Here is a 144,179-nt window from a genome sequence, read left to right as displayed (position 1 = left end):
GGGCATGGCGAGGGGCGAGTCTTCGAGGCACTACGCCTGCTGGGCGATGCGGGCGCCGGGCTCGGTGTGCCTTCGCGGGCGTGGTGGCGGCGGCCATCGCCTGCGTGCCGCCACAGAAGATTGCGCGTCCCCAGGTAGGTTTCACAGGGCGGCGCGGATGTCAGGAGCGCGGCCCCAGTTGTGACGGGCGGTCCGGGGAAAATGAAGCAGGGAGGGCAGACGAGGCGCGCTGCCAGTGGTGCCTCGCCGCCCTTAGGAATGGAGTCTGCGGGGAGGGCTGGGGGCGGGGCGGTAGGAGACCGTGGGCGGGCAGCGATGCGGAGGGGTGTTGCGGCCACCCTGGCACGGCGGGCAAGGTCAGGGAGGCTCTGCCAGTGAGCGGGGCCTCCTGGGCATTTTTTGCAACGGGCGGGAAAGGGGGCGGGAGGAGAGGGGGGGGAGAGCAGGCCTCAGGATCGGGGGCGGGAGAGAGAGCGTGCAGGGAAAGGGGGCAGGTAGGGGGAAAAGGGGCCGGGGATGTCGACAAGGGGAGGCGGCCCGCCACAGAAGGGGAGACAGGAGAGCCCCTCACCTGCCTGGCAGGGGGCCGCGGGCGAAGCAGAGAGGGGCAGGAAGGCTGGCAAGAAGGGTGTAAGGGGGGCGCAAGGTGGGACGGTCCTGGGTGGCCATGGAAGGGGGGGGAGTTGGTCCCAGGTGGTCGGGTGGGGGGGAGGGGAACCGGGGGGCGGTGATGGGGGCATGCGGGAGGGGGGTTCTCCCCAGCATTCATAGACTCAGAGGGCAGTGAAAGGGAGCGGGAGGGGTTAGATGTGTTCGAGTCACGGGGTGCCGGTGGAGGGGTTGGGAGAAGGGGGGGAGCTCGCCGGGGGAGGTGGGTCGGGGGTAGGGGGGTTAATATGGAGAGAGTACGAGGAGGTCGGAGGGGTAGGGGGGGCGGGGTGAGGGGGGCACGCGGTTTCAGGGTCCCAGTACACCAGCGGTACCTTTTTTTTGGCAGGGGGACGGTCGGCGTGGGGCTCCAGACTTGGTATGGCTGGGGGCGGCCCGGCGGCACCAAGGAGAAGGGAGGGCTGTGCTTCTTGCAGCAGGCCCGGAGTACGCGAGGGTTCTCGTCGCGGCTGGCTTACGAAGGCCCCAGGCGGGCTCGCCGGTCCCTCCAGCCACAAGGCCCCCAGCGGCTTGGGGATCGTCAGCGGCCATGGAGCAACGGCACGGAGGAATACTCGACTAGTCTTGGCATCGAAGATAAAATAGTGGTCTGCAAATGCAATCTTTGCACATTTACCAATCAAATCAGCTGGGGACTTGATGAGGGCTTCGCCCTTTTTATAAGACACTTCTGATGACATGGGGGGCTACAATTGTGGAATGCTCGCGTACAAGCTTTCTATGTCCTTGGGGCCAAAGATATTCATTTTGTTGTCATATGCTTTTCCTTCTAAACGGTTAATCACACTTGTACTATCGCTAGCATAGGATTTCGTCAGTACCACATCAGGCTTTCTGGAAAACTCAACGTATTCGGCCAGTAGTGGTAAGATAGATTGGCAACCTGCAACAATCGGTCTACCGGGAGGATTTGGTGGTCCTTATGCACGCGGCAGTGGTAAGCTTAAGTCACTCTTAGATAGAACGAGGTGGTTGTGTTAGCTGAGACAATCTTAAGTCTAGATATGGGAATAATGGAGGAGTCCTATTGTTATGCGAAGATATGGTCGGATGTTGACCTACATTGGACAGGAGTTGTGGCATATTTCTTTTCCCGACACATTAGTTCCAATATATACAAGAATAAGCTATATGCAAGATTTACAGATGGATGACACGTCGTTATTGTTAGTGTTCTTTTCCGACAAGCGGCCTTTAAAGGCCAGAAAAAGGGGTTTTTGGGAATATGAGTACCCCTGAGTGGGTAGCAGTGGGTAGGTTGCTTGTATGCCGAGGTGGCTGCTGGCAAGGTCGGGCAGGAGTTTTTGTGTTAATCGCCTGTGCGAGGTTTGGTCACGTAACCACATAAGAGATCTCTATTTCGGGTGGGAATAGAGACCTTAGATGGGGTAAAAGGCAACAGTGACTCTATGCCTTTAAGGTTGTCCAAAGTTGTCACAGGAAAGTATTGGGGATATTAGGTCTATTAGCCACGTGCACGGTTTGTTAGAGGCAAAGTCAGGCATGAGACTCCATCCCAATATGGCCGACACGTTTCTGTGCAGTTTGGTCACATGATCGCAAGAGCGACCATAGCGTAGCTGCACCACGCCAGCGAAGCACTCGACTGTTGAAGCGAGCGAAGTGAGAGGATGACTGATTTAGGCAACCATTCGTACAGTAAGTTTCTACCGTGGCGGGGGATTGTTAGGTTGTACAACGCTATGCACGGAACTCGGTCCTTACTTTAGTTTGTCACGTTATGTTTCCTTTCGAGGTTACACGGGCAAAGTACAGTGTATGTAAGTACAGTTGGATTAATTCATGGGGTCGTTAAGGTCTCATAACACGATAGAATATCGGTACTGTTGAGTGCATGTGTTCAATTTTAGATTCTGCTAAAAGCAAGGCAGAAGGTAAGATATACGGATTGGTGCATGGTTTTACAGCAGTAGGATCCTACGTATAATTTCAAGTGGTTGCGGTGACTGAGTCTGGTTCCTTTTTAGGGCCAGACGGTTAAGGTCTTAGTTACCGGTCGTGATTGTGAGTAGTGAGGCGCTAACATGGATTTTAGAGGAGTGTGCATTTCACCTAGTAGTATGGTGCGGCACCACTGATTGGACAGCCGTATGAGACCTGGGTTACGTTTGACTCCACCAATCTGTGAAGGTGTATTGATGTTCGTACACGCGGGACACGTTGGGAGTGGAAGGTGTGCATGGACATTATAAATATGCGCTTGGGAGCATTTCGTTTGGTGTGGGCAGACGATACATATACATGTTCTTAAGGGATTGGTCGTAAATATGTTGTTGATTGTACATGTGTGGTTTTCCGATAGAGTCATGGTGCAACACTTGTCCTGACGATGGTCTCGGAGAATAACGGTGTGTGAGACCGAAACGTCGACTCTATGACACTCTTCCATGTACAAGACTACTGATCATGGTATTGGGATTAGGTATATAAGTGAGGAATAATGTATATATGGCAAATGTGCAAATATTGACCATATAGTGTGCGGAAAAGGGTCAAACAACACGCACATGTTAAAACTGGGTAGCTGTGGATATTTGAGTCGCCAGACATGAATGAAATATGGCTTAACATCTATGTGATGTACGTAAGATATGCTTTGAGGTATCTTATGAAGACTGCAACATTTTGATTTTGATAATAATCCCTGGAGCGTTATGGAATGTTGTTCACTATTGTGACACAGATGAAATGTAGAAATAACTTTAAAATAATTCCCTAAGGAACACTTTTTATTTTGGTATTTGACTAGGCCCAGTTCCTGGGGAATATTGGTATGCCATATGTCTGTTCATTAGGTATGTGGACACGGCATTGCCGATGGGCTGCTTGAGGTCCTGCGCGTTTTTGAAGGTTTCGTAGGTTCCAGCAATGGTTTTTTACAGAACGAACGGGTCACTAGGGAGTTCTGCCCTCCCTGGATGACTCTTTTTTTTGGCGGTGCCCCGGACTCCGCGAACTGCCAGGTGGCGCTGGACAGGTTTCAGGAGATCACGGAGGTCCTTGGGGTGCCATTGGCGCCAGACAAGGCAGTGGGGCCACGCACGGCGCTGTCAATTTTGGGATAAGGAGCTGGTCTCGGTGTTGCTGGAAGCACGGTTGCCGGCAAGCGAGCAGCGACGGATGTTGAGGCGGCTCGAGGTGATGGAGCCAAACCACAAAGTGCCAGTGTTGGAAATTCAAAAGACAGTGGGGCCAGGCACGGCGCTGTCAATTTTGGGTATTGAGCTGGGCTCGGTGTTGCTGGAGACACGGTTGCCGGCAGACAAACAGCGGCGGATGTTGAGGCGGCTAGGGGTGATGGAAGCAAGGAACAAAGTGCCAGTGTTGGAACTTCAAATGACAAGTGGGGCCAGGCACGGCGCTGTCAATTTTGGGTATTGAGCTGGTCTCGGTGTTTACTGGAGGTGATGGAGGCAAGGCACAAAGTGCCAGTGTTGGGAAGTCAAAAGACAGTGGGGCCGGCATGGCACTGTCAAATTTGGGTATTGAGCTGGAGACACGGTTGCCGGCAGACAAGCGGCGGCGGATGTTGAGGCGTCTCGAGGTGATGGAGGCAAGGCACGAAGTGCCAGTGTTGGAACTTCAAAAGACAGTGGGGCCAGGCACGGCGCTGTCAATTTTGGGTATTGAGCTGGTATCGGTGTTTACTGGAGGCACGGTTGGCGGCAGACAAGCAGCGGCAGATGTTGAGGCGGCTCGAGGTGATGGAGGCATGGCACAAAGTGCCAGTGTTGGAAATTCAAAAGACAGTGGGGCCGGCATGGCGCTGTCAAATTTGGGTATTGAGCTGGACGCGGTTTTTGCTGGAGGCATGGTTGCCGGCAGACAAGCAGCAGCGGATGTTGGGGCTGCTCGAGGTACTGGTGGCAAAGCACATTGGGGTAGTGTTGGAAATTCAGGTTCTGGGGGGACACCTCGGTTGTGCGGGCAGGGTGGTACGTGTCGGGTGGACGCTTTGTCAGAGGTTAGGCCGGGCCCTGGCGCAGAGAGGCCTCCGGCCACTGCATGCGTTTGTCGGCGGGCGTCTGGGGGACTTGCGGATGTGGCGGTTTTTCTGGACACAACTAAATGGGGTGCCCATGAGAAGAAGGGCAACGGGGTCACAGTGGTTAGCGGGATGGAAGCCTCTGGCAAGGGCGGGGATGGATAGCAGTCGGTAGGGCACGCGCCGGTTTCGGAGTGGGGCGGTGTCGGAAGCGCATTGACGGGGGTGCGGCCGGGGGGACATTACGCGCCGGTGCCGGTGATCCTCAGTGTTATCGACGTTAAGTGCACAGCGAAGGGTGTTTTTGAACGCGCGAGGGGATTTTGGGGGGCATAGTTATTGACATTTGTTGCTCGTTCAGGTCGGGAGTGGTTTCTTAGCCCGGGACGTGTTGATTTGGATTGCGGATCATTCTTTTGTGAAAAGGGCCAAGTGGCAAGCACGGGATAGCTAATTTGGTGGTAAGCTGAGTTTCAATCCTGCGTGGTTTCAGGTTGCTTGGTCAGGGAGGCCCGTTTATTGGGGGTGCGCCGTGAGTAGGGGACGGCGGTTGGCGTTCTCATTTCTGCATCAAAAAAGTGGGGGGTGGGGGGGAGGGCAGGAAAAGGGGGAGGCGGTGTAATCACCTAACCTCCGCCTTTCCCTGGGTGGCGGAGTTGTTTTTGATGTTGGCCAAGTTTGGCTGGGGTTCGGTACTTTCTCGTGAAGTTTGGGGAGTTGGGAAACGGGAGCGGGGAAAGCGTAACCAGTTTGGGAGTTGACATTAGAGGGTAGTTAGTTACAGTTGCAAGAAGGCAAATAGGACTGTAGGTCTTGGTAGGTTTTGGAGTTAGGAGGTAGGGGATAAAATTGGATAGTATTATGATGTAATTGAGTTATATGTTTGTATATTGCAGGGTGGGGGATTTTATCATGTGGGGATCGTAGGGGTGGGGAGGAGCAAAACAAAATGGGTCAGGTAACTCGATGTTTAGAGAGGTTTGAGTTTTGTAAGGCGGTTTGCCAGTTTAATAAATGTGATGTGCACCTGTTTCAATAAAGCGGCCTTTTACACACACAAAATGGTAGTCGGTGTGCTTGCCCCCCTTTTTCCCTCCCAATGGGGTTTTGGGGGGCAGCCGAGCTGCGAGGTCTGCCCCCCGGGCAGTTTTGGGAGGGGGAAGGGGGGAGAACAAGCGAGCGGCCATTTTGCCGCGTTGGGCTGGCTGGGGTTAGCCCAAAAGCAGCCCAAAATGAATTTTTTAGCCCAAAGGATAAATAGCGATCCCGAGTTGTCCCAGCCACCATTTTAGGTACTGAGACCTGGTGGCTGGGAACGTTTCAGTCAGGAGCTTTTTGTCCCCGCCCACCCTCCCTGGGTTTTGGCTTTGGCCTTTGGTTTTGTGGTGGGAAGGTTTTAGGCCAGGAAGGGTTTTTTGTGTCAGGTGGCTGGGTTGGGACAGGTGCACAGGGGGTGGTTATATGTAAGTTGTCGCTTGGAACAGGTGCTGGCGGAGTTGTTTTTGATGTTGGCCAAGTTTGGCTGGAGTTCGGTACTTTCTAGTGAAGTTTGGGGAGTTGGGAAACGGGGGCGGGGAAAGCGTAACCAGTTTGGGAGTTGACATTAGAGGGTAGTTAGTTACAGGTGCAAGAAAGCAAATAGGACTGTAGGTCTTGGGAGGTTTTGGAGTTAGGAGGTAGGGGATAAAATTGGATAGCATTATGATGTAATTGAGTTATATGTTTGTATATTGCAGGGTGGGGGATTTTATCATGTGGGGATCGTAGGGGTGGGGGAAGTAAAACAAAAGGGGTCAGGTAACTCGATGTTTAGAGAGGTTTGAGTTTTGTAAGGCGGTTTGCCAGTTTAATAAATGTGATGTGCACCTGTTTCAATAAAGCGGCCTTTTACACACACAAAATGGTATTCGGTGTGCTTGCCCCCCTTTTTCCCTCCCAAGTTCATATATTATGGAATCTAACAACAGTGTTGCCGGCAATGTTGCCAAACAGTTCCACATCCGTGATGCCCAGGCTGCAGGGATTGCATTTAACAGACAGCACACATGTATTTTAACAATAGCCGCTTTCCCCAAGCCTTATAGTATACTGCATACAGGTGAAGCACTCCACCGGTGCCAGCTCCACATGGACCTGCAATACACTCAAAACAACCCGAAATAGCTGCAGGTGAAACCGGCCGGCGTTCAGCAACCGCCGCGCCCTGTCAGTCTCCGGGACCCGAAATAGCCGCAGGTGAGTTCAGCCGGCGTTCAGCAACCGCCGGACCGGGGCATGCAAGTCTCTTAAAGAATCACACAACTCAAAAGCGACTAGTGCAGCTAAGTACCAAACATAATAGTGTAAGCATACGTGACCAAGGAAGATTCATTTTCATTTGCACACTTGCCCGATTAAATGGTCATACAGCTCTAAAAGTGAAGGGAAATAACAATATAAGACAGATAAAAATAAGACTCAATCCTAAATGGATCACCAACTGATATAGGAATAGGCATGTCATAATTAAAATTAAAAAAACATTTGGTAACCAACTCCACCATAGACAATCCATGGGCAAATACAAGAGGGCTGTCTCTGCCCCAAGTTTACACCGAGCCAGATCTTATAGCCCATGCCAACTTAAGGAATCGCGGTAGTGCAAATACAATTAGTTCAGATGTGTCAGATTTTAAGAAGCACAATGCCACCAAATACCGGCACACACCAAGATTACCACATAGTGGGAGAATCCATCTTGATCTCGGAATTTTATATATATATATATTTAAAAAAATATATATATTTTTATTGCCATTTTTCAAAAAACACAGAGAGGACAAAAAATGTATATTTATATATTTTATATTTGTGGCAAAAAAAAGAAAGTGTGTTTCGGTTGTCAAGATTTTATAGCAAAAGGGGCACTCTCCAAGCACCTCTCCCACTTTTTCCCATCTAGCTGTCAACGCTTTAGAAGTCAATGTCCCTACTCTAAAAGGAATAAACAGAGTCTTTGACTCAGGAGGGGCAATTCCATAAAGTAAAAGTTCAAAGTGCGAGCCACATTTATGACTTGTCAGTCAAGCTATCCGGTCCTGCCTCACACCATACCTTTTGGGTAACACGATCCCAATAAGTTTCCTTGATCCAATTCACTGAATTACCCCCGGGTTTAGTAAAGTCTTCCCACACTCCCTCTATCTTCAATTGGATACACATAGCTTTCACAGTTCTCAGCCAAGGGGTAATACTGAATAATGTGATAAGCTCCTCTAGGCTAGCTTTATACAGGACCAACACAGGTGTTATCCAAATTCTGACCCAGTAGAGAAGAAGTGAGATACTGCATCTCACAAAAATACACAAAGGGCCACATACATGCGTACTGGATTACGGAGGCACACGTTGGCCTCTATTCAGCTCCTGAAAAAGGGGCGGTGGTAGGAAAGCAATTGGAATTGAGCATGCTACAGATAATTGCTACAAGGAAGAGAGATATGGCATAATACATTCTATTCCCTAGGAAACAGAGTGCCTTTGGCTTGTGTGTACAGGTCCAATACCGATTGCCCTGATTTCTTTTTAGAAGTCTGGCAAAAGATCCTTGACCTCAGTTATGTGATAGTTATTTGGGGTGGACTTCATTGTGGTCCTAGAGCAGGAATTTGATGAATCCAACTCCACCCAAAGGCCTCATTTGAATGCTTCCCAACAGCTGCCCATGAACATGACTTGTTAGAGATCTGCTGGGCCAGACATGTGGAAGGGAGCAAGGGCACCTGCTTCACCTCCTCATGGAATATCTGGTCCATAATTAATTACTGTATGTTCACCAAGGATGCTAATGCTTGGACCACGAGAGTTGCGCATCGACAGAGGACACCCTTGACCATGCACTTGTGTGTGCTTGAACTTACCGCTATGGGTGTTTACGATTGTGGATTTAGCATACGGCTTCCACCTAGTGAGCTTTGAGAGCTTGTGTTTACTGGAGAAGCTCAGAAGGAGAAAGTGGATTATTTCTCCCTCAATTCACAATCAGTAGCTTCTGCCTGTACATTTTGAAAGGCATACAAGGTTCTCGTTCAATATACATCCAAGGCTGAGAAGGGTGGAATATAGAGCTCTGTGGGCTTGACAGTGATATACAGATCTTCGAAGTGCAATATTTCATCTTTGGGGAATTATCAATAATGACCCAAATGAAAACCAAGCGTATTGTATATGTTGAAGAAGCTGAAAGTGAGACCCATTATCTTAATCAGAGGCCACAACTAAAAGGTTCGATCCGGGAAAACACAAGCCCCCATTTTAGGGAAGCCCTGGGTGGTTTCCTATGTCACAGACCTGGTAGATGAAGATGGTACCGCATGCTACACAACAGATGATGTTATGCAGGTTGTCTCAAAATGCTATTTCAATCTGTACCACTCAACATCAGATGCTGACCCACCCGGGGGACATCTGAAAATTCCTCGACTCAGTTCAGCTGCTGTGGCTGGATGATGGACGAAGGCAATAGCTGGATGAGCCGTTTACTGTGGAGGATATTGTGCAGATAACCAAAGCATTCCAGGTGAGAAGGCCCCGAGATCGGATGACCTCACTGTCTAGTTCTACAAAGAATATGCCCACACACTTACCCCTTGCTATATATGAGGAGGCTAGGGATACTGGCTGCCTATCACCATCAATTGGGATGATGCTGCTAGTTACCATTTTGAAACCTGATAAACCATCTAACAGCTGCTCTTATCGATCCTTGTCAATGATTAAAATCGACAATAATATACTAGCGAGGCTGACCACTAATAGTATACTTTTTACTACTCCTGAGTATCATCAGACCTAACTAAACAGGATTCATTTTGGGGCAATCCACGGCACGCAATTTGTGCACTGTCTTTGCACTGCTACATTCATTGAATTAGCTGCTGAAGGCCATTGCAGTGTTCCTCAATGCCACTAAGGCATTTGACTCACTGGAATTGACAGGCTCGATCCACTAAGGAAAACTTAGACGTTTGGTCTAAATTTAGACCAAATGTCTACGTTTATGACTTTGGAAATTCACAAAGGGCATTTATGAGTAGTATCTTTATGTCTGCACTCGGGGTGGAAAGAAATACGTTCAGCAGGCAGTCGATCCAGTGGATCAAATTATTATATGTGCAGCCACCTGCGAGGATTCGTATAAACTAAACTACGCTGCCCATATGCATGTACATGGACAACGTTACAATGTTTGTTAGAAACCATGAGATCAATGTTCTCTTATTTTTGAGACAGTTTGATCCAGAGACCTTACAGGGATATCCATTAACTGGTCCAACTCGGTTGTGTTCCTTTCTCTACTGTTATGCTGGAGTTTGAATCTGGATTTCCTCTGAGGTGGGCAACAAATGTAGTGAAATATCTGGGCATCTGGATCAGTAGAGATACAGAAGAAATATGGCTTGAGGCCTAGGGTAAGACAGTCACATGGCTGGAGGAGAGGGTACAGATGTGGTTTGGAATGCCACTATTCATGGCAGGCAGAATCCCCATTCAAAAGATGGTAATATTTCACAAGTTCCTTTACCTGTTTATCAACATCCTAATACGATTAACCAAGCACTTTTTTGATACAATTTCAGCAGCCATGGACCAATGGACTTGGGTGGGAAGACAGCCCCGGCTTGAATAGGAGGTGCTTACCCCACCGTGTGTACAAGGAGGGCCACGTGCTCCTGGCTTGGAGTGGTACTATTAAGGACCCAGGTCCAATTTTCTCATTTGTGGCTCCACTCAACACTGAAATTGTAGGAGATAGAGTCGCCCCATGCTTACTCAATAGTTTGATATGTACTCCCCCGAGTCGTCCAGGTCAAAGATAGGCACAGCTATGGGCCTGGGACTGGCTACGCCAAATAGCAAGACTTAGTGCCTATCTGTCGATGGATTGCTCATTTCACATAACCCCACCCTGCCCCTTACAGCGGACCGAAGGTTGTGTCTTCAGCTGAAGCATAAACAGCAGGAGTGTTGTCAACCCCCTGCTTTAGTAGCTACAGCGGGGTGGGGTTCTTGATGGACCTCTTCTGGCTGCAGCTCGGCAGCTCTTTCTATGTGTAATGCATCACGCACAGAAAGAGGAAGTAACAAGGAAAGAAAAACATATTTCTCCTTGTTACACCATGGTTGGGCTGGTGTACCATTTTATCGCAATTCCAAGTTTACTGATTTTGGGTGAATCTGGGATTGCATCAAATTCCATGGGTGGATGCACAATAAAGTCGGAGCCACTGTGTTGTGTTACATTTCTTTACAAAATCATGGAAGATGGCTCAGATCCCCCTTTACGTGGCTTTTTAGATCTTGCTTAAGCCTTTGCATTGCCTGCCATCACCTTGCACAATAAAAGGTCAATGCAGAGGCTTAGTAAATCTGAGCCTTAATGTTTTGCCTCCTGCCAAGAAGGGCTGATATCAGTTTCAAGAATGGCGGTACTCAGTACCGGATAGCACTATCCAATTTAAAGCCCTAACTCCGAATCCTACCCAGTTTTAGAGCTCCAAGTCATTCTGGCTATGCGAATGTCTGCCCGTTGATGTACTAGCCAAGGACATGTGGCAATGCAATCACATGGAGCAGCGGCTTAGGGTGAAATCCAGCACGGTCTTGCTGAAGGTGCACATGCTTGTTCGGCTACACCTGGATAACCCTCCAAGTTGTTGTACATTCCGCCAATCAGGCAGTGGGGTGGTTGTCCTGCTGCCTTGTCATGGTTGGTGGTGGAATGTCACTGCTTGAGACCATGGTCTCTCAGGTGGTCCATCATTCTGTGGCAGTGGTTGAGTGACTATTGTGGTAGAAGGCTACTGGATTTTGCTTGTCCCGTTATTCGATGATCCTTCTGCTGGTCCTTTCCAGGTCCATGCATGTGTCGCTTATTGTGTCCAGTCTTTTTCTTTGCATTCATGGATTTGATGTCCTTTTTCATCTCATTATTAAATTAGGACTACAGCAGCCAGGATCCATATAGAGAAAAACCTAGACTGCATGAGTTATTCACCCACGGATCTCTGAAACTAGTTCTACATTCAATTTAATTTCTAGTATTTGATTCCGACTACCACTCATTTCTGGCATGTCACAAACCGGTCAACTTGGAACATTTTCAGGCAGTCCTGTTTTCATCTAAAAATACTACGCATGCTGGGACTTGTAGTTTCACTTTTCCCATTGCGAGTCCTGGTTTAGAAAGCCCAGCGTGCTTTGTGCTCCTGGCTACAAACCGAGGGGCCAATTCACAGAACTTATCTGAGACAAAATCCTAAACTTACTACTTTTGGTATTCACAGAAGGTGCTTACGATTTTTGATATTCACAGAATGCACTTATGACTCCTAACTTTACGTCCGCACTCGGGCCGGAATTTCAGCACTGCAGCCAACACTGAGGAGAGCACAAATTGTGCACTGCATGTACCATGATGCATAGGAGAAAACATTTCTGGGTTAGGATGTAGTGTCTGGCCATACCGTTTTCCCTGCCCAAACTGTTTTTCATGACCTCCTCTACCATTTATCACACATTCCTAATGTTCCTTTTTGTAAAAATTGCAATTCGCCCATTTATTACACTTTATACGGTCCGGGTAGGGAAAGTACAGTCCGGGTGCGGAAATTCCGGCCTGAGTGCGGACGTAAAGTTAGGATTTGTCAGTGCATTCTGTGAATACCTAAAATCGTAAGTGCCTTCTGTGAATACCAAAAGTAGTACGTTTAGGATTTTGTCTCAGATTAGTTCTGTGAATCCGCCCCTGAGGATTTGCTGAAAGTAAGCTTCATAGTGTAACAGAATGCCATGATAACTTTCTTGTGAATTTTGTATGTTGTTTTTTTAAGTAGTTCATAAGGAGGAGATTCTGCTTTAGGTTGATTTATAAATGTCTTTATATAATTACTGGCCCTTTGCAAGGTGCTTATGTTGTTAGAGCAGCTAAGACTGATGGCAGGTGACGGGCCACGCTGGAGGCATCTCCAAGATGTCTAGAGAAGGAAGGAAATGAAAAACATCTCCCCAGAGAACAAATGTTTCCATGCCCCTTTAAATCCGTCCAACAGGTATCATCTGCAAGAGATCTGCTGCTTTATTTTCCAGCACGCTGGAAAAATATTGCACGAAATGGGTCTGCCTTATTTCACCTGCCCTGGACATCTGGGTTTAATCTCTGCGGTTTGAGGGCTGTCTTAAGAGAGATACTTTGGGATGTCAGGCTGCATGAAGGTAAGGGCAGCGTCATCATTTAAAGGTCACTCGCACAAGTTCTCATAACGCCAATTAAACTTTTACGTAAGAAAATAAAACGCTTCCTTCCGTGCCCACGTCGGTGCTGACCCGGAGGCCTGGGAGAGTCTGGGAAAGCAGAGGGTTTGTGGAAGAGAAACACAGCTCCCAGCCTCTGAAGCCAGAGGAGAATCTCATCAGTGGGACACAGAACAGCTCCCAGCCTCTGAAGCCAGAGGAGAATCTCATCAGTGAGAGACAGCACAGCTCCCAGCCTCTGAAGCCAGAGGAGAATCTCATCAGTGAGAGACAGCACAGCTCCCAGCCTCTGAAGCCAGAGGAGAATCTCATCAGTGAGAGACAGCACAGCTCCCAGCCTCTGAAGTCAGAGGAGAATCTCATCAGTGAGAGACAGCACAGCTCCCAGCCTCTGAAGTCAGAGGAGCGTCTCTTCAGTGGGACACAGCACAGCTCCCAGCCTCTGAAGTCAGAGGAGAATCTCATCAGTGAGAGACAGCACAGCTCCCAGCCTCTGAAGCCAGAGGAGAATCTCATCAGTGAGAGACAGCACAGCTCCCAGCCTCTGAAGCCAGAGGAGAATCTCATCAGTGAGAGACAGCACAGCTCCCAGCCTCTGAAGTCAGAGGAGAATCTCATCAGTGAGAGACAGCACAGCTCCCAGCCTCTGAAGCCAGAGGAGAATCTCATCAGTGAGAGACAGCACAGCTCCCAGCCTCTGAAGCCAGAGGAGAATCTCATCAGTGAGAGACAGCACAGCTCCCAGCCTCTGAAGTCAGAGGAGAATCTCATCAGTGAGAGACAGCACAGCTCCCAGCCTCTGAAGTCAGAGGAGAATCTCATCAGTGAGAGACAGCGCAGCTCCCAGCCTCTGAAGCCAGAGGAGAATCTCATCAGTGAGAGACAGCACAGCTCCCAGCCTCTGAAGTCAGAGGAGAATCTCATCAGTGAGAGACAGCACAGCTCCCAGCCTCTGAAGTCAGAGGAGAATCTCATCAGTGAGAGACAGCGCAGCTCCCAGCCTCTGAAGTCAGAGGAGAATCTCATCAGTGAGAGACAGCGCAGCTCCCAGCCTCTGAAGTCAGAGGAGAATCTCATCAGTGAGAGACAGCGCAGCTCCCAGCCTCTGAAGCCAGAGGAGAATCTCATCAGTGAGAGACAGCACAGCTCCCAGCCTCTGAAGCCAGAGGAGAATCTCATCAGTGAGAGACAGCACAGCTCCCAGTCTCTGAAGTCAGAGGAGAATCTCATCAGTGAGAGACAGCACAGCTCCCAGTCTCTGAAGTCAGAGGAGAATCTCATCAGTGAGAGACAGCACAGCTCCCAGTCTCTGAAGTCAGAGGAGCGTCTCATCAGTGAGACAGCGCAGCTCTCAGACACTAATGTCAGAGGAGCGTCTCATCAGTGAGAGACAGCGCAGCTCTAAGACACTAATGTCAGAGGAGCGTCTCATCAGTGGGACACAGCGCAGCTCCCAGCCTCTGAAGTCAGAGGAGCGTCTCTTCAGTGGGACACAGCACAGCTCCTAGCCACTAACATCAGAGGAGCGTCTCATCAGTGGGACACAGAACAGTTCCCAGCCTCTGAAGTCAGAGGAGCGTCTCTTCAGTGGGACACAGCACAGCTCCCAGCCTCTGAAGCCAGAGGAGAATCTCATCAGTGAGAGACAGCACAGCTCCCAGTCTCTGAAGTCAGAGGAGCGTCTCTTCAGTGGGACACAGCACAGCTCCCAGCCTCTGAAGTCAGAGGAGCGTCTCTTCAGTGGGACACAGCACAGCTCCTAGCCACTAACATCAGAGGAGCGTCTCATCAGTGGGACACAGAACAGTTCCCAGCCTCTGAAGTCAGAGGAGCGTCTCTTCAGTGGGACACAGCACAGCTCCCAGCCTCTGAAGCCAGAGGAGAATCTCATCAGTGAGAGACAGCACAGCTCCCAGTCTCTGAAGTCAGAGGAGCGTCTCTTCAGTGGGACACAGCACAGCTCCCAGCCTCTGAAGTCAGAGGAGCGTCTCTTCAGTGGGACACAGCACAGCTCTCAGACACTAATGTCAGAGGAGCGTCTCTTCAGTGGGACACAGCACAGCTCCCAGCCTCTGAAGTCAGAGGAGCGTCTCTTCAGTGGGACACAGCACAGCTCTCAGACACTAATGTCAGAGGAGCGTCTCATCAGTGGGACACAGCGCAGCTCCCAGCCTCTGAAGCCAGAGGAGCGTCTCATCAGTGGGACACAGCACAGCTCTCAGACACTAATGTCAGAGGAGCGTCTCATCAGTGGGATACAGCGCAGCTCTCAGACACTAATGTCAGAGGAGCGTCTCATCAGTGGGACACAGCACAGCTCCCAGCAACTGAAATAGGAGGAGCGTCTCTTCAGTGGGACACAGCACAGCTCTCAGACACTAATGTCAGAGGAGCGTCTCTTCAGTGGGACACAGCACAGCTCCCAGCCTCTGAAGTCAGAGGAGCGTCTCTTCAGTGGGACACAGCACAGCTCCCAGCCTCTGAAGTCAGAGGAGCGTCTCTTCAGTGGGACACAGCACAGCTCTCAGACACTAATGTCAGAGGAGCGTCTCATCAGTGGGACACAGCGCAGCTCCCAGCCTCTGAAGCCAGAGGAGCGTCTCATCAGTGGGACACAGCACAGCTCTCAGACACTAATGTCAGAGGAGCGTCTCATCAGTGGGATACAGCGCAGCTCTCAGACACTAATGTCAGAGGAGCGTCTCATCAGTGGGACACAGCACAGCTCCCAGCAACTGAAATAGGAGGAGCGTCTCTTCAGTGGGACACAGCACAGCTCCCAGCCTCTGAAGTCAGAGGAGCGTCTCATCAGTGGAACACAGCACAGCTCCCAGCCTCTGAAGTCAGAGGAGCGTCTCATCAGTGGGATACAGCGCAGCTCTCAGACACTAATGTCAGAGGAGCGTCTCATCAGTGGGATACAGCGCAGCTCCCAGCCTCTGAAGCCAGAGGAGCGTCTCTTCAGTGGGACACAGCACAGCTCCCAGCCTCTGAAGCCAGAGGAGCGTCTCTTCAGTGGGACACAGCACAGCTCCCAGCCTCTGAAGTCAGAGGAGCGTCTCATCAGTGGAACACAGCACAGCTCCCAGCCTCTGAAGCCAGAGGAGCAGCTCATCAGTGGGACACAGCACAGCTCCAAGCCTCTGAAGTCAGAGGAGCGTCTCATCAGTGGGATACAGCGCAGCTCTCAGACACTAATGTCAGAGGAGCGTCTCATCAGTGGGATACAGCGCAGCTCCCAGCCTCTGAAGCCAGAGGAGCGTCTCATCAGTGGGACACAGCGCAGCTCCCAGCCTCTGAAGTCAGAGGAGCGTCTCATCAGTGGGACACAGCACAGCTCCCAGCCTCTGAAGCCAGAGGAGCGTCTCATCAGTGGGACACAGCGCAGCTCCCAGCCTCTGAAGCCAGAGGAGCGTCTCTTCAGTGGGACACAGCACAGCTCCCAGCCTCTGAAGCCAGAGGAGCGTCTCTTCAGTGGGACACAGCACAGCTCCCAGCCTCTGAAGTCAGAGGAGCGTCTCATCAGTGGAACACAGCACAGCTCCCAGCCTCTGAAGTCAGAGGAGTGTCTCATAAATAGGAGACAGCACAGCTCCTAGCAAGTGAAGTCAGAGGAGCGTCTCATCAGTGGGACACAGCGCAGCTCCCAGCCTCTGAAGTCAGAGGAGCGTCTCATCAGTGGGACACAGCGCAGCTCCCAGCCTCTGAAGTCAGAGGAGCGTCTCATCAGTGGGACACAGCGCAGCTCCCAGCCTCTGAAGTCAGAGGAGCGTCTCATCAGTTGGACAAAGCGCAGCTCCCAGCTGCTGATGTCAGAGGAGCGTCTCATCAGTGGAACACAGCACAGCTCCCAGCCTCTGAAGTCAGAGGAGCGTCTCATCAGTAGGACACAGCGCAGCCCCCAGCCGCTGAAGTCAGAGGAGTGTCTCATCAGTTGGACACAGCGCAGCTCCCAGCCTCTGAAGTGAGAGGAGCGTCTCTTCAGTGAGAGACAGCACAGCTCCCAGCCTCTGAAGTCAGAGGAGCAGCTCATCAGTGAGACACAGCACAGCTCCCAGCCGCTGATGTCAGAGGAGCGTCTCATCAGTGGAACACAGCACAACTCCCAGCCTCTGAAGCCAGAGCAGCGGCTCGTGGCTGGGACACAGCGCAGCTCCCAGCCTCTGAAGCCAGAGGAGCGTCTCATCAGTGGGACACAGCACAGCTCCCAGCCGCTGATGTCAGAGGAGCGTCTCATCAGTGGAACACAGCACAGCTCCCAGCCTCTGAAGCCAGAGCAGCGGCTCGTGGCTGGGACACAGCACAGCTCCCAGCCGCTGATGTCAGAGGCGCGTCTCATCAGTGAGACACAGCGCAGCTCCCAGCCGCTGATGTCAGAGGAGCGTCTCATCAGTGAGACACAGCGCAGCTCCCAGCCACTGAATTCAGAGGAGCGTCTCATCAGTGAGACACAGCGCAGCTCCCAGCCACTGAAGTCAGAGGAGTGTCTCATCAGTGAGACACAGCGCAGCTCCCAGCCTCTGAAGTCAGAGGAGCGTCTCATCAGTGAGACACAGCGCAGCTCCCAGCCTCTGAAGTCAGAGGAGCGTCTCATCAGTGAGACACAGCACAGCTCCCAGCCTCTGAAGCTAGAGGAGCGTCTCATCAGTGGGACACAGCACAGCTCCCAGCCTCTGAAGCCAGAGCAGCGGCTCGTGGCTGGGACACAGCACAGCTCCCATCCTCTGAAGTCAGAGGAGCAGCTCATCAGTGGGACACAGCACAGCTCCCAGCCACTGAAGTCAGAGGAGCGTCTCATCAGTGAGACACAGCGCAGCTCCCAGCCTCTGAAGTCAGAGGAGCGTCTCATCAGTGAGACACAGCACAGCTCCCAGCCTCTGAAGCTAGAGGAGCGTCTCATCAGAGGGACACAGCGCAGCTCCCAGCCTCCGAAGCCAGAGGAGCGTCTCATCAGTGGGACACAGCACAGCTCCCAGCCACTGAAGTCAGAGGAGCGTCTCATCAGTGAGACACAGCGCAGCTCCCAGCCTCTGAAGCCAGAGCAGCGGCTCGTGGCTGGGACACAGCACAGCTCCCAGCCGCTGATGTCAGAGGAGCGTCTCATCAGTGAGACACAGCGCAGCTCCCAGCCGCTGATGTCAGAGGAGCGTCTCATCAGTGAGACACAGCGCAGCTCCCAGCCACTGAAGTCAGAGGAGCGTCTCATCAGTGAGACACAGCGCAGCTCCCAGCCTCTGAAGCCAGAGGAGAATCTCATCAGTGAGAGACAGCACAGCTCCCAGCCTCTGAAGCCAGAGGAGAATCTCATCAGTGAGAGACAGCACAGCTCCCAGTCTCTGAAGTCAGAGGAGAATCTCATCAGTGAGAGACAGCACAGCTCCCAGTCTCTGAAGTCAGAGGAGAATCTCATCAGTGAGAGACAGCACAGCTCCCAGTCTCTGAAGTCAGAGGAGCGTCTCATCAGTGAGACAGCGCAGCTCTCAGACACTAATGTCAGAGGAGCGTCTCATCAGTGAGAGACAGCGCAGCTCTAAGACACTAATGTCAGAGGAGCGTCTCATCAGTGGGACACAGCGCAGCTCCCAGCCTCTGAAGTCAGAGGAGCGTCTCTTCAGTGGGACACAGCACAGCTCCTAGCCACTAACATCAGAGGAGCGTCTCATCAGTGGGACACAGAACAGTTCCCAGCCTCTGAAGTCAGAGGAGCGTCTCTTCAGTGGGACACAGCACAGCTCCCAGCCTCTGAAGCCAGAGGAGAATCTCATCAGTGAGAGACAGCACAGCTCCCAGTCTCTGAAGTCAGAGGAGCGTCTCTTCAGTGGGACACAGCACAGCTCCCAGCCTCTGAAGTCAGAGGAGCGTCTCTTCAGTGGGACACAGCACAGCTCCTAGCCACTAACATCAGAGGAGCGTCTCATCAGTGGGACACAGAACAGTTCCCAGCCTCTGAAGTCAGAGGAGCGTCTCTTCAGTGGGACACAGCACAGCTCCCAGCCTCTGAAGCCAGAGGAGAATCTCATCAGTGAGAGACAGCACAGCTCCCAGTCTCTGAAGTCAGAGGAGCGTCTCTTCAGTGGGACACAGCACAGCTCCCAGCCTCTGAAGTCAGAGGAGCGTCTCTTCAGTGGGACACAGCACAGCTCTCAGACACTAATGTCAGAGGAGCGTCTCTTCAGTGGGACACAGCACAGCTCCCAGCCTCTGAAGTCAGAGGAGCGTCTCTTCAGTGGGACACAGCACAGCTCTCAGACACTAATGTCAGAGGAGCGTCTCATCAGTGGGACACAGCGCAGCTCCCAGCCTCTGAAGCCAGAGGAGCGTCTCATCAGTGGGACACAGCACAGCTCTCAGACACTAATGTCAGAGGAGCGTCTCATCAGTGGGATACAGCGCAGCTCTCAGACACTAATGTCAGAGGAGCGTCTCATCAGTGGGACACAGCACAGCTCCCAGCAACTGAAATAGGAGGAGCGTCTCTTCAGTGGGACACAGCACAGCTCTCAGACACTAATGTCAGAGGAGCGTCTCTTCAGTGGGACACAGCGCAGCTCCCAGCCTCTGAAGTCAGAGGAGCGTCTCATCAGTGGGATACAGCGCAGCTCTCAGACACTAATGTCAGAGGAGCGTCTCATCAGTGGGATACAGCGCAGCTCCCAGCCTCTGAAGCCAGAGGAGCGTCTCTTCAGTGGGACACAGCACAGCTCCCAGCCTCTGAAGCCAGAGGAGCGTCTCTTCAGTGGGACACAGCACAGCTCCCAGCCTCTGAAGTCAGAGGAGCGTCTCATCAGTGGAACACAGCACAGCTCCCAGCCTCTGAAGCCAGAGGAGCAGCTCATCAGTGGGACACAGCACAGCTCCAAGCCTCTGAAGTCAGAGGAGCGTCTCATCAGTGGGATACAGCGCAGCTCTCAGACACTAATGTCAGAGGAGCGTCTCATCAGTGGGATACAGCGCAGCTCCCAGCCTCTGAAGCCAGAGGAGCGTCTCATCAGTGGGACACAGCGCAGCTCCCAGCCTCTGAAGTCAGAGGAGCGTCTCATCAGTGGGACACAGCACAGCTCCCAGCCTCTGAAGACAGAGGAGTGTCTCATCAGTAGGACACAGCACAGCTCTCAGACACTAATGTCAGAGGAGCGTCTCATCAGTGGGATACAGCGCAGCTCCCAGCCTCTGAAGCCAGAGGAGCGTCTCTTCAGTGGGATACAGCACAGCTCCCAGCCTCTGAAGCCAGAGGAGCGTCTCTTCAGTGGGACACAGCACAGCTCCCAGCCTCTGAAGTCAGAGGAGCGTCTCATCAGTGGAACACAGCACAGCTCCCAGCCTCTGAAGTCAGAGGAGTGTCTCATAAATAGGAGACAGCACAGCTCCTAGCAAGTGAAGTCAGAGGAGCGTCTCATCAGTGGGACACAGCGCAGCTCCCAGCCTCTGAAGTCAGAGGAGCGTCTCATCAGTGGGACACAGCGCAGCTCCCAGCCTCTGAAGTCAGAGGAGCGTCTCATCAGTGGGACACAGCGCAGCTCCCAGCCTCTGAAGTCAGAGGAGCGTCTCATCAGTTGGACAAAGCGCAGCTCCCAGCTGCTGATGTCAGAGGAGCGTCTCATCAGTGGAACACAGCACAGCTCCCAGCCTCTGAAGTCAGAGGAGCGTCTCATCAGTAGGACACAGCGCAGCCCCCAGCCGCTGAAGTCAGAGGAGTGTCTCATCAGTTGGACACAGCGCAGCTCCCAGCCTCTGAAGTGAGAGGAGCGTCTCTTCAGTGAGAGACAGCACAGCTCCCAGCCTCTGAAGTCAGAGGAGCAGCTCATCAGTGAGACACAGCACAGCTCCCAGCCGCTGATGTCAGAGGAGCGTCTCATCAGTGGAACACAGCACAACTCCCAGCCTCTGAAGCCAGAGCAGCGGCTCGTGGCTGGGACACAGCGCAGCTCCCAGCCTCTGAAGCCAGAGGAGCGTCTCATCAGTGGGACACAGCACAGCTCCCAGCCGCTGATGTCAGAGGAGCGTCTCATCAGTGGAACACAGCACAGCTCCCAGCCTCTGAAGCCAGAGCAGCGGCTCGTGGCTGGGACACAGCACAGCTCCCAGCCGCTGATGTCAGAGGCGCGTCTCATCAGTGAGACACAGCGCAGCTCCCAGCCGCTGATGTCAGAGGAGCGTCTCATCAGTGAGACACAGCGCAGCTCCCAGCCACTGAATTCAGAGGAGCGTCTCATCAGTGAGACACAGCGCAGCTCCCAGCCACTGAAGTCAGAGGAGTGTCTCATCAGTGAGACACAGCGCAGCTCCCAGCCTCTGAAGTCAGAGGAGCGTCTCATCAGTGAGACACAGCGCAGCTCCCAGCCTCTGAAGTCAGAGGAGCGTCTCATCAGTGAGACACAGCACAGCTCCCAGCCTCTGAAGCTAGAGGAGCGTCTCATCAGTGGGACACAGCACAGCTCCCAGCCTCTGAAGCCAGAGCAGCGGCTCGTGGCTGGGACACAGCACAGCTCCCATCCTCTGAAGTCAGAGGAGCAGCTCATCAGTGGGACACAGCACAGCTCCCAGCCACTGAAGTCAGAGGAGCGTCTCATCAGTGAGACACAGCGCAGCTCCCAGCCTCTGAAGTCAGAGGAGCGTCTCATCAGTGAGACACAGCACAGCTCCCAGCCTCTGAAGCTAGAGGAGCGTCTCATCAGTGGGACACAGCGCAGCTCCCAGCCTCCGAAGCCAGAGGAGCGTCTCATCAGTGGGACACAGCACAGCTCCCAGCCACTGAAGTCAGAGGAGCGTCTCATCAGTGAGACACAGCGCAGCTCCCAGCCTCTGAAGCCAGAGCAGCGGCTCGTGGCTGGGACACAGCACAGCTCCCAGCCGCTGATGTCAGAGGAGCGTCTCATCAGTGAGACACAGCGCAGCTCCCAGCCGCTGATGTCAGAGGAGCGTCTCATCAGTGAGACACAGCGCAGCTCCCAGCCACTGAAGTCAGAGGAGCGTCTCATCAGTGAGACACAGCGCAGCTCCCAGCCACTGAAGTCAGAGGAGTGTCTCATCAGTGAGACACAGCGCAGCTCCCAGCCTCTGAAGTCAGAGGAGCGTCTCACCAGTGAGACACAGCGCAGCTCCCAGCCTCTGAAGTCAGAGGAGCGTCTCATCAGTGATACACAGCACAGCTCCCAGCCTCTGAAGCTAGAGGAGCGTTTCATCAATGGGACACAGCACAGCTCCCAGCCTCTGAAGCCAGAGCAGCGGCTCGTGGCTGGGACACAGCACAGCTCCCAGCCTCTGAAGTCAGAGGAGCAGCTCATCAGTGGGACACAGCACAGCTCCCAGCCACTGAAGTCAGAGGAGCGTCTCATCAGTGAGACACAGCGCAGCTCCCAGCCTCTGAAGTCAGAGGAGCGTCTCATCAGTGAGACACAGCACAGCTCCCAGCCTCTGAAGCTAGAGGAGCGTCTCATCAGTGGGACACAGCGCAGCTCCCAGCCTCCGAAGCCAGAGGAGCGTCTCATCAGTGGGACACAGCACAGCTCCCAGCCTCTGGAGCCAGAGGAGCGTCTCATCAGTGGGACACAGCGCAGCTCCCAGCCTCCGAAGTCAGAGGAGCGTCTCATCAGTGGGACACAGCACAGCTCCCAGCCTCTGAAGTCAGAGGAGCGTCTCATCAGTGAGACACAGCACAGCTCCCAGCCTCTGAAGCTAGAGGAGCGTCTCATCAGTGGGACACAGCGCAGCTCCCAGCCTCCGAAGCCAGAGGAGCGTCTCATCAGTGGGACACAGCACAGCTCCCAGCCTCTGAAGCCAAAGGAGCAGCTCATCAGTGGGACACAGCACAGCTCCAAGCCTCTGAAGTCAGAGGAGCAGCTCATCAGTGGGACACAGCACAGCTCCCAGCCGCTGATGTCAGAGGCGCGTCTCATCAGTGAGACACAGCGCAGCTCCCAGCCGCTGATGTCAGAGGAGCGTCTCATCAGTGAGACACAGCGCAGCTCCCAGCCACTGAATTCAGAGGAGCGTCTCATCAGTGAGACACAGCGCAGCTCCCAGCCACTGAAGTCAGAGGAGTGTCTCATCAGTGAGACACAGCGCAGCTCCCAGCCTCTGAAGTCAGAGGAGCGTCTCATCAGTGAGACACAGCGCAGCTCCCAGCCTCTGAAGTCAGAGGAGCGTCTCATCAGTGAGACACAGCACAGCTCCCAGCCTCTGAAGCTAGAGGAGCGTCTCATCAGTGGGACACAGCACAGCTCCCAGCCTCTGAAGCCAGAGCAGCGGCTCGTGGCTGGGACACAGCACAGCTCCCATCCTCTGAAGTCAGAGGAGCAGCTCATCAGTGGGACACAGCACAGCTCCCAGCCACTGAAGTCAGAGGAGCGTCTCATCAGTGAGACACAGCGCAGCTCCCAGCCTCTGAAGTCAGAGGAGCGTCTCATCAGTGAGACACAGCACAGCTCCCAGCCTCTGAAGCTAGAGGAGCGTCTCATCAGTGGGACACAGCGCAGCTCCCAGCCTCCGAAGCCAGAGGAGCGTCTCATCAGTGGGACACAGCACAGCTCCCAGCCACTGAAGTCAGAGGAGCGTCTCATCAGTGAGACACAGCGCAGCTCCCAGCCTCTGAAGCCAGAGCAGCGGCTCGTGGCTGGGACACAGCACAGCTCCCAGCCGCTGATGTCAGAGGAGCGTCTCATCAGTGAGACACAGCGCAGCTCCCAGCCGCTGATGTCAGAGGAGCGTCTCATCAGTGAGACACAGCGCAGCTCCCAGCCACTGAAGTCAGAGGAGCGTCTCATCAGTGAGACACAGCGCAGCTCCCAGCCACTGAAGTCAGAGGAGTGTCTCATCAGTGAGACACAGCGCAGCTCCCAGCCTCTGAAGTCAGAGGAGCGTCTCATCAGTGAGACACAGCGCAGCTCCCAGCCTCTGAAGTCAGAGGAGCTTCTCATCAGTGATACACAGCACAGCTCCCAGCCTCTGAAGCTAGAGGAGCGTTTCATCAATGGGACACAGCACAGCTCCCAGCCTCTGAAGCCAGAGCAGCGGCTCGTGGCTGGGACACAGCACAGCTCCCAGCCTCTGAAGTCAGAGGAGCAGCTCATCAGTGGGACACAGCACAGCTCCCAGCCACTGAAGTCAGAGGAGCGTCTCATCAGTGAGACACAGCGCAGCTCCCAGCCTCTGAAGTCAGAGGAGCGTCTCATCAGTGAGACACAGCACAGCTCCCAGCCTCTGAAGCTAGAGGAGCGTCTCATCAGTGGGACACAGCGCAGCTCCCAGCCTCCGAAGCCAGAGGAGCGTCTCATCAGTGGGACACAGCACAGCTCCCAGCCTCTGGAGCCAGAGGAGCGTCTCATCAGTGGGACACAGCGCAGCTCCCAGCCTCCGAAGTCAGAGGAGCGTCTCATCAGTGGGACACAGCACAGCTCCCAGCCTCTGAAGTCAGAGGAGCGTCTCATCAGTGAGACACAGCACAGCTCCCAGCCTCTGAAGCTAGAGGAGCGTCTCATCAGTGGGACACAGCGCAGCTCCCAGCCTCCGAAGCCAGAGGAGCGTCTCATCAGTGGGACACAGCACAGCTCCCAGCCTCTGAAGCCAGAGGAGCAGCTCATCAGTGGGACACAGCACAGCTCCAAGCCTCTGAAGTCAGAGGAGCAGCTCATCAGTGGGACACAGCACAGCTCCCAGCCTCTGAAGTCAGAGGAGCGTCTCATCAGTGAGACACAGCACAGCTCCCAGCCACTGAAGTCAGAGGAGCATCTCATCAGTGAGACACAGCGCAGCTCCCAGCCTCTGAAGTCAGAGGAGCGTCTCATCAGTGGGACACAGCACAGCTCCCAGCCTCTGAAGCCAGAGGAGCGTCTCATCAGTGGGACACAGCGCAGCTCCCAGCCTCCGAAGCCAGAGGAGCGTCTCATCAGTGGGACACAGCACAGCTCCCAGCCTCTGAAGTCAGAGGAGCGTCTCATCAGTGAGACACAGCACAGCTCCCAGCCTCTGAAGCTAGAGGAGCGTCTCATCAGTGGGACACAGCGCAGCTCCCAGCCTCCGAAGCCAGAGGAGCGTCTCATCAGTGGGACACAGCACAGCTCCCAGCCTCTGAAGCCAGAGGAGCAGCTCATCAGTGGGACACAGCACAGCTCCAAGCCTCTGAAGTCAGAGGAGCAGCTCATCAGTGGGACACAGCACAGCTCCCAGCCTCTGAAGTCAGAGGAGCGTCTCATCAGTGAGACACAGCACAGCTCCCAGCCACTGAAGTCAGAGGAGCATCTCATCAGTGAGACACAGCGCAGCTCCCAGCCTCTGAAGTCAGAGGAGCGTCTCATCAGTGAGACACAGCACAGCTCCCAGCCTCTGAAGCCAGAGGAGCAGCTCATCAGTGGGACACAGCACAGCTCCCAGCCTCTGAAGCAGAGGAGCGTCTCATCAGTGGGATACAGCACAGCTCCCAGCCACTGAAGTCAGAGGAGTGTCTCATCAGAGGGACACAGCACAGCTCCCAGCCACTGAAGTCAGAGGAGTGTCTCATCAGAGGGACACAGCTCAACTACCAGTCACTGAAGTCAGAGGAGTGTCTCAGGAGTGAGACACAGCGCAGCTCCAAGCCTCTGAAGTCAGAGGAGCAGCTCATCAGTGGGACACAGCGCAGCTTCTAGCCTCTAACATCAGAGGAGCGTCTCATGAGTGGGACACAGCGCAGCTCCCAGACACTAATGTCAGAGAAGTGCCTCATCAGTGGGACACAGCTCAACTACCAGCCACTGAAGTGAGAGGAGCATCTCATCAGTGAGACAGCGCAGCTCCCAGACATTAATGTCAGAGGAGTGTCCCATCAGTGAGAGACAGTGCAGCTCCCAGCATCTGAAGCCAGAGGAGCGTCTCATCAGTGGGACACAGCTCAACTACCAGCCACTGAAGTCAGAGGAGTGTCTCATCAGAGGGACACAGCGCAGCCCAAAGCCTCTAAAGTCAGGGAAGTGTCTGTAGGAGAGTAGGGTCTGCTTCCTATGGTCACCCCCACTTTTCGCTGTGATTCTCTGGTTTTTCGACTTTAGTGTGGCTGTGGGCCTTCTAATCTGACCCACAGCCCAGCTGTTCTCTCTCTAAATTGATACCATGTACTTTAGATACATACCTATTTGGGAATTGGGTCACATTTGTGAGCCCCTGTATAGTGTACCCTAGGTACCCAGGGAATAGGTGCATCCAAGGCCTACCAGGGGCTGCAGCATGTATTATGCCACCCCTGGCTGGCCATACAAAATGATACCACAGGCTGATCACTCAGCTTGGGTAAGGTGGTGTAATCACCCCTTACTTAGATATAGAATATCTATATCTACCTTATATATAGACACACATGCACCTATAAGTCACTCCTATGGTAGGCCTCGACAATCCTGGAGGCAGAGTGCTTGGTTTTATGTGAGAGGGTGCTCTATCATGAGCTGACCCATTCTACAGCTTTTGGAACCATCTCCTTATAGCTGTTCTATGATATAGCCATACCATATACTCTTAAGTGCATTATAATCCTCGCGGTTAATGCTAACTTTGGTTAGGCTTTATCGAAACATGTTGTGTAAGGTGTCAAACACTTTGGAATACTACCCCCTCGCCAGTTCTGGCGACTGGGGTAGCATTCCACCCTTCTAGAGGGAGAAGACATGTAGTTACTGCTTTACCCGGTTGAAGTTAAACAGAGCCTCAGCATCACAAAATGGATGCTGCTGCCACAGACACAGGTCTGACCTCCTGCAGCTGGGAGAAACTCCAGCAAGGGAGGCCTGGACAATAGGTTTCCTGTCGAGGGACCAGACAGCCTGTAGTGTATTGGGGCAGGGTGGGTTGAATGGAAAGATGCTTTTCCAGACACTGCCTGGGGCACACAAGGTGCTGCATGCATAGACCGGTTCAAACCAGTTGCTGGGGCACTCCAGCCCCGCTCTGGCACGAAACTGGACAAAGGGAAAGGGGTGTAACCACCCCCTTCTCAGGGTCCACCCATAGGAAGGACCTAGTAGGTAATCCAGCCCCTTAGATTAGTATAAATATACGAGCTGTGTCTAGAGACTTTAGATTATCCTGGACTGAAACTCTGAAATGGAACTCTTGGACCTTCGAAGTTCTATACCGACTAGAAGACTGAAGACATCTCCTTTGTGGTCAAGGAGTGACCACCCTGTGCAAACAGGCACCACCAGTAACTTGACGGTTTGCTTTGTCGATGCTCCTGCCAGAACCCAAAGACTCAGCGACTCAGGAACTAGACTTCCAGACTTCTCCGACTCTGATCCACATTCACAGCAAAGCTGAGATCTGTGGCAGACACGAGAGACGTGGGACCGGACACCCTGGACTACCTGCTTTTTGCTAAACCGTGCAACTTCTGAGGCATCCTCGAAGTTGTGCATTAGGGTTAAAGAAGCCCTAGACCCGAGCGCCATTTGCACCGAAGCTCAGCCCTCCACACTCCACGAGTGCCGCGTGGGGCCGGCTCTTGCATTTCAGCTTGATGCGTATTCCCGGTTGCTAGCCTGTTGGCTAGTTAGCCCTCCGAAGACTTTCTTTTAAAACTACACTGCTTGCCTGGTTGCTCCGGGTTTGCTCCAGTTTCCCTGCAAAGGAGAAGCTCCCCAGACCTTGCTGGTCTGACCTGAAGCCAATCTTCCTTTCCTGCATGGATTGCGTTTGCCAAGGCTTGTTGGGTACAATCCGGATACCGACACCGCAGTCAACTAGATCTTTTGTGGGACAGCTCGAATCCAGCTCCTGGTTGTCGTCGACGCCTCCTGGTCCTCGTGGCTGCAGACACAAGCTTCACCCTTTACCTGATTGCATCCCGACATCGCCTGGTTCCTTCCTGGTTCCTTCCTGGTCACTGTCTAGTGATCCAGACTCTGTCCCCTCTGCTTTCAGGTTCTTCACATCTTCGATCCACCCTTGGATCCACCCGGACACTCTTCTCCTGGTCGCCTGCAGCACTTCTTTGCAGCTCTCCTTAGGAAACAGCGACGAAACCCGACAAGAAAGAAGACCTATGCACCCGGCTTCCCTGGGTGAGGTAACTCGAGTACTCCGGTGCTCCCGTGTGAAGAACCGGGTTTTAGAACCCAGCGGCGCCAGGGGCACGCCCAAAGTCTTCGGGTTCACCTGTCTTAGAATACAGAGACACGGGATACTTCTGAGTGGCGTCAAATATAAAATGTATTGGCTGCAGCCAGTAACAGAAGTCCTAGAAATCATCACGGTATGAGTTCTCAGGAGACTGCTCAATTTTACAAAGCAAGTCATCCCTTTTTATGCCAAAAATCACATTCCAGACAAATACCTAACATTTACAAACTGTCCAATCACATGTATCCACACCGGAGGTATCGCATGACGGTAAAACCCACTTTTAAGTTGCCCAGCCCATGATCAATCATCGGTCAAACCCAACATTCTTCTTTAGACAGGTCGAACGAACCCATAATAAAAAAGGCCACAACCCAATCATAAATCTATACTACTATAATAAAGGAAGAACTTTCAGTCTTTGAGGCGGGTAAACTCGGGAACCACAGCGCCAATCCACACACCCGATACACCGTTGGAATCGTCAGGGTGTGTAGATGGTTGTAGGCTATATAAATGTAAAAAAAAACGTTATTTAAAAAATTTACAGTAAAAAAAAAGTAGTGCCTCCGAAGTAGCGCCGGCCGCGACGTACATGCTCACGTCAGGAGCACGGGGAGGAGCGGCGTCCAGGAGCGCGACGAAGAGCGGCGGACATTGCGCGGGGGAGGAGCGGTGACGTGAGGAGCAGCGGACAGGCCAGCGGCGGTGCAAGCACGGACAGGCTGGAGGAGCGGCGGCTGAGGTAAGGGAGCGGCGGACATGGCGCGGGGGAGGAGCGCTGACGTGAGGAGCAGCGGACTGGCGGCTGAGGTAAGGTGACCCATGTCGGGGCAGGCGGGGTACGGGCCGGGCAGGGGCCGGGCTGCTGGACAATGTCGGGGCGGGCGGGGGTCGGGGAAGCCTGTTGCTCCCGGACAACGTCGGGACAGGCTGCTAGTAGACCATAAAAAAGGAGCAGAAACAGGTGAGAGTAGGATAAGGCATATTTGTGTGCAGTAAAACTTTATGATGTCCTGTGCTCTGATCCTTAATCTTGATCAGCTAAAGGGCAGGAACTGGTTTAACAAGGTCAGCTTCAGGCAACAGGGTCAGTTCACTCAGGTCAAACAGGAGTCAGCACGAACTCCAGCTAAGGTGTACATGTCCTTAAAAGACTAGTTCAGCCACAGTCATCGGCCTATGTGAGGGCAACCACAAAATGGCTGCCATACACAAAATGGAACTCAAGGGTTCAGAACGAAATCCCTAAATACGTAGTGAATCCATCGGTCTAACATGACGAAAACACTCATACTTGCCGCACTAACTAGTTACGGTTCGCTAATATCAAATTCGGAACGAAACCATGACCTTTATGAAATGGGTTCAGAGTGCACGGAACCTCAGACCCTCCTTTTGCCCTTACATAGGCAATAACCTAAACTCACGTGAATCTGAGTCCAGGTCTATATTCATCAGATCATCAAGATGTTGCTAGAGCATAATCCTATTACTTAGTACCTCTCTTGGGACAGGTCTCCTTGCACACGTAGTAGCACAGAGGCCACATATAGCAGGAGCGCACTGAACACAAAGACAGAACAGGAAAAGAATTGCTAAAGCCATCCCGATGATCATCAGAAACTTCCATCCCCAAGTGGATAACAATCCCCAAAACCATCCCTTCAACGACCAATCTCCTTCGTCCATGTGTACAGACTCAGAGATCTTATGTAGCTTGGAAATGGCCTGGTACACTGTAGGAGCATTGTCTGGAATAAAAATGCTGCAGCTCGATTGAATCAATTTACATACCCCTCCTCTGTCTGCAAGTATGACGTCTAACGCAACTCGATTCTGCAACGTCATAAGACGATCCGATTGGAGCTCAGCAGTCAAATTACTAAGGGCACCGGCAGTCTCAACTGTGGCGGACTCAACCACTCTCGTCAATTGTCGTATGTTCCTACTATTAACCATAGGTCCCCAAAACGGCAGGAAACCCTTAAGAAAATCTCCCAATTCTTGTCCTGAAGTATCTTCCTTACTGAAGACACCTCTAACTACTCTAGTTCTGTGGTAATCTGCCGCTGCAGTATACGTAGGGGGCAACAGATACGAAACATAACATGCTCCCAAAAAATCAGGGGGCAACCATGTATATGCTCTATCATAGCACACAAAATACATACCCTTAGCTGTTAAAAACGGTGGGGAAGTCTGGGACGCAAAAACATACGTCTCAGTACAAACACTCTTCCCTAACTGAGCTCTCGGATTCTTGCCATTACCTTGCAGACAAAAATGACCACGATGGGGCACGATCCAAATCGGGGATGATTTTACCCTTCGCTGCTTTTTACTCAGACTAACACCATATCCAGTCACGTTCCAACCAATATAAGCTAGTGTCTCATCTTTAGGGATAGTCTCATAGGAATCGATTCCTCTAATCATATCTACTATTCCTTTCACTAGAGCACTATTACTTGGATTATCTTTCATAGAACGCAGGGGGTAAACTTCATGGGCATAAATAAACATCGTCCTATATGCCCATACAGATCCATTATAGCTAAATGGCAGAACCAGGTAAGGAATACCCTTATCCGTGGTATGAGGCATAAGACCACACACCCAGCAATTAGTGGTGTTCACTACTAACTGATGCTGATGCAGAAGCTGCACAAAGGAATTATTAACAAATTCCAATCTTCTGATAGATTCATGTTCAGGCAAAGGATGAAAAGAATGCGAAGAAGTAGTAGTAGGAAAAGACATAGGTTGTATGGTGGGTGCAAAAGTCACTTGGAAAGAAAAACCAAGATATCCCACTTCGAACATCGTTATGCTAAGTAACATTAAAAGACATGTTATCAAAAAACATTTGCTACTCATTAGTCTACACAGTCTCATCTTAAAGTTCATTTCTACAACAGCTCTCTCGATCTCAAAAAACTCCATCCTCTAACCGTGCTGTTCGCGGCAGGTGGTTCTCTTCGGCTCAGAGGTACGCCTGTAAGTCCAGGGAACGCCCTAGAACAAACCAGAACCGTCGACCTTATGTCTACACGGCTGTATACTCCAAGGCTTCATACCGCGACCCTACAGCTGAACCCGGATGGCGATTCGAAAAAAGAAAAATAGATCAAAACAGCTTTTCGGATGAGAGAGCGTTTTTTTCAAAAGCAAAAAGGAATTAATTGTTTATTAGTCCATCGGCTCTCGGTCGTAGATTATAGCTGCCTTTACCAGGCACTGTCTGATCTTGGAACAATAACTTAGGCTCAGTAGTGTCCAATCGTGCAGGTGGAGACACAGCTTCTTGCAAAATATCGTTATCCTCGCGCTCAGAACTTGTCCCAACCAAACGTGCGTCACTGAATGGAACGTAACGTGGCACTGTATCAGTCTCTGAATCACCAACACCCTCCTGGACCCACTGGTCGTACGGCAGAGGCAATGATATCCTCTTACAATGTACGCCGTGGATCCAGTTCTTCTTGCCCTGAACTCTCACTGCGGTACGTGTCGATAAAAGAACTTGAAATGGTCCAATCCAGCGGGGCTGATTATTCTTTGTCCGCTGAAAGTTGCGCACCAACACCTAGGAACCAGGGTCAATGGCGTGTCCTGAATCTTCAGATGCTTGAGAAAGTGTATCGTAAACCTGTTGGTGTAAGACACGCAATTTAGCCGTCAAATCATACAAGTAGTCAACCAGCACGGGATGTTCAATCTCGCTAAACTTTGTTGGCCTCGGCACTCCCCATACATTTGCCGGGCGGCCAAACACAATCTCATAGGGACTAAGACCAATTCGGGAATGCACTGTAGTCCTTGTTGACAAAAGTGCCAACGGCAAAGCATCGGGCCATTGGAGACCAGAACTCGCCTGAATTTTGGCCAATTTTAGCTTTAAAGTGCCATTGTAACATTCCACTAACCCAGCTGATTGGGGATGATTCGCAGCGTGGAACTTCTGACGGATGCCCAAACCCTCACACACTTTCTTCATGATCTGGCCCACAAACTCACTTCCATTATCACTCCACACCATCCTTGGCAATCCGAATCTGGGGAAAAATTCCTTGAGATGGGCTTTAGCTGTGGACAAGGCAGTATTATCTTTCAGGGGGTATGCCTCTACCCATCTCGAAAAGGCACAAACAACTACAAGGACGTATTTTAGATTATTACACCTTTCCATGTGTATGAAATCTAATTGTAGCACCTCGAACGGATACGTCGGAGGCGCAAAGTGACCAGCTGGAGTTGGAGTTCCCTTGCCAGGATTATACATCAGACAAACCATGCAGTTCTTGACCAGATTCTCCGCACACTTAGGAATTCCAGAATTCTGCCATACTGGAGCCAACAACTTACAAATCCCTTTCGCACTAATGTGAGCCATTCCATGCGCCATCGTAACCACTGCAAGCACATACGCTTCAGGTAACAACCATCGCTGATGTTCTGACAACTCAGTCCAACAACCAGTCGAATCCAATTTTCCCTTACTCTCTCTCCACACTCTCAATTCTTTCTCCGTAGCTTCAGCCTGAATTGACTTCACACTCTCTATCGTATCTTCACACATTCCTCTATCCAGAACCCATCTTGCTGGGCCCGCAACATACATTCGACTCCTACATCTTTCGCCGCTTCTTTCGCAACTTCATCCACAAACGTATTACCACGAGAAACATCATCGGTAACCTTCTTATGTGCACTGCATTTCACGATCGCAACTTGCATCGGCAACGTAAGTGACTCGAGAAGCTTATTCACCAACTGACCATGCTGAAACTTTGTACCATCCGAAGTAAGAAATCCACGTTCTTTCCACAAACGCCCAAAACTATGAGCAACACCAAACGCATACTGGCTATCGGTATACACAGTCACTCTCTTTCCTTTCGACAACACACACGCTCTCGTCAGTGCAATCAACTCTGCTGCTTGGGCTGAATTTTGTGGGATACGTGCAGCTTCAACAATCGTACATAATGTCGTCACAGCATATGCTGCAGTCGTATCACCATTCGGGAGCTTGTAGCATGACCCATCAACCCACAGCGTACCATCAGGATCCGAAAGAGGAGTATCTTTCAAATCGATTCTCCCCTTCATTTCCTCCTCCGTCCTAAGAAAACAATCATGCTGTTCCTGACTATCTGTGTCCACAGAAATCGGCAACAATGTCGCTGGATTTAATACATTACACCGCTTGATGTGTATATGACTAGCAAAAAGCGTCAACTCATAGCCAGACAATCTCGCACTAGTAAGGTGCTAAGTCTTGGTTCTATTTAACAAAGTGTCCACTGCATGTGGAACCATCACAACCAACGTGTTATCCATCACCAATCCAGCAGACTGTCGGATAGAAACAACCGCTGCCGCTGTAGCTCTTAAGCAACATTGGCAATGCTCTAGCTACCAGATCTAAAGTCGACGATAAATACGCACATGGACGTTGCTTATCACCAAATTGTTGAGTCAAAACTGACAATGCACAACCCTCTCTCTCGTGGACATAGAGTGTAAAAGGTTTACTGTAGTCAGGAGTACCCAACACTGGAGCAGAACACAAAGCATCACGCAATTCAGAAAAACCTTTCGGACAATCGTCGGATCAAGGAAGAGGGTTCGGTATATCCTTGCAAGTCAATGCCAATAGAGGTTTTGCCAATAAAGAAAAGTTCGGAATCCACTGTCTACAATACGACGTGATACCCAAGAAAGCACACACTTCTCTCTGTGTACTTGGCACAGTCATTCGAGCAATCGCTTGAATTCGTTCTGGGGTCAACCTTCTTCCCTCCTTCGACAAGAGATGACCTAAGTAGGTCACTTCTTGGCGACAATACTGCAATTTAGAAGGTGACACTTTATGATGCAAGTCCGACAAATGTCACAACAAAGAAATAGTAGCTTCTTTACAAGTTTCCTCATCATCAGCAGCCACTAATAAATCGTCAACATACTGAATAAGAGCAGTACCAGCAGGCAACGCAAGAGTATCAAGCTGAGTCTTCAAAGTCTGGCTATAAATAGAAGGACTTTCTCAATAGCCTTGGGGAGCTCTCTTAAACCGGAAGCTTCGGCCTCCTAAAGAGAAGCCAAAAATATCTCTACTTTCCTCGGCAATTGGAATGCTGAAGAAAGCATTCTTCAGATCTATAACCGAAAACCAGGCAGCTGAAGCAGGAATCAAAGTCAACAAAGCAGTAATATCCGGAACAACTGGAAACTGTGGCACGACAATCTTGTTAACCTCTCTAAGATCGATCACAAACCTATAAACAGGTGGCTGAGTAGAGTCAGTGCGCTTCAGGACAGGCAAAACGGGACTGTTACACACATTACCTCTCGTTTCTTCAATCACATCTTTCTCAATCAAATCATAAATGATCGCTAAAAGCGCTCTTTCACCATCACTAGAAATCCGATATTGGGGAATACGAGGCAGTTTAACATTCGCTTTAAGCGTTACAAGATAAGGTGGAATCTCCAAAAGACCCACATCATTAGGACCAGTAGCCCAAAGAGTATCAGGAGAGAACACAATTCCGGTGGAAGCCGATCTTTAGACAAATACATCGGAGAGATCACTTTCTTACCCAATGTAAGCTGTACTACCGCAGGAGAACAACGTAATGTTGCATGCAACCTTTTCAACAAATCCAAACCCAGCAAATTCTCACCACAACCTGTCGTTAAAATGAGAGGTGCTTCCAACTCACAAGGCCCTATAGAAAGAGACAAGGGACTAGAAACTGGGTTACGAACTGGGGCGCCAGAGAATCCTACTGAAACATTAGTTAAGCCAGACAAAGGTGCGCCAGGGAGTTTAGAGTGCATGATAGAACTCTTCGCTGCACCAGTATCCAAAAGAAAAGGCTCTACCACACCCGATGTGACTACTGCAACATAAGGCCCACTCTGATCTACTGGAACCGACACTACTCCCTCTCTTTGTCCATGGCTGTCCTAGCAATCATTATAATCGGCATTCTCACTCTCAACATAATAGTCATCAGCATAGTACTGAGTCGACTGACCAGATGCAATTTTCTGTTGATCAAAACAATTCATAGAATTCTGTGGGGGAAAGGAACGCTCGTTCTGAGGAAACGCACCACGTCCTCTACCCCTAGACACTTGCTGAAAACCACCACGGCCTCTCGGGGCCGTCATACCACTCGCGCGCTGTGGCAACACAGGGCACTCATTTTTATAATGGCCTTTCTCCCGACAATACGCACACTGATTTAAACCCAAGGGTGGTCTTGGAGGAAAATACCCAGCGTTCTGTGGCGGTTTCTGAAATGGGGGAGGTTGCTGAAACTGTGGCCGTTGCTGTGACCCTTGCTGATTCAAGCGAGGCGGATACGCCTGCTGCAAAAGAACCTTTGTCTTTAAGTCTTTGGTCTTTTTCTCTACTCTTTCTTTCTCGTCCTTGTCCCTATTCTCGTAGTACTGTGCAGTCGCCAATATCTGGGCCGACGAGGAAACAGCCCAAGAACTCTCAGAAACTTTCAACTTATTACACAGTTCAGGAAGTAAGTTGAAGACAAACTTATCTACGAACGATCTTTGTCCACCTTCCGTACTCATATCTTGGCCACTATGATCTATAAATGTCTCTTCAAACCTAGTGAAGAAATAAGATACACTTTCGTCCTTCTTCTGCTTACATGCTGCTAACTTGTCCCAATTTACTCGTAACGCTGGCATCATTGTTTTCATAAGATTTATAATTCTACCTAGCAATTCCGTAACCAAAGGTTCAGGTTTAGCACCTCCCTGTTGTCTACCAACCACAGCAATAATATTCGCCCAAGTATCTCCTAACTCTTGCGCATGATTCTCATGACGAATCTTCGCCCACAAAGGCTGCGGAACTACATTACCCATCAACATATCGATGTCGGCTAAATTCATAATACATGCATCTACTGTCTGGGACAACTCTTTGTAATAACCAGCAGGATTCTTACGAGGAACAGGTAAGGTCTGCTTAAGAGCCAAGACCTCTGCTCTCTTCCAAGGGACATGTAACCATACTCGCTGAAAATGAGCCGGTGCGGCAACAATACCCTGATTTACATTAGCCTGAACAGCTTCCTTCCATACAGGAGGAACTTCTCTCATGGGATACTGTCTCGCTTTTCTTCTAACAGAGGAATCAGGTTCGTACAATGTCTGAGGCGGAAGGCTCGATCTAAAAGCCAGTATCGTCTCTACGGCATCTGTAATATCAGATTCCACTATCATCCCTTTAGCAAAATCCGACTGAACATCAAGTAGTTCCTGCGGGATCAAACCCAAATCATGATCTTCCCATTCCTGACGCAGAAACATACACATCACATTAAAAACATACCTTTGCTTAGGCGGTTCCCACTGAAAGAAAACATCCATAACGTCTGGCAAACTATACCTTAAGGCATTTATAGTCCATTTACGAGCCAACAAATCCAGCACAGCCCGTTCCTCGGAACCAGGAAGCTGACTACGACTCTGCTTACGTTCCGAAAGAGGGGTCATATTCAGTGACCCAAACAATGGAGACAATAAACTAGAAACAGTTTCTGTCATTTGTTTTCGAACAGAAGGAGAAGAAGCAGTCATAAGAACAGGAGAATAAGTGTTTTGAGGCAAAGAAGGTGTAGGAATAAGAACAGTAGGTGTCTCAGATGCATAAGCGGACGGCAAAGGAGTTTGAGGCAAAGCTGGTAGCAAAGCTGGCGGCCCTAGAGCGGGTTGCGCAGGAGGAGGTAAAGCCATCTGTGGAGTACCGGGTGGCTGAGCAACAGCAGGAGGTTGAACAACAAAGGGTGGAACAACCGGGGGTAATAGAGGTGCAGTAGCACCCTGCACATAAGGAGGTGGTAATCTCAGTAAATGAGACATCAAAGGATCTTTTTCAAGATCTTCAGTCGCTTTCGGAGGAGGAAACGGCAAGGCCGGATAACATTTATCTATGGCCATACAACGCTGCCTATCTGAAACTTTACTCACTCGCTCCTCTCCATCATCCCTATACTGCCTAGCAGCTTGTAGTACTGACATATTCTTATCTTTCCTATCTCGGTTAGCTTGTTTAATTTCTCTCTGTTTGGCTTCTTTACGACGAAGGCGAAAGGAGTCAAACATTGCCGGCTGGGCTTTCTTCCTAAACAATTTTGTTTCTAAATTATCTAAAATCTCAGTATCAAAACTACCATATTGGGGCCATCGTAAAACCCCATCCTTCCTAGTATAGCGGACCCATACTTCATTAAACGTAATGGGGCCCACGCCGTATTTAGAATAGAGCTCATAAGTCGGGGTTCCAACAGGAGGTATCGGACATGAATCCTCCAATCTGGAATCCCTGTTACAACCACAACAGAATATCCTCCTAATTTTGCTAAGACTAGGCATCTTCGCTCACTAATCTAGCTTCAAACTTCAAGGGATTATCTACAATGATAGTCTCGCAAATATACAAGTCCCTCGGCTTTGGAAATTGCAATTTTCAAATCAAAACTAAGGAACAAACAAACTAAGAACCAAAGAACCAAAAACTAAGGACTGGGAGCGACCCACTTATACTTAACTGAGGTATCAGTCACGCCACCAGAAGACCCGTCTCTCGTCTCGCCGTACAAAGCATCACAAATGGGTCCAAGACAGGGCGACAGTCAGGGCAGCAGTCCTTCGTAGCCGTCAGGAAAGCGGGAAGCCTCGCAGAAAAGACCTTCAGTCCACGTTCGACATGCCGGGGTCGATGAAGTGGTGGCCGTCCTCCAGAATTTCCTCACGAAGCTCCTCACGATCTTCAGGCTTGGACCGGTGCCGCTGAAGTCGCCCCACGCTGGGTGCCAACTGAAGAACCGGGTTTTAGATCCCACCGGCGCCAGGGGCACGCCCAAAGTCTTCGGGTTCACCTGTCTTAGAATACAGAGACACGGGATACTTCTGAGTGGCGTCAAAGATCAAATTTATTGGCTGCAGCCAGTAACAGAAGTCCTAGAAATCATCACGGTATGAGTTTTCAGGAGACTGCTCAATTTTACAAAGCAAGTCATCCCTTTTTAAGCCAAAAATCACATTCCAGACAAATACCTAACATTTACAAACTGTCTAATCACATGTATCCACACCAGAGGTATCGCATGACGGTAAAACCCACTTTTCAGTTGCCCAGCCCATGATCAATCATCGGTCAAACCCAACATTCTTCTTTAGACAGGTCGAACGAACCCATAATAAAAAAGGCCACAACCCAATCATAAATAGACCATAAAGAAAGGAGCAGAAACAGGTGGGAGTAGGATAAGGCATATTTGTGTGCAGTAAAACTTTTTGATGTCCTGTGCTCTGATCCTTAATCTTGATCAGCTAAAGGGCAGCAACTGGTTTAACAAGGTCAGCTTCAGGCAACAGGGTCAGTTCACTCAGGTCAAACAGGAGTCAGCACGAACTCGAGCTAAGGTGTACATGTCCTTAAAAGACTAGTTCAGCCGCAGTCATCGGCCTATGTGAGGGCAACCACAAAATGGCTGCCATACACAAAATGGAACCCAAGGTTTCAGAACGAAATCCCTAAATACGTAGTGAATCCATCAGTCTAACATGACGAAAACACTCATACTTGCCGCACTAACTAGTTACGGTTCGCTAATATCAAATTTGAAACGAAACCATGACCTTAATGAAACGGGTTCAGAATTCACGGAACCTCACGTGGATGTTGACTCCCAAAGTGTCCTAGTTTAAAAGGGTTTTACCGTAGTCCATCCGGAAGTGTCCTTAATCAACTACTTTGTAACTTTTACGTTCCCCTTATAACTCTATGGTAACTCGCGACTGTGTTTAGACACTGCACGCGTCTCCCGTGGGCCTCCTACTTCCAATCCCTTGGTTGTTCAGTGTAGCCCCAGCGATTCCCTAGGCTTTAGGCCTATTCACCAATCCTGAAGTGGTCCTTATACCACTTACTTAGTATATAGTTCGTGAGGCCCCTAGGGCAGAAGTGTATTTGTGCAACTTAAAGTATGCTTAATGAGTAACTTGTAATGTATCTCGATCTCTGACCTCATAAAGAGTGCAGAGGTGTTGTGTTAGTAATAAATACATATATATTTGACTAGCAGCCCGTCCCGACGTTGTCCGGGTATGAATTGCTGCCGGCCAGTAGTATATTGTTTTGTAGGATTTCATTTTGATAGCATTTCTTATCTGTGACAGGCCTGTGAAACGCTCCGATTCACTGTGCACTGCTGATGCACTTAAGAGTGCGTGTTCAGTAGTGTGTGAACTCGAGTTTTCCTACTTTATTTTTCCTTGCAATATTATATAGCGAAAACTCGACAACATGGCATGAGCACAATTTACATTACAGAAGAAAACATTTATTTGTGGTAGGCACGGGGAGACAAAGCGATTTGCCTGGAATCACAGGATGTTGAGTTTATGCCGAGATTCGAACGTAGCTCCCCAGCTCTAAAGTTCGCAATTCTAGAACTTGTGGCGGGAGGTGTGTCTATGAGTGATGTCGGTGCTGGCCATCAATGAGAGAGACCTGTGCATTTTTCAAATCGGTGGTGAAAAATTATGAGTATGTTGCTGGAGATGTCGGCCGCCGTGCCGCCAATGTACTTACCGGGGGAGGGTGAACACCCATTATTCCGCAACTTTATTTCCGCATACCATCACTCCGCATACTTTCATTATGAAAGTACCATGACTCCGCAATGCCGTTATAACGCATGGCATTACATGTTATATGCTTTTACCATGCATACATTTACAACGAAATTCGTTGTAAATGCATGAATGGTAAAAGCATGTTTTTTTATGTTTGGATAAGGTAAGTATGGGTATAGGGGTATATGATTTGGGGTACTGAGGTATATGTTTGGGGTGTTTGGGTATTTTAAGGGTTCAGATATCGTTTTGGGTTATGGGGTACAGGGGTAGTTTTAGGGTTTAGAGATAGGTATGGGTTTTGGGGTATTTTTAGGGTTCAGGGCTAGGTTTGGGTTTTGGGGTATAGAGGTAGTTTTAGGGTTCAGGGGTAGGTTTGGGTTTTGGGGTACAGGTTTTTTTTTAGGGTTCAGGGCTAGGTTTGGGTTTTGGGGAACAGGGGTATTTTAGGGTTCAGGGGGTCGGTTTGGGTTTTGGGGTACAGGGTTATTTTTATGGTTCAGGGCTAGGTTTGCGTTTTGGGGTACAGGGGTATTTTTAGGGTTCAGGGGTAGGTTTGGGTTTTGGGGTACAGGGGTATTTTAAAGGTTCAGGGCTAAGTTTGGGTTTTGGGGTACAGGGGTATTTTTAGGGTTAAGATGGGTTAGTGTTTAAGGGTGTTGGGGTATTTTAAGGATAAGGGTGGGTTATAATTATTGGGTGCAGGGGTATTTAAAAGGAGCAGGGTGGACACCCGGAGCTGGAATGTACAGAACCTGGGAAGAAAAAACAATGAAATATTGGGCACAAAGCTCGCTTTTTTTTCCGTAATCCCGCGCCCCGCACACGCCCACAGCACACGATATGAGACATGGCATGAAGGACGGAACGTACCACATGCCCCCAGCGTTTGTCAAGCTCCTAGCACACGCCCACAGCACAACGCAGACACGCCCACAAGGGACTACTTTGCTGGCACGGTTCTTTTACCTTTTAAATGTATATGGTGAGCGTCAGCATAGCCTATGTCCTTCTGCTGCAACTGCCCTTTCCAACGCTGTATTGGGTGTTGTGATTGGTGCTGTGGTTCCTGAGATTACCCGCCTCAAAGGTTTGGGCTCTCTCTTTATTATATTAGTATAGATATATACCTTGTGTGGTGTCCTTTCATTTGGTATTCAAGGGATTATAGTTGGTAAAACAGCTTGCTTCACATGCTCTCTGAAGTTTTAGCCTAAGACTGCTGGTCCATGCTACCACTAGGATAGCTGGTCTATAAGGCTGACTTTACTACCACCATCATAAGGGTCGTTTAGACCGGTACAAGGTGCCCACTAGAATAGTGAACATCATATGCCAGGCTAACTTCTCACAGTGTCTCATCAGTGGAACGCAGCACAGCTCCCAGCCACTGATGGCGGAGGAGCGTCTCATCAGTGAGACACAGTGCAGCTGCCAGCCTCTGAAGTGAGAGGACTGTCTCTTCAGTGGGCACCACAGGCCTCAGCCCATCTCTGAGCCTTTGAAGTCAGAGAAGCATCTCATCAGTGGGACACAGCCCAGCTCCCAACTTCTGAAGACAGAGGAGTGTCTCTTCAGTGGAACACCACGGGCCATAGCAAAGTTCCCAGCCTTTGAAGTCAGAGGAGTGTATCATGAGTGGGTCACAGCACAGCTCTCAGACACTGAAGTCAGAGGAGTGTATCATCAGTGGGCCATAGCAAAGTTCCCAGCCTTTGAAGTCAGAGGAGTGTATCATGAGTGGGTCACAGCACAGCTCTCAGACACTGAAGTCAGAGGAGTGTATCATCAGTGGGCCATAGCAAAGTTCCCAGCCTTTGAAGTCAGAGGAGTGTATCATGAGTGGGCCATAGCAAAGTTCCCAGCCTTTGAAGTCAGAGGAGTGTATCATGAGTGGGCCATAGCAAAGTTCCCAGCCTTTGAAGTCAGAGGAGTGTATCATGAGTGGGCCATAGCAAAGTTCCCAGCCTTTGAAGTCAGAGGAGTGTATCATCAGTGGGCCATAGCAAAGTTCCCAGCCTTTGAAGTCAGAGGAGTGTATCATGAGTGGGCCATAGCAAAGTTCCCAGCCTTTGAAGTCAGAGGAGTGTATCATGAGTGAGCCATAGCAAAGTTCCCAGCCTTTGAAGTCAGAGGAGTGTATCATGAGTGGGTCACAGCACAGCTCTCAGACACTGAAGTCAGAGGAGTGTCTCATCAGTGGGACACAGCACATGCCGGGGCTGTATCATGATGGGCTCTTCTGTGTCAGCGCAGATCACGGCGCCTGGTTTGATGTGACTGCAGTGAATAATGTGAATGAGACTGATTCACAAAGGTAAACTTACACCTTGGTGTAAATCTCCAGGTTTTTGCTATTCGGAAACAAAGTTTACGAGCAGTACATGTATGACTCTGCTGATGCACACACACCGCACATAGAAAGATAGGGCAGGCCAATCTCTTTTATGTGCAGAGTTCTCTGCCATGACTGTGGAGTCTCTGCAGTCGTAAACTTACAATTAACTCATAGTTTGAGCATACCCAAAAAAAATTAACTTTCACCAAAATAGAAGGTTATCCTTGTGAATCAGATCCTTCATGTCTAAAGTGTTTTTGCCAGCTCAACCTTTTTTGCAGGGAAAACATGTATCCAGTCAAATTATACATAGGAATAGTGCATATTTTTCACATACTCTTTTTGTGAGTCAATTATCCCAGCAACATTTTCATTTTACAAATCTGACAAAATCTTTCAATATTTTATAGTTGTTTTACCAGAGAGCAGCAGAAAAGTCCCATTGTGGCATTAGGATATGGCTGGAACCTTCTAGAGAACTCTAGAGCTGCCTTCAGGCTGGTATTCCCGGTGGACATCATTTAGGACTAGCCAGGGGTCGCAGCTGCGATCTCTGGATGCTCCTTCCAGCTCTGGCACTGCGTTTGTGACACCTGGTCTCAGAGGTTGTAAAATCAGTGCCTTGAACACAGAGGCGGTCGTCCTTATGGACTTCGGTAAGGTCTCCACCCAGCTTGTTTTCTGTCAATTTGTTATTACACTAATAGTGAATAACATTACTTTATTCACTATTAGTGTAATAAAGCATGGAGTACAATTAGCTGAAATATGACCCTCCCAGGCAGCTGAGGTAAGTAAAAAACGCTGTTAAATGTATGTTGCTTGTGTGCTTGCAGATGAGAGTGTGTTTATGTGAGGGACAGTGTGTTAACCCCGAGAGGGTAACTCCAATCCGCCAATGGAGTTTGTGGATTTTTGCCTACTCTGCGCTCTGTTCCAAACTCAGAGTTTAGGCAATAACTCCCCTCCATGGCGGAGCGGAGTTAGCCAGCCACTCCACCCCCCCAAATTAATAAAAAATACAAAAAGAAGGCACTTACCTGCGTGGCTGCCTCCTCTGTCTGTCCGCTCTCCTTCCTGCTCCTCGCCGTCCTTTTCCTATGACAAAACACTACGTCAGCCGCGGCCGGTAGTGGGAGTACCTGCTGGGCGGTGACGTGGGGAGGGGAAGGGGCATGGTGGGGGGTAGTAATGTATGGATTAGGACCTTAAGAGGTAAGTATACATATAAATGAATAAAACAAATGTCGCTGCGCGCACTGCATCACAATTGATGATGCAGTGCACGCAACGAAATTCGTTTTATTTATGTATATGTTTACTTACCTGTTAAAGTCCGTAATCCATACATTACTACCCCCCACCCTGCCCCTCCCCACGTCACCGCCCGGCAGGTACTCCCACTACCGGCCGCGGCTGTACTTTGTTGTGCATCTTGCGCGACGCACAACATAGTGTTTTTTCATAGGAGAAGGTCGCCCTGGCCGCTCTCCTTCCTGCTCCTCACCGTCCTTCTCCTATGAAAAAACACTATATTGTGCGTCTTGCCCGTGCGCATGCGCAAGACGCACAACAAGGCAGGAGCTCTTTGGGAAGAAGCAGAGGTGGGTGCTGGCTGTTCCATGAGCACATGGCCACCTCTGCAACTTCCTAACATGCTTTGGAACATGTTTGACCATCTCCCACTGCTGCAAAGTCTTCTGGGTGAAGGCGTCTTCTCTTTACCTTCCCCTCCACAGCAGACTGACCATTGTCAGTAACAGATAAGAGCAGCTGTGAAGAGGAAAGGAATGGGCCTACATTTACAATAGGAAATTTGGAAATAAGCTGTACTATGGATATTTGGAAGCTAGCCATGCATTGGACTAGTCATTTGGAGATTCGTAATTCCTTGTTCTGTGTCCTTTTAGAAACTGGAAACACAAACCACTGGACATGAGAGTGGCAATGACTGGTATGGAATCTATTTGGAAACTGGTAGTTCCTTGTACTGGGCATGTGAGACTGGCAGTGTCTGGTGCAAGGCTATTTGATAACTCGCAGCACAAGGCACTGGTCATATGAAAACTTGCAATATGGCACTGAGGCCATTTGGAAACTGCCAATTTTGTGCACTGGGTATATGGGGACTGGCAATTTCCGAACCCGAGGTTACTAAGGGGCATATCATCAAGGGGCCGCGATACAATTATCGCCGCTTTAGCGTCCGTTTTCGGGCAAAAAGCAGCAATAATTGTATTGCACTATTAGCATGTTTTAAAGCCTCTGCGCCCTTTCCCTTAACGCCCAGCTTTGCATCTCTAATGATATGTAAAGTGGGTGTTCCACACCAAAATAACGTGAGAAATGTCGCTAACAGACAATTCTCCTATCAGCAAGCTGCTCGCTAACCTCCGTAGTGAGAAGAAAAGTAGCGCTAACCGCGCTTATCGCTCCTTTCCTTACGCCTGCTTTCTTTTTGACTTCGCCATGTGAGGTGAGGTGGATTGTGCGGACGAATCCATCCTGCCCTATCATCAATGGATCGCCTATCGATGTGCGATTATCACTGGATTTCCAGCGATAATCGCCCTTTTTTCACTATCACTGGATTATATATCGCATTGGAGATAAGTGTTGCTGATAGCACGGTATCTCGGCGATATAATCCAGCGATAGCCGGTGATAATTATCCTAGCGCTAAGTGCGCTTAGCGATCATTATCGTTGGCTGTTGCTGATATACCCTTAGAAATTAGTACTAGAAGGCACTGGACATCTGGATACTGGTAATAACTGGCGCTGAGATCACATGAAAACCGGCCTTTCCTTGCACGAGCCACGACAATACCAGAGTGTGAGCCAATGAGATCTAGTCTAAGTTCAGAAGAAAACACTTTTCGTCCTCATCCGGTGCTTCATGTTTCAAGTCCCTTCTTTTTAAGAGAAGAAATTGTCTCTTACCGTCGTTCTCTGCCATTTCTTGCCTTGTGACATTGCTGGGCATCTGTAAACAGAGGCTAGCAGGACACTCAAATGTAGTGGAAATCAGGGTTAATAACCCACCCTTGGCCCTACCTGGGAGCCCCGGGATAGCTGGTATAAAGTACAACATATAACTTTGTGTGTGACACCGATTAACCAACCATGTCTCTTGCAGCGTAATAATCTTGTGACTACATGTATGAACTAACCATTGGGAATTACACATTTTGGCACCCAAACCAGCCACATTCCATGTTCCTATGTCCCCCCTTGTCTTTGGTACACAATGCATTCAATTACCTGATGTTTTGCAAGACTGGCCAGGGGAACCATAGACACATATATCATTCCACCATCAACATGGCTGCTTAAACCATCACAAGAGACCCAGACATAACAAGGGCAGTACAATGTGTTATTGGTCAGTCCATGAGATCACACTGGGCAAGGGCAGCATATTTGCTATGAAATGAGATATGCTGTGTTAAAGTCGCAGCTCCCCCTGCCCTGGTGCCCGCGGGATCGACTCGCGAGTCATAAGCAGTCCTTGGTCTGTAGGAACAACCCACGGGACCGCTACTATTCTGCTTTGGGTCTCCATATGGTTATAAAGTTTCTAAAAGATTCTTCTCACTATAAACTCAGTCCTAAAATTAACAATGTCAGAATCATCCGATGTGGGGCTATTGCCCAGCAATGCGACTCTTTGCACCATATTGATATCCCGGTGGGGTAGGGTATCACTGTCTTCCAGCCGGTGTTAAACCAATGAGTGACTCTGTTGAGTACTTGGTCATGCCTTTCTGTTTTACCTGGGGCCAGAGGAGGAACACCTTTCAAAATGATAGTGTAGGGTGTAACAGGAAAGTAGAAGGCGCAGAACCAGCGGATACACAGATCTCAAAGAGCGACTCTCAAGTTGTTGAGAAGTGTGGCTCACTGGTTAGAGGAGGCAGACCTGGAAGCAGAGGTCAGTCCGGGACCAGGGTTCAATTCCCGGCTCGGTGGGGTCTTGAGTCCTAAAATGTCCATGGACTCGACAATTCTCGCTCTGGTGCCTACTCAATTCACGGGTTCACACTCTGCGACTCTGGGCAATAGCTTGCTTAATCTCCACAACGGCCCCTCGCGGCGGGATGCCTGGCTTTCACCTTGCGGATACCCTGCCGGGGTTATCTCACAGGGGAATACCAGGACGGGTTCCCTAAGCAAGTGCTTAGAAACCGCTTGGTGATTTGCGCTATATAAATTCCTGTACAAACAATACTGCGTCTTTGTACGGGGACAAGGCTGGACGAAGGTCCCTGCTTGGGAGGCAGAGCCCTGCTCTAGGCATGAATCCTCACAGGGGCAGAATCTTGGTGAAAAAGACAAACATCCCATGTTGAAGTACATACATCTTTTTTAAGCAGGTCACTAATAAGGTGGAGTTTCATCAGTACATTATCTATTGCCCCAAGACAAATTGATACAGTTTCCATAAAGCCAACCAGCCCTTCCTCCAATTTTTCAAGCTCAAAACAAGCAGAATTGGAATCCCTTTGAGACGTGAGTGCTTTCATTAAGTTCTTACTGTTACAGGTGGACTACAACAGGGGTAAACTTGACCCTTTTTTGGCACCTCCATTAGTTGGGACGCCCATACCCTTATTTTATCTTAGCTGGGGGTGAGATGCACAATGCATCGAGATGTTTCTTAGGGCCCTGGATGTCAGACTCTTCAATACTCTCCGACACGTCAGATGCACAAGTATTAGCCCTGCTAATTCTGCTGTCAGATTTGCCAGAATGTGGTTCGGTTAACAACAATGCTAGGGACGGTCTGGGGTCAGAAGTGTCACTGCTGGTAGTGAACCCAAGTTTTTTTTCTGTTATCACTTGCAGCATTTTTTTATCTGCACTGTAACTGCATCCAGTTCATGGTTTTTTTTAAACTAATTTTTATTGAGTTTTTCAATGCTTGTGGCATATACAATACAGAGTGTGGCAAAAGTAGAATAAGTGAAAATAATGACAATGGTGGTCCTGAAACGGATTTATACAACTAACTCACATACGTACTTATACAGTTTGACTTTGAGTAATACAGTGGTCTAGCCAGTTGTAAAACGTGCGGATCACTCATAGAATTAACAGCCAGGTGTTACAAAACTCGTATTTATACAGTTATCTATATAAAACTAACTTACAATGTAATCTTCCCCCCTCCCCCCTATTCTCTGGTGTCTTATTTTGAGCATGAACATTACAGGAGGTTGTATTCTCTCGTGAAAAAACAAAAAGGGAAACCCAATTTGATATACAGAACATTTGTAATTAAAATCTCCTGAATATTAATAGAGCATAAGAGATATGGCATTATATTGGTGCAGCCGGGTTAACCAATAGGGACATGGGAGGAGTGGGCGGTGTAGGTAAGGTCTGGGATGTTGGAGGGGTTAACGGGTCTATGGACAACTGCATCCAGTTCATGTTTGATAGCCCCCATAGCATTAGATAAAAAAACAGCTGTAGGATTAGTAGTAAGTCCTTCCTTATCAACAGGTTGCAGTGCCGTCTATTTCCCCATATTTCCTTTGGTTTTGAAGGATATGAAGAACACAGCTAATTAGGTGGAAAAAGTGGGATCTGGAGCCAAGAGGGATGGCCCAGCCCACTCTCTTCTGGGCTCTGACGGGCACAGACTGGCCCGCTCATGGCCCAGTGTTTGCCCAGACTATACCCAGGCGCGTCCCGCATGCAGGAATCAGCCTTGCACTATAAAGGGTTGTGGGCAAAGTAGTCCTGCCCCAGTCGGCAGAGTCCTGTAGGCTCCCGTGTGCAGGAAACTGCCTCACACTAGAAAGCGCTCTCCCCATGGCCCCTCCTTTCTCCTCTGGCGGGGGCTTGTGGACAACGTAGTCCTGCCTCAGCAGGCAAAGTCATATAGACCAGAAATGTTGCAGTCCACTAAAAATCGGCTTATGACCCACCAGTGGGTTGCAACCCATAGTATGAGGAACGCTGGCCTCAATCACAGCGGGAGCGGCGGACAGACATCAATTAAGTTAAAACAATCTGCATGCTCCACACAAAGAGAAGGAGGTCACACAGGGAGTGCATTATCTCTGCCAGTATTGCGCTGTGAAAAACCTTGGTATGAGCGGGCATTAAAAATGCACACCTCTACAAAACATAACTGGGCATAAGGAAAATAGAAATGGCAGGAATAGTCATTTGTGCCTGCAAAATCTAACTAGGCATTTGGAAACTAGCAATGAATGTGAATCGGAATATGGGAATGGGAATATGGAAACTGGCAATGTATGGGAATGGGTACGTGGAAACTGGCAATGCATGGAAATGGGAATATGGAAACTGGCAATGCATGGAAATGGGAATATGGAAACCGGCAATGTATGGGAATGTGTATGTGGAAACTGGCAATGCATGGAAATGGGAATATGGAAACTGGCAATGCATGGAAATGGGAATATGGAAAATGGCAATGCATGGCAATGGGAACATGGAAACTGGCAATGCATGGCAATGGGAATATGTAAACTGGCAATGCATGGAAATGGGAATATGGAAACTGGCAATGCATGGAAATGGGAATATGGAAACCGGCAATGTATGGGAATGTGTATGTGGAAATTGGCAATGCATGGGAATGGGAATATGGAAACCGGCAATGTATGGGAATGTGTATGTGGAAACTGGCAATGCATGGGAATGGGAATATGGAAACCGGCAATGTATGGGAATGTGTATGTGGAAACTGGCAATGCATGGAAATGGGAATATGGAAACCGGCAATGTATGGGAATGTGTATGTGGAAACTGGCAATGCATGGAAATGGGAATATGGAAACTGGCAATGCATGTAAATGGGAATATGGAAAATGGCAATGCATGGCAATGGGAACATGGAAACTGGCAATGCATGGCAATGGGAATATGTAAACTGGCAATGTATGGGAATGGGAACATGGAAACTGGCAGTGCATGGGAATGGGAACATGGAAACTGGCAATGCATGGCAATGGGAACATGGAAACTGGCAATGTATGGGAATGGGAACATGGAAACTGACAATGCATGGAAATGGGAACATGGAAACTGGCAATGCATGGGGATTGGAATATGGAAACTGGCAATGTATCAATCAATCAATCAGGGGTTAGTAAAGCGCGCTACTCACCCGTGAGGGTCTCAAGGCGCTGGGGAAGGGAAAGAGGGAGGGGGCTGCTCCGGTCAGTCGAAAAGCCAGGTCTTAAGTGCCCGTTTGAAGGTTTGCAGGGTTGGAGAGCTTCTTATGTCCAATGGAAGAGAGTTCCAAGCTGTGACTGCGGTGTAAGAGAAAGTTCTCCCTCCAGCTCTGCTCTGGCGAACGCGGGGGACCTCTGCCAATGCGAGGTCGGCTGAGCAGAGTTTCTTTTTGGGAGCGTGGAAACTCATTCGGTTGCTGAGGTATTTGGGTCCGATGTTGTTGAGGGATTTGAAGGCGTGCATGCATAGTTTGTAGGTAACTCTCTTCTCCACGGGAAGCCAGTGGAGTTCTCGCAGGTGTGGGGTCATGTGCTTGTGGCGCGGTAACCCTAGTATGAGCCTGGCGGCCACGTTTTGGATAGTTTGGAGTTTGCGTAGTAGGGCTTTGTTGATTCCGGCGTAGAGTGAGTTGCCGTATTCGTGACGGCTGGTGATGAGCGCGTGTGTGACGGTCTTTCTGCAGTCCGGGGGATCCACTTGAAAGTTGTGCGTAGGATCCGGAGGCTGTTGAAACAGGTGGAGGAGTTGGCGTTGGTTTGACGGTTCATGGAGAGGGAGGAGTCGAGGATTATGCCGAGGTTGCGAGCATGATCCGTTGGGGGTGGGGGGTGGGTCCAAGGGCGGGAGGCTACCAGGTGTCGTTCCAAGCGGATGGGCGGGGCCCGAAGATGAGCACCTCTGTCTTATCGGAGTTGAGTTTGAGGCAGCTGTCTTTCATCCATTTGGCCACGTTTGTCATTCCTTCCTGGAAGCTGAGTCTGGTGTCTTCGGGGTTGCTGGTGAGGGAGTAAATGAGCTGGGTGTCGTCCGCGTAGGACACGATGCTGCAGTCCAAATGAAAACTGGCAATATATGGGATTGGGACCATGGAAACTGCAGTGTATGGGAATGGGAACAGGAACATGGAAAATTGGCTATGTATGGGAAAAGAATAGGCAAACTGCCAATGTATTGGAATGGTAATATGGAAACTGGAAATGTATGGGAATCGAATTTGCAAACTGGCAATGTATGGGAATGGTAATATGAAAACTGGAAATGTATGAGAATCGAATATGCAAACTGGCAATGTATGGGAATGGGAATATGGAAACTGGAAATGTATGGGAATGGGAATATGGTAAGTGGCAATGTATGGGAATAGGAATATGGAAACTGGGAATGTATGGGAATCAAATATGCAAACTGGCAATGTATGTGAATAGGAACATGGAAATTGGCAATGTATGGGAATGTGAATATGGAAAATAGGGGGCTAGAAAAGGAAGTTAGGATGAGTGAGTAGAATTCCAGGAGGTGTGACGCCTATGCCGTATTTCATAAACAGCGCACTTTCCCAGTTTGCGCCACAGTGCACCTTTAAAGCAGTGCGCCCTGCTTAAATAGGGAAAGTGCATCATATGACAGTGAATGCCCTGCACCCAGGACAGTCATAAACTCGTGCTAACTTGGGGGCAGCGCATTCAAGTGAAATACAGAGCTGCTGTTTCAAAGCTGATTCATGTTCCAGAGTGCAGGCGGCAACCCGTCTGCATTTTAAAGAGGGGGAGCAATCCCCTTGCAGGAGGGAACAGTGAGTGACTGCACCCGCCTGCAAGGGGAGGTCCGGGGTCCATGGCATCCCCTTCCTCCCCTCCAGAGGGCCGTCTTTAGGCAGTGCACTGAAAATACACTGCCTTTTTGTGGCGCACTTCCAGTGCACCTCCTAAAGATGTCTGCCTGGGCGCCCGTGTCCATAATACAAAGCAGAGGCAAAGTGATTCCATCATTTGCATGTGACCACACCCTCATGCAAATGAGGGAACTTCCTCTAATGATAGCGCTGGAACTAACTACAATTGCACCAGCACTATCTGTATCACAGAGGGGGCTGCACAAGCGTCTGGTGTCCCTTCTCTCATACCAAAGTGCAGTAGTGGTGCACAAAGCGGGCGCCCATGCCTGTTGTGCCCCCTGGTGCTAAACGGGTTCCTCAGCCCAGATGCTTCACTGAGAGCAAGAGCTGCAGGGGGGGCCAGGGGTGGCAAGATGTCAGGACCTGAAGGTGAGAATGACACCTTGGAGCTGCTTAGAACCCAGTAAATGTATGGATTGATGGAGGTGAAGGGAGGATTGGAGCCAGCAGCTCCAGGGAAAGCCAGGAACTGCAAGTAGTGGACGCGAGTGGTGGGGGCAAGAGCAGCAAGCAGCAAAGAACTTCAGTGGGGTGGGAGTCAGAAAATACAGGGAGGTGATGAGCTGCAGAGAGTGGAACTGAAGTAACCACAGAGAGGATGGCAGCAAAACCAAGGGCTCGATGTAGGTCACCAAATACCGGTCGGTAACGGCCGATTTCGGCCGTTACTGACCGGTATTTTTTTTTTATTTTTTTTTTAAAACCTTTATTGAGAGACACATATCAGTACAAGCGCGGGCCTACAACCACAGGGGCCGGCCGCTAAATCAGGAGATTAAAAAAGGGAGCAACATCAATGTGTACGGTAGAATGAATACAGGATAGACGCGGAATAAAGTCTTTACATAGTAGGCGCCAGGATCAGAAAGGTTTCATTTTATGATTTATAGAGGAGGCAGCAGCCATATCTACCAGTGTGTCATGCAACATATACAGAAAGAAGGGGGGGGGACGGGAGGGATACAGCCCCCCACGCAATCAAATAACCACAGTAGGGTGTGGCCCAGAGACATCCTATGCCCATCAAAGTTAAAAAATAACGGACAAATCACAGCAAACAAATAAATGGGACACCACATAAACAGCCCTCCCGCCCCGAAAAAGGAGAAAGTGCAGACACGTACGAAACAAAGGAGAAAAGACAAAGGGACATAGCCCACCCCCTAGAAAGAAAGCAAAAAAGGACCATAGAATAAAACAAACTAAAATAACAAACACCCCCCCCACCCTACATCACTGCAATGGCTATGGCCTACCCCACTAAACAGCGTGCCTGTCGCCCAGAGTCACCCGAAATATAGAAGAAAGAGAAAGGGAATAAGAACGAGTAATGAGAAAAGAGAAAGAGAGAAAAGGAGAGGAAAAAGAGGGAAGAGAGAGAAGAAGAGAGAAGAGAGGAGGGGAGCTGGCGATCGAAATACAGAACACCACCCCACCCGCCATAACGGATCACTAATCGAGGTCAAAAAGGATACAGAGAAAAGCCTACACAAAGGATGAAAACAGGAACTGTCCAAACAATGAGGCACGGAGATGCCATTGAACAAACCAAAAGTCCCGCAGGCACCCAGACACGATCACCCCTGTCCACTTCTATGAAGAGCCGAGCTGCCAGACCCCGCCACGGCTAAGAAACAGCATGATACAGTGGGTCCATACCAGTCAGGGAAAGCAAGTGGGATCTTCGCGGAACACCGTCCCGGCGAACAAGAAGCAACCAGGAAAACTCGGCAGCAGTCAGAATGCAAAATTACCCCAAAGATCCACGTGGCCAAGCACAACACCTGGGCTGTCCAGCACGAAGCAAAGAAATCAGGATGTAGGAAACACTGCAGCATCGGCACCGGGTCCACTTGATCCCATAGAATCGAACACCCAGCCGGAGATCCCAGCACAGCAGCTGGAGAAGTCTCAACAACACCGACTCGGGGAGACGACACCGCGTCACAAAATGGCGGAGCAACCATGGCGGCGATCCGCAACTCCAAGTCCCGACATTGCAAGGACAGGTCGATCCGCAGAGCAGCAAGGGCAAACAAGACAGCACTCCGTGTAGGGGCCGCCCGAATCAGACGAGGTCTGGGGAAAGCAAATGCTGCAACGACCCTGTCTCCAGGAGGAAGGCACTCCGAGGGGCCATCCGCCATCTTGAACACATCGCCCGCCACCATTGTCGCATCCGCCTCCAAGTCCGCCAGGAGTGCCGGAGGCCCCAGGACACACCGCCGATCCGCGGCGGATGGCTCTCGGCGGAGAAAGGAGAGTCACCAGAAGAACGGGCGTGCTCCCCACCACACTCGGGGGAGCCCCGCACCGGATCCCAGGCGGGACAATCAACAGGAGTGGGCTTCTCACTCGCGGGGAGCTGGACAGCGCGGCTTCTCTTCTTCGGGCCGGCAGGCAATCAGGCATGCGGGGTGGCCCACCATCAGGGGTGGGTCCGCTCCGGCGCTTCCGGCTCGCGGCTCTCAGGCTCCCACCATCGGGTCTCTCCACCGGTTCCGGACCGCCGGCACTCCGAACACCTCCGGGCAGACACAGCACTCGGGGCCCCGGCGTCAGGGCCGGGAAAGCCGGCAAGGCGACAAGGGCAGAATGCAGAAACCACTGCACGCCAGAGCCCCGGAGAAAGACGGTAAGTGAAGGCTCTTCCTTGGTAACCGAATTCGGAACACCCCGAACAGGATGCAAGACAGGATAGGTGGCGGGGAGGAAAGGATCTCGGAGCGAGGCGGTTATGCGACTGTTCCGATCGCCATCTTGGCTCCTCCCCCCGGTATTTGGTTTTTGAGATGTAGGGGGACCCTATTTTACCGATTATGTAAATTTACCGATTCGGTAAAACTAGACAGGCCCTTAATAATTCGTTATTTACCATGAAATACAATTTCATGGTAAATAACGAATTCCTGTGTACATGCACATCTGTGCATGTACAGCTGTGCCATGTGACACACATACATGCCCTTAGGGCATGTATGTGTGTCACATGGCATGTATGTGTGTCACACAAGCCAGAATCAGGGGTGGAACAGGGTGTCAAAGTGACACCCTGTCCCCCTTGACAATTCGGTAATTTTACCGAATCGGTATTTACCGATTCAGTAATTGACATTGATTCCTATGGGCCTCTAGGCCCTTAGGAATCAATGGCAATTACCGAATCGGTAATTACCGAATCATACCGATTCGGTAAAAATTACCGAATTTTTACCTAAATCTCATTTACCGAATCTAGAATATCGAATCGGTAAATTTCGGTATTCTAGAGTCGGTAAATGAGATTTAGCTACATCTGGCCCCAAGTTAGGACAATAAAGACAGGTTCTATTAGAAGACCAAACAGTGTAGGGAAAGGGGAAATGGTGACCCAGAAGCAAGGGGAGGCCTTAGACCAGAAGCAAGAGTGATTTCATGACCTAAAGAAATCCTTTAGCTATGGCTCTTCAAGAACGCTAATATCGAGCGGGGACACCCACCCAGTAGCAACAGGGATCCCAGTAACTATTGGCCCTAGTATATGTGTGCCCAGTAGCTCCCTTAGGACATGTGCTATATACATAATATGAACAATAAGAGTTCTTTCTATGGATACTGTTCTATTCTTATCATCCTATGTGTAGGTCACACCTTATGCCTGACAAATAATCAGAGGTACACATTATTTGTTTCATATATCTTCATTTTAATGCTAAATCATACAGCGACAATGTGATATTCAATAAAATCATGCATTCGCTGTTAGTTAATGTAGTCCTTCTAATATATTCACGGGCAAACACCCTTACTTTGACGTCCTTATTTGCAACAAGAGGCAAATTTGTATTGTAGAAAATTGTTCCTTTTTTTCTTTGACATATATCAAAGTCTCTTTTATCTACATTATATCATTGTGTATCCCAATATAAAATGTTGAGATGTTTCAGCCACATATTGTTTATGTGGTCTCCTCCGGACAGTGACTTTGGGTCGCTAGCCCTTTGTGTCTTGTCTAGTTAATACAGCTCTTAGTTGCCTGTACTAGGTTAATCTATCAACTATTGCAATCTCTTAACCCCTGTTTACATGTGTTTCTAAACTTTCATCACTTTGTGATTCTCTCTAGCGGTAACCTTATGGGTGCAGTGATTTGTGAAGTTCTTTGTTCAGTGTTGTTGGGTGTCAACCACAGAGATGTAATAATGGAAGGACATAGAGAGATCCCTCACCTGTGGAGTTTCAAGGATGCTAACATCTAACAAGAGCCCTCAGCCTAGGAGCTGCTGAGATTTCAGGACTGTTGGCCCAGTAGCAGCAAAGATACCAGTACCTACTGGTAGCCCTCATCCCACGAGATACAGAGACTTCACATGATGAAGGGAGCACCCACACCTGGGCCTGTAAAGACCTCAGAAGCTAAGGATGCCCCAAAACTAGAGGTGCAGGGACATGAGGGTTAAAGGGAGCTCTCAGCACAGACATCCAGGGATGCCAGGAAGTAAAGCACAGAAGTTGCCAGGAATTAAAGGCAGTCCTCAACCTAGGAGCTGCACAAACAGCCAGAGCTAAAGGCAACCATCTGCCTAGGAGGTGCAGGGAGGCCAAGAGCTAAAGCGAGGCCTCAATCCAGGGGCAGCAGTAGTGCCACTCCCCAGGGAGTGCTGTGAGCTAAAGTGAGCCCTCCGACCAGATTCAGCAGGGAAGCCTTCAGCCCAGCAGCTCATGAATGAATGGGCGATTTAGTTCATGGTGAACAAAATTAGCTTGCTTTTGATTGGATATTTATAAAGTGTGGAATTCATCCACATGTGCATCTTGGTTATAGACTCCACCTGAGAATCTTCTCCACTCTAAACTTAGAGAAGAGTTGTGCCTACTGGGGCAAGCGATTCATGATAGAAATGCTTTGAGGGGTTTTCTGAAGGTGAGGTGATCATGGTTTCACAGGAGTTGTACAGACTACCTTCGAGAAGCCAGAACCTAAAAACCACAGGTCATGCTCATCACGCCCCACGCGCTTGATCTGACAAATATGTAAAAGAAGAGCATATGGACGTTAAGATCTAGAGGTGAGAAACACTCAACATGAAAGTTTTTTTTAATTAAATCTCTTGATCTGGACAGACCACCAATGCAGCATTTTGTGAGTTTGTATTGCAAAGCCAGATTTCCCTAACTGCAAAGCAGTCTGGGCAGAACTTTTCTGACCCCACTATAAGTTAACAAGAATGAAATATGGAAGGCTGATATAAAGAGGATTGCACCAGTTGAGTCGTAAGTGGTCACAAGACGTCACCATTTTAGCATGGTACAATTTAGGGACTAAAGTTAAGATCTTTCCCAGTAACCCCAACAGACAGAAACAAGATGTTGGCCCTGCAGTAACTTGCATCTTGAAAGACAAACTTTCATCCAAAGTTACTCCTAGAGATTTAACTCTGGGAGTAGTCACATGGTGTTTGCCCATGGAGTAGGGCCAGTGTGAATCATTTCTCTGTATTTTGTTTTCAGGATGACATAAAGGCTCTGTTTTATTTCCATTTAGTTAACCACATCGCTGCGGCGGCTATTCCGCCGCAGCGCTAAGGGAGCGGGGGGGTCGCGCGGCGGGCGCATGCTGGTGACGGAACCGCTCCGTCACCAGCCGCGGTTGAGCTGTGCTCATGACGGAGCGGTTCCGTCATGGCCCCGCCCGCTCAATAGAAACGCTCCGTCATCAGCACAGCACCACCGCGGCTGATGACGGAGCGGTTCTGTCATCAGCATGGAACCGGTTAAAAAGAAAATGTGGATCCTTGCATTCTGGAGAGTCAACCAAAAGTTGTTCCAGTTAATCCATCACCATTCTTTAGTTCACTCAGCCACCCCAGTTCAGACATGGCCATATGCAAATCAGTCTGACCCTGTGCCTCATGGGAACAGTCCAGCCCGAACTGCCAAGCCATGTCTTCCCTGGACCGGAAACAAGCATCCTGGGACTGGTTTCAGATTCATAATCCTCATCAGCCAGGCTATCTTGAATCAATCTAACCACAGTACACCTTCATCCCTGCATGGGAGCCTGCAGACAGACAGTAGGGAGGCTGTAGTACTTCAACAGGCTCAGACTGGTCACAGGGTGCAGTGGAGCCTCGGTTGGCCTGGAATAGCCGGCCTCTCTCGGGGGGCCGGTGCGTAGAGCCGCTCGCTTGGGGACCGGAGCGCAGACGGAGGGGGGCCGCCTCCATCGCCCTTAGTGCACCACATGTTCGTGGGGCACCCGGTGCTAAATCATTCGTAGGCGACCTGATTCTGGCAGGGTGCAGGAGTTCAGTCAGCCATAACAAGGATGGTAGCGTCGCGGTTTACGTCAGCTAGTAAATGTAGATGCAGACAAAGGCTAACGTTGAAGGGAAATAGTATATAATTGCATGATGGCCTATATGCCTTGACATACCTACCAAGTACCATGCATCACTGACTGGCATCACACAATTCTATGCTCCTGTCTTCCCCACCGCATTAAACTGCTATATCACGCATAATTAAGGTCCGCTGTTAATTGTGCGACAAGGCGCTATAGCACAGCTCTCGCGGATCAGCGGTACAGCAGTGCAGCACGCTTTAATCATAGTCTGTGCCCCCAGGCAGCTCATGTGTGCGAACCCAGCCCAGGCTCAAGGACGTCACGTTGCTATGGAAAGATATTACTGTTTTATAAATAATGTGTGCTTAACATCATGAACATTTTGTACTAAAATGAAAACACTGCACTTTGCAAAACTGTATTTTCCTGTGCTTGGCTGAATTACACCTAAATCAACCCTGACTCCATCTTGAATCTTAATGCAACCATGATTAGGGGTGAGTGTAACTTGAGTAATTTGCTGTACTGTAGTTATCTAAAATTACAGCAAAATGAAGCTAAATTATGCATAACTACATGAAATGCAAATCACACTAAAAATAAACTACCTGAACATTCCGTTCTGTTCTGATGTTAGCGACAGCTTTTAGGCGATAGCGAGCGGTTTGGGGCCGCTTTGCATGTCAGTGATATTTATCGCTAATGATATGCAAAGTGGGCGTACCCAACCTGTTAGCGAATGAAAGCAGTCGCTAACAACGCTATCGCCTATTAGCAAGGCAGGCGTAGCGATGGAAATATTCCCGCTATCGCCAAAAATTAACGCCTGCTCAGACCAGCTCTTAGCCATGTTATCCAATGGGAGGTGGATAACATGGCTAAGAGCATTTCGTTGCTAATGCGTGAATATCGCTGAATTCTCAGCGATATTCACGCATTTCGCCGCTATCGCTGGATATTTTAGCACAATGGAGAAAAACGTTGCTAATAGCATGTTTTCTCCGCTAACATATCCAGCGATAGGCAGCGATTAAAAAATCGCCGCTAAGCCTATTTAGCGATAAATATCGCTACTTTTTGGTAATATGCCCCCTCGTTTTGATGTGTGTGTTTTAATTTTCTCCTCAGCAAAATGTTCACTTATGAAATGCTCCGTATTGACATGCTGTTCTCGAAAAACTCTGGTGGAAGTTTTCCTTTCTTTGTGAAAATTCTAAGGGGCATATTATCAAGACAGGCGATAAAATTATTGCTGCTTTATCGGCAGAAAACTGCCGCTAAGCCGCTTTAGCGGCAGTTTTCTGCCGATAAAGCAGTGATCATTTTATCGCCTGTCTTGATAATATGCCCCTAAGTTTGTCCTGCCTGTGACACTGTAGGCCTATTCCTTATTAAAGACTGTCATTGTTTTGATTGTAACTAGAATTGTAATATGACATCCAATGACACTAGCTCAAAAGGGGTTATGTTAATATTGATTTAGGGAATGGTGTTGTGATTGTGTTGATGATGCCGCATTATATATTTTTTTCTGCTTTGTCAATCTGTGTAACAGTTTGATCACTCAATGTTAACAATGCAATATTCACTATTTGCTTTAATATAAAAAGGTTCCATTTGGGAGGGGAACCAAGCGTGGTTTGCCCCAACTTTAGACAGCAACGTTACGCTCTAGTATGCTACACCTGTTGAATATTCCTAAATTGAGTAAGTCGCAAACTGATGGCCGGACCTTCTCGCTGCTGACTGCTCAGACTTGGAACAGTCTCCCTCCAGCCATTTGCACAGAAACCAATGTTCTGAATGTTTGCAAGTTGCTAAAAACACATCTACTCCTACTATAAGTAGTGTATCTTTATCAGTTGTAAGTCAATACAACGCGGTGTTTACACCGCACTACCATTAGAACGCTGGTTTTACAACGCAAGTCGTTAGCACGACTTGCGCTGTAGGGTGCTGGACTTAGTAATAGTAAGACTTACTATTCCAACACCAGCCTACGTACAGTAGGGAAGGTATTGGAATAGTAAATCTACTATTCCTTAGCCTAGAGCGCCCTCCAGCGCACGTCGTGGTAACGACTTGCGTTGTAAAACCATTGTTGTAATGGTAGTGCGGTGTAAACACCGCGTCGTAATGGATGTTACCCATCTTTATCGTACCAATGGCAGGACTGTGTCTGTGTCGCTTTAAAAATTTAAAATAATTTTCTCCAAAGTCATCAAGTGGACGAATATCAGACAGCGCGTGTTCAGGAAGAGGTTCTGTGAACATAGAAAGAGGCCAGTGTTTTCTTGCTGGCGGGACAATGGGCAGGCGTAAAGTCCTGGCTACGCTTTGGCCAGCTCAGCGTATCTCCAGTGATCACGCGGCTACCCATTCATCCCATTTAAAAAAGTTTGAGGACTACTTCTTTTTAGATTGCCTTAGAGACCAGTTTGCAAATCCTAAAGTTTTTAATTAGAGGTGCTTTGGGTTGATGATCCGAAAAGAGTTAGGCAGGTCTGTAGGATTTAATGGGCCAAAATTAACTACAGTATGGCCTGATTTGCATCTTGCTTTCTCTTTCCATCACTTGCTAACAGCCTTGTCCTTGCATCTCCTCGCTGCTTTGTGCACAGTACCTCTCTTGCTGGTGCCACATTACTGTACTTGTTTTGGTGGTTTTCAGGAAGCCTACAGTGATGTCATCACTGCAGCCCAGAGAGGATAAAGCCCCTGACAAGCACTCTTGCTGTAAAAGTCCAGTCTCCTGTGCCCAGAAAGCACAAAGACACAGCAACACTGTCCCTCTTTCTCTGCTTAGAACTTAGAATTTGTTTTGCTCTGAGACATAATTTTATGTCAGACTTATTGCTGCATTTGATTGACCCTTATGTGAATTCCCTATATTTATTTACCATGCATCTTCACAAACTATTATTTGTTGCCTTCTGTACTGCACTTTAAATGAATTAACCTTCATGGTATCTACATGTTACTGAACCTGAACCTTCTTAACCCATAGGACATATTAAAGTGACTGTGCTGATTTATTTGCGGTCAATCTGTTAGCTGTAGGGATACATTGATCTTGAGGTTAACACCAACCTGATCATGTGTAGGTGTTTTATTTAAGATTATCTGATAAGATAGCGTCAACAATACCATTTAAGGTGGGCCTGGCCTGTTTACTTCTTAAGTGTGGTACACACTTGTTATATAACAATAGAAGCACACTTTTCTCAAATAACAATCTGAGCATCTGGCCACCCTTTATTCTCATTGGGATGGGCGGCGCATATGGAATTGTCCTTCCTGCCACCCAGGTGCTGGGTGGTGCCACCCAGGTGCTGGGTGGTGCTGCCCGTGAGGCCCAGAGATAAACATTAGCATTGTCCTGAGCGGGACCGAGGCCAACTGGGGGCTGTGGCCGGACAAAATGATGTTACTTTTAGATGTCGCTGCCACACCGATTCTGGAGGCCACATAAACTGTCCACCATCCGGCCTACCAGAGTGATCTTCAGCTGAGGAGAGCCTAAAAGGGCATTCAGGCAGCAGTAGTGGGGGGGCAGAGGCAGCACATTGCACACGTGGGGGCCACAGTGATATCTACCTGAGCCCCCAGAGAGCCGCATATCTGTGGATTGCACGTAAATGTAGATAGGCATCAAGACACCTTTACCACTCATTTTAGTAAAGGTGACAAATGGCCTAGTTACTTTCTTTGGAGTGTCACGTTGCAGCCTAGGTTTGGAATTGCCTTTAGGTGGTGCCCAGAGGAGAAAAATTAAATGCTACAATTGTCTTCAATGTGATATATAGAAACTGTTGAACAACCTTCACCACAAAACCGTCACCCCGCATGTTGATACAACGTGGTCATTACCATGACCGCGTTGTAACAACGCATACCATTACCCCGCAAGTCGTAACAAAGACTTGCAGAGGCGGGAGAAGGAGCTGGCATATTCATAGAAACTCATAGCCACCTTTAGAATTGTAGGAGTTCTAGACTTTTCCAATGATCTGACCCTCATTGGTTGGCCTTAAGAACATGGCAGGACACCAAAATGGTACTGATAGCTGTGTGTGATGAGCTTCTTGAGGGTGTAAACAAAGGGCCCGATATAGATCTTGGCGGATGGGATACCCCATCACAAATAGGATGGATATTCCGTCCGCTGTATTCCAAGTACAATGTATCCTATAGCACTTGTATTACAGAGTTTGTAACGGAGAATCTCATCCACCAAGATCTAAATCAAGTCCAAAGTCTGAGTGCAGTTGTTCCCCTTTGAAATCTCTCTGCAGTGTGTGACAAGTACATTATTCCCCTGTATTCCAGTGCCTGAAACACGGCATGTGAGCCTCACCCGGGCGCTGAGCTGGGTTGCATCTTCCCTGGTTACGGAGCTTCAATTACAGGTGTTTTCCAACAGTTTCAAGGTATTTTTGTCTTCTTGTTGCTCAAAATGTGGTGGTTCTAATGCTTATCTCGTTATAGGAAATTGCTGAAGGCCTGTTTTTACTTTCGAGACCGTTTACGCATTTGACAGTAGAATGTCACTCATAAGTACATTGAAACCATGGAAAGGTCACACATGAGTAATCAGAAAACTTGGCAACTAGGCAGTCCAGGAAATTATTAAAATAAATGCTTTTGCAAAGGCTTACTGGCCTCTTCGGGTAATTGTCAATGACGAGTAACAGAGAAAGCAGGAGATACCTTGGGGCATAGGAGAAGCAATAAAGCCTGCACACACATGTGCAAAATAGACAAAGCCAACAAGGAGAACATATGAGATGGATCAAGACGTGGATATAAAAACAAATGTGTGGGATGCAATAGCCCAGCTGCGAACTGAAATGAGAAGCGGGAACCTCACCGCCACAATGTTGCAAGACTGAGGGCCCAATTCACAGAACAAACTTTAGACAAAATCCTAAACTAACAACCATTTTTGTATTCACAGAAGGCACTTACTCATTTCGGTATTCACAGAAGTTAGGAGTTCTAAATGCCTTCTGTGAATACCGAAGGTCTTAAAGTTAGGATTTGTCTCAGTTTAGGAGTAGTAAAGTTAGGACTCCTAACTTTAGGATTTCTAAATGCCTTCTGTGAATACCGAAGGTCTTAAAGTTAGGATTTGTCTCAGTTTAGGAGTAGTAAAGTTAGGACTCCTAACTTTAGGACTCCTAAATGTCTTCTGTGAATACCAAAAGTCTTAAAGTTCGGATTTTTCTCAGTTTAGGAGTCCTAAAGTTAGGACTCCTAACTTCTGTGAATACGGAAATAAGTAAACGCCATCTCTGAATACCAAAATGAGTAAGTGCCTTCTGTGAATACCAAAATGGTAGTAAGTTTAGGATTTTGTCGTAAGTTAGTTCTGTGAATCGGGCCCTCTGTTTCTTCCTGTTGACTCTTCTTACGTTGACCTAGAAGTTTAGCATGGTCTTTAACTCTGTCCGGCCCTGCCTTACCACTATTCTCCCGCCACCATAGGCTGGTCCTCCACAGTTTCTCTGGCCTGATTGTAATGCCATATTTGTGCGGTCTCCCTCTAAATACACCCTGAGTTTTCTTATTCTGCTGCTCGCGGAGATGTGGGGGGGGGCTTGTGTTGTGATTCCCCCCACACTGAGGAGGAGGCTTACTATCAGGTCCCGTGGATAAGAAGATACTCCACCCACGGGTTGGAAAGAAGTTATGCTGATGGACGGAGCATGGGAGGGCAGACGGTAAACGTGCCGGGTAGTTTTAATTGAATTACAGGATTTTTGGGAAAGAAGTGGAGTTGAGTGGGAAATGGGGCAAGTCTGTGTCTCCAGAAAATATGAGAAGTGCAAGAAGTAAGCACAAGGCTGGATCGCCATCATGTGCAGAGTTCATTGATAGGCTGTGAGAGCTGTGCTCACTTGGAACCTCCCCCCCCCCAATAACTTACAACCCTTAAATCCAATCCTATTTGAACAACATTATTATCTAAAACACTTTCAATTGCGCCTTTGCCATTATCAGCATTTCTTTGAGCGAAAACCCCCCAAAAACCCCCTCTGTAAGTGAGACAAATGTGTTGGGATGGAGTGCGTATAGTGGAAATATGCGCAACGTTCATTGAACGCAAAGAGTGTATGAGGGGTGCCAGCGACATTATGGCAGGCAGGAGGTGTGGCAAAAGCAGCATATGTATAGTTCTTATAGGAAGGCGTGTTTATCAGTAGTGTGCCTGAAAGTGATGTCAAGGCAGACGTGTGATCAGTGTCTTTGAATTGGTGCAGTAGTGGTGCCACAAAGGGCCTGTGAAGGTGAGGTTCTTAGAAAACCTTTCCTCCATTATTTAGACCTAAGAAAATGATAGTCCAGTCTCCCCCCACCAGCAGATTAGACTACTGGAATTCCCTCTTTGTGGGACTTTCTGCTCTTCTCTTTCATAGGTTGCAACCAGTGGCCAACTTATTGTAGTTGTCAGTAGGAACATCTGTGCTGGATGTATGACATTACAATGCATGCTTTTACATCGCATGCCTTTACAACGCGGTATTTACAACGAATACCTTTACAACGCATAATCCTTTTAGGCACTGGATAGTGAATTGTTTAATTTACTATTCCAACTCCAGTCCCCGTGGATAGTAGGGAAGGTGTTGGATAGTACATTAAACACATTCCCTATCCTAGAGCGCCCCCCCAGCGCAATGCGTTGTAATGGTTTGCGTTGTAAAAGTTGTGTTGTAAAGGCACTGCTTGGTAAAAGTTGCGTTGTAAAGGTTGTTTACCTCTGTGCTTCTTCTCCCCATTCAGAGATCATCGGATCCCTGTAGGAAGAAGCTGCATACCCAAGGCTCTCTGTTTCTCTTATAAAGTCATGAATAACCCTCAGGCTACCAGCCATGGGCCTGATGCACAGACGAAAAGTTAGATGAAAGTCTAAGTTTATGACTTTCGGTATTCACAAAAGGCATTTACTACTCGTAAAGGCCATTTGTGAATACTTAAAGTTGTAAAGTACGACTTTTGGTATTCACAAAGGGCATTTATGAGTAGTTAATGCAGTCTGTGAATACAGAAAGTCATAAAGTTAGACCTTCATCTAACTTTACCTTTGTGAATCGGGCCCTATATGTCCCTCTTCTCCTATTACCTACCTGCCAGTACATTACGCTTTAGTGTGCTACAGCTGGTGAATATTCCTAAATTCAGTACGCCGCAAACAGATGGCCCAACCTGTTCGCTGCTGACTGACCAGACTTTGAACAGTCTCCCTTCAGTCATTTGCATAGAAACCAATGGGGCATATAACCAACAACTAGCGATAATTATCGCTATGTTGGCTTAGCGGCAATATTTTTATCGCCGAGCTGCGGAACCTTGCTATTATCAAGGTTTATCTCCTAAGCGATAAAAATCGGCCGAATGCATGAATATCGCTGAAAAGTCAGCAATATTCATGCATTACCGAGCTAATGCTCTTAGCCATGTTATCCACCTACCATTGGATAACATGGCTAAGAACTGCTCAGGGGCAGGTGTTAGCTTTTGGAGATAATCGCGCTTAGCGCGAATATCTCCAAAAGTTGGTAATAGGAGATACCGATGTTAGTGACTGTTTCCAGTCGCTAACATCTTGGCACGCCCACTTTGCATGTCATTAGTGATAAATTTCACTGACATGCAAAGCGGGGCCCAAGATGGTCGCTATCTCCTACTAGCTGTCGCTAACTGGTGTTAGCGACAGCTAGATAATAGGGAGATAATTTTATCTCCGCTTTCTTGGCTTTTAAAGCCTAAAAAGCGGAGATAAACCCCCTTGATAATATGCCCCAATGTTCTGAATTTTTGCAAGTTGCTAAAAACACATCTATTCCTTCTGCGAGTGGTGTATCTTTATCCTATCAATGGCAGGGCACTCTTTTTAGGTATCTGTGTGCTTTATAAATTTAAAATAATTTTCCCCAAAGACTTCAGATGGACACATTTCAGACCACGCGTGTTCCAGGAAGAGCTTCTGTGAACATAGAAAGAGGCCAGTGTTTTCTCGCTGGCGGGACAATGGGCGGGTGTAAAGCCTGGCTACGCTTTGGCCAGCTCAGCGTATTTCCAGTGATGACGCGGGTACCCTTTCATCCTGTCTAATAAGTCTCTGTTGAAAGTAGGTTGAGGGCTACGCTTTTTTAGACCGCCTTAGAGACCAGTTTGCAAATCCCAAAGTTTTTAATTAGAGGTGCTTTGGTTTGATGATCTGAAAAGATTTAGGATGGCAGGTCTGAAGGATTTAATGGGCCAAAGTGAACTACAGTATGGCCTGATTTGCATCTTGCTTTCTCTTTCCATCACTTGCTAACAACCTTGTCCTTGCATCTCCTCGCTGCTTTGTGTACAGTACCTCTCATGTGCTGGTGCCAAATTACTGTACTTTTTTGGTGGTTTTCAGGAAGCCTTCAGTGATGTCATCACTGCAGCCCAGAGAGGATAAAGCCCCTGTCAGGCACTCTTGCTGTACAAGTCCAGTCTCCTGTGCCCTGAAAGCACAAAGAGACAGCAACACTTTCTCAGGATTCATCCACCAGCCCCAGGGAAATTGTGGCCTTTTTATTCTTTCTGTTTGTGGTTTCAATGTGTGAATTCACAGGATTAAGAAGTTTGGATGGCAGAGAGGGAACTGCTGATCTACATTGTGGATGTAAAGTGGGTAGAATCAGGACAGTCTTGTTCCACTGCTCTTCTGAGACAGCGTTATTCATTGTTCAAGCCCTATGGTTCTTTGGTACTTTGCAGTGAGGCTGTGAGGAATAAAGGCAGTCAATTTAATTGGCATAATGTTGTGTAATTATTGGTACAGCATATTATTGTGTAACTTTTAAATTGAAGTTACAGTAAGGTTTTCCTGATGCTTGTCAGTGCTGTGTTCCAACAGCACAGGTTTTGCATGATACATGGGGGCCTTGTTTAAAGGCCTTCTACACAGATATGAACATGAATTACTGCCTGAATTGCTAAATGCAAACAGGTTTTAGATTTTGGGTCTTTAATAAGGAAGTGCGAATTTTGAATGTTGTCTCTGAAAAGTTAGTTAATTTTTTTTTAAACTTGCAAGCTTCTTGTTTTAGTGAAGTGTTGAAAAAAAAATAATTAGCGGGGAATGTATGACGTTATAACGCATACATTTATAACTCATGGCTTTAAAATGCAGTTTTTACATCGCAACATCCTTTACAACGCATACATTTACATCGCATGCCACTCCAACTACATTTGCAACACATTCCATTACATCGCATTATACCTTTACAACACATTCCATTACATCGCATTATACCTTTACAACTCATACCATTACATTGCATTTAGGTTAAGTGTTGGATAGTGTAGGGGTAAAAATGACTATTCTAACTCCAGGGGGTGCAACCGTAGGGTAAGTGTTGGATAGTGTAGCGGTGCTATGCGTTGTAATGACATGCGATGTAATGGCTGTGTTGTAGTGACATGCGTTGTAAAGGATGTTGCGATGTAATGACTGCATTGTAAATGTAGTGCAATGTAACAAAGGCGTTGCAAAGGTTGTTTCCCATTTGTGGCCAATATTCCACACTTAGGGCCATATTTATGAGCCAATTTGCATCGCTCTTGCACCACGTAACTTGGTGCAAGAGCGACGCAAACCTTAAGTTGTATTTTGGAAGCCACACAGCGCAAATTGCTGCTTTATGTTGCTCTGCCCTGGGTAGGTATTTCCTGGGCATTGTGTGGGTGTTACCTCGCAATTCCTATGGTTTTTGACACATTCCCAGATTTAAAAGAACTTGTAAACCTGGGAATGCGGCAAAAAGATACTCCTCTCCAGGAGAGGCAAAATGAGTAGTAATATCTTTATTTCTCCTTGTTTCTTTCTTTTTCTGTATGTGCTGCAGAATGCAGCACATATAGAAAGAAGAACAAGCCTCTCAGAATTGTTTTTGTGCAGGAAGGTACCACTTCCTGCACACAAACAATCCTGCCTACAGCTTAGGCACCCTTGCACCATGGTCCAAGGGTGCCAGCATTGGTGTTAGGTTGCCAAACCGGCGCTAGCTGAAGGGAAAAAGACAGGAATGAGCCGTATTGAATAAATACGGCACATTCCTGCCTTTACCCAGTGGTGCAGGGCAGCGAGCAAGCTGCCTTGCTGTCCTGCGCCACAAAACTCATCAAAATGTCCTGAATTTTCAAAAATAAGCCCTATAGATTATTACCTTTGCAAGCCTTCAATATGAAAATATAATTTATTGTTCACAGCAATACCAACAATGATACAGATCTTTTAGGACCTAAAGGGGCCCATATGAACTAACTGATGTTGTTATTGAAAGGTAGGGGAAGAACCACTGAAGGACTTTGCCAGCAAATCCCATTCAAATCTCTGGACTGAATATGAGGGTAGGACAGTCAAATGTGTTGAATGCAGCTGAGAGATCCAGCAATATCAGGAGCTGCATCTATGGTCAGGAGGTCATTATCTACAACCTGTAAGGTGGTGGTATCCATGCTGCAGCATGCAACGATGACAGACAGGTAGTTAAGCAGAAGATAGTTAAACTTAGTGTGATCTTTGAGTTGTACATAGACGGCTGTTTCAGTGATCTTGCCAATGAATGGTATGTGAGTGATGGGCCAATGGTTGGCGAGGTCACTCATCAGGGTCTCGTGTAGGTTTCTTTCAGAGTTGGAGAGTAAGTCAGCATCTTCATATGAAATAGTTTGAGGAAGTTGCGTATGTCTGCAAGACATAGGGCTCTGAAGGGGAACATTAGTGTGATTGTACAAGAAGGGGAAGCTCGTCTTCCAGCAGCCTCCGCGCTCTGCATGTTGTTGGTGTATTCTGAATTACCTTACTGACAACCCCTCAAAGGTCATAGTCTCCATTTGTGCTTTTTCCATTGCTTCAATCTCTAAACACCACTTCTTACTCTAAACCCTTGTGGTTGGGCAATGATGGGGGAGGGAACGTTCAGGTGAGCACAATGGCCCTCAGTCCTATTATCACTTTCGAGAGAGGTTTAAAAGTGCCACCCAGCCTTGGGTGAGAACAGAAAGTCCAAGTGGCTTCCCTGTGGCATGTGAGTCCCTGAATGACCAATCCAGGAGTCTGGATGGAATGCTTTCTATTCGCATGAGTGAATTTGACCATTGAGTGGAAGGTTTACCTTCTAATATCATACGTGGAAAGTGGTACACAAGTTAGTCGGCATGTAGGAAGTGGCTATACCTTGTACATGGCATGTTGAAAATGACAATATCTCTTCCTGGGTATATGGAATTTCAGGCTATATCACAATGGACAAGTGGAAATCTGCATTAACTGGTGCTGGATTTGTGAAAGTTTCCATTACCTCTTATGGGCCATGGAAAATGGTGCTGTTGTCGACTTTGCATGTAGAAAATAACAAAACACCTGACTAAGGGCCAGATGTAGGTAGGCAAATACCGGTCGGTAACGGCTGATTTCGGCCGTTACCGACCGGTATTTGGAGTTTGAGATGTAGGGGCCTTAAAAATTACCGATTTAGTAAATTTACCGATTCGGTAATTTGAGATGTAGGTGGCACTGTAAACAGTGCCACAGGGCCTTAAGGATTCGTCATTTACCACCAACTAATCCACAACATCTCTCAAGAAAAACACATTTATTGGAAACCATTGTTATTAAAGCTGAGATTTTTTGCCTTTGGAGGCGTTGGGCGCTTGGATGACTGGTATGATTGACTGGTATATTTATAGGGCGCTTGATTGCTGAGGGGTCATGGCGCTGAGGTGAATTGCTACTGATGCACAGTCTTGCCAATCTTAAGCCCTTAAGGGAAAAGCCAGGTCTTAACCTGTTTCCTAAAGATGGACCTGTTAGATTGTCATCTATTCTAACACAGAACAGATCGCTCATATAGTTATGTCAGTTAAATCAGGGGCACCTTCAGACCCATGCCCTCCCAAAATATTCCCACTGGCATCTAATGACATCAGTGAGCAGTTTGGCCTACTTTTTAACGAGATTCTCAAGTCTGGTGATTTTCCAGAGGCGTGGAAAAAGGTTTCTATCCTCCCCCTAATAAAAAATCTAATCTGGATCCCAGTGACCATAATAACTATAGACCCATATTGATGATCCCTTTTCCAGCTAAGGTCTTGGAAAAGATCTTAAACTCCCAACTCACTGGCTTCGTGTCCTCGGAAGTCCTACTCACAATACGGTTTCCGGCAAGGGCACCATCTTTTTATTGTATCATATATGTACCTACTCATGTCTAAATTCACGCATATGATATAATGCTGGAATATCTGATCATGTATTGATACAAATGTACTTAAAAATTGTTTTTATCATTGAATCATGTTTTATAATAGAAATTAAAATAACTTAATGTGCAAAAACGTTTTTCTTATTATTTTCTCAAAAATCTTTTTGAGCTAGTGTCACTGTTTATGTCCTAGTGTTCAATTGCGGATTTGCCTGGGTATTTTACTCACATAGACTGTCCTGTTTATGGCAGCAGAGGAGCTGCGCTCCACGCTGGATTCTGGCACAAAGGCCGCCTTGGTTCTATTGGATCTTTCGGCGGCCTTTGACACCGTGAACCACAACATTCTCATCATAAGGCTACAAAAGGTGGGAGTTAACAACGCAGCATTAAGCCTGATCAAATCCTACTTAAACAACAGGCTGCAATTTGTTCAGATCGGTGATTCCTGTTCAGAACAGTTCACACTTCCATGTGGGGTGCCATAGGACTCCTCACTGAGCCCTACTTTGTTCAATCTATATGTCATCAGGCAATTTGGCTTCTCACTGGTTTCCTTCGCAGACAATATCCTGATTGTAGTATACATCTCAAGCAAGCTGGAGGAAACAGTGGCTCGCTTTAATCAATGTATGTCCTACGTAGGTCATTGGATGAGCGCTAACTGCCTAGAGCTTAATGGAAGTAAAACAGAGGTTCTGCTGTTGCGATCCGACACCTCTTTTTGGTCTCAGGACTGGTGGCCTCTGGACATGGGAACTCTTCCCACTCCAGTGCATAAGGTTCAAAATCTGTGCAACATTTTTAACGATAGACTTACCTTTCAACATCAAACTAATAAAGTCGCTTTTCAGGCTCACTTTACACTGAAGTTAATCCAGAAAGTGAGACCATTCATTCACCCAGATGCAGTAAAAACATTGGTAACAACCTTAGCAGTGGCCAGACTGGACTATGGAAAAGCCCTTTACTTGGGCCTTCAGAAACAGCACATGATCAAGCTGCAGCGGGTGCAAAATGCTGCCGCCAGGATGCTGCTGAACATCCCTAAGTTCCAGTCTGTGAGCCAAGGCTTAAAAAAAACTACATTGGCTCCCGGTGAAGAAGAGGACAGAATTCAAAGCTCTGTGTCTAGCGTATAAAGCGGTACATGGAACAGGATCTGCATACCTGAAACAGCATTTCTCATGGTACCATCCTTGTAGAATGCTTCGCTCAGCTCAGAGCAAACATTTCCAGACACCTAAATTTAGGAAGGTTCGCTGGGGAGGAAGTAGCTTTCTCCTGAACACTGTAAAATTGTGGAACGTGCTCCGTCTAGCCATAAAAAGCTGCCCAACATTACTCTCTTTTAGAAAAGCAATGAAAACCTGACTTTTCTTAAACTAAATCCTACATCCTACTGTTCACCTTCGGCAGATCCCACCGTTGCAGCGCCTAGATGCACCTGGGTATTCGAGCGCTATATAAATTTCAAATTCAAATCAAATTAATCGGAGTCGGGAGGGAGTTCCACAGCTTGGCTGCTTGATGGGAAAAGCTCTTGCCACCCCATCTAACTTTTTTTAAATCTTTTTGATCAGTAGCAACCCTGTATTGGCTGACCTCAGACTCTGTTGCGGCAAGTACCAGGAAAATAGATTGTGAATGTCCATGGCACCTCCTCCGCATAACGCCTTGTGCACAAGGCAGAGGGCTTTGAATTTTACTCGCTGAGGGACTGGAAGCCAATGAAGCTGTCTGATGCTAGCAGACGTCGGGTGATGTCTGGGAAGAGCAAGCAGCACACGAGCTGCCGCGTTCTGGCCAGACTGCAATTTAGCAGTATGGCATTTGTCTATTCCTAGGTATAATGCGTTCCCATAGTCGATTCAAGAAAGGACCAGGGCTCCAAGTACAGTTTTCCTAAGAGTTAGTGGAATAAATGGCAGGATTTTAAACAGGACTTTCAAAGTGAAGAAGCAGGAGGAGGTTAATTGATTACTTTGTTGTCCAAACCTTAGTTCATTGTCGAACACAGTTCCAAGGTTCCTGGCCTTAGATGGAAGAGTCAGTGTCAGAGAGATGAAAGGGTCAGAGAGATGGATGGGCCAGTGTCAGAGAGATGGAAGGGTCAATATGAGAGAGATGGATGGGTCAGTGCCAGAGAGATGAAAGGGTCAGAGAGATGGATGGGCCAGTGTCAGAGAGATGGAAGGGTCAATATGAGAGAGATGGATGGGTCAGTGCCAGAGAGATGAAAGGGTCAGAGAGATGGATGTGTTAGTGTCATAGAGATGGAAGGGTCAATGTCAGAGGGATGAAAGGGTCAGTGTCAGAGAGATGAAAGGGTCAGAAAGATGGAAGGGTGAATGTCAGAGAGATGAAAGGGTCAGATAGATGGATGGGTTAGTGTCATAGAGATGGAAGGGTCAATGTCAGAGGGATGAAAGGGTCAGTGTCAGAGAGATGAAAGGGTCAGAGAGATGGAAGGGTGAATGTCAGAGAGATGGAAGGGTCAATGTCAGAGGGATGAAAGGGTCAGTGTCAGAGAGATGGAAGTGTCAGTGTCAGAGTGATGAAATGGTCGAAGAGATATTAGGGTCAGTGCCAGAGAGATGAAAGGGTCAGAGAGATGGAAGGGTCAGATAGATGGAAGGGTCAATGTCAGAGGGATGGAAGGGTCAGTGTCAGAGGGATGGAAGGGTCAGTGTCAGAGAGAGGGAAGGTTCAGTATCAGAGAGATGGAAGGGTGAACGTGAGAGAGATGGAAGAGTGCACGTCAGAAAGATGGAAGGGTCAGTGTGAGAGAGATAGAAGGATCAGTGTCAAAGAGATGGAAGGGTCAATGTCAGAGAGATGGAAGGGTCAATGTCAGAGATGGAAGGGTGAACATCAGAGAGATGGAAGAGTGAATGTCAGAGGGATGGAAGGTTCAATGTCAAAGAGATGGAAGGGTGGATGTCAGAGAGGTGGAAGGGTCAGTGTCAGCGAGATGGAAGGGCCAGTGTCAGAGAAATGGAAGGGTGAATGTCAGAAAGATGGAAGGGTCAATATCAGAGAGAGGGGAGGGTGAATGTCAGAGATGGAAGGGTGAATGTCAGAGAGGGGGAAGGGTCAGTGTCAGCGAGATGGAAGGGTCAGTGTCAGAGGGATGGATGGGTCAGTGTCAGAGAGATGGAAGGGTCAATCTCAGAGAGATGGAAGAGTCAGTGTCAGAGGGATGGAAGGGTCAGTATCAGAGAGATGGAAGAGTCAGTGTCAGAGGGATGGAAGGGTCAGTATCAGAGAGATGGAAGGGTCAATGTCAGAGAGATGGAAGAGTCAGTGTCAGAGGGATGGAAGGGTCAGTATCAGAGAGATGGAAAGGTCAATCTCAGAGAGATGGAAGAGTCAGTGTCAGAGGGATGGAAGGGTCAGTATCAGAGAGATGGAAGGGTCAGTGTCAGCGAGATGGAAGGGTCAATCTCAGAGAGATGGAAGAGTCAGTGTCAGAGGGATGGAAGGGTCAATCTCAGAGAGATGGAAGAGTCAGTGTCAGAGGGATGGAAGGGTCAATCACAGAGAGATGGAAGAGTCAGTGTCAGAGAGATGGAAGGGTCAATCTCAGAGAGATGGAAGAGTCAGTGTCAGAGGGATGGAAGGGTCAATCACAGAGAGATGGAAGAGTCAGTGTCAGAGGGATGGAAGGGTCAGTGTCAGAGAGATGGAAGGGTCAATGTCAGAGAGATGGAAGAGTCAGTGTCAGAGGGATGGAAGGGTCAGTGTCAGAGAGATGGAAGGGTCAATGTCAGAGAGATGGAAGAGTCAGTGTCAGAGGGATGGAAGGGTCAGTGTCAGAGAGATGGAAGGGTCAATCTCAGAGAGATGGAAGAGTCAGTTTCTGATGGATGGAAGGGTCAGTATCAGAGAGATGGAAGGGTCAATCTCAGAGAGGTGGAAGGGTCAGTATCAGAGAGATGGAAGGGTCAATGTCAGAGAGATGGAAGAGTCAGTGTCAGAGGGATGGGAGGGTCAGTGTCAGAGAGATGGAAGGGTCAATCTCAGAGAGATGGAGGAGTCAGTGTCTGAGGGATGGAAGGGTCAGTATCAGAGAGATGGAAGGGTCAATGTCAGAGAGATGGAAGAGTCAGTGTCAGAGGGATGGAAAGGTCAGTGTCAGAGAGATGGAAGAGTCAATCTCAGAGAGATGGAAGAGTCAGTGTCAGAGGGATGGAAGGGTCAGTGTCAGAGAGATGGAAGGGTCAATCTCAGAGAGATGGAAGAGTCAGTGTCAGAGGGATGGAAGGGTCAATCTCAGAGAGATGAAAGGGTCAATCTCAGAGAGATGGAAGAGTCAGTGTCAGAGGGATGGAAGGGTCAGTGTCAGAGAGATGGAAGGGTCAATCTCAGAGAGATGGAAGAGTCAGTGTCAGAGGGATGGAAGGGTCAATCTCAGAGAGATGGAGGAGTCAGTGTCAGAGGGATGGAAGGGTCAGTATCAGAGAGATGGAAGGGTCAATGTCAGAGAGATGGAAGAGTCAGTGTCAGAGGGATGGAAGGGCCAGTGTCAGAGAGATGGAAGGGTCAATCTCAGAGAGATGGAAGAGTCAGTGTCAGAGGGATGGAAGGGTCAGTGTCAGAGAGATGGAAGGGTCAATCTCAGAGAGATGGAAGAGTCAGTGTCAGAGGGATGGAAGGGTCAATCTCAGAGAGATGAAAGGGTCAATCTCAAAGAGATGGAAGAGTCAGTATCAGAGAGATGGAAGGGTCAATCACAGAGAGATGGAAGAGTCAGTGTCAGAGGGATGGAAGGGTCAGTGTCAGAGAAATGGAAGGGTGAATCTCAGAGAGATGGAAGAGTCAGTGTCAGAGGGATGGAAGGGTCAGTATCAGAGAGATGGAAGGGTCAGTGTCAGCGAGATGGAAGGGTCAATCTCAGAGAGATGGAAGAGTCAGTGTCAGAGGGATGGAAGGGTCAATCTCAGAGAGATGGAAGAGTCAGTGTCAGAGGGATGGAAGGGTCAATCACAGAGAGATGGAAGAGTCAGTGTCAGAGAGATGGAAGGGTCAATCTCAGAGAGATGGAAGAGTCAGTGTCAGAGGGATGGAAGGGTCAATCACAGAGAGATGGAAGAGTCAGTGTCAGAGGGATGGAAGGGTCAGTGTCAGAGAGATGGAAGGGTCAATGTCAGAGAGATGGAAGAGTCAGTGTCAGAGGGATGGAAGGGTCAGTGTCAGAGAGATGGAAGGGTCAATGTCAGAGAGATGGAAGAGTCAGTGTCAGAGGGATGGAAGGGTCAGTGTCAGAGAGATGGAAGGGTCAATCTCAGAGAGATGGAAGAGTCAGTTTCAGAGGGATGGAAGGGTCAGTATCAGAGAGATGGAAGGGTCAATCTCAGAGAGGTGGAAGGGTCAGTATCAGAGAGATGGAAGGGTCAATGTCAGAGAGATGGAAGAGTCAGTGTCAGAGGGATGGGAGGGTCAGTGTCAGAGAGATGGAAGGGTCAATCTCAGAGAGATGGAGGAGTCAGTGTCTGAGGGATGGAAGGGTCAGTATCAGAGAGATGGAAGGGTCAATGTCAGAGAGATGGAAGAGTCAGTGTCAGAGGGATGGAAAGGTCAGTGTCAGAGAGATGGAAGAGTCAATCTCAGAGAGATGGAAGAGTCAGTGTCAGAGGGATGGAAGGGTCAGTGTCAGAGAGATGGAAGGGTCAATCTCAGAGAGATGGAAGAGTCAGTGTCAGAGGGATGGAAGGGTCAATCTCAGAGAGATGAAAGGGTCAATCTCAGAGAGATGGAAGAGTCAGTGTCAGAGAGATGGAAGGGTCAATCTCAGAGAGATGGAAGAGTCAGTGTCAGAGGGATGGAAGGGTCAGTGTCAGAGAGATGGAAGAGTCAGTGTCAGAGAGGTGGAAGGGTCAGTGTCATAGAGATGGAAAGGTCAGAGGGATGGAAGGGTGAATGTCAGATAGGTGGAATGGTCAGTGACAGAGGGATGGAAGGGTCAGTGTCAGAGGGATGGAAGGGTCAGTGTCAGGGAGATGGAAGGGTCAGCGAGATGGAAGCGTCAGTGTCAGAGGATGGAAGGGTGAATGTCAGAGAGATGGAAGGGTCTGTGTCAGAGAGATGGGAGGGTGAATGCCAGAGAGATGGAAGGGTCTGTGTCAGAGAGATGGGACAGTCAGTGTCAGAGATATGGAAGGGTCAGTGTCAGAGAGATGACAAGCAGTGGACTGGAGCACTATCATAAGGGCAGAAAGGGCAGTACCATAGACTTGGGAGGCAGTATCGCAGAGATGGGACTAGAGAATTGGTGAGAGGCGAGAAGTAACCAAGGAATGGGGTTAGTTCTCCCAAAGAGAGTTAATGGAAGCAGAATCAGAGGGAAGGGAGGTGGCAGCATTAGTCTGATGGGGTACATAGTGTCAGTAGGTCAAGGAGACATCGTGGCACTTGGCGTGGACCGGTGATGTGTCAGTGGGTTCTTGTTGGTAAGACCAATAGCCCTGCACGTCCAGAAAGCAAGCACAGTGCCTGGATTGGCAGGCACAATGGCGCTCTGACAGGCCTTCCGCGTGTTGGCCAGCTCAGCATATCTCTGCTGATGGAACGCAGAACCTTTTTACACAAGCCCATTAAGTGTGTCTGAAAGCAGGTTGACAACTAGGTTAAGTTCTGCAAGGCTTCCATAGTGACCGCTTCAGAAATCCCGGGAGCTTTAATTAGAGGTGCTTTCATTTGATCTGCTGAAAGCAGCGAGGTCTTCTGGTTCAGAGGCACATAATAGAACAAAATGAACTACAGTATCGAGGGAAATTTGCATCCGCCTTTCTTCTCGGGCCTGTTGCTAACAACCATTTCTTGTTCTGCGTCTCCAGGCATTAATTCCTCTATATTTCGTATGCCAGGGGCTCTGGAAGACATTACTGTACGCTCTAATAGGGCTTTCATAGCCTCTGGTAACGTCAGAAGTGTACAGCGCTGGATAATTCACATCTTTACTTAAATGGGCCTTTTATTCCTCTGGCAATTGTCCCGAGACCGAAGCACAATTCAGCAATTTTGCATTCTCAGGCTTACTAAAACATTTTTTTTTAAAACCGTCTCGTTTCTCACATTTTGAACGCAGCAATGCCTGGTCCTCTCAGCTGTGGAATATTATACCACATATAGGTGTATAGGAGCAGGAGTGCGTGCCTAGCCCTGCCTATGGTAGGTTGGTTAATTAAAATGCCAGGTCTTCAGCCCTTGCAGAATTCAAGGGGAGAGGAGGAGGCTCTGGTGTGGAGTGGGACACCGTTATTAAAACTAACGTAAAAAATGAAAATGATATGGATTGGTCATGTCTCAATAACTTTTCAAATTGTGGGTCTCTCCAGATCCAGGAAGGAGTTCTTTGACAATAATCTTCATAATATATGTCCATGTTTGTCGATAATCACATTTTTTTTACAGTTCATGAACATGAGATAGTGCAGATTAAAGTGGATTTTTCCACTTTTTAATGCAAGTGAACAAGGTATTTATCTTCTAGGGCGTAAAGACTGCAATGCTGCTTGCAAAAATAAATGATTGTACATCACGGTACATAAATAATTAATTGCACAACATTTTCATAGCGACTATATTTCGATATTTCAAGCATTTAATTGCTGTCAATTGAACAACGTAATCTGCCAAGCATTAGAGATCACAACTTTAGTAATTTCCTTTTGGCCATTGCTTCTAGACGTGGGTTCCGGTGTGACTTATCTAGATGGATTTTTTTTATTTTTTATTTCAGTAGATTTTATTAAAAAGATTATTTTTTGGTGGCGATTCGCATCCGTTTGTCCACTTTATTCTCACTTCTTCTTCAGTTCCTCTTGGCATTCCCCCTTCCCCTTTGCTGAACTTGTCCATTTGTCCTTCCGTTCCCCCGGTGGCGTAGAGAGAGAGGTATATAGAAAGAAAAGAGAGAGTAGAGAGGCTCGGCTAGTTAATAGAGTAGGCGATCTTAGTAGTCTATTCACTGGTGTATCATCTTGCTTGGGGCTTATTCCCTGTTATCTCTCTGGCTGTTATCTCTCTGGCGTTCAAGGTGGCTTGTGTGAGGACAGGTAGTTGTCCAGCGAGAGCCACATTTCGCTTTTCTTCCCTGCGTTCGGTAGGCTGTTGGTTGTTATGTTGTCTGCCCCCTGCAGGAAAATGACACAGTTAAACCAGGCTTTGAAGGTGGCTTTCGCTGTGTCTTTCCAGTTAGTTAAAACCGTCTTGACCGCGGCTGTGAGCAGGAGGTCAATCAAGTCCCTGTCAGTTTCGGATCTTATGGAAGGATCGGTGTATCCCAGTGCTAGATGGTGGAAGTCAAGTGCTAGCGTGGCCCCTGTGACATCGTTTACCAGTGTGTTAATCGAGTCCCAAAATTTCCTGACCTGCCAGAGCCAAAGCGCCCCAAAAAGAAGCGCATCACCAAACAATGAGGATAAAACAGACTTAAACATAAGAAACTACCTCAAAACCATAAACCCAGTACCACCTCAAGACTTCCGGTCTGAGAAGCAAAGAAAGCAAAGGAAGCAAGGGAAACAACACCAATACAAAACACATGTCTACCTCACAGCTACAGCTACAGCTAAGGATTTTATTTTATTTTTAATCGCTGATAAAGATGATTTATGTGAAATGATTGGATGCTACCTCTATTACGTATGTACATTTGTGGTGGATAATTTAACTGCTGAGCCCTCAGTTGTACAATATCCCCAGGTGCCTAAGTGGATCTGGAGAAATTTACATCAATGCACCTGCTCGCTGACAAGTGGTGCTGTGTGCCTCAGTGGTGACTCCGTACAGCCCCAGAAGTTTCAAAGAGTATCTACATATAAGCATTACCTCCGCACTCTGATATCAGTTCCTTCCTTTATGCCCCTTCAATGCAGATTTAGAGATTCAACCTTAAATTTGTTGGTCTTCCAACGACTTCAGAATCTACTTAAGTGTGTAAGGGTCAATGACTTCCCAAGAAAACATAGGATTCACACTATGCTATGATGTTATGCAATACATTAATTCCCATGCAACTGAAGGTTATCAGTAGTGTAAGGTGAAATCCTGCATTGCAGAGCATAAGAATATGTTGCAGCCAAAAAATTGGCCCTGCTCCAAGTCACAGGGCTATGGCAATGTCTTCAAGAAGTCAGTCCTGCTTGAACTTCTATTTCCACTTGAAGTCTCCCGATAAGCTATAGCAAAGACATGCCATAAGCTTTGGAAAGCCAAGTGTGACTCCACTCCATCACACCACTCAAAATCAGGCAAGAAAGCCCACAGGTGTCAATCGAAAGATCATACCCCACAAGCATCTTCCTACTTACTTCAGGTCCCGTACCTAGCCCTAACATGGTCCAAAGTCCCCAGGCCATCATCAACCTTATAACAAATAGCAACCGTTAAGGAAGCCATACAGTAGCCTTTTATAATGCTTCTGTCTCCCTCTGACATGCCTCCATGCTCCACAGAGCTGTTAGGGGCTCTAATTGGGCTTTTTCCAATAGGAACACCATAGGCACCAACTAACCTCATGGGACTCTGTCCTGGGACCGTCCTGACACCGGCTTCCGCTTCCATCCCATCCCTTGCCTCCATGCCAGTCTTTTGTGACACCAATGATGTAGACTTTATCTGTGCCAAACCCGGCTTTGATGACAGTCTCCAAGCCCAAGCTGTTGTAAGCCTCACTTGACCAATTTAGTGCTACAGGATTACAAAAGCTCAATTAGTCACTCTACAACCATGCTCCCAACCTCGGCCTCTGCCTCGTCATCAGTACTATCAGAGGCTCTATGCCCTATTCATGGTCAGCTTATGCAATATGTTCCCTAAGGCCTGATGATGATGAGGGGGCGGACAACCTATTTAGCCCCCATTATAACAATAACGGGCTGCACCTGCATTTACAAATTGCCAGTGGGCTAGATATGTTTCCAAAGACTGAGCTGGACTCGCCACATGGGCCACCAAATTTAAGAAAGTGCCTTTTTTTGCAGTAGCTGTGTGAAGGGCAGCAGAAGTGCTAGATTTACAGTTGCCTACTGTCGAACATAAGACGTGTTTGTTAACTGGAGTCCTTCAACCAGGTCATGCCATTCAATGAGGCGCTCATGGACACACCTATGGCCACCTGGTCAAAGCCAGCTCGACCCCCCTCCCCGGTCAGTTTTTTGACAATGCATTCTGTACCTGAATGCCAAGTGGTACAAACAACGACAAGCGCAGTCATACTTAATGCTTTTCCAACCATGTGTTTCCGCATTTCAACTACTGGCTTCTCAAAAAGGTCTCACAGCAGTTAATCATAGATTGAGAAAGTCCTAACTTCTTTGGGGTTTTCCATCAACGAGCTGAAGCCCTTGCTTGTCCTCATGTAGAGGATTTTCTTCACTGGTGTTCTAGTCATTTCCATTGATGCAGAGAAGCCGGGACATTTAGGATATAGCCCATATGTTTCAGGCTCCATTTTGGGTCTCTGTGAGGATGGATCTGAGGCTTCTTGGACTAAGAGCCATATTCCTCATCATGATTGTCATCATGCATATGCAGGCCCTGCAGTGCAACCTCAGGCTTCAGTGTGTCCAGCATCAGGGCTGTCTATCCGATTCCATCCACTTTATAAAGTCCTGAACCATGATTATAGGGTTCCGAGTTAGATTTGCTCACCCTGGGGCATATTATCAAGGGGGTTTATCTCCGCTTTTTTGGCTTTAAAAGCCAAGAAAGCAGAGATAAAATGATCTCCCTATTACCTAGCTGTCACTAACACCAGTTAGCGACAGCTAGTAGGAGATAGCGACCATCTTGGGCCCCACTTTGCATGTCAGTGCTATTTATCACTAATGACATGCAAAGTGGACGTGCCAAGATGTTAGCGACTGGAAACAGTCGCTAACATCACTATCTCGTATTACCAACTTATGGAGATATTCACGCTAAGCGCGAATATCTCCAAAAGCTAACACCTGCCCTGAGCAGTTCTTAGCCATGTTATCCAATGAGAGGTGGATAACATGGCTAAGAGCATTAGCTCGATAATGCATGAATATCGCTGACTTTTCAGCGATATTCATGCATTGCGGCCGATTTTTATCGCATTTGCGATAAACCTTGATAATAGCAAGGTTTATTTGCGATAAAAATCGCCTCAGCTCAGCGGTAAATGTTTGTCTCTAACCAAGCAATAGCGATAATTATCGCTATTGCTTGGTAATATGCCCCACTGTCCCTTGTAATTCGTTCAATCTACAATGAGTCCGAATACTAAGAGGGAAGGAGAAAAATTAATAAACTGACATCACCATGCGGGGTGGTATGTATATGCGACTCAACGTCATCACTTCTGGGACAGCACAGAGTTTCAGTGGAACCCTACGGTGCAACTTGTAGGCACATAGGGGCAATGCTGTAAAAGTCTCCAGATCCAGTCTGGTGCCTGAGGGTATTCTAAAGGTGAGGAATCTGTGTACCACCAGAAAGTTCCTTACCAAAAGGAAGCAACCTGTTCTTTAAATAGATAAATTCAATTATATCTGGAGGTAAGTTGTAGAAATGTCATGTCAGATTCACAAAGTTAGTCCATTGGCTACAGTCTCACAATCCTGAATTATTTTAGATGACCAAAATGTACCGTGCATCTTATGGCTTCACCAGGGGAGATAAACATTGTTAAAGCTGAAGACTTAATTCTGGTGCTAGTACCAAAACTTTATCCTGTGAATTTAGGAGACATTGTGAGACAGTGTAAAACCAGGGAGGCTTTGGGGGTCGATTTCAGCAGTGGTAGAAATTGAGATTTTTCTTCATGGTATATCATAGACACGTGGGTAAACAACCTTTACAACGAAACTTTTACAACGACCTACCATTACAACGCAACTTTTACAACGCAAACTATTACAACGCATTGCTCTGGGGGGCGCTCTAGGATAGGGAATAGGTTACTTTACTATCCAATAACCTTCCCTACTATCCACGGGGACTGGAGTTGGAATAGTAAATTAAACTATTCACTATCCAGCGCCTAAAAGCATTATGCGTTGTAATGGTATGCGTTGTAAAAACCGCGTTGTAAAGGTAGGCGTTGTAAAAGTATGCGTTGTAACGTCATACATCCAGACACGTGCATGTTGATCTGTATTGGTTCTGGTGGTTTATATCATGTTTTATTTACATCTCTCATTTTCAAATTAGGCACTCTAGACATCAGACTTGGGGTGAAATGTGTCACAAGTTTACATTTAATATGTTCTTTGTACTGTTGAACATATGGATGTGCATGTTTAGACCAAATAAAAATATTCAAACATAAAATCAGGGAGGGAGAATCTTCCTTTCTGGAAGACAGCAAAGTGACATGCAGACATTTTTCTGAATCCCGATTAAAATATTTATTCTGCCTTTATTTTTTCTAAAGAGATTGATGGCTTCTGTATAACAGCATGGGGAAAGAAAACTTAGGCGGAAGCATCATTTTAAGATAGTTATCTCTGCCACTAAAAGGCATAGGAAGACATGGATTTGCATTTTCCAATTTTGTAAAATTCATTTTAACATCATTTGTGGTTGATCTTGGGGGATCATCGAAATGAGAAAGCACATTCTGATGGGCCAAATATTTAAAAGTTGTGCTAAGGCGGCTGGTCTCTATTAGACTCAAGTAAAGGGTACTGCACCAAATTTTATGTGCATGTCCGAGGCAATTTAATTAGACTCTGTAATCATGATGGTTTAACATAGGCATTAAATAAAAAAAGAATTAGCTAAGCCAATAAGTCACGCTTTTGGGACCAATTGACTTGGCCAATGGTTTTTAGATGCTGAATGCTGATGCTGTGGAGAATGGCAAAATGATAAACAAAAAAGTGTCTACCATGCCATTTTGTAGGCACCCACAAAATGATACAGGGATTCTTTTTTTCTTTTTATTTACTAATCCAATTTGAAACAGTAAATACAAAACAGAACACATAGCGTGAAGCATTATTTTTATTTTTGGGGAGGCTTGGGTGTGTAGAAGCAACACAGAGGGTGCGGGTGGGGGAAAGCAACATAGAGGACACAGGTGGAGGAGGGAACAATCCATGGTGAAGCAATATGGGGGGCAGGAACAGCATGGAGAGTGGGTGAAAGAGGTTCTGATCCGGGGACATGAGTCGGTCTGTTTCCACCCCTGGTCTGAATTTTGTGCTGCAATGTAGTTGAATGATATTTCTGTTGGTACAGGAGAGAGATTAGTCTCAAGGGCAATGGATAAATTCTAGTGAATATCTTTATACAGAATATAGGTGGGGCATTTCCGGCTCGAGGTAGAAAGGATGACATTAACTTGGTGCAACCAGAAGGTTGGGTGCTTAGAAAAGTCTCCAGTAACTCTTCTCCAAGTAATGGAAAAGAGATGTATCTTTTTGTGTACAAGGATTTGATGACCATGACACTCTGAAATTGTCGCCCTGGAAAATGAGACTCAACAAATATGAGAATGGAGTCCTGAGGTTAGCAGGTATTCCATCCTTTTCTCTTCTGTTCCATCAAATTTAACACTTTCAACCGCTTGCGGGACTGGTCACAGTGAAGCACCGACTTGAAATAAATCTATACTACTTCATTGGGGTAGTGTTTGCATTGTTTCACATTAAAGTGTGAATGTTTCATGCACATTATTAGCAGAGAATGATTTGGCAAAGGGAGACTTCTCTCGTACTCCCTTTCACTAAATAACAAGAAATGCATGTTGCAAGGGTAAGGCTAGGAGAAGGCAGTATAAAAGACAAGTAAGATGCACTTATGTTCATGGCTGCTGTGACCATGATGCTCCTGTTTTCACTGCATTGTCCTCTCACTCAGCCTCCCCAGACGTGTTCACATTACCTCCTTGTCCTCAACAAACACCTTTGTGACATTCAACTTCATTCCCAGGCTACCTAAAAATATAGGGCTAGATGTAGGTAAAAAGGTTTTACCGATTCTAAAATACCGAATTTTACCGATTCGGTATTTTACAATCGGTAAAACCTATGTAGGTAATTATTCTGAATTTTTTACCGAATCGTTAAAATTCAGTAATTACCGAATCGGTATTTACCGATTCGCTAATTGCCATTCATTCCTATGGGCCTCTAGGCCCATAGGAATGAATGTCAATTACCGAATCGGTAAATACCGATTTGGTAAAATTGTGCAATAGTCAAGGGTGGCAGGGTGGCACTTTGACACCCTGTTGCACCCCTGATTAGTGCTTGTGTGCCATGTTATGTTATGTCATGTTATGATGATGATTTATATAGCGCACGGCTACTCGGGCAGAGTGTCCCGGCGCTGTACAGATCTGTAGAGGGAGTCGGAACACATCATAGCACACTAAAAGCCAAAAAGACAGATCTTAAGGTCTTTCCTGAAAGACAGGAGATTGTCTGTTCTTCTCAGAGAAAGGAGGAGCTGGTTCCAGAGCTGCGGAGCGTGAGCCCTGTAAGAGCAGCCTCCGATACGTGCACGCTTTACTGCTGGGACAACAGCCAGGGCTTGGGTGGCCGAGCGTAGAGATCTAGAAGGATGATAGAACTGGACATGTTTCCTAAGATAGACTGCACCAGTACCGTGCAGAGATTTGAAAGTCATGGTCAGAGTCTTGAAGATGATACGCTTCCTCACCGGGAGCCAGTGGAGTGAATCAAGAAGGGTCGAGGTATGGGTTCTGCGGCTCAGGCCAAAAAATGGCCCTCGCGGCAGAATTCCGTACAGTCTGTAGGCGAGCCAAGAGGTACTCTGGGAGTCCTAAATAGAGTACATTGGCGTAATCGAGCCTGGATCCAATCATTGCTTGCACAGTAATTCTCCTATGACAGTGCGACAATAGAGGAAGGAATTTCCTAAGAGTGTGTAGTAGACCAAAACATTGGCCGACTAAAGTAAGGATCTGGGGTTTAAAGGTAAGACCATTGTCAATTTTGACACCCAGATTTTTGGCGACCGCAGTAGGTGATGAAGGAGGATGCATATCTGCCGGCCACCAGGATTTCCATTGAGTATCAGGAGAACAGCCAAAAAATATAATTTAAGACTTGTCTGAATTACATTTGAGCTGGTTCTGCTGAAACCAGGAAAAGACCGCCTCCAGGCAGCTTTTGATGGAATCACCTGCAAAATCGAAGTACTTATCGCAGGTGAAAAGCAGCTGCGTATCGTAAGCATAGGACACAATATGAGCGCCATAGTTCAGCCAAAAGTGAAAGATAAACATTAAATAAGGTAGGGCTGAAAACTGATCCCACATCCAGTGATCGAACAGTTGCTGAAAAAGGTGGTGACCAGATCATTTGTTGGCGCTCGGAGAGGAAGGACTTGAGCCAATTGAACACCGTCCCTCTAATTCCGATCTCCTGGAGTCTTGAAAGGAGCCGGTTGTGAGGGACGGTGTCAAAGGCCGCTGAGAGATCGAGTAATACCAGCATTGCCTTCCCACCGCGATCTGTCACTTTCTTTATAGACTCGGTTACCTCCAACAGTGCAGTTTCTGTACTAAGGTTGGAGCGAAATCCTGACTGTGTCTGGTGCAGAATGTCATGAGCTTCTAAGAAATTAGACAAGATGGAGTGCACATGTTTTTCTGCAAGTTTGGCAAGAGCAGGAAGCAAAGATATCGGCCTGTATTTGGAGTGCTCTAAGGGATCCAAATTGGATTTTTTGTATGAGAGGGATGACATGAGCCTTTTTCCAGGCCTTCGGAACCTCGCCAGAGGTGAAGGAGGCATTAAGAAGAGGGTTAATCAGAGGATTGAGAGCATGAGCCATTTTGGAGAGGATTTTAGCAGGGCATGGATCAGAAGGGGAACCGGATTTCAGTTTTTGTAACAGATCAAGCGAGGCCTGAAAGGACAGGGGTGGAAACTCTGAAAGAGTATAAGTATCTTGAGAGATATTCATTGCAGATGGTAGGGTACCTAGGTCTATGGTAGGGGCGATGGGCGGGAAGGACGCCTGAATGTTAAGAATTTTGTTGAAGAAAAAGCTGGCCAGCTGATTGACCCAAGATTCTGAGGGAGAAAATTTAGGGCTTGAAGCAGGGGGAGAAGTGAATTCCCTGACGATTTAAAAAAATTCCTTGCCGATGTTACAGGCTGAGTCAATTCTTTTGGCAAAGAAAGACTTCTTCGCCGTTATGATGGCTTTATGATAGGTCTTAGTAAGATTTTTAAACCTCATTTTCAGGGGGGCTTTGTAGTTTTTTTGCCACATTCGTTCAGCTTTCTTGCAGCTTTTCCTAATCTCGTGAATTTTGACAGTAAACCAAGGGGCTGAAGTACGTTGGACTGTTTTAGGTCTGACAGGAATGGGCGCTAATTCGTCAAAGCGTTGCACGAGCCAGGACTGAAAGCTAGAAAGATCCTGCTCAAGATTGCCGGTCAGTTGACAGGGGTGGGATGCCAGGGACTGCTCCAGCATATCGGTGGTAACACGGTGGAAAGGACGAAAAACCATAGATTGAGGGCCATTCTCAGTACTAGAGGGTTTAGAAAGACCCAGGATATCAAAGTTCAGCAAACAATGGTCTGACCAGACCACGGGAAGTGGTGGATAAGATTGAATAGGCATAGAAGAGAAGACTTGATCTAACAAATGACCTTTATTATGGGTTGCTGCGGAAAAATAAGGAAGGAGATCAAACGTGCTGGTAACATCACTTAATTTAACAGAGTCAGCTGACTCAGGTTCGTCCATATGGATGTTAAAATCTCCAAGAAGTAAGAGATGCTTATATTTCATTGCAAGTGGGGACAAGGCCTGATGGAGTTTGTCACAAAAAGGGCCAAGATGGCCAGGGGGTCGATAGACCAATAAGCCGGCACAAGAGTGATGTGGGGAAAAGGATAAGCAGAAACCAAGTGATTCAGCCCCAGGGATGGTGTCAATTTCAAGAGCTGAGCAGGTATAACGCTTATCCACCACTATGGCCACTCCTCCTCCCCTTCCTAGCTCTCGGTCCTTCCTCACAATGTAGTAATTAGGGGGTAGGGCAGTGGAGATGTCAGGACTGGAGGAGTCACATAGCCAGGTCTCCGTAAGAAAGAGACATGACGGATTTTGTTCTGAGAGTAAATTGAAGAGGTCAAGGGCATGCTTGCCACATGACCGAGTGGTTAGAAGCATGCATGTGTGAACATAGGCCTTCGCAGAGGTCCCCCCAGCAGTATTAATTGCGTCAGAGGTATCTTGTATAGGAGACGTAGTGGTAAACGACCATCCACAAACCTCACAAATATGACTAACAGTAGCGGGGTCACATAGATGTTTGACACACACACGGCTAGTAATGTCCCTAAGCCTGTATAGAGTGGCGCGGTCGTAGTTAATCACCCTCTCTGCAGTACGACCTAAGTGAACCAGGTCTTCTGCAGGGCCAGGCGCCTCCGGGATGCGGACGGGCGCAGATGGGCTTACCTTAGGCGCACCTTCGGCGCGTCCCAGGTGCGTCCGCTGCACTCGTCCGCTGCACGTCCTCGGGGCCATGTTACAGAAATAGGAGGAGGTAGATCACCTGACTCCAACCACTAGCATGCAGAAACTCCTACCCCCAAGGTGGCGGTCGCGCTACAATCCACGCCCAGAAACCATCGAGGAGCAAGGTAATGGTAGTGGGAAAGCTTCAACACGCTAAGTGACACAACTAAACAAATATTAAGTGAAACGCACAGACCCCAAAATAAAAAATTAGACAGTGGTAGTAAATCACCCTGTACAAGTTTAAAAATCCTAGGTGTCAGCGCGATAGCAGCGCGAGTCTAAAAGTATACACAATGTCGGAAAGTGTGTGCGAGGTTCCCGGCTCAAGCCTCAGGAACATGCCTAAGGGCATGTATGTGTGCCACATGGCACAGGTGTAAATGTACATATTTGCATTTATATAGGAATTCGTTATTTACCACCAACTAATAGTTGGTGGTAAATAACGAATCCTTAAGGCCCTGTAGCACTGTTCACAGTGCTACCTACCGGGCACATGCATCAACGGTAATTGCATTCGCAAACGGTGCGAATCGCAATTTTCGGCCGTTTGCGAATGCAATTATCAAAATTGGAATGCATCATGTATTTCGCAATTTTAGGAATCGCAATCATGTTGCGATTTCTAAAATTGCGATTGCATTTAAGAAATCGCAATTTCAGATTTCTTAAATGCAATGCATGATCATTTTTAAATTGCGATTTAGCTGTTTGGAAGTGCTAAATTAGCATGAGGTTGTACCTCATGCTAATTTACCGAAAATCTTCAAACATGCACAAAAATGCATTTTTGAAAGTTGCATTTTAAACACACACATGTCCTTGGGACATGTGTGTGTGTGTAAATTGCACTTAAGTTTAATTTCAGGGGTGCAGGGAGGGGTTCTTTGAACCCCCCCTGCACCCTTGAAATTACATTTTCAATTTGCGATTCGTAAATTGAAAATCGCAAATTGTAAATGCCTTCCCATGGATTCCTATGGGCCTCTTGGCCCATAGGAATCCATGGGAAGGGTTTTCCTTAATTGCGATTCGCAAATTGTGAATCGCAATTAAGGAAAAATAAGAAATCGCTAAAAAAAATGCGAATTATTCATGCATTGCCGTTTGCGAATTCGTAATTGCGATTCCCTAATTTTCGCAATTAAGGATTCGCAAACGGCAATATTGATGCATGTGGCCGTTCATGTCAAAATACAGTTTTGGTAATTTTACCGAATCGGTAAAATTACCAATTCGGTAAAATTACCGAATCTGTATTTTGACATACCCTACATCTCAGTATCCAAATACCGGTCGGTAACGGCCGGAAATCGGTTTTTTCGGCCGTTACCGACCGGTATTTGGATACCTACATCTGGCCATATTCCTTTACATTCTTCTAAATACAAACCCCATTCCAACCACCGCTGCTGGGCATTTTCTCTGCCGCTAATTTGTCGTTTTTATACAACAGCATCAACTTTGCACATTTTTCAGTGTGTTTTGTTTTCCAGATGACGGTATGCTCGCAGACAAGTGAAGAGTAACTGTACAGTCAATTTAAAATAAATTACATGTAAATTACTGAATTACAGTACTGGACTCCGCCAAGCCAAAGAAGAAATCCCACAGTAATTAATACTCCTACAAAAATATAAAACTACTGTTAAAAAGGTGCACAGGTAAGCATTTAAGTCTTCTTTATTCACTCTTCACCACCACAGGTTCCCGTCAGCTCGAGTCAGCTTTGGAATGTTCACAAACGAAGGATGGCAAGAACGAAGTACAGCAAAGGGGAGGGGGGAGCGGAATATACCAAGGTACTAAAATTATAACACACCTATTATGCGAAGGTTAAAAAAGGAAAGAGGACAATAAGGCAGGGAGGAGGTGGAGGGGGGAAGAAGTAGAAGGGACGAAAGAGGTGCAATGAGGCAGAACAAATTGAGGGAATACATTTGCAGGAGATAAAACCAGAGCACAATAAAGCAAGGGTGGAACCTCTCAGGATAAACTGAATACAACTGTACTACATATGGAAGAGAAAATGAATACAACATTTTAGAAGCTCATGTTAAGCTGTAGTCTTTGACCCAAAAAGGAAAAGTCTTGATTCTCTGGGAAACCCTGGGAACATGATATTCATTATTTCCCTTTGTTCCTTCTTGATCCGGATTTGCCCTGGATCCTTTTCCCAACCTATGGGGAATAATTCTGTCCACACGCCAGGTTTGGCTATTCTCAAGATGGACCACATTTTTGCCTACTTTGGTAATTTTGATATGTTCAGAAAATCTGGAGGCTTCCCTCCAGCATGGTTTAGGAAGGTCAATCCGAAGCAAATCACCTTCCTGAAACACACAGGATTTGACATGCTTGGTTTGTTCATATCTTGTTCTTATATTTGACCTGGTGTTCACTCACTTTTCTGGATATATTGTTACGGTCCACCACACACTGACTTTTACTTTCCAAACTTGGAGGGGATAGTCTGGTTTTTGGTGCTCTACCATTAAAAGACATGAATGGAGAGACGCCGGTGATGCTATTTGGGGTAGAACCATATGACCAAATCGTTTCTTGTAAGGTGGAAAAAGCAGAGGTGCCAAGTGATTCGGCTCTTTGTAAACACTCATCGAACATTCAGTTCATCCGCTCTACCAGCCAATTTGCGCTTGGGCAATACAGTGCCATTTTATGATGAACAATGCCTAAATCACAAAAGAATCTTTTCATGTTTTCAGATGTAAATTGTAACCCATTGTCCGTGACTAAAACATAAGAGATACCTTCCTCAAAAAATGCACCCTTCAAGACAGTATATTAGCTTTTTTGCACACACTTTAAAACTACCCATCGAGAGTGATAATCCACTAACACAAAAATAAAGCATTCTTTGAGAATTTTGAGATTAAGTGGACCAATAATATCCTGTGCCAATTTGGACCCTGGGCTATTGGGAACCTCTACAGGAGAAATTGGAGGTATACGTGTCTGGTGAATCTTGTCACGCTTACTACACTCGAAGCAATCTATCACAATGTTCTCTGTCATGGCATCCATGCCTGGCCACCACTAATCCAGGTGTATCTTGTTCTTTGTGAGGCTGCGTCCTAAATGACCTTTATGGGCCAATTTTATAATTTTCTCTCTTAACTTCTCAGGAGGGATGATTTTCTATCCTCTACAAACAGTCCCATCCTGTATGTTCAACTCTAACCTCACCTCTCAGTATTTACGTAGGGACGCAGGAACATTGCTTTTGACTGAAGGCCAACCCTTCCTTATGTATTCTTTAAGGGACCTAGGGCCATATGTAGGTAAATGGCATTTACCGAATTGTAAATACCGAATTTTACCGATTCGGTATTTACGATTTTACAAGGGGGACAGGGTGTCACTTTGACACCCTGTTGCACCCCTGTTTCTGGCTTGTGTGCCATGTGACACACAGACATGCCCTTAGGGCATGTCTGTGTGCCACATGGCACAGGTGTACATGCACAGATGTGCATGTACACAGGAATTCGTTATTTACCATGCAATAATATTTCATGGTAAATAACGAATACCTAAGGGCCTGTGGCACTGTTTCCAGTGCCTCCTACATCCCATATTACCGATTCTGTACTTTTACCAATTCGGTAATTTACAGATTCGGTAAATTTACCGATTTGGTAAATATACAGAATCGGTAATATTTTGGCCACCTACATCTGAAAATCAAAATACCGGTCGGTAACGGCCGAAATCGGCCGTTACCAACCGGTATTTGGCCACCTACATATGGCCCCTAATTTCCTCAACTGCTCCAACATATGCTTCCCATTCCTCCTTACTCAAACCTGTTAACTTCAAAATGATCTCCCCACACTCCCCAATGTCAGATTTCTCTTCCAATTCAATTTGAGAGCGGGATAAGTAGTGTGCTACTCCATTTTGCGTCCGAGATACATGTTTGACCTTAAAGTTGTACACTTCCAATCCTAATACCCATCTCGCAATCCTAGGAGTGGTCCTGTTCAATCCTTTCGTGATGAAAACAAACATAAGGGGTTTGAGGTCGGTTCTCACTGTAAATGGTATTTCCAATAAGAAAAATTGGAAATGTTTAATAACCTAAAAACAGGCAAGCGCCTCTTTCTCCACCAAATAATAATTACTTTCTGCCCCTTTAAGAGCACGAGAGGCAAACTCCACAACTTGCTCTTTACCCACCACAAATTGAGTAAGGCTGGCTCCCAATCCTTTCTTGCTGCTATCAGTACACAGGACCATGGGTTTGGTAGGGTCAAACCTACCCTGCAATGGTGCAACCACAATCCTTTCTTTCACTGCCACAAAAGCGGCATTACATTCATTTCTCCAAACATAAGGGACCCTGGATTTTAGCAAACTCTGCAATGGTTCTACAATGCTGGCATACTTATTAACAAATTTGGAGTAATACTCCGATAGACCTAGCAAAGACTTGATGTCCTCTACACATAATGGAGCGTCAATATTTTGGATAGCTTCTACCAGATCTAATTTGGGTCTGATGTCATCATGTGAGATAGTGTGGCCGAGGTACTCTACTGATCCTACGCCAATGTAAATGTAAATGTCATGGTATTTATTGAGCGCACTGTCACCAGACGGTCACCTTGCGGTGACGCCTATTCGGATTCATGGCGCTGATACTCATACCGCTGTGGAACCCCTCCTGGCTTTCCCTGTGAAGTGTCCACTCCTGGGCACCCCCAGGGTGAAGCCAGGCATCCATAGCGCTGTTGGGGACGGTTTGGAGGCTAAGCAAGCTATTGCCGAGAGTTGCAGCGTGGGGCCCGTAATTAGAATAGGCACTGAGGCGAGAATTAACCGGTCTGAGGAAATTGAGCCCGAGACCCCGCCGAGGCAGGAATCGAACCCTGGTCCCTGGCCAGAACGCTGCATCAGGGTCTGCCGCTCTAACCATTGAGCCACACTCGATGCGACACTTCTCTTTTTTTAAAGTGAGTCTTGCTTTTTCTAGATTGGACAACACACTTCTCAGCCTGACATTATGTTCCCCTACATCCTTTCAATAGATGAGGATGTCATCTTGGAAACACAATGTCCAGGAAGGACCCTCAGCACATGCTGCTTGATTCTTTGGAAGGCAGCCACGGCCGTGGCCAACCGGAACGGCATTCGCAGGAACTGAAATGCACCAGAACCGTCTCCACCTGCTGCGGGGTCCTAAGGATCCTACGTAAGCTGTCAAACTATCTTTCCCTGGACTCCAGAAAACAACTTGCGGTGGCCCTTATCTTCTCACGCCTAGATTATTGCAAAGCACTTTATCTAGGCATAAACAAGAGGTTGGTTCAACATCTGCAAGTTGTGCAGAACGCTGCAGCCAGGTTCGTCGTTAACGCTCCTAGACGGTCTTCTGGCTCTGCCATAAGAAAACATCTCCACTGGCTCCTGATGCTGTCCAGGAAAGACCTTAAGGTTCTCTGTTTTACCCACTGTGCCCTTCACGAATCCGGTGCAAAAGACATCAGGTCTCTTGTATCTCTTTATACCCCTGGCAGGGCTCTGCGCTCTGCCAACAAGAACCTTCTGTCCACTCCTCAGACGAAGAAGGCCAGATGGGGAGGGAAGGCCTTCTTTGCTCTTGCCCCGAAGCTTTGGAACCTCCTTCCTGACAAGCTCAAGGGCCATGCGTCTCTTGATCAATTCCGCAAAGCCTTAAAGACCTGGCTCTTCACCAAAGCATACCTATAGATTCCCCCTTGGTCTTTGTACTGCTTCGAGCTTTTCCATCCTATGCGCCTTGATGCCTCTGGGCAAAGTTTCGCGCAATACAAAACTTATTTCACTTCACTTCACTTCACCAAGAGGGGTAACAAAAAATGTAAGGTGGCGAGAGTCCAGATGGAGCTCTACCTGGTGGTATGTTGCTGAAAGGTCCAGGACACTGAAACAACTCGCTCCCTTAATTAACGTGAGGACCTCATGAATGCATGGCAGTGGGTGTCGAACAGCGGAACAGTACTTGGCCCTTAACATTGGGAAAATCATTGAGGGATTGCAGGGTTAGGTGCGCTTCTGGCAGGAATTACCTCTGTCCCTTATGGGTAGGATTGCCATAGCTAAATTGGTAGTCTGACCCAGATGCCTCTACGCGATGCAACATTCCTTCTTTAAGATCCCCGACCCTTCTTCGTAATGTTGGACAGACTTCTGATAGAGTTGCTGTGGGGGGCTAAGCGCAAAAGGGTAAGCCTGGCCACTCTTCAGAGAACCTGGCCTACTGGAGGACTGGAAGTTCTGTGTCTGGAATTTTATTATATGGCTTCATAGCTGCAGCATGCTATACATTGGTAGGACGACGATGGGAATTCGGGAGAAGGCCCTGCTGGTGGGGACCTACGGGAACAGAAAGCACCCTGAGCTGCTAATGCTGGCAGCACAGGCACCTCTGACAAGCCCATATATATTTCTGCATGTAGCGGAAATATGGGAACTCGTAGTCCGGAGAGTGTTAAGAAGGGCTCTCTATGCCCCGGACATGCCCTTGAGGGTTATTCGACCCTTTCACCAGATCTCCGCATCTATGTCGGTGCATAGGTGGCGGAAAGGGGGATGTTTAACCATGGTAGAACTGTATCATAACAAGCAGTGCGTCACACGAGAGCAGGTGACAACTGCCTTCGCGCTGGGCCCTGGGCTGTTCCTTCAGTGTGGGAAAATAGCTCAGGTGGCTAGGGGGCTGTGGCCTATGTTTCCTGAAGAACCTCCCATCTCTCATGTGCTACAGACTTTGATATCAATGGCTAAGGGTTGCAGATTGATGTTGCACCTGTACTGGGGAATCCGGGAAGATAGGGCGGTCCGGGCACTACTGATCCAGGTGAAATGGGAGACACTGATGGGGAACCCCATAACAGAGAGGGAATGGACCAAGATCCATGAAGGGTTTAAACAGGTGAGCTCGAATACACGGCTCAAACTAATTCAATTTAATTTTGTACACCAGTCATATCTTACTCCCTAGATGTTAAACAGGATTTACCCGGAGCGGTCGGAGCGATGTCCCAGATATGGGGAGGCAGAGGCTATATTCATACATATGGTCTGGTCCTGCTCAGAGCTCCAAATGTACTGGACTGGCATCTTGGACATGTTGCGGGAGGTGTCGGTTGGGAAATATTAAGGAAAATCCGGGTGGTGTTGCTTGGTTTGTTGCCCTGACCCAAAAACAAGAATCTTATCAGGAAGTTTGCCCTTTTGGGACTAGTGTTAGCAAAACACCGGATAGCTATCACATGGTTGAGCCACAATCCACCCAGAATGCTACACTGGGTACAGGATTTGAAGGAGTCGGAGACAGCTGAGGTGCTGCGTATGCAGTGGACTGGATGCGACGAAAAGCTAGAGGATGATCTGTGGGCATGGAGGGCAATGCTAGAGGAACTGAAGAGTGAGGGGACGGACGCTACACCAAGGAACAAGACCACCGAAGGTGCACAGATAGGAAGTAAGCCAAAGGGTGATTAAGCGAAGGGGGAGAACATCCATCCTACGGATATTGGACAGCGTGTTGAGACGGATAAAAGGTAGAGATACTGGTTTGAATTAAAGGGATACACTCCAGACATGGATGGGGGGGTATGTTTTAGTTGTGGGTGGGGGGGGGTGGAAGTTAGGTTTATGCGATACAGGATTGCGTTTCGACATTGTGAAGACATAAACAAAGGCATAAAGCCTTATGGGGATTGGGATCCGTAATGAAACTTCATGAAGAGGGATTTTGGTTCTTACTAAGTGGTCTTATATATCAACCTAATGCTCATGACTATTTGATGAATCTTCTTGTATAATTTTGTGATTGTCCATGCCGTTTTGACATGTTTGTCTCAAAAGTCAATAAAGCTATGTAAAAAAAACATTTTTAAAGGAAATCTTTTTGAGAGAGGGTTTTTCAGAAGTCCTGGTTTCAGACAATGGTACTCAGTTTGTGAGTAGGGAGATGCATGTGTTTCTGGAAGGGTGTGGAGTTGTGCATTTGAAGAGTTCTCTGTACCACGCACAAACCAATGGCTAAGTTGAAAGGATGAACCGAGTTGTGGGAGAATGCATAAGATGGGTCAAGAAGGGTAACCATGATGTGTCACGGGAATTGGACAGTATGATTTGGTTCTCTAGGACCACTCCTCATTCATCCATGAAGGTCACACACTTTTATCTTTTGAGAGGGAGGAAAGCCAATACTAGCTTCAGACCTGGGTGGATGTCAAAATGGCTCAGGTCAGAGTCTGATGTGAAACAGTTGATGTTGATTGCGGATAATTCATGCCCTAAGGTAACTATAACTCAGGACCACCCTCTTTCAATAAAATACTCCATGGTTGGGTTTGGGCCTATGAAGTGGGGCAGAGAGACAGTGCATTCTCTCTATTTCTTTTTTATATGGGGAAGGTGACATTTGTGAGGCCCTCTCCTCGAGCAAGACAACAGCCCCAGTTATCTCATAGCCAAGGCCCAATGTAATACTATGTCCCGGACCCCAAGCTCTGGGACACTGCTGTATTGTTCCCTGCCCGCAAGAGCGCAGGCAGGAAACAGTACATTGCTCCTGCCACTGCAGGGAACAGTAAGCCTCCCGGCGACCGCAAGCACAAATCTGTCTTCCTGCCTGAGCTCTTGCAGGCTTGTAACACAGGATTGTTGTGATGTTATCACTGATGTTATTTGAGATGTCACCAGGTATATCATCAATGATGTCATTGAATATGTCACGAGTGATGCAATATGTGAAGTCATAATCAGTGCATGGCGGTAGCACAAATTATAGTTATCTCACTAAACAATATTTAGTGAATTTCCGAGGTTTTTCTAGTTTAAAATTTTATTTTTAAGTGACATTTTCACCTAAATATAACATCACTTTAACCTTTGTTTTTTGTCGTGAATTTTTAAGCTTTTTTTAATATGAAGTAACATATTATTATCATGCCTAACATTAACATCACTATAACCTTGGCTTTTCTCACTGAAAAAAACCCAATATATATATAAAAAAGTAATTGGCTAAAGCACAAGGATTTTGCCAAATGCCCCAAATGTAAAGCATGCCACTATGGCCGTGATAGGGTGGATGTAACAACGAGGTAAGGGATTAAGAACTCTATCAAGGAAAGAATAACCTGTAAGACCACCCATGTAGTTTATCTTCTAGAATGTGGCTGCGGCAAACAATACGTGGGCAAATAAACTTATGTTACGCATCCTCCAACATCTAAGGGCCATCGTTAACAATCGTTAAGAAGGACTTCACATATATGATGGCTAATCACATTTGGAAAGACCATGATGGCAATTTGGAAAATAACTTTTTCTACTCTGGTATTGAAACAGCCCTGAGGCGAGCGGAATTGAAATGGATAATTACATTGGGAATGGAAATTCCGCTGGGCCCGAATGCAGATGACGAACTTTATACATTTCTGTAGGATCTTTCAATGATTGGTTTTTAACATCCGTGATAGGATTATTAAAATATCCATGGTGTAGGAAGTCTTAACTGCCCTAACGTATTTGCTTGATCTTTATGATTATGTCCCTATGCAAATGGATTTGAGTTCTTAATACATTGTTATCAATTGTTTGTGATTTAGCTTTAGACACTTTTCCAGGTATGGGATAACAATATTATACTGCATTTTAATATCATTTGTGCAATTGAAGAGAGGACATAGGAGTAGCATCACTTTATACTTATATAATACTTATATAATTTTGTGCAATAATGGAATCTATACTGATAGAGCATTTGTGCAATATGGGAGGTTACACAGTAGCAGCACTTAGCACTTTTTCAATCTTGGTATTCTATAGTAATTTTTCATTAACCCCTTTTATATATCTCTACCCGTGACATTTGTGGAGTAAATATCAGAGCCATTTTTTTCTGATATTGTTGTATTAGAGGAGGTGACAGAGGAGCGGATGTTGGCTCTCTCTATAGAATTAGGATGGATAAAGCACTTGTCACTTTATATCCAATATTGAAATGTTTTGGAATTTAGTAGGAGAATACTTGCTTCATTATGTTGCATTTTTATCTCTGGTCCTTTAAAGAGATAGTACATTGCACTTTGCACCTTGCACTTTACAATTTCTTCGATCTATGTATTTTATGGGGTAATATATGTTGTGAAAAGCACTTTGTACTTCATAAATATATTTATATATATTACAACATTAATACGAGGGTCCAATGAAATTGTTTGAGTTACAATAGAATTGGTATGATGCGACTAACACTGGCCCTTTCCTCTTTGAAAATATGTTGTCTGAATGTGTTATCAAGAACCTGTGATTTAATCATTATGAACTATATAGCCATCCGAAAAAACAACTGCCTAATAAGACCAAATACCAAAATTATCTGCTTTAAGAGCCTGAAACACATGACTATGGAGAACTGTGTTTCTTACATTCTGTGTACTTCACAAAGATTGTTTTTGATTCTCTGTTCATGCTTCTAACAACCTGCTGCAATGATATATCTTATTTAACATTGGTTATTTCCCCTTTAAACATTATAGATGTTTTTAATTGGTGGAGGGGAAAGGGTACTGCTGTCCCTTTAAATTGATACTTTGTGCATCTCCCCCAGAGGATATCCCTGACAATGGCAGGAACTGCCTTCATGGCAGTTTCTGTCAATGCATTGAAAGTGGGCAGTATGGGTCCGTCAATATGATGGATCAGTATGGCATACTTTCAAATTTTTTTTTTCTTTTTGCAAAAAAAAAACAACAATGACCCCCCCCCTGTCCGTGGGAGTTTCCATTGACATGGGGTTTTCTCCTATTTGTTTCTAAGCGGCGGGGATGGAGTAGTCTCCATAGCTGGAATACGTGGGCGCGCCAACACTGAATGAGGCGGATAGACCTTCAGAAAGACTGCGATGGAGAGCCCTTTCTGCCATGCTATAAATAAGGCCCTTGGATGGAGACTGGTTGTTTTAGATAGATAGGCAGAAATAGGTGGATTAGAAACAGTAGTGAGTGGATATCGAACGCTAAGTGTCGTTAGGCATAGAAATGTAGAAAGTAGGTAAGGTAAACAGAGCCAGTCCCTTTCTCTTGCTCTTACTGCCTTTTTGGTATCACTTTCTTCCCTTGTCTTCTACTTTTATATTTCTCTGCCTCTCTGACTTTCTCTTTCCTCGACTCTCTCCTTCCTACCTTTCTCTTTCTGACTTAACATCTGAATTTCCAGTTTCTCTCTTTGTCTGGATGTTTCCGTCTATGTTCGAATTGTTCACACCTTGGATTCTAGTTCATCTATATTTGGGCGAGTTCTTTGCCATAAAGTGCCCACCTCTTCTTAGGTTACAAGCACCTCAGCCTGCCCCCCCCTTAGTTTCATCCCATTTAAAGCGCAGGTTATGAGGAAACGAACACTCTACTGATGCTTAGATCATAGGCCTTGTGGCACTTCTAGAACACATGCACATGGGTCCCTCTGTGGGTGCTAATAGCGTTCTTTAGTGCTACGTCTTGTATATTCACTCAGGTTTTATTTCCGCAGCCAGCTGGGGTGAAGGGGCTGAGGCTGATATCTGAGGTCAGGCCTGCTGTCTGTGCTATCGTCTAGCACCTGTTCTGGCTGGGGAGGTGGCTGACAAGCTGTAGACCACAGTGGCCATTCTAGGACACTGGTTAGATCAAGCAGGGTCACCAAGGTTGACACTCCGCACTGTGTGGGTGCATGAGTCTGGAAGCTGAGAGGAGGGGTGCATTGTAACAGAAACCTGACTGAAGGCCTGGTGCAACCCAGATATAAAGCGATACAAAAGGGGTCCATGGAAGACATGGCTTGGCAGTTCGGGCTGGACTGTTCCCATGAGCCACAGGGTCAGACTTATTTGCATATAGCCATGTCTGAAATGGGGTGGCTGAGTGGGCTAAAGAATGGTGATGGATTAAACCCAGATCAGTTGACTGGGGGTGAGTGTTTGATTTGCTCAAACGCTCCATCCATCATCCCCATTTGTGTCTCTTTGTTAGCCCTGGGTGTGGCAGGGTATGCTCAGACGTGAGTCCCTTGCTCACTTGGCCACTGGATTCAAGATAGCCTGGCTGATGAGGATTATGAATCCGAAACCAGTCCCAGGATGCTTGTTTCCGGTCCATGGAAGACATGGCTTGGCAGTTCGGGCTGGACTGTTCCCATGAGGCACAGGGTCAGACTGATTTGCATATAGCCATGTCTGAAATGGGGTGGCTTAGTGGGTTAAAGAATGGTGATGGATTAAACCCAGATCAGTTGACTGGGGGTGAGTGTTTGATTTGCTCAAACGCTCCGTCCATCATCCCCTTTTGTGTCGCAACCCAGATATAGTCAGTGCCCTTCCCCTGGCTTCCTTATTCATAGACTAGATAGACCAGAACAACGTGGAGAAGGCCTGGCAATCTTCTACCGCAGCTCACTGATATGTTCAGTATTTGAATTACTTGACCTCAAAGGAGCAGAGGGTATCAGCGTCTCTTTCCAATTAAAGGACTCCTTCACTTTTGCAGGAGCTCTGCTTTATCGCCCACCAGGCCCCAATAAATCTTTTTGGATAGTATTGGAGATATCGTGAGCTCACTCACCCTCAGATTCTCCAACTGTCGCAGGGTTTCTGTTCTCACACAGAACTGTGCACAGAGGATTGGAACCTCGGCGAATTAGGGTGTCCCAAAACTCACCTTAGTACCCAACTTACCCCTTACCGAGCTAGCTACAGTGTCTCATTGGTCTTATCAAACTCCCAATGTTTAGACAAACCAGAACATGAACTTACAGTACCTCAGGATACGTGGAACTCATGAACACTCTTTCGTTATATTACCAAGACAAACCAGAACATGGAGTCAAGAAGAACACATGAGCATTTGAAATGTTTATTTACTAATGCCGTCTTCTCAGGCGCAGTATCTTAGATAATACAAGTATACATATTATCAGTAGCAAAATTACTAGCATAGTCACTAATCCATAAAAAGCGAATGGTGACAGCATGTTAACATGCTGTAAATGAATAAGAGTTAACAACACTTATATCTCACCCTCCCTAACACACATATTATATTATTTGCTAAGAAGGTCTCTTTGGGTTGTTTTAGGGCGGGCCCATACCTTAGTTTCCTAGCATGAAGGAATCACATCAGCATACACCAGCTCTCTCTTCTTGTGCACCGCATCAAGTGTGTTTTTTGTGCCCCAAGCAAAGCAATATAAATCCCGCCTCAAGCCCAGAGTTGGCAGAAGCTGCACTTATGTTATGACTATGAAGGCGTGGAGATCAGACCTCATAACAATCCTGTATCGTGTTGTTCCTGAAACTTCAGCACTCTCTGTGCAGACATAGTTTATTAAGCAAAGCTGATACTAGAGCAATAACATATTATTCTCAAATGAACCACAGCAAACTACTAGGTTGAAAGCTAAGTCAACAATTAAGTGTCGTGTGCAGAAGTTACAAAATGGAAAAATGGCGTTTAAACTTCTAATGCGCCTATGCTAACTTAACACGATATAAGGATATTCAGGAGCTACATGACACAACTTTACCTTTCCAGGAAATATCAATATCCACCTTGACACAGTCAACGACCCGGGAGCAATAAATTTCAAGGAAATCATAACCACACTTGGTCTGGAGCTGCGGATTTTTACCGCCACTCACAACGCAGGACACACGCTCGATAGTATCTGCTCCAACCTTAAAACCCTTACAGTCAAGACCCCAGTTAACCTAGATTTTATCGTAACCCCTGGTTCTTCCACTGACAACAACGTCATCCTACGCAAAGATAGACCGACCCTACAAACGCTTGAACCTATTAGCCTGGACCAATTTCACCAGGCGATTCTTGCTTATTAAAACTGGCTCCCCCTTCGACCCCTGTCCTCACTCAATCTTACAAGCTATAATTGACACTATAAATCCAGTTATAAACAAAATAATTAATGCCTTCCTGTCAACAGCAAAAATCCCCATAGAATGAAAGCTCGCAGCAGTCAAACTGATGAAAAAGGGTTCAGGCAGATCAGGTCGTTTTACCCCTTTTCTAGGTTTGCCCGGCATTAGCCGCTTCTCACCCAACTCACGATTACCAAATAAAGAGGCAGGCGCTGGAGACTGGAAAGCGGGAAACAGGAGTTTATTTCCGACGGAAACAGAACACGTCAAATCAGACAACAGGGTATCTTCTCGAGGTGCTCTACCCGCATCTCTGAGGCCTGGCCTCTTATACACATGTTTATGGCTTTATTACTTTTATGACATCCGTGGTATTGCTTTGAAGTTCACAAAGGCATCTTTGGAATCCCTGGTTCAGGCCCGTTCTCACACATATCTACAGTAGAGGTCCCCACCCAAATCACAGCATGATGGCTATCGCGCAGCTGGACATTCCGCTGGGAACAGGAACGTGGGCGATCGGTCGGATCTAGGGGGAGGGTGAAGGCATTGATTAATCCCCGCTCCTTTGATGTGGGGCGGGGTCCTACTGTAGGGGGCAATAAACTGCATCTGCTGAGCTAAGTGATGGCCTGGGGTCAGGCCGGACAATCGGGCAGGGAGGAAGAGGTTATCAAAAGGGCCTGTTCTATGAATGAGATGAAACAGTGAGGGGGGGTTTCAGCACGGGATGTGGCTCGGAGACAGGGTCGCGCTGGAGGTGCGTTTATGACCCAAGCAGGAGAGACCGGGGGTTGTCGGGGATGCTTGCGAGGCTGGGAAGTGAGGGGGAGAGAGCGAGACGCTGGCTATCGGGAGTGGGCAGAGAGGCCATGGCAATCAAAATGGTTGCTGCTTACGCGCACGTATGGATCTGAAAAGGACAAGATGGCGCCGATAATGTTTACGCCACAATCCAGATTTTAACAAAACCACTACAAAGGAAACAACTTGCTGACCCCACCATCCTCACCAACCTCTTACACCCTAACAAATCTGGTTTTAGACCCCAGCACGCTACAGAATCAGCCCTTCTGTATACGGCTGAATCTCTCAAAGCCGCCCTTTATCAAGGAAAGACTGTGGTTCTGGTCTTATATCTATCGACCGCATTCGACACGGTCCCACATGTCATTCTCCTGGACTGTCTTGAATCTTACAGCATCTCCCACATAGCCCTGGCCCTGGCATGGCATGGCAGAACCGCAGACAAATCATCACAGAAAAACAGTCAACAGTCTACAAACTGCTAGCCTCTTGGCTCAATCCCCTCCTCAACTTTATTTGGAATTCCTCTTTGAAGGAAGGTATCTATCCAACCTCGTGGAAAACAGCTTTGGTTCAGCCAATCCTTAAGAAAGTAGTCGCGGACCCGGCTGAATTAAAGAATGTTAGGTAGATTTCTCTCCTCTCCGCACTGGCTAAGGTGCTTGACAAAGAAGTCCAAAAACAACTGGGAGAATTTCTGGAGTCCAATAAACTTCTACACGATTCCCAGTCGGGCTTCAGGTCTGGTTATAGCACAGAGACAGCCCTGCTGGAAATGACAGAAACCATACGGGAAACCATGGATCAGGGATGTTGTGCGATGCTAGTGCTGCTGGATTTATCCGCAGCTTTTGATACTGTGTTGCACCAGATCCTCCTAGAAAGACTTGAGCTTCTGGGAGTGATGGGACCTGTTTTGAGCTGGTTCCGCTCCTTTTTGGAGGGTCGATCTCAAAAAGTGTTCCTACGCCCGTATATGTGTTCTCCCAGCCCCTTGGTGTGTGGAGTCCCGCAGGGCTTGGCTTTGAGCCCTACTCTTTTCAATGTTTACTTTGCCCCCTTAGCTCCAATTATTGAACAGCTTGGGGTGAAGGTTGTTTCGTATGCTGATGATACACAGCTTGTGTTCTCTTTTAGGGAACACACAGAGGCTGCTTTCACTAAATTCAAACAGTTTTTGTGGAGAGTTCCGTCTTGGATGATGGATAGCTGCATGAAGCTAAACACAGAAAAAACACAGGTTTCATTTTTCAATCAATCAGTCCTCTTCCCCCAGGTCGGAACTCTGGTGGCCAGCTGAGTTAAATCATCCGCCTCTTCTAGCGACATCTGCAAGGAACTTAAGGTTCAAGCTAGATACCAACTTATCAGGCAGATCTCAAGTTTCCTGTTTTTGGAAGTTGAAAGCCATGCGAAAATTCCTACATCTCCTGCCAATGGACTGCAGGAAATCAGTAGTCCGTGCACTAGTCATTTCCCAACTTGACTATGTAAATTGTCTGTACCGAGGTCTGCCAGACTATTTGATTAGGAAATTGCAGATTATACAAAATGCGGCAGCTAGGCTTATTAGGAATGTGCCACTCAGTCACCATATCACACCCCATCTACGGAGCCTACACTGGTTACCGATCAAGAGACCATTAGAATTTAAGGCGCTGACCGTGGCATACAGAGCTACTAGAGATATTGGTCCCCATTACCTCAAGCAAAGACTCCAGAAATACCATCAGACCAGGGCCTTGCGGTCAAATCACCAAGGGTTATTGGTGACTCCTCGTTTTGCAAAAGCTAGGATTGGTGGCCGGGCCTTCTCGGTAAGAACAGCGGCACTGTGGAATTCTATACCTTAGCACTTGCGGAAGGCCAGGTCAGAACCTGTGTTCAGGAAGGCCCTAAAAACGTGGCTGTTTGAACGGGCTTAAAGCCCCGTTTGCCATTAGCTCTCCTGGTCCCTAATAGCTGTGCCTGTATCCTGCTGTTAGCGCCGGGACACTTTCGTTAGAGGTAGCCATACGCTCTATAAACTGCATTAATAATAATAATTTTAAAAAAACTGCTTTCCGGAGTCCCTCAGGGGTCCATCCTCAGCTCGGTGCTCTTTAATGCCTACATGGCCCCATTGATCACTTTGATATTGTCATTCAACATCGAGACTATCTCATATGCGGACGATACGCAGTTAATCCTGGTTCTAGATCAAAATACCACACAGGCGGAAGAAGATTTCTGCTTATGTCTTACTGCAACTTTCCAATGGATGAAAACTAACCATTTAAAGTGCAACTCAGAAAAGACGGAAATCCTACCTTTGGGGCAGTGGAATGCCTTCTCTTCCAATTTATGGTGGCCATCTGACACTCCTTATCCCCCAAATACAGTAAAAGTAGCCAGAAATCTTGGAATTAAATTTGATGCTATACTATCCTTTAACCAGCAATCACTAGCAGTAGCTGGGACCTTCATTCATATTATAAAATCATTCAAAATGTTTTTTGATTTGCTCCCCATTACGGCCAGACAGGCAGGTACTGTGACCCTAATCATGTCCGGATTGGACTACTGCAACAGCCTTTATGTAGGTGCTAACAAGTCAGTCCTACATAAACTCCAAATGGTTCAACCGCAGCAGCCCATTTAGTGCTAAAATGGCCCAGGAGATCATATGCAACGGTGGCCCTGGAAGCACGACACTGGCTACCTATCCATAATAGAGTTTTGTTTAATATTCTCATAATCACCTTCAGAATCTTTACTCCTCAGGTACTCACTATCTTCAGATTTACGCGGTATGTACCTCTTCTGAGCCTTAGATCATCTAACGCCAATCTGTTAAAACCCCCAGCGTTTAGATATGTCTCAAAAGGAGGAAAACCTCTGGCAGTGAACGGCTCCAAGTGTGGAACCCACTCCCAAACCACCTCGGTCATATCTAATCAGAAACCCTTTTCAGGAAGGCCCTAAAAACTTGGATCTTTTCAGCTTCTGATGCTCTATGCAACTCTTCTGTTCACCCACAGCTACCCAGTTTTGTGCCAACCCAGAGATCCGCTTAGCGCATTGATGCTCCTCGGAGTCACAGTTGCGCTTTACAAGTGCCCGCTAACATTACTGCAAGAGTCAGTATTTGACTCACATGGTCACAGGTTACAATCCTGGAAGGGCCACTCGGACCTTCATCCTTCTGAGTTAGATAAAAGGAATAGCATTGAGCTGGATAAGTAATTATAATACATAAAAATATAAATGTGACTAGCAGCCCATCCCGACGTTGTCTGGGTATGAAATAGAATGTGTGTAATGTGTGTATTTGGCAAGGGCAATTTATTTTAAAATCTCGCGGTAGACAAAATTTTTTGTTTCATTAGAATAGGGACGGAGAAGGCCCAGCTGCAGCCCTGGTTGATGTTAGCAGGCGTGTGTAATTGGTGTAGTGATCCGCCGCCTGAGCCCCGCTACAGCCTTGGTTGATGTTAGCAGGCGCGTGTAATGTCGTTGAATGAGAGAGTTATCAGCCGCGGGTAAATCCGTTTAATGAGAGAGTTCAGTGACAGCGAGTAGGAGAGGCTGCAGTAATTGTGCCCGCAGACACACTTATTTGCGTGTACCCCCGCTTGAGGCCCAGATGCAGGCCTGTTTGATGTTAGCAGGCGCATGTTGCCCTGCTTGAGGCCCAGCTGCAGCCCTGGTTGATGTTATCAGGCGCGTGTAATTAGTGTACTGATCCACCGCTTGAGCCCGACTAAAGCCCTGGTTGATGGTAGCAGACGCGTCTAATTTCGTTGAATGAGAGAGTGCAGTAACAGCGCGCAGGAGAGGCTGCAGTAATCTTACTTACCAGGCGTCCAGCTGAACGCGTTTGTCATGCCCCCAGCACACGGCCACAGCAGACGATCTTCTGATTAATGTACGACCCACATGGCATGAAGGGCGGAATGTAGCACACGCCCCCAGCGTTTCTCACGCCCCCAGCGTGCCCCTTGATGCGGCGCAATTGCATTCAAGTGGCATGAAGGCCGGACGCACGCCCCCAGCGTTTCTCACGTCCCCAGCGCGTCACGCCCCCAGCGTGCTCCTTTATGCTGTAATTGGCACTTGTATGTACGACTCACATGGTATGAAGGGCGGACACACGCCCCCAGCGTTTGTCACGGCCCCAGCGTTTGTCACGCCCCCAGCACACGCCTACAGCCCACGATGTGATGGCCGTACCACACGCCCCCAGCGTTAGTCACGCCCCCAGCCCACACCCACAGAACAACGCAGACACGCCCACAAGGGACTACTTTGCTGGCACGGTTCTTTTACCTTTTAAATGTATATGGTGTCCTACAGTACAATTTTATGTCTTGCACTGTATGATTGTGATGAACACCACTGTTTCTTGAAAAGTTAATAAAAACAATAAAAAAAATGTATATGGTGGCCGTCTGCATAGCCTATGTCCTTCTGCTGCAACTGCCCTTTCCAACGCTGTATTGGGTGTTGTGATTGGTGCTGTGGTTACTGAGATTACCCGCCTCAAAGGTTTGGGCTCTCTCTTTATTATATTAGTATAGATACATACGTCAGTAGAAATGAGCTCCCTCTTCGGGGGTGAATATATACTGTGGAACTCTTGCTATGCTATGTTACCACCTATCAGGGGGCGGGGGCTACTGTCCCAGGTGCCATTGCCACTTGTAGGTGAGAGTTGCATTATGTTGTCAGGCTGGTGCAGCCAGTCTCTCTAATCAAAGCTGTGCCTCAATCTCCTGTTGTCCCTCCTAACCCCCCTCTCCACCCCTCCCTCGGTGTACATTGAGGCATGTGGGTGCAAGAACTGAGGGGGAGAGACGATCCAGGGGGGTGTAGATGGTGGAGGGTGTAAGGGAGTCTCTAACCCTGCAGAGGGTGAGGCTGTTTGCTCCGGCACCCCCCAGTATTGTCACCCATTCATTTGCATCCAAAGCCTTTATCCCAGCATTGCTGAGCACGTGGTAAGGCCCGGCTGCTTATCACTGCTGCTGCGGCCCACCCAGGCACAGCAACCCAAAGTAAACAATCCGCTGTCCTGTGTCACGGAAGCGCCCACGCCTGCTGCCTGTGTACCCGTCCGCCCATCCCTTGATGTCCAGCGCACGTGCAGTGGGAACAGGGGCTCCCGGGACTGGGACCAGGCGTGCCCCCGGCTCCCACGGACACCCTCCCTTCTTCCCACCGAGGCCCCGTCCCACCTGAACCTGTTGGCAGCGACTGATGGGAAAACTCTGGCGAGGCTGCTGGCTACAGTGCTGACCGTGTTGTTGTTACGAAAAAACGTGGGGGCTGGAAATAGGGGCGCAGGGGGCGCCGCAGTACCCCCAAAATACCCATGCTGCAGTTAAGTAGAGAAAGGAGCAATAAAATGCCTTAACATTTTGTTTATATTTTGTCACATTTGCTGTGTATTCAAAGATAGAGGTAAAATGTCAGGCTGTGCCTTCAGATAAATTGCTGCTTGTGTTTTTAACTGGAGACTGGTGTTTCATTGTCTTTTCTTTTCTTTTTCTCACTGCAAAGTGAGATCATTTTGTAAAGTGAACTATCTGATAATCCTGGTGGGGAACAGGGAGCATGGAAGGAGCAGCTCTAGGGTGTCAATTTTATTCTAACACACAACATGCACATAGCTCCAAATGAACTGTACACATTATTCAACATATATTGGCTATCAGGAGCACACACAAAGCAAATAGTAATTTTGAAGTGTGATGGAAACAAAGATTTTATTAGGATAAAAGCAAATCAAGACACTTTTCTTGTTGTTGCACAACTGAAAAATATTCACTGAAACCGGTTTTCCACACATTATTGTTTGGGAAATAGTTTTATCAGTAAAACTTCAGATCTGTGCAAATGTAGTGGCTCTTTCAAAGGAAAATGCCACCGTGCTGTCTGTAAATGAAAGTGTGCTACCACACAATGCTTTAGTAACATATTTGTGACAGTATGCACCACCGGCTACATACCGTGGGCCTCATTTATGAAAAGTGACGCATCGCTGCGTGAAAACAGCGATGTGTCACTTTTCACTGCGCCCTCCTTGCAACACCAATGATGCGTCATATTTACAATAAGGAGTTACAGATACGTCAGTATTTCTGACTTATCTGTATGGCGCAAAAGTGACGCATTGCTGGAGTGTGTCACAAAAGTGACGCAACTCCAGCAATGCGTCCTTTCACATGGGGCAAGACCCATGTGAAAGGGCCTGCGTCAGTCTTACGCCTGCTGTGAGGCGGGCATAGGAAATTGACGCATTTGTGTCCTAGAAGTGGCGCAGTGAAATCACATAGATTTCACTGCGTCACTTCTACGGCCCTTTCTTGCGTCAATACGCCCCCCTTGCATACATTATACCTGGTGCAGGTATAATGTGGCGCAGGGGTTTACAAAGTGACGCATCTACCTAGATGCGTCACTTTGTAAATATGGCGCCACAAGGCGCATTTTTTACGCCACTGTTGCGTCACAAAAAGTGACGCACCAGCGGTGTAAAAGTGACGCATAGCCTCATAAATGAGGCCCCGTATGCTTACCACTCTCCTGCTGAATGGACATGGCTCTTTTGCAATACTTGTTCTTTGCGTCTCTTTGCTTAGATTCTTCACAGTCCCTGTGACATCAGTAATTTAACACTGATGGCAGGACCCCTGCTCTGAAAATTGATCCAGCACCACTGGGAAGAAAGGAAGTTACACCTATCTGTTTCCTTGGCATAGGTAAACACTGTTGTCTTTATGGCTGCTCATAGTAAACAAGCCATGCAAAGTTAAATGATGTCAGTAGCATGTGCAAAGCTATGGTAGTAGCAGAGGTAGGTTCAGTAGCATTTTATGAAACATATTACAGAGTCCTACAAATTGTCTGACCTCAAGGCCCTTCTTGTTTGCCTTTACATCTCCTTGGCTTTGTGCAATATTGGGCCCTTCACACCATGCATGTGACTTATGCGCTGATTTAAGGTTTTACTCAGGTAATTCCCATTTTGCGTGTGTAGCTGCCAAATATTTCCTGCCCCCTAGCTGGTGGAATGTCTGTCATATTTTTATTTCTTCAGAATCAATGGGGAAAGGATCACTAGTCCTGCATAACCAAGGTCTGCAGGTAGGTGGATAGGTGTCTCCCAAATAAAAGACCCTCATACACATGTTTTTAGAAGATCTCGTAGCGGTATATGATGTGTCCCCGCTCCTTGTTACACGTGTGTCCGTAATCCTTGGGTCAATTTTTGTATGCACCCTCTGCCAGGAGGTTATACCTTTGGTTAAAACAGTAGTGATCGTGGATTGTGAGTGGTGAAAAAGTGAAAAAAGGGGAGGATATAAAATACCCGGACAGCCAGGGATTCAACTTTTATAGGTCTGGATTCGGGCAAAAAAGTTATGTTTGTGCAGCTGTGGAATTGTCTAGGAGTTCGAGCGCACTCAATTAGTGAAATTAAAATACGGTCGACATGTTTCAGCCTTGGTTGCCATGTGGTCAGTAGGCTTTCTTCAGGACCAATAAGTGATAAAGTGAATAAAGGTGAAAGAATAGGTAAATTTATAACCTGATTCTTCTGACAATAGGAGGTCGCATTGTACCTGTAATGAAAGGAAAAACGCACACACAACATATAGGGAAACAGGTAAGGGAGAACACACAGTTATGTACAATTGTACAGTCTCAAAATCAGTTGATTTCGAAAAGAAACTAAAAAATGGCAATACTTTACGCAGAATCACGGTCACATCAGGCGTCAACTCTCTCATACTCATGCTTCAGTGAAAGGTAAGTGATATTGGTATACTGTAGTGCTGTGTTCTTAGCTTTACTGCTCCTTGTGTCTATTAGTACCACACTGGTATTAAGGTGAATCGTATCGTTGTTATACACATTTCTTCCTGGTGGTATTTAGGTCAGGTGACATGCTTATTATCAATATGGTAATCATGACTAGTCAATACGCTCATCGTTGTGTTGTGGTTGGCGAAAATTGCATGCGGTTATTACTATAATTATATACTACTAACAGCGCGCGCTCAGGACGGGCGTGTGTTTTATAGCTGTTGGCCCTCGGTATACAAGTGGTCTTGTGTTTGTAACTCCTTAGTGTTATTAATCGGTTTTGATGACTTTTGTATTAACAGCAATGCGCTATCAGAGGGTGATACATTGTGTTTAAGAAAACATGTCCTTTGAAGTCAAATGCGTGAATAGACAAGGCGCTGTGTAATTATTATCATTTTATCGTGATAGGGGTGCTGAGCAAGTTATGCAACATGGCGTACCTCTATTTTTCCGAAGCATTGCTTCTTCAGGGGGTATACAACCATTACCACGCAACTTTTACAACGACCTACCATTACCACGCCTTTTTTACAACGCAGATCCATTACAACGAAATACCATTACAACGCATGTATTTACAACGCAGGTACCTTTACAACGCATACCATTACAACGTAAGTATTGGTAAGTATATAATTTTATTAAAAATATTATAAGTTTGGGTTTTTGGGTAAAGGGGTATTTTTAGGGTTTAGGGTCAGTTTTGGGTTTTTGGGTAAAGGGGTATTTTTAGGGTTTAGGGTCAGTTTTGGGTTTTTGGGTAAAGGGGTATTTTTAGGGTTCAGGGTCAGTTTTGGGTTTTTGGGTAAAGGGGTATTTTTAGGGTTCAGGGTCAGTTTTGGGTTTTTGGGTAAAGGGGTATTTTTAGGGTTCAGGGTCAGTTTTGGGTTTTTGGGTAAAGGGGTATTTTTAGGGTTCAGGGTCAGTTTTGGGTTTTTGGGTAAAGGGGTATTTTTAGGGTTCAGGGTCAGTTTTGGGTTTTTGGGTAAAGGGGTATTTTTAGGGTTCAGGGTCAGTTTTTAGTTTTTGGGTAAAGGGGTATTTTTAGGGTTCAGGGTCAGTTTTTAGTTTTTGGGTAAAGGGGTATTTTTAGGGTTCAGGGTCAGTTTTTAGTTTTTGGGTAAAGGGTTATTTTTAGGGTTCAGGGTCAATTTTGGGTTTTTGGGTAAAGGGGTATTTTTAGGGTTTAGGGTCAGTTTTGGGTTTTTGGGTAAAGGGATATTTTTAAGATTAAGGGTCAGTTTTGGGTTTTTGGGTAAAGGGGTACAGGGTAAAAACTAAATACAATTAAATTTAAATTACATTAAAATAAAGTAATTACATTAAATTAAATGTAATTAATTAAATTAAAAAAATTAATTACATTAAATAAATTAAATTATATTAATTTTAATTAATTTACATAAAATAAAATATTTTAAACTTACCAATACTTACGATGTAATTGTATGCGTTGTAAAGGTACCAGCGTTGTAAATACATGCGTTGTAATGGTACTGCGTTGTAATGGATCCTGCGTTGTAAAAATTGCGTGGTAATGGTAGTCGTGGTAAAAGTATGCATTGTAACGTCATACATCCCTTCAGGGAGTACGGCAAATGGGGGGAGGCTTCACTGTTGGAAGTGAAGGATATTATTAATAAATAGGCGTCGTATACTTGCGGTTTTGTTCAGCTCGTAGGAGACGGTAGCTCTCTGTACCTCTAGCCTTCTCCGCCCTTCGTGCAGCATGTGTGGCTCTGCCCGTAGTCACCCGGAATAGGTCACGGGTGTGTTTCCGGGCTGGTTAAGTCTCAAGGCCATGGAAAGAGATGAGTTATTTAGTCGTATGCACTGGTGTTCGAGTGTGTTTTCCTAAATATTGGGAAATCTTGCTGACAGTGTGTCTGTATAATCATGACAATTATCGACTGGTGTCATGAAGTCGATTCACTAATTGTGGAGACTAAAAATGATATTTTCCCAAAGACAGTTATAATCACGCTTTATAGGCACACCATGGTGGGCAGTTTTTATACCGATTTTTATATCCGGGCTGGTTATGTATGATTATGGCAATTATCGGCTGATATAATAAAAAAGGTTCACTGGTTATGGAGACTGAAAAAGGTATAACCCCAAAGACAGGTATAATCACGCTTCGTAAACACTCCTTGATGGGCAGTTTTTTCTCAAGGTCATAGGAAGAGACGAGTTACTTAGTTGTATACAGTGATGTTCGGGTGTACTTTCCTAAGTATTCGGAAGTCTTGCTTGGCGGTGTGTATTTATGATCTTGATAATTAACGACTGGTATTATAAAAACGATTCATTAATTGTGGAGACTGAAAATGGTATAACCCCAAAGACAATTAAATTCACGCTTTACGGACACTCCATGGTGGGCAGTTTTTTTATAGATACCGATTTTTATATCGGTTTTTGTATCGAGCGAGGCGTCTGTGTTCATGTTGGTATCGATATCAACGGACTCTGTTGTGTGTTACATTATCGGCCTTGATCAGAGGTTTTGCTACACATAGGTAGTTCATATTGTTTGGTCAGGGAAAACAAAGTGAAGTGATCATTTACTTGAGGCATCTCGTCACAGATGTTTTTTATTATCTGGGTTATCTGTTGAGAGATAACCACGGAATGGTATCATTCAGGCCTGTAATGTCTGTTTTGAGCCTATGGACCCAACGTTGCTCTTTTTCTAACAGGATTTTGGCTGCATTCCTGTCTATTGTGTCAAGGGTCTCGAGGATAACCCACTGCAGGTCGTTCGCTGTGTGGCCTAATTCTTTATAGTGGGTGGACATTTTTGTAGTTGTTCTTTTACAGTTGACATTACTGCGGTGCTCCCATAGTCTTTGTTTCGCCTTCCGGCATGTCATGCCAATATATCGCATTTGGCATGGACAAGTGACCATGTAAATAACATGGCTTGTATTACAGTTAGTATGTCTCTTTAACTTCCAATTGAAATCCGGAAGTAACTGTAATTCCTTTGTGGGTGTTGTAATGTCGCAGACTGAGCAGGCCCCGCATGGGTAGTCTCCCGTTACTGGAGGGTTGTTCCACAACCCTGGTTGACCCTTCTTCTTCTTTGGCGGTGGTCGTGTATGTACCAATAGGTCCTTAAGATTTTGACTTCTCTTATTCGCGAACCTTGGTTTCGGCCAGTTCAGGGTGTTAGATGTTAAGATTCTCCAATTATTGTTGATTATTTTCTTCACGTGGTTCGTGACCGGGCTGTAGGTGGTTACACATGTGATCCTATCTTCCTCTGGTCGGGGACAAGTCTCTAGTAGGGCTTCCCTTGGTTGATTGCGAGCCCGTTTTTTGCATGAATTGATCACTTTTTTGGGGTACTGACGGACCAATAGCTTGTCACACAGCTCACTTGCTTGGTTCTTATAATCAGAGATTGTGCTACAGTTCCTCCTAAGACGGAGGAATTGACTGTACGGGAGATTCTCCCGTAAGGGACGAGGATGGAAGCTTTGAAAGGATAATAAACTGTTTTTGGCCGTTGGCTTGAAGAAAGTGCGGGTTTGCAATGTGTTGTTTTCCACAAAGATAGTAATATCTAGAAAGTCCAAGGTCTTTTTGTTGGCAATATATGTGAATTTTAAGCACTCATCTTGTGTGTTTAGCCAGCAATGGAAATCTTTCAGGGTAGCATTATCTCCCTTCCATATTAGTAAAATGTCGTCTATATATCTCTTCCAAAAGAGAATATGACGAAGGAAGGGGTTGCTCTCATTGTGAACAAAGGTGTGTTCAAAGGTGCTGACATATAGGCCTGCCACACTTGGGGCGAATGTACTGCCCATAGATGTTCCATGGCGTTGGAGAAAGAGAGTGTCTTTGTACTCAAAAAAGTTTTCTGTTAGGGCCAATCTACAACATTCTAGCACAAAGTGCCTGGGGGTTTTATAAGGCCATTCGATGCCAAAAAGTGTTGTCTCTAAAGTGTCTAGAGTTTTTTGCTGTGGCAGGCTCGTATAAAGGCTCTCTACATCTAGCCCTACTAGGAGCATTGTCTCTTCTGAGTATTCAAAATTTTGTAACATATTCAAAAGATCTCGTGTATCTTTCAGATAGGAAGGTGTTTTCTGGACCAGTGGTCTCAAATACTGGTCCGCAAATCCTGAGAGTGGTTCTAAGATCGAGTTTATTCCAGAGACGCTTGGTCTCCCTGGGGGTGGCATTCTCCCCTTGTGTGTTTTCGGCAAGGAGTAAAAGTATGGTGTTCTTGGTGCTTTTGTATCCAAATAGTCTGCCTCCTTCTTTGACACCCAATTATTAGCTTCCGCTTCCTCGACCATCATGGATATGGTTCTTTGTAAACGTGCAGTAGGGTCTGTTGTCAGTACCTCATAAAATGTTGTGTCTGCAAGGAGGTCCATACATTGTTTGTCATATCCGGCTGTTGATAATAGGACTATTCCTCCCCCTTTGTCCGCCGGTTTTATTAACTGAACTGAACCAACAACCACACAAACCCTTTCAGAACATCACAAGGGCGGAACAACTGGCCCTCACTGAACTCAAGAACGACAATGAGATCGTAATAAAATCGGCAACAGTCTTAGGAGGAACTGTAGCACAATCTCTTATTATAAGAACCAAGCAAGTGAGCTGTGTGACAAGCTATTGGTCCGTCAGTACCCCAAAAAAGTGATCAATTCATGCAAAAAACGGGCTCGCAATCAACCAAGGGTAGCCCTACTAAAGACTTGTCCCCGACCAGAGGAAGATAGGATCACATGTGTAACCACCTACAGCCCGGTCACGAACCACGTGAAGAAAATAATCAACAACAATTGGAGAATCTTAACATCTAACACCCTGAACTGGCCGAAACCAAGGTTCGCAAATAAGAGAAGTCGAAATCTTAAGGACCTATTGGTACATACACGACCACCGCCAAAGAAGAAGAAGGGTCAACCAGAGTTGTGGAACAACCCTCCAGTAACGGGACACTACCCATGCGGGGCCTGCTCAGTCTGCGACATTACAACACCCACAAAGGAATTACAGTTACTTCCGGATTTCAATTGGAATTTAAAGAGACATACTAACTGTTATACAAGCCATGTTATTTACATGGTCACTTGTCCATGCCAAATGCGATATATTGGCATGACAAGCCGGAAGGCGAAACAAAGACTATGCGAGCACCGCAGTAATGTCAACTGTAAAAGAACAACTACAAAAATGTCCACCCACTATTAAGAATTAGGCCACACAGCAGTGGGTTATCCTCGAGACCCTTGACACAATAGACAGGAATGCAGCCAAAATCCTGTTTGAAAAAGAGCAACGTTGGGTCCATAGGCTCAAAACAGACATTACAGGCCTGAATGATACCATTCCGTGGTTATCTCTCAACAGATAACCCAGATAATAAAAAACATCTGTGACGAGATGCCTCAAGTAAATGATCACTTCACTTTGTTTTCCCTGACCAAACAATATGAACTGCCTATGTGTAGCAAAACCTCTGATCAAGGCCGATAATGTAACACACAACAGAGTCCGTTGATATCGATACCAACATGAACGCAGACGCCTCGCTCGATACAAAAACCGATATAAAAATCGGTATCTATCAAAAAACTGCCCACCATGGAGTGTCCGTAAAGCGTGAATTTAATTGTCTTTGGGGTAATACCATTTTCAGTCTCCACAATTAGTGATTTTTATAATACCAGTCGTTAATTATCAAGATCATAAATACACACCGCCAAGCAAGACTTCCGAATACTTAGGAAAGTACACCCGAACATCAATGTATACAACTAAGTAACTCGTCTCTTCCTATGACCTTGAGAAAAAACTGCCCATCAAGGAGTTTTTACGAAGCGTGATTATACCTGTCTTTGGGGTTATACCTTTTTCAGTCTCCATAACCAGTGAACCTTTTTTATTATATCAGCCGATAATTGCCATAATCATACATAACCAGCCCGGATATAAAAATCGGTATAAAAACTGCCCACCATGGTGTGTCTATAAAGCGTGATTATAACTGTCTTTGGGAAAATATCATTTTTAGTCTCCACAATTAGTGAATCGACTTCATGACACCAGTCGATAATTGTCATGATTATACAGACACACTGTCAGCAAGATTTACCAATATTTAGGAAAACACACTCGAACACCAGTGCATACGACTAAATAACTCATCTCTTTCCATGGCCTTGAGACTTAACCAGCCCGGAAACACACCCGTGACCTATTCCGGGTGACTACGGGCAGAGACAGCACATGCTGCACGAAGGGCGGAGAAGGCTAGAGGTACAGAGAGCTACCGTCTCCTACGAGCTGAACAAAACCACAAGTATACGACGCCTATTTATTAATAATATCCTTCACTTCCAACAGTGAAGCCTCCCCCCATTTGCCGTACTCCCTGAAGAAGCAATGCTTCGGAAAAATAGAGGTACGCCATGTTGCATAACTTGCTCAGCACCCCTATCACGATAAAACGATAATAATTACACAGCGCCTTGTCTATTCACGCATTTGACTTCAAAGGACATGTTTTCTTAAACACAATGTATCACCCTCTGATAGCGCATTGCTGTTAATAAAAAAGTCATCAAAACCGATTAATAACACTAAGGAGTTACAAACACAAGACCACTTGTATACCGAGGGCCACCAGCTATAAAACACACGTCCATCCTGAGCGCGCGCTGTTAGTAGTATATAATTATAGTAATAACCGCATGCAATTTACGCCAACCACAACACAACGATGAGCGTATTGACTAGTCATGATTACCATATTGATAATAAGCATGTCACCTGACCTAAATACCACCAGGAAGAAATGTGTATAACAATGATACGATTCACCTTAATACCAGTGTGGTACTAATAGACAAAAGGAGCAGTAAAGCTAAGAACACAGCACTACAGTATACCAATATCACTTACCTTTCACTGAAGCATGAGTATGAGAGAGTTGACGCCTGATGTGACCGTGATTCTGCGTAAAGTATTGCCATTTTTTAGTTTCTTTTCGAAATCAACTGATTTTGAGACTGTACAATTGTACATAACTGTGTGTTCTCCCTTACCTTTTTCCCTATATGTTGTGTGTGCGTTTTTCCTTTCATTACAGGTACAATGCGACCTCCTATTGTCAGAAGAATCAGGCTATAAATTTACCTATTTTTTCACCTTTATTCACTTTATCACTTATTGGTCCTGAAGAAAGCCTACTGACCACATGGCAACCAAGGCTGAAACATGTCGAGCGTATTTTAATTTCACTAATTGAGTGCGCTCGAATTCCTAGACAATTCCACAGCTGCACAAATATAACTTTTTTGCCCGAATCCAGACCTGTTAAAGTTGAATCCCTGGCTGTTCGGGTATTTTATATCCTCCCCTTTTTTCACTTTTTCACCACTCACAATCCACGATCACTACTGTTTTAACCAAAGGTAAAACCTCCTGGCGGAGGGTGCATACAAAAATTGACCCAAGGATTATGCACACAAGTGTAACAAGGAGCGGGGACACATCATATACCGCTACGAGATCTTCTAAAAACACGTGTATGAGGGTCTTTTATTTGGGAGGCACCTATCCACCTACCTGCAGACCTTGGTTATGCAGGACTAGTGAGCCTTTCCCCATGGATTCTGAATAACTATACCGAGACTGAAAGGATCCGCACTCTCTCTCCCTCCTCCAATTGATCATACATATTTTTATTTCTTCCAAAGTAACTGTCTTCGTTACTCACGGGCCGACTTTGGTCTTTAGGGGCCAGATGTAGGAGCCAAAATACCGGTCGGTAGCGGCCGATTTCGGCCGTTACCGACCGGTATTTAAGAATTGGCATGTAGGTGCATTTATTTTACAGAATCGGTAAATTTACCGAATCGGTAAATTTACCGATTCTGTAAAATACCGAATCGGTAATTTTACTGATTCGGTAAATCCAAATGTAGGTGGGACTCTTCTGAGTCCCAAAGGCCTTACCGATTCGGTATTTTACCACCCAATTCAATTGGGTGGTAAAATACCGAATCCAGGTGTGCATGCACATGTGTGCATGCACACCTATGCCATGTGACAGACAGACATGCCCTTAGGGCATGTCTGTGTGCCACATGGCACACATGCCTGTATTAGGGGTGCTAGAGGGTGTCAAAGTGACACCCCCTACACCCTTGCAAAAATCGGTATTTACCGAATCGGTAAATACCGATTCGGTATTGCCCATTGATTCCTATGGGCTTCAAGGCCCATAGGAATCAATGGGCATTACCGAATCGGTATTTACCGATTCGGTAAATACCGATTTTTACAGATTCGATAATTCAATTACCGAATTTACCTAAATCTCCCCCCTTCTATTTTATCGATTCATAAATACCGAATCGGTAAAATTCGGTATTTATGAATCAGTAAAATAGAATTACCTACATCTGGCCCTAGACGTCTAATTGAATTTCCACCAATCACAGCGTGGTTGGTCAAATTTCCACCAACAAAAATGGGTCCTGTGATTATATCCCACAGTGGGATTTGATTGTCAGTATCACGTAATGCTGGTGAAACTGCTGGGGCTGGGGGGTGCAAGTGTGTGTGCAATCTGTTTATTTTGCATTGAAAATCTGCGATCACTTCTGCAGACAATCAATTAATAATAATATCTGCAAATAAACTATTTTTATTACAGATGTGGTAATTGTGTCTCCATAGGTCATACCTTTAACACAACATTCCTTAAGAAAATCAACTTCTGCGTCATTAGTAACTTTTGTACCCTATCCTTGAAGTGTTTTCACCATATCTTGGAAGACCTCAGTGCAGAAGACTTACTTGCGTACTGCCAAATCTGGTGCACATTTGTCAGTGAAAGTAAACTAATATGGGTGAGCTCGAAAAAGGGTTTTCCACTTCTAACATGGAAATCCCATAGACTACTATAGCCACCATAAGCAGAATTTTTTTTGAAAATTAACGTACACCAAATTCAACTGGCATGTGGAGCAAATGTTTGTTTGAAGTTGATCTGTCTCCTATTCTGTATATATTCACTGTGATATTTCCAAAAAATTTAAAAAAAAACCGAGAAGGTAATTGGATTCCTATTTTAAGAGAACCCTTCTCATAGTCATAATTCCCTTTGTTCTAATTAGTCCAAAATGGCAGCCACTTCTGCTAGCAGACCTGCTGAAGGGTTGGGAACGTGTATTTGATGTTCATTGAAACCCCTTACCTCCCAGGTCTTACCGAAGACAAAGGGAGGGTTATGCACCTTCCAGCCAGCATGAAACCAGATGCAATGTTATTTTATACCCTACCGGCCTTCCTCCAGGAATGGAGAGGGTTGCACCTGCAGTCCACTTCTATGGCACACTCCCTCCCAGATTTGCTCCCAAGCCTTCTCTGAGAAGAAGAATCTATCACCATCCACTCTTCTATCTTTCCGGAAACATACAGTACTACCCTACCTTGTCAAGCGGCAGTGTGGTCAATTTAAGACTCCAACACCTGGGCTGCTTTACCTCGTTGACATGAGATAGCATTCCACAGTGGCATTATTCACCTGGTACTAAATAAAAGCATAATACAGCAACCAGCTGCAGTGAGATATAGGCCATGTCATTAGTGGATTGCTGCTTTATGCAAAAACTGTAGCTGAGATTGTGAGAAGCTGGGTTTCTGTTGCAGTAACCCCCCCGACACTTTTTACCAGACTACTGATGCACTTTGACTTGATGTGCCCGAGGTCCCTGCCAATCAGGTTCCCAGGGCCTGTGTTTTTCCCCAAACTGTACCTTGTACGCCCAATTGGCACACTCTGGCCACAGGTCAGCCCATGGTAAATGGTACCCCAAGTACCCAGGGCACTGTGGCCAGGGAAGGCCTCTAAGGGCTGCAGCACTTATTGTGCCACACTTAGAGGTCCAGTACCTTTACACTCACACACTGCCTTGAAGGCTGCATGTTTTGGTGCAGAACAAAGGGAAGAGTTGACATGGTACACATCCCTGTGTGCCATGCCTACAACCCACTGCCCTGGCATGGATCAGTCACACCTCTAGCTGGGTGCACTATAACAGTGGTGAGGGCACAGGTGCATGAGCCCTGTACCTCTACAGTGTCTAAGTCAATTCTTAGACATTGTAAGTGCAGTGCTGCCATTAAGAGTATATGATGTTGGGAGTTTGTCATTACGAACTCCACAGTACCATAATGGCTGCCCTGAAAACGGAGAAGTTTGGTATCAAACTGCTCAGTACATTAAACCCACACTGATGCAGAGGGCATCTTAGAGATGCCGCCTGCATTCCCTGACTGGTACACACCACCCTGCCACCATGAGACATGTTTATGGACCCTTAGGGTGGGAGCCTTTGCTCCCTGAGCCCAGACACAAAGCCTTTCCTGGGCGAGGTGTTCACACTTCCCCCAGGCCAGGAAGAGCCACCTGTGGCAGGGGAGCTTCAAAGACCTTGCAGCCTTTGTAAAGCGACCCCCAGACTCTCCTACTATCAGGAGCCGGCCCCCTTCCTGTCTCCCCTCCTTTTCGGCGGGAAGACAGGCAAGACAAATTAGCCAGCCCAGAAGGTGTGCCCACCTCTGCCAACTCCACCCCTCAGGTGAGGGAGGTGAGGTGAAACCCACTCTTCAGTGCCCGCCATCTTGCAGATGGCAGGCACTCCCTAATCAGGATTAGGGGTTGTGCTCATACCCCCACGTGGGATGAGCAAACCAAGGGTGTAGTCACCCTAAGGTCAGTAGCTCATTGGCTACTGACCTCGAGACCCCTAAAATGCCCCCTAAACACAGGATTTAGGGGCAGCCCTGACCCAAGAAGACAGACAAGAACCTGAAACAAGAAAAGAAGAAGAAGGAATGAACAGCTGTGCTGACGCTAACAAGAGGAAGGCACCTACTGACTCGTCCCCAGCCCTACCGGCCTGTTTCCACCTTGAACCTGCTCCTGCAAAATCCCAGTGTGTCCTGCAGCCAGCAACCTCAAAAACCCCGGAAGACCTGCCTGCCTTCAACTACAAGGACTGTGTCTCCTGTGAACACTGGATTTGTTCAGCAACAACCTCTGGCCCGGCCGGAAACTGCAAATCTGCCCCACTCTGCCCCTGCCGTCCACGGCCCGAGTTCGAGTGGGCAAACACCATGAGGAGGTCTCCCCAGTGATCCTGACCTGAGATACAGCGATCCCTGACCTGCCTCAAGCCTCCAGCCGACGCATGCAGCCTAACTACGGAAGGTCCCCACAACTGCAACCAGGAGCTGGTAAGAAGGTCCGTCCCTAAAAGGCAAGATCCGTCCCTAAAAGGCACTCCTGCACCCGACACCCCATTGCCTTGGGTGGCCCAACCGACTGTGCCTAACCAACCCCCAGCATCCTAACTTACCTCTGGAAGTGGTGGTCGCACCCAGAAGACCTTGGTCCCCGAGGCTGCAGTGCCTATGCAAACTGGAGGTTCCCCATTGCAAACAACGTCGAAACAGCACCCTGCACCCGGCCGCCCTAACACTGCAGAGGGCGTACCTTTGGTGCTACTTTGTTTCCCCATTTGCCCTAAGCTAAAGTCCAGGAGCTTTTCTCCAACAACCAAGTGGCCTGCTCATCAGCAGCCACCAACCGGAGGCCCCTTTTCTCCCATTGGATAACATTGGGCCTCAGCACTCTGCACCCAGCCACCCCAGTGCCACTGAGGGTGTAACAAGAGTGCATCCCTAACCCTGGGGGACCCCAGAGTCTAGCCCCAGAATCCCAACTCCCACTACCAAATACTTACCTTAAAACCGATAACACTATTTTCCTCCATATGATAACATTGACTGTTTTTCTTGGAAAAGTGTTCAAGTGTTGAGTTTGAAAACTTAAATAAATTCTTTAAAATTGTACTAACTAACAAAAACAATTTTACTTACCTGTTTACAGGAAATGTCCCAGTGTAGCATCCAGGTATACTACACTGTGTAAGAAAAGTAATCTCAAAAGTAACTTACCTGTAATTTTACTAAAAATCCCATACAAAATATATGTACTGTATTCTGAAAAGCATTGTATTATCAGTAACTCTATTGTAAACAAATCAAAGTACATTTACAATTGCAATTCAAACTATTTACAAACGGCATTACTACTGTGAAGTATTGATTGCTTACCTGTGCCAGGCTTGCTTGGGTTTGGGAAATAAAATAATCAAAAGAATATTTTTATACAAAACCAATTGGTCTGAAGTTCAGTCTTTGAGTGTGTGAAATCATTTGCTGATTGAGTGTGTACAACAAATGCTTAATAACACTGTCCTCTGATAAAGCCTTACTGCTCGATCACACTACCACAAATAGAGTGTAAGGTGCTATCTAACTTAACCTCTGCCTACCTTTGGGGTTCCACTGGCCTCTGTGCACACTATACCCCACTTTGGTATAGTATATACAGAGACAGCTTCCTACAGAGATGCTCAAAACTATTTCAACAACTAAGATTAACTTACACATGCAAAATGCTGCATCCAGACTCCTGCTCCTAAGTCGGAATCTGCGTTTTGTTCCCTTGTCAAAGGATGAAAGTCCTCTGGTTTGTGTTGTCTGTGGTTTCTTTCCTGCCTTTCTTTGTATCTTTTTCCCCAGTAAGCTCGCGATCTTCAAGTCCACTGGGAGTACAAGACTTTTTTCTAGTTTTGCTTCTTCAACAGAGCATAAGCTGAGGAGGACAGTGGGTGCACCCAACATGTGTCGCCATGTATAGTGGAGGGTATCTGCCTCCAATTTAACCAGGCGATAGAACAATATGTGTGTGACATAGTTGTGATTGTCTGTACGTGAGTTGGGATCCATTTTCTAGGTGAATTGTATCCAGCTTAAGGACAGGTTGATTGTAGCACACACTGAAGATTTCCCTGTAGGTTGTCTTAGTTCTCATAGACATGATAATATACATGAACTGTGGAGTCCACTAGGGTGGTTAGAGAGAATCCACCTCCATATATTCACAAACCGGTGGAGCTCCCAAAGGCCAACCCAAAACTGATTTGGCTATCTGAGATCTGTGTCTACAGATCTGCTCGAAAATAGTTGAATCCCAGCGGAGATGTCTAACGCGGAGCTGCCCAATGCCACCTCTTTTGGTATTCGCTACCCTTCCCCTATTGTTAAGCTCCATAGTGTATAAAGACAAGAGATCCTGGTTTGAACGTTAATCCTTTCTCGCTCTGATGCGGGTTCCCTTTGACGCTCTGATACACGTTCGCTTTCTCACTCCGATGCGCGTTCCCTTTCTCGCTCCAATGCGCGTTCCCTTTCTCGCTCCAATGCGCGGTCCTCTGTTGAGTTGGCACTTCCTCTTTGACATGTTGTAGTGCAGAGAGATACCCGAGGCGGTATGCCCTGAATTGTTTACCTGGAGCTGTGATATTTTAAGAAGTCTTCAGGTTCTAGGTGTATGCCTCTACCTGCTGGAATGTCCACATGTTATTACAGAATCAGACCCCCTGTGCTACCCTTTGAAAGGAAAGATGCAAGTAGAGCAGCTTCACATGTCTCTCTCTGCAAGTTCCTCTTTTGAATATTCATGCTAATTTTAATACAGCAACTTAATAGTTCTGGAGCATTTTTCCGTTTGTTCTACCTATAAAGTAAATATACACAATTACTTTCCAAAAGGCTTTTTATCCCTTACTTGTTTATTAAAATTATACGAGATTCAATTTATTTTAAAAAGTAACATTTTATTGCTAGGACGTGGACAACTCGTTAATTTTTTTCTTTTATTTTTGTAGCACATGCTTTCAATAAAGAATAGAAAGAAATGTAACAATGCCTCCAGCATGCCAAGGCCAGAACTGATAGCTTTCTAATGCTTCTTTTTATCTTGTGCCTTTTAACTGCTGTGTCTTGTTTCCCCTTATTACACCACTCTTTGCACTTAGAACGTGCTATGATCATGGAACTGGCGTAGAACTGAGGTTCAACAGCAAAGGAGGCATGCCACCGGGAACCAGGGAGCTGGTCCCCGTGGATCCGGCCTAGGAGGGCCTCCAGCACCACCCTCTGGGAAAGACCATGGCGAAGTCTGCTATAGAAATACTTGCATTTCTTCCTCTTAGACTCCTCTGTCTATCTTGCGTCTTCCCTTTCTTTCAACTTCCTCTTTCTGTACTACACTTATATCTTTCTGTTTCTCTATCTTGTTATACCTTATCTCTGTCTACGCCATCTGTCTCTAATAGCCATCCTTGTCTATATCTCACTTCTCTGTTTACCCATCTCTCTGATACCTTCCATGTCACCTTTATTGACAATCTTTAACTTCTCTTTCTCTGAGTCATCTCTCTCTCTGGGTCAGAGCTCTCTGCTTATTTCATCTCAAATCTTTTATGTAGCCATTCTCTCTTTGCTCTATACCTGTCATCTCTCTGCTCTCTCGGTCTCACTTCGTTCTACCTTATCTTTCTCTCAACGCCTATCTTCCTCACCTCTCGCTAGCTCTGCCATGACTTTACCTCCACCACTCTCTGTGCCTGTCTCTACAGTCTACCTCTATCTTTTCTCTCTATTTTACGTCTCTCTCTACACATTAGTGCTCTATTTACTTAACACCTCTCTGTAGTCTCTCATTCATTCTACTTTGTCTTTGTCACCCTTCTCTCTCTTTACCTCACCTCCCTATGTGTCTCTCCATATCTATTCATTCTCTACCGTTCACTCTCCTTGCCCTCTCCTTCGGATGTATGACATTACAACGCATGCTTTTACCACGCATGCCTTTACAAAGCAGTTTTTACAACGCATGCCTTTACAACGCATAGCGCTTAGGGGTGCTGGATAGTGAATAGTTTAATTTACTATTCCAACTCCAGTCCCCGTGGATAGTAGGGAAGGTGTTGGATAGTAAATTAAATCTATTCCCTATCCTAGAGCGCCCCCCAGCGCTATGCGTTGTAATGACATGCGTTGTAATAGTTGCGTTGTAAAGGCACTGCGTGGTAAAAGTTGCGTTGTAAAGGATGTTTCCCTCTCCTTCACTACTTTAATTTTTTTTGCAGTCATTTTTGTCCTTTACTAAACTACACAACAGATGGTGCACATGCGCAACAATGTACTGATGGCCATATTTATGGCCAGCTCATGCTGAGTAGCGCAGCAAGTCACCTTGGGGTGCCACGTTGCGCAACAGGGAAAGGGCTTGAATGCAAAGTTTGTAAGTCAATATAACGCATTCCTGCTATTTCCCCTGCACTAGTGCCCTTTTGGGTGCCTTGCGCCAACCAGACACTCTTGCACCCTGTTGCAAGGGTGCCTGCGTTCTAAGGAGGATTATTTTTGCGCAGACAGCCAAAAGTTGACTTGTTGCGTGAGTCGGCCATAAATATGGCCCTCTTCATAGCAGAATCCCCTGAGGCGTTTTCATAGAAAGAGGGAAAAACAAGGCAAAATAAAGGTATTTCTCCTTATTACGCCTCACCTGGGGAGGTGTAAGTTTTTGGCGCATTCCCAGGTTTACCACTTCTGGTAAATCTGGGAGTGTGTCAAAATCCATGGATGTTGCTTGGTAACACCCACGCAACAACCATGGACAAGCCTCACTAGTGCAATGTAATGCAGCACAGCGATTTGGGCTGCGTTGCGTTAACTCTAGATTTATGAAGCCACTCAGGGCCACTCAAGATGGTCTTGAATGGCTTCATAAATGTCACTTTAAAGTTGTGTCGCTCCTGCGCCACATTGCGTGGTGCAAAAGTGACGCAACGAGGTTAATAAATATGCTCCTCCCTCCCCTTCTTAATGGCGGCCACTGCGCGGTGGAGAGAGCGACCCTGGACCCTGTTCCAGGCAAGTCGCTCCGCATGCCGTACAGCCCCACCTAGCTGCGCCTGTGCTCCCACCCTCGTTGCTGCCGTGAGTTCAAGCCACCTGTGTTACCTCCCCACTTCTCTGCTGAAGTTTTTATCTGCCTCTTTACTTTTGCCCTCTTGCCTGTAGTTTTATTCTGTTATTGCCTATTGTATTGTTATTAGCCGTTTTTTCTGCCTTTTTACTTTTTGCCCTCCTACCTGTAGACTCATTCTATTCCGCCCTTTTCGCACCATTTAGGCTCTCCTCTCTCCATTGCCTCTCTTTACTTTGGCCTTCTGCCATTCGCCTTCTGCCTCACTTTTCCCGGCGCTGAGTCCCCTGCGGCCCTGCCCCCCCTTGCTCGACCATTGGCCCAGCACCCGCCTGCCAGATGCTCCTCCCTCCCACCTCTCCTTCTTAATGGCGGCCGCAGAGTGGTGAAGAGAGCGTCCCTTGACCCTGTTCCAGGCAGGTCGCTCTCCACGCCGCACCGCTCCACCTAGCTGCGCCCGTGCACCCACCCTCGTTACTGCCGCTAGTTCGAGCCACCTGTGATGCCTTCCCCTTTCCCTGCTGCCGTTTTTCTCTGCCTCTTTACTTTTACCCTCTTGCCTGTAGCTTTATTCTGTTATTGCCTATTGTATTGTCATTAGCCGTTTTTACTGCCTTTTTACTTTTTGCCTCCTGTCTGTAGCCTAATTCTATTCCGCCCTTTTCTGGCCATTAAGGCTCTCCTCTCTCCATTGTCTCTCTTTACTTTGGCCTTCTGCCATTCGCCTTCTGCCTCACTTTTCCCGCCGATGTGTCCCCTGCGGCCTCGCCCCCCTTGCTCTCTCATTGGCCCAGCACCCGCCTCTCAGCTGCTCCTCCCTCCCACCTTCCCTTCTTAATGGCAGCCGCGCTGCTGGCGCGCCAAAGGCATGCCTAAGGCAAGCCTGTCAGCTCTCATCCATGCCTGGACCGTGCCCAGCGCCAGACCCCCTGGTCCCCACGAGAGGCATGATGCCGCAATGATGCCAACCTCCTCCATGCACTCAACGCCAACCGCTCATCTACCTGCTTCCAGGCCACCCGAAGCGCACCCACGGACCCTTCCCCTGACGAAACCAGTTTCACCAGCCAGCTTACACCAGCATGACCTGCCCCTCCCACCAGGGCAGGCCACAACCATCTCAGATGCATACTGCTCAACACCCGCTCCGTCCACAAGCACGCCGTCAAACGCTGGGGCCTGCTCGACTCATCTTCCTCAGATGTCGCTTTCCTGATGGAGACCTGGATGAACCCCTTATCGGCACCCGACGTTGCCATAGCATCCCGGATGGCTACAATATCACCCGCAGGGACCGCACCAACAGACCGGGAGAAGGAATTTCCATCGTTCACAGAAATACCCTCAGAATCTCGACCAATACCAAAGACACCCTCAGCACCACAGAACACCTGCACTGCCAGATCCACATCGATCCCAACACCACCCTCAGAGGAACCCTCGTCTACAGACCCCCCCCCCGGTACCCGGCCACAGTTCAGGGACTCCGTCACAGACGTCGTCAGCTTGCACGCTTTGGCCTCGACAGACTACATCCTCCGCGGAGACCTGAACTTCCACCTCGAGAATGCCAACGACAGCAACTCCCCACAATGCTTGACAACCTCACCAACCTTGGTCTCAAACAGCTTGTCACAACACCCACCCACTCCGCCAGACACACGCTCGATCCCATCTTCTCCGCCAGCAGCCACGTCACCTTCAGCCACACCACCGAACTCCATTGGACTGACCACAGCTGCATCCTCTTCTCCTTCGAGAAAAACACTGCACACACCCACCCACAATGTATCCCCCACCGCAGCTGGAACAAGGTCACCGAAGAACAGCTAATCACCACCCTTGCCCGAGACCCACCAACGGACCACACCGGCAGCGACAAAGCTGCCCGCAACCTCAGGCAAAGGATCGACGACTGCGCCAACACTCTCGCCCCGATCAAGCAAACCTGAAACAGACACACCAACAGAAGGGCCATCTGTTCCACATCCAGGCATCCAAGCAGACCTGCCGAAGACTCGAGAAGAAAAAGTGCCACGAACAGACACCGGGCAACCACGCAGCCCTCAAAAATGGCAGCCGCAGGCACCACCAACTCATTCGAACCGCCAAAAGGACCTCCTTCAAGGTAAAGCATCGACAACAACGCACTCAACATCGTGAAGGAACTCGCCAACTCCAGCTCCAACGACATTCCGCCATCACAAGACCTCTGTGACTCCCTAGCCACCTTCTTCCACCGCAAGATCATAGACATCCACGAAAGCTTCAACACTCAGACTCCCCCGACAGCCGCCAACACCTTAGTCTCACCACCCCCAAGTCACACCGGCTCCCTGCTCTCCTGGAACCATGTCAACGACGAAGACATCACCAAAACCATGAACACCATTCCCTCCGGTTCACCGTCAGATCCCTGCCCTCACCACATCTTCAACAAAGCGAGCTCCATCATCGCACCCTACTCCGAAAGATCTTCAACAGCTCTTTCGAGACGGCCACCTTCCCGGAAAGCTGGAAACACGCAGAGATCAATGCCCGACTCAAGAAACCCGAGGCAGACCCAAAGGACGTCAAGAACTTCCAGACCATCTCCCTGCTCCAGTTCCCGGCCAAAGTCATTGAGAAGATCGTTAACAGACAACTGACCCACTTCCACGAAGAGAACAACACCTTGGACTCATCCCAGTCTAGATTCCGTATAACCACAGCACCGAAACCGCTCTCATCATCGCCACCGACGGACTCAGGATCCTACTGGACAACGGCGAAACCGCTGCCCTCATCCTCCTAGACCTCTCGGCCATCTTCGCCACCATCTGCCACCACACTCTATGGATGCGCCTCCACAACGCGGGGATCCACAACAAAGCCCTGGACTGGATCACCTCCTTCCTCACCGACAGAACCCAGAGAATCCGCCTCCCTCCATTCCGATCCAAAGCCACCAAGATCACCTGTGGCATACCCCAAGGATCATCCCTCAGCCCGACCCTCTTCAACGTCTACATGACACCGCTCGCCAACATCGTCCGATCGTACAACATCAACATCATCTCATACGCAGACAACACCCAGCTGATCCTCTCCCTCACCAAAGACCCCGCCACGGCCAAAACCAACTTCCACGAAGGAATGAAGGTCATCGCCGAATGGATGAAGAACAGTTGCCTGAAACTGAATTCGGACAAGACGGAGGTCCTCATCCTCGGCTCCACCACCTCTGCCTGGGACAACTCCTGGTGGCTGGCCTCGCTGGTAGCTGCACCAACACTCACCGACCACGCGCACAACCTGGGGTTCATCCTGGACTCATCACTGTCAATGGCCCAGCAAGTCAACACCGTCTCCCCCTCGTGCTTCAACACCCTCCGCATGCTTCGCAAGATCTGCAGATGGATCCCAACCGGAACCAGAAGGACGGTCACCCAGGCCCTCGTCAACAGCAGGCTGGTCTACGGCAACGCCCTCTATGCCGGGAACAATGGCCAAACTTCAGACGGGACTTCAACACATACAGAACGCCTCCGCATGCCTCATCCTCGACATCCCCCGCCACAGCCACATAACTGCCCACCTGAGGAACCTGCACTGGCTCCCCGTCAACAAGAGGATCACCTTCAAACTCCTCACCCACGCTCACAAAGCACTCCACGATGCCGGACCAACAGGCCATATTCTGAGCTTAGATCTGTGAAGGATTTAAGAGTATCCCCGTGAGCTTCTGGTTTCGTGTCTGAAGGCCTTGCCCCTTCCACTCATACCCCAATTCATGGTACCACGTTGTTCCAAAGAGGCAGCAAAACATGAGGCCAGGGATCCAGCTTCAGTAAAGGATGTTCCTGTATCCCTATTCAGAGCATGGTGAGAACAATTGAGTTACTGGTCGTCCAATTGACAGGCTTTGCAGCAGAGAGGTTCCCCAAGTTGGCCTCACAATATAGATTGTTCTGTATGTCTCCAAATAGGGGTCTCCATGGGGTCTCCTACCCGGGGGCAGCCAGTGGATCGTTCAAGACAAATGGGTGGCTGGGTAGTAGCCCTCCCACCCTGGTATGAGCATATAGTTTTGGTATGCAGATATTTGGCTTACTGGTGCCAAAGGAGTCTTTGACTTCGAAGTGTATACTCAGGAGGAGGATGAGGAACTGAGACCAGTAGCATCTCTGCCATGTAATTCAAATGAAGCATAGTCACCATTTGCATGGCCTGTCCCCTCCCCATAGCGAGAGATGAAGATGTGACCATTTTGCAAATTCAAGTCTAGCCTGCATGTGCAGGGGTTTTAGGTTGTCCTCTGCCATTTACAGTAGACCCTTGTTCAACAAAACTCCTAAATATTTAATCCCCCTCAGGACCCAGCAAGCCCCGCCTCTTGCATACAAGACTTATTCATCATGAGGGAGATAGCAAGGCTTCATACTTTCCCCAGTTCATTTTGTAGCAGGAAAACTCTGAGGAGGTGGACAGCAAATTCATGGTTAAGACTTTCATCAGAAATGTTTTGACCTGTTCCTCTACTGTAGGGAATACCCTGTTTGGGAGGAGAAGTCCACATTACAATGGCTGAGGCTGTAGCGCAAGAAGGAAGAGCAGCAGGGAATGTGGGAAGCCCTGACAGGTGCACCTTTGTATCTGTATCCTATGGCCCCACAATTGATTTGGGCAATTGATCCCTTGTAAAGCCACCTATATTTCTTGATCAAATTCTTCCCCAGGCCATAGTGGCCCATGAAACAAGCAAGGCCACTCGATATGGTCAACATACTTTTTCGGCATCCAGAGACATGGTCACCACGTCTTCTTACAAGTGCTGTGATTCCCAAAGAAGAAAAGCCAATGTCCACATATGATTCCAGGAGGATCTGCCCAGTGCAAACCCGAACCATGAAATATGGATTATTGACAGTATCACTCTCAAGAGTATAGTTGCCCGCACCTTTGCAATTATTTTGGCATCAATGTTCATGAGAGAGATAGGGCGGTAGCTCCCACATTTCGGTGGGTCCTTCCCTTCCGTGGGCAAAATGGGTATTATCACCTTATTGGAAAAGGGTCCCAAAGTGCTGGTGCGGTCAGCATCCTGGAAAGATTTGTAGAGAATCTGGGTAATTTGGGTCTGCAAGTTTTATTAAACTCACCTGAGAAGCGGTCTTTACCAGCAAATTTACATGTGGGAAGGGCTGCTGTCACCTCACCTATGTCATCCAGAATAATTTTTGTCTTCAGAAGGTCCCCCTATTTCTCCATTAGTGATGGCAAAGGGATATAGTAGATACATCATCCTCCTTGCAGAGAGATCCTGTTGAATTATAGAGTGATTCATGGAATAGGCAAAGGTCTCCACGATATTAGTCAGGTGAGCAACTACTTGGCCTGTAGATGATCGACAGTAAAGCTTCTCATTGCCGCAGGTGGAATGCTAGCAGATGACCGTCCTTTTCATGTCACTCATAGTCGTGTCATTTAAGCTTTCCCAGTGCTTTCTCTGCACCAGATGTATACAGTTTGTTGTATTTTAGTCTGTGTCTTTCTTTTTGTCTCTTCCATCCTTCTCTCATTACCTAACACCTCGCGCTACTTTGCCTATGTCTGCATCTCATCTAATTCTCACACTAATTCCCTTCTCTCGCTACAGTGTTCCCTTTATCGCTCTGTCCTTTTTTACTTGCGCTCTTCCATTTCTCTTACTCAGCAGAGCCACTTGTCACTGTCCAGAGAGAGAAGTGCACAATTGGAAGAGATTTAGAACAAGACGGGGCAAGAGATTTAAGGAGAAAATCACCAGGTATCACATTATAGAATAAGGCAGGGCTGGGGAAATCCCAAATTAAATTTTCTCTAGAATATTCAGACTGCTGTTTCACCTCCCTCTAAACGCTTCACCTGCCCAGATAAGGCTGGAGTTTGGCCTGTTAAGTCAGCTAATAGCAAGTAAGGGGGTCTATGTAAAAACATGGAAAAGAGTTTGGTCCACTTCAGGTAGTCAACTGTGCCAAGCACCCTGGAAGGAACTAAAAATAAATGAGACAGCACCTGCTCGCTGTTACCTCGATCTGGCCATAAAGATCTGGAAATTCATGCAATGAGTCTCCAGACTCCAGACTCTTTCTAAAAGTTGGTTAATGTAATGAAGAAAACATCGGTGCTTAAGGACAAAGAGATTTTATCCTCCAGATCACATGCTCAAACAATCTAAAACCAATATAAGACACTTGGGGCTAGATGTAGGTAAATAGGTTTTACAGATTCTAAAATACCGAATTTAATCGATTCAGTACTTTGACACCCTGTTGCCCCACTGATTAGTGCTGGTGTGCACATGTGGCATACATACATGCCCTAAGGGCATGTATGTCTGTCACATGGCACAGGTGTAAATGCACATTTACATAGGAATTCCTTATTTACCACCAACTAACAGTTGGTGGTAAATAACAAATTCTTAAAGCCCAGAAGCACTGTTTACTGTGCTTCCTACATCTCATTTACCGATTCGGTAAATACCGAATCTGTAAATACCGATTCGTTATTTACCGAATCGGTAAAATAGCCTCCTACATAGGAAAAGGCTTTTACCGTTTGGTAACGGACGATTTTGGCCGTTACCCACCGGTTAAAGCCTACCTACATCTCTAATCCCCAACCTTATTTAGAGGCTTGGTGGTCAAGCCATCTAAAAATGTATTTTATGCGCTATCAGTTTGGCCTTTTTCCTCCAAAATTCGAAGGAAAGTTGTGGAAAAGGACAGCTGTAAAGGAATGCTGCAGATTGTGCAACTCTGAGAGAGAAGACATAGTGCATATCGCACGTCTATGCCCAGCCGTACTGCAAGAAAGGGGGTTACTGCTGAAACCCCCATTTAAATAAAGTGGGGTTTGCATTTGCAGGAAGGCGGTAATCTCAAATCTGAAAGCCACGGATTCGATCCTGAACTGTTAGCATTCAAGATTCTTAAAGCTTGCTGGAAAATGAGTTGACTGCCCCTAATGTTTTGCAGTCTTGAATGCAGCCTCGTCTTTTCACTTCCTTCCTTTGCACTTCCTTGAAATGCATTTTGCTTGATGCCAATCTGATATAATATAAAGACACCATATTATGCCCTTACTGGATGCACTTAGATAGATCCCAATTGTTTTAAAATTTGATTTCTACAAACTGATATTGCACTTGGCACCTTAATCACCTGGTAATAGGAAGAAGGAAACCAGATGGTCTATTGACATGCCTGCCTTTTTCTTTCCTTATTGCGTGGCTGTTAATCAAGTAACAGGATTTTCCCTCAATGCACTTTACTCTAATGCTTTTTGCTTGATCCCAACCGATTTAATATAAGGACAACATATTATGCACTTTTCTGGATGCACTTAGGTTATTGCAAATTATTTTATAATGTGGACTATATAAAACAAGGTCGCACCTGGCACTTTAATCAGCTGGTCACAGGCATAGGAAAATGTTTAGGTTTTTTGACATGTCTGCCTCCTTTTTCTTTTCTGAGCGGTTGCTAATTAAGTCTCAAGGGCTTGCTCAAGATAATAACTCTCCATCTATGTTGATTGATTGATTGTGGGTTTCTAAAGTGCTAGAATCGACTCCCGAAGGAGTATCTCTGCGCTATAGACCGCTCGGGAACCCGTCCTGGCTTTCCCTGTGAGATGGTCCCTACTGGGTATCTCCAAGGCGAAACCAGGCATCCCCGGCGTATGTGGGGGGACGTTGTGGAGATGAGGCAAGCTAATGCCCAGAGTTGCCGAGTGTGATCCCTAGTTAGAGTAGGCACCGAGGCGAGAATTATCGAGTCTGTTGACCCTGGTCCAAGACCCTGCTGCGTCGGGAATTGAACCCTGGTGCCGTGCGTCCTCTGCTCCTGGGTTTGCCGCCTCTAACCAGTGAGCCACACCACTCCATGTTACTATGTGTATACTATTAATTTAACACATGATTATGAATCTGAGATTTAAAGTGTGGCAAATGATTTTTAAAATAATACATTTATAAGTTTCTTATGAACTTTTGTTGTTAAGGATCTAACTACTGTACAATAAAAATTGTCTTGACTTGTATGATTCAATATTGTTTGGCATCATGAGGGCTTGAATTAGCTGCAAACCGGTAATGCATTCAATGCTGCTGTTCTAAAAAGAGGGATCCAAAATATGTTTTTCCCAAGGGCACTGAAAATCTGTAAGAAGACAATGGTGACAGTCTCCTTGCGCAAGTGTTAGTCTACATGTCCAAGTGTCAGTGCCTACCAGTTCTCGAGTCTGTGCCTGCCTATTGCTTTGATTGCATTTCCCTTCAAAGTGCACCTATCTCCTTTTATTGATGCCAGTTTCCCTCAACCCAAGTACCATTGTAGGAGTTGTACTGTAACAGTGTCTTGCTGTCTCATCATCAGGGTGTGTGCCTCCTGGAGTCAGTGTTAGTGTCTTTAAGGCACATTGCCATGCAAAATACAGTTTTGTCCCTCACTGTTCCAATGCTCAGGGTCTGTGTCACCTTATCTCATATACCTCTTGGTTGGTGACAGTGTGATCTCCTTATTTTAGTTTGCCTTCCTGTCCCAATGTCATGGTCTCTCTGTCTTGGTGCTAGTGGTTCCTTGTCTAACCATCAATGTTGGTTGCGCTTACTTGCGAATAGTGAACTGCCGGCTCAGCACCATCACACAAACTAGCACGTTTGGAAGAATGGATTTCTTGACATCAATCAAGGGATAATGTCTAAGGGGGCTGATAAAGTTGGCATCACTACATCTCATCTTTAACTGGAGTTCCTTAATTGTTTGTTCACAAGAGAGGAAATAGCTTGGACTAGACTAGCTACTGTCACCGGATTATGGTAAGAACTTCATGAGAAGATTCTTGCGATATGCATTGAGTCCCTGCTCTACACTCCAAGGGCCTGATTTATATCTTGGTGGATTGGGTCCCTCCGTTGCTTTTTCAATGGTCTTCCCATCCGCCTACTAGGATGTCGGCGCGCTCTATTCAGATGCTGTCAGTTCGGCAGACTAAAGACCATCAAAGTGCCGCCAACTCCGCCAGTTATGTATGCCGGAGTCGATGGGGAAATAGGCAAAAGCAGCTGTTGGAGGGAATACAGATTGGAAGGGAAATAAGTAGGAGCGGGCGGAGCTTGCAGAGTTGCACTATGCGGAATTCCACGGAGTAGCAGAAAAACTCTGTGGAATTCTGCGGGGTTCCGTTCTGCCCGTAATGACTCCCTGTCCTTCTCTCCCCAGGTGTGCATGATGAGAGCCCTGCCACCCTTCACCCTGCTTGCACGGCTGCTGTCCCTCTGGCATGCATCGGCCGCACCTTACCTTCCAGTACCCGGACAAAGCCTACAACCACTTGGAGCTAGACCGAGAGACGTGTGTCCTGTATGTTTATTTATTTAGGATTTATAATGCGCGCAGCTGCCCCAGCGACGAGGCGTCCCAGTGCAACCAGAAACCCCATGAGCCCAGAACCGAACAGTAAAGCGGCAACAGTTAGACTGATTGCGGGGGAAAGAGCCAGGTCTTTAAGGCATTTCGAAAAGCCAAGTGGTTCGGCATTGCTCTCATGGTGAGAGGAAGCGAATTCCAGAGTTTCGCAGCCAGGTGACCGAAGGAACGACCACCAGCCCTCGCTCTCCAGACGCGCGGAACACGAACCAACGCAAGGTCAGCAGATCGAAGCAGGCGCCTGTGAAATGCCTCTTCCAGCTCTCGTCTGGCCTGGAGCTGGTGGGTGAGGACAATACTATTGCCTGCCCTTCAAGGACTAGAGAGACTTCAGAGCTGGCTGTGTGAGGACAGGTCTTCCGGGGCATCTGCGAGAAGCGCAGCCTGGACTCAGTCCTCTGCCAACCCATGGAGCCCAGAATGGTGTAGTAAATTACTTCTCTACTCTTCTCCACTGAGTAGAATGTCCATGACATGACATGACATCATAGAATGCCTCGGTGACTCTCTGGCTCACAGTGTCAGTTAGTCAACTCAGGCTGAGCTGCTTGGAGCCTGCTCCTGGTGGGGTGTTACATCTGTACTTCCTACCTTCTCCTACTCATCTATCCTAGAAGCAAGCTACAATAAAGGATTATCTAACTATACAGCTGGACTGTGTATCTTCCTTTACTACAAATGGCCAGTCCGCTGGCATACCCCATCACTGTCCGCCAGCTCAACTGAGCGCCCATCTTCTCCAACAAGGCCACGTCTGCTTCCTCTTCTTTTGGCGCGGGTCCAAGATGCAGCTGGAGTATGTCAGCAACGTGGTGAGGGTGTGCATGAAGAAACATGACCACCCCGAGCTCTGCATACCACAAACAATGAGAAGAAACAAACAAAAACAATAAACCACACATTTTGAAACTGCAGTGTGTAACTGCAGCTATATTCAAAGGTTTATTTAAATGTATCCCTTTAAAGGTTTAAACATTTGTTTAGTTTTTACTGTTGTGTGTTTGGAAAGTGTGTGGGGAGTGCATATATTTTACTAAAGTAAACCTTTGACCCCTTTATTTACTGGGTGCCAGTGCAGCTCTAGTTAGTGTTTATTGTTACAATAGTTTGAAAGCCCCATTTCCATAAATAAAAGGAAGTAAAAAAAGCAGCTACTTCCAAATGGATAAAGACTTTCTATTCAGCCTGTCCTTGTATTATCTAAAGCAATCACAATGCATCAGAGATTCAGAAGTCATATAAGGCATAATTTGGAAGCTAGAAGGGCTTATCACTGGAGAGCATGAGGGCGGACGAGAGCAGGCAGGAGGGGGAGAGAAACCATCTCAAGATGCAAGTCCACGGACGTCAGGATGATTCGCACGTGAAGGCACCGGTGCCACTCACCCAGGAGCTGAAACTATAAACTCTTGTCTATAACATGTCAAATGAGAGTTCAATCCATTAACTCACCTTCTAGATATCATGCACCCATAGTCTGAAAAACATTTCCATATTGTATAGGATTATGAGCGACATACCCCAAACCAACTTAAGGCATAGCCTGTGGCATGTTTCCTCATGACTAGTGACTGGCCAGTTATAAAAGCAGCAGGCGTCTGACCATCCAAATATTGTCAACCAATGATAAGACGAGTCGATTACTCCATACATGGCAAGTGATTTGTGCATGATAACTAGTAAGCTCCACCCACGGTCAGGGAAACATTTCCACACCGCCCAAGAAATTTTCTCAGGGAGGAGGGCTTCTGTAACTTGGACAGATTTTCCATTCATCCATTGCTGCTCGATATTTGGGCTGTCCCATGACCTCTGATTGGCCTTGCTTTCTCTTCTTGATAACAACATGATAATTATGGCTGGGCGGAGGTGGCTATCCCCGCCATGCGGCGGAGTCAGACTTATGGCAAAACTCCACAAACCCTGCTGGCGGAGCGATGTTCACCGTCCACCCCTAGATATAAGACATAAACTCACATATTCTCACTTTCACACTGCCTTTGATGCCATGGAACATAGTGTCCAAGTCCTACGACTGCTGCTTGATGCAGAACAAAATCAACACCGTTGTGAACGGAATCGACGATAAGCTCCACTTTTACATGTTACCTTTTGACTTGTCTGTTAACATTTGCACTGGACTCATGCATTTTTAAATCTCTCTTACAAGCAATATCATACCATTTTGAAATTCATATGTCTGAAATGTTGACGTTTAAGAAATTCAAATATACACTTCTGTATGATCAATTTGGGGCCTTATTTATGAAAAGTGTTGCATCGGTGGTTGAAAACAGCAATGCAAAACTATTCCTTGCTACACCTTTGATGTACCATATTTACAGTACTGCACTCCATGTCACAAGGCTTGACCAGATACGTCAGGAATCCTGACTTATCTGATGGTACAGTAATGAGGCATTGCTGGATTGTGTCACAAAACAGATGCAACTCCAGCAATGTGTCATTACACATGGGCGAGTCCCATGTAAAAGGGTCTGCATCAGTCCTTAAGCCTGCTGTGAAGCAGGCTTTAAGATTTGACCAAGTGAACTCTTAAAATTGGTGCAATGAAATCTTGTAGATTTCACTGCACCCCTTCTAAGAGCCTTTTTTATGTGGGATCACCCACCCTGCAAACATTATACCTGACGCAGGTCATTGGCGTAATGAAAATTGAGGGGGCCTCCCTGCATGGTACGAAGAGGGACCCCCTCCAGTCTCAATCAGGAGCTCTCTGGCCGCAGTGCCGAGGGGGCCCCCTGGAGGTTGGGGCTGCGGGGGCTTGTGTTACGCCTATAATCTGGCGCAGGTGTTTCCAAAGTGACTCATCTGCCTAGATGTATCACTTTGAAAATATGGCATGGTGTGGCACATTTTGTATGCTGCAACAGCATCATACAAAGTGTAAGGCCTTCATAAATAAGGCCCTGTATGTATAAATTTGGTGCAAGCTGCCTTCCAAAAAATGGACACTTGCACAAAAAAGGATATCAATAAAAAATCAAAAAAGTCACTATACAAGTGTGTGTAAATAAACTGAAAAATTGTCACATTAAAAACATGTACACTACACATCTTTGGGATAAGTGCAATGTAGCATGATGTAGGAAGGAGACTACACAAGGTGTAACCTTAACCTTATTAATTACTTGTAAAATCAATGTCAGTTCCAAATTTTAATCATCCAATATATTCATCCATGTAACATTTCGCCTTGTCTAGTGCAAGTCCTATATTGTATCCAATTTCAATTGTCACAATATGTAATAAGATGTAATGCATATGTGTTTATACTTATCGGTAATCAAGGTGAAACAATCAGACCTGTAATAACACATCCCAAAATACCTTTAAACACCTATGTGTTGGCGCAAGTTTCCATTATGTTGATGAATGCCTGTTCCTAAATTCAAATGACCATCACATACTATGTTAACCAGTGTATGGACTTAACAAAGTAAACAAACAAATATGTCGTATTTCTTGCCAACATGGTAAAGATAAATATGTACTTCACATTTTAGTCAGAAACATTTCTAGGAATCAATTGCAAAGGAAAATTACTGTCAGGACAATCTTGGTGAAAAGAAAACTAGAAATGTATTTAAAATAAAGAGATACGTCTCGCAAAATAATAAGGAAAGTAAAAGGCAGTCCATGATATTCAAAAAGCCCTATGCACTGCTGTGCGGTGACACAAAGCTTACCTCCAAAATTACAGGCAAGGGGAACCTCCTCAGGAAGGGGCATCTAGTGGGCAGATCAAGCACCTCAAGAGCTTGAGAAGGGTGGTTTTGTGTATGGGAGGGGTAGTTTTGGTTTTGGAAGAGGTGGCTTGGGGTTTGGAAGGGCATATGGCAAGGACAAAAAACAGACTCTCACAGGGAACATGGGTAAGATGTTCAGCAGGGAGTTAGGTTTACGAGGTAGACAGAGTGGCAGTGACTGATGTGCATGTGTCTGTTGAGGGTGCAGGTGCCTGTGGGTCTGGTGTATGTCGTTTACATTTGAGGGGTGTTGCTACCTAGGTTTGGGTGAGTGTGGACATTTGTGTTTTGTGGGGTGTGTTTTCTAATGTATGTGCGTGTGTGCGTAGATGGGTGTGCTGTGGAGGTTCTGGGTGTGGTGTGGTTGTGGTGCATGTAGAAGTGGTGGTGCGTGTGTGTGTGGTGTCTGAGCGTGTGCTGATAGTGTAGCATGTAGGTGAGGTGGTGGGTGTAATGTCTGTGGGTGTGCTGGTGCATGTAGTAATGGGTGCAGTGTCTGTGGATATGATGGGGTGGTGCATGTGTGTGTGTGTGGTGGTTGCAGTGTCTGTGGGTATGTTGGTGCATGTCGGTGTGGTGTCTGTATGTTTGGGTGTGTGCCTGTGTTTTTTGCTGTTTGTGTTTGTGTGCTGCGTGTGTGTGTTGGAGCGGGCTCGTGCAAAGGTGTAAGTGTGCTTGGTACAGGCCTGATAATAGTGAATTGGGATGGGGAAGTGGCGGGAGGTGGGGCTCAAGGTGTGGGGCTCAAGGTTGGGATGGTGTGAAGACTGTGGGCAGTGAGGAGGCCAGGCTTCAATAAAGCTGCTTTAGACCAGACATACCACTATGAATGCCTTCCAGATACGGTGCCATTTGTTGCATATGGCAGCTAAGCGCATGGATGGCATTCAAGAGTGCAGTCTGGTCTACAGTGATGCTGCAGAGATGGTCAATAACCTCCTCCCTTAGCGCAGATGGGCGGACAGGGGCAGGAGATGAGGTGCCTGCGGTAAAGGAGACCCCAGCCCTTTTAGGGGGGCAGGATTAGCCAAATGGAGGGAAACAAGAGGGAGAGTGGAGATGAATGTTTGGGTGATGTACAAGGATGCAGTTGTAACTGGAGCAGTGCGGTCCAGCACCACTAGTGACTGAACGCTGGGGAGGCCTCTGAAGAAGATGTAGAGCTGGTACCCTCCATGCCAGTCCCTTCAACCACTGTGGTATTGTGCCCCTCAGTCATTGGCAGTCTCACCAGCATAGACACAGTGGCCAGCAGCTCCCTCGCCTACGTGGGCAATGTCTCATTTGCCTGCTCTGGATGATGCTGTAAAGACATATACCATAGTTTTATTGTAGCTGTGTGAATATAACTGATCAATAACTTTGAGGACTAAATATTTTCCTAGTTTCCATACTGCACCTGCTACAAGGCTCACATTATCATCTCAGGCATGTGGGGAATGGCTTCTGAAACCATTTAGTCACAGTTTTGTAATTCCCCATGATAGCTACTACATCATACATGATCTTGTCTCTTAAGCATATTCATTTCTCTAAAATAACTGTTGAACGGTTGGCCTTTGTTCTCCAGAATAGTGAAGAAATGTCACCTATAAGTGGAGTAGTGTGGCTCACTGGTTAGAGGCGGCAGGCCCGAGAGCAGAAGTCGGCCCGGGACCAGGGTTCAATTCCCGTCGCGGCAGGGTTGTGGACCTTGGTCAGCGGACTCGATAATTGGTCAGCGGACTCGATAATTCTCGCTTCGGTGCTTACTCTAATCAGGGGTTCCCACTCAGCAACTCTGGGCAGCAGCTTGCCTAATCTCCACAACAGCCCCACCAATTCCGGGGATGCCTGGCTCCACCTTGGGGACTCCCAGCAAGGGACCATCCCACAGGGAAAGCCAGGACGGGTTCCCCAGAGTTATACAGCGCCAGGAAACCTATGGATGGGTAGCAGTGTGCTTTACAAGCTCAAAAACATAAGGATATACATCAAAAGTATCTTTGACACTGTGTACAGGGTCCAAAAAGCTGCATTAATGACATACACTAAAAGTAAAATGTGAATCAATGTGTATCAACAAATGCTGCAATTTTGTACCAATATTTGCAGAAACGGAAAGCCTGTCTCATTTGTTTAGCCATTTCACTATGGTTATACTTACCTCAAGTTACTCATGTATAGTACAAACGTACAACATAATATATGGTTTCAGTACTGAAGTAGCTTATCAATGTATCACACACCATGAATTACCTATGCTGTTGCAGAAATTTACCTTCAGGGACCAGTCCACACATCTTTGTTGCAGAAATTTAGACATATTGTTATTGTGGATTGACAAATCACTACAATAGCAAGTAAATACCTAGGGCTTGAAACATTTCTAATCCACTTTAGTACAGAGCAACTACTTTTTCACTTTTGACTCCAAAATATCTCAAAATATTTCAAGGTTGTCACACTGTTGTGAAATTGTTGAACAAGATATGGCGGCTTTCACCTTAGGCAACAGTCGTACCACATCACAGTAAATATGATATACACTAATTCACATATGATACTGACATCAAAGAATCAAATTCAATTGACAGTATGAAACAGATCACACCTTGCTGCATTTCACCATTTTCCAAATGAGTCATGCGTTGGGCCTTATTATGAGCCTTCAAGATAGGAAACTCCAAAATATATGTGATTGAACATTCAATCTTCCAAAATCCCTTCAAGTATCCCATTTTTCTCTATCATTGAGTTCTCATCTAGACAAATTACATTGAAAAATGGTTTGGAGTATGCGTTACTCTGTCACCAATGTATACACATTTCTTTCTGTGTTTCTACAACAATTGGATGCCTAACACAAGTATCTGTACAATAACGCACTGGCTTGCATAGACATTTGTGGGGGAGTAAGATATCATGCAAATCTATCGCTTTTAACATGTATGAAATAGTATATCTGTTGCAAAACACAATTGGGTGATGTGTAGACTCCAACATGTAGTCATTAATTCTTAAGTGACTAATGATTTCGGCTCACATGCTCACTTTTGTTTGTTTACAATCCTAACTTACCAATGGGACGTTTGGAACATACACAGTATCATAAGTGCATAGTATGCTATGTCACATGCAATTGGTCTAATATTACATCATCCACAATAGTGAAGGAGCATCACACCTGGCACAACAAAGACTAGTGACCAGTTTGCTACAACTGTGCTCATGACAACATACAACCTGATTTATATGTGTAGTTTTGGCAGCCATGTGTCTGCTTAGAACAGTCCTTTCGTAGTGAACAGGAATCAGGTGGGATCCTTTCCAACAAATAAATAGACAAAGCACATCATACACATTGTGCAAAACTTACACCTTCAAGAACTCTTCTTGTGCATTGGACAAGGTTCACCCTTAATGTTAATCCTGGCTGTTCAAGAAATTAGTCATGTAACATGTGAAACTCCAATTAGAACTTACCCTGTTCTTGTTGCTGTTCGGCTCTCAACTACCCATCAAGCTGGGGATAGGCCACAGTAAGAATGTGGGCCATTAGGGGTTCTGGGTGTGGCATACAGGCTTTCCACTTTGGGAAGCCTGCCGAGCTGGACTTTTACTGACTTTCTGGTCCAGTGTCGCAGGTCCTTCTACCTCTTCCTGTAGTGGAGGCTGCGCCACTTTTAGACCCTCAGGGTCCGCACCTTCCTGGCGATGGTCTTCCATATATCCTGCTTCTGATGGTTGTAGACCTGTATGTATTCAAGAAATGAAAGGAAAGAAGAATGGTTTTGTGACTTTTTGTTTGTTTGTATTGATGTAACATAGTTTTTCAACATCCGTCACAAGCATGACTCATAAATTACCATACAACATGGGTACTTCCACAAAACAAATATATTAATATACACTTTTATAGTGACCTGTTGACTGCCCTCATCCCTTGTCATGTCCTAAACTCACTAATCCAGGCCAGTGACATATAGCCCTGGGGGCTCCTACATTTTCTGTGTTGTGAGCTACTTCAGATTAGTACAAAACATTGTGAACTACTGAAGGCTAAACAACTTGCGTATTGTTGCCAGACACCCTCATGGCTAGCTACTTTGACTTGATGCCTAAAGTCCATAGTGCCAAATACTAAGGCTTGAACTACATAGTATGACTAAGGTACTATGAAAGGGCTGCCATGTGTGTCATTGAAAGCGTGCTCTTTGGGGATGTATGAACATGTGTCCGTATGAATGAGATATAATTGTATTGGTGACAGAGTCTGTGTGGTATGTACTTGCATCACAGGACACACCTTTTGCCATAAGTGGCAGCATTACACGGATGACACAAACATAAAATTGTATGCCATTTTGAAATGGGGGAATTTAAAAGTGCAGAGAAATATTCTACCAAACACTTCATTACATGGAACATTTTTCTGCATGTGTAAAAAAAGGGCTGTACCCTGCATAAATACTAGTGGCACAGTGAATACAGGCCACTGGGAGAAAGGGGTCTGCAGTTTGAAAATTAAACCATATGAAATGGGAGTAAAATGAAATGAAGTGTTAGCTCAAGAAGTTAGGTAACTCTCCCTTTCAATTGTCGTCCATTTAAAAGCATTCAGGGGCATATTTTTGGACACACCTCCAAACTTGAGTTGACAAGGAAATATTTTAGTGAAAGAGATACCTTGTTGGTTCAGTTGTTTGCCGCTGTGACTCATCCACAGCCTGGCCCATGAATCTGACCGAGCAATGCTCATTGTCAGGACCTCCTATCTGCAGCCTGATGATCATGATGTCAAATGAACACAGCCTTCTCTTAACTTTTTTATCAAAACAATTGTGCCCATCTATTAACTGACCTTAAGGCTGTTTGCTACTCTGAAGGGACCTGGGAGCTATTGGTAGGTCCCAACCAACTGTTTGGAGACCCCTGATCAAGGCTGGAGTATTTGCAGGACGATACACATAGCAAACATCATTTTCATTTGGTTTCTACAGAAAACATATATATGTACAGTCAATATAATGTGTTTTCTCATTTACATGATGTGAGATTTCTACATTGCACATGTAATTCATACATACAGAGGTGTAGTTAACCACCCACTATACCAGCTGAAACAGGGGTGATAGAGGAGCAGATTAAATTGTTTTATGGCACTACTTATGTTTTATCTCAGGGCTCACAGTTCATCATGAGTTAGGAGAAAGTAATAAATTCCGCAAGAATAAACTACAATACCACAGCAACCACAGCTGCAGGGTGGGAACCAAAAGAAAACCTAAACATGGCCTAAAACAGTAACAAAGAGAAAGAAAACATATTAAAATAGCACAGAAAATGTGAGTTGGTGCAATTGGGTTAAAATACAAATAATGAAGGAAGGAAAAAGAAGCATGAAGAAAAGAGGTCACAAAAAAGAACTCGGGAAATAAGGAAAAAGATGTA

The sequence above is a fragment of the Lissotriton helveticus genome, chromosome 3_1 (assembly GCF_964261635.1).
Source record: "Lissotriton helveticus chromosome 3_1, aLisHel1.1, whole genome shotgun sequence".
Taxonomy (NCBI): Eukaryota; Metazoa; Chordata; class Amphibia; order Caudata; family Salamandridae; genus Lissotriton; species Lissotriton helveticus.
Note: the sequence above shows the minus strand (reverse complement) of the source record.